Source organism: Ascaphus truei, chromosome 5 (assembly GCF_040206685.1).
Source record: "Ascaphus truei isolate aAscTru1 chromosome 5, aAscTru1.hap1, whole genome shotgun sequence".
NCBI lineage: Eukaryota > Metazoa > Chordata > Amphibia > Anura > Ascaphidae > Ascaphus > Ascaphus truei.
Genome location: NC_134487.1, coordinates 67,778,504 through 67,922,682, shown reverse-complemented (window position 1 = coordinate 67,922,682; position 144,179 = coordinate 67,778,504). Strand labels below are relative to the sequence as shown.

The 144,179-nt window shown below is 42.3% G+C and overlaps 2 protein-coding genes across 3 annotated transcripts; both read left to right on the top strand.

The window, feature by feature from the left end:
- Positions 1-36,940: 36,940 nt before the first annotated feature.
- On the top strand, positions 36,941-41,704 carry CAV2 (caveolin 2). Its single transcript, XM_075599982.1, has 3 exons — positions 36,941-37,264; positions 37,590-37,777; positions 39,798-41,704. Exons 1-3 carry the CDS (start codon positions 37,121-37,123, stop codon positions 39,946-39,948), a joined length of 483 nt encoding a protein of 160 aa, XP_075456097.1. The 5' UTR covers positions 36,941-37,120; the 3' UTR covers positions 39,949-41,704.
- Positions 41,705-55,134: 13,430 nt separating this feature from the next.
- Positions 55,135-115,501, top strand: CAV1 (caveolin 1). Of its 2 annotated transcripts, none has more exons than XM_075599980.1 (3): positions 55,135-55,289; positions 60,073-60,243; positions 111,910-115,501. In XM_075599980.1, exons 1-3 carry the CDS (start codon positions 55,260-55,262, stop codon positions 112,249-112,251), a joined length of 543 nt encoding a protein of 180 aa, XP_075456095.1. In that variant the 5' UTR covers positions 55,135-55,259; the 3' UTR covers positions 112,252-115,501. The 2 variants fall into 2 exon arrangements, with proteins under 2 accessions (XP_075456095.1, XP_075456096.1); XM_075599981.1 differs by having other exon boundaries at positions 55,152-55,289; positions 60,102-60,243.
- The last annotated feature ends 28,678 nt before the right edge of the window (positions 115,502-144,179 follow it).

Sequence of the window (144,179 nt, the reverse complement as noted above, 5' to 3'; positions counted from 1 at the left end):
AGCCTGTAAAAAAAAGATTGACACACCCCATTCATGATGAAGGCCATCCTTATCTTCAGGGCCGGAGACCCTCCAGAACAAATTCTAAAAATGGGCCGAAAAAAAATATCCCAATAAAAAAAAATCCAAGGCCTGATGGACCCCTCCCAAAGAAAAATATCCCCAAGAAAAATCAGTTCAGGCTTGTGCCTATTTGTACTCCAAAAGCCAAATAGCCTATTTTTAATCCAGCTCCACGGGTCTGTGCCGGGGGATCCTCAACTTGACCCTATGCCTTTTATCTTCTGGTGATTGAAGATACATCTTCTGTAAGTAATCATTGTCTTTTCTTATTATTTTTCCAAGCCATCTTCTGCCACCGGATATGTTATCCTCTATGACTTCCCGTCTTCTGCGAGGGCCATGGCTTTTTTTCTTACTGGCTAAGACCGTTGCAGAAAAAGTGTCATGGGGTCACCTTGTATGGAGTTAATCCTATTGGTTGCTGTACCATGTAATTCCCTCCATTTCTGATGACATTACAAATGTTGCCAACCAAGCACCCTTGGGTTGTTAACTACATATACTGTCAAATTTGGGAAAAGATGTCAAATTGGAAATTATTCGGTTATCATGTTTTACCTTAGCTTTTCATTAACGGTAACTCAGTTTAATGGCATTTACTTGTGTTATGACTCTCGAGGTATTTGATGCAAATTGTGGATGCTTTGAGTAGTGAAAATGGTGAGCATTGTGCTGGTGAAATTAGAAGAATTCTCCAAAGCATGAACGGCATAATACATCTCGGAAAGTAATATAAGAAGGATGAGAAAAGAGTTTGGATGGTATTTTGGTGCCACCAGGTAATGAATAAGATATACTGTATCGCCTTCTCTTCTCTCTTATCTCTATTTACTTCTTGCCTCTCTCACTTCTTTCTCTGCTGGTGGTCCTTGCTGCCCCTGCATCTCCCTCATTTCTCACTGCTTCTCTCTCTATTCTGTCTCACAGTATCGCATTGCATTTGTATTCTGATTTAGGAAGAGTGCACCTCTGGGCTGTAAACAAGCAGAAGAGAGTGGGTCAGATTTGTGCTTGGTTGGAGAGTGGGGGAAGGTTTCACAATGTCATCTTTATAGCTAAAAAAAAAAAACTTTACCCCGAAGTGGGACCAGTGGGGCCAATAAGGGGTAAAGAGCACCTATTTAATTGTTTATTTGTGCATATATTTGTATGCCATTTTCTGGAAAAGGGCTGAATGACAGCTGAAATGTTTATTTATGATGGTGAAATAAATAATAAGGTTTGATAAAATCCAAAGTGACTACTCCTCTTTCAAAGGATCTCATGTATTTACAATTGTGACAGGACTGCTGTGGAGTATTGGAAGTACCTGTAGATGAATCACAAGTATAATCTCTTTAATTAAGAATGCACCAAGGAAGTACGTTGTTTTGATCTTTACAGATAAAGCCTCGGTTGCCTTGGAAAGGTTTTTTTACAATGGTGTTCAGGAACCATAGCCACCTCTCCTTCAAGCCAGAGAGAAAGCCTCCTGTGAAGGTGCATGTGTGGGGAGGTATTTCACGTATTGGCCCAGCCCAATAGTTATATTTAAAGGTAATTTCTGCATCAAAGCTGGTATACACAGTAGTACACATTCGTTCTATTCTGCTTGAGGGAATGTTACAGTAAGATTTCACAATGTATTTTAATAAATATAAACACAATATTTATAGCTATTCTGAGGGTATTATTAAACTACAGTACATTATTCCAATGCCATTATCTAGTACCTAGAAAACTGCAAGCTTTGATATAGCCTTGATGGTTAAGAACGATGTTTGTTTATGCTACTTCAGCGGTATGCTATGTGTGCCACCTCTACCCCCGGCCAATAAAAGAGGGTCACTCCAAAGTGTAGTGATTATGTGCAGGTAATGCTCAATGTCTCTTATTTACTGTGTTTCTCATGGTACTGGCATTCGTGCAGGGCCGGTATGGTAAGCAGATGGAAGAAATGATAGAGGGAACCTGGAACTTTCCTTTATCTTTTACATAAACAGTCAGACAAATGTCTTCTTTGGGTGCTCATGCAGCATCCCCAAATAAGCTCATTGCTTTCACCTTGTTGTCACTAGATAAGGCAATCCATTGCCTGCAAAACAAGGGGATGTGAGGGAAGGTGGAGGGGATGGGTGGGGAAGTGGATTGGGCGCTCCCAAGTGAACCAATAATGTTGTTGGGAATACAACTAATATCACACAATATAACACCAATAGTGAAAAATAAATATGTGTAAATAGCAGCTCAACTTCCTCTGATGGGACAGTTCCGGGTCCCAGAAGGGTAGATTGTTTCTTGGAGATGAGGAGGAGCGCAGGCAGGTGTAGCAAAATATGCAAAAGAGAATAACATATATAGTGCAGATGGTAAACACTGTGCAGATAGATGTAATCTATAGAATAGAACTCACATAGATCGCAGAAAATATCACGTGTCAGAGATCCTTCTCTCTCTGACTGGAGCCCTTTAAATGGTAGCAGGGAAATCCCTCAAGGCACGGATATGTATGGATAAGAAGAAAAGCCACAATAGTGCATACTATTCCAATTTTGTATTAATCAAACAAATAACACGAGTATATTACACTCACATTCGCCATGTAAAAATCAGGTGGAGGAGAGAACCGCAGCTCGTTATATGGTGGTGCAGGTATAGGCAGCTTCACAGCATTCAGGATTCTCTTCCGCGTATGTCACAGCCGTCGCGTCACTTCCGCTATCGCGTCACGGCTGAGGGCGGAAGTTCCCAATGGAAGAGACCTTAGACCGAATTCTGCCAGTCCTTCAGAGCTTGTTCCCTCACTGCAAACTCTACGCGTTTCGCCAGATGCTTCATCAGGAGTTATAATTAGATGGGGGATGTCTCTAGGGTAATTTATAGGGCCATCAATTACGAAATATCACAGTTTTAACCCCCTCAGCGCTCATACATAGCGCGAGGTGCAAAAAACCCAGTGCTGTTCACAGACAGACATATACAAAACATTCATCTTTATTAAACATAATTATTAAGTTAAAATCAATATATGTCTATACAACATATAATAAAATATAATACAATATTGCCTCAGCATATAAATAATCAATAATTAATATAAATAATTAATTAATTGAAAGGAGAAGAAATTGTGGGCTGGAGGAAGAGAGGAGATAAAAAATATTAATTACTAGTAGAATACAGGTTCATAATTAGATCAAAGATTACAAAAATTAATAATAGATAATGATATTATAATATAATGGTATAATAGCCAACATAAGAACTTACTGTACAATAGAAACACAAATGTGCAGTAAAAAGTTAAAAGGTTAAAAAGCAAAAAAGTAAACAGTACTAGGAGTTTAAGATAAAAAGGCGCCAATATCAATATCTATATTAAGTCCTAGGGGGGCGAGAGTTTGCATTTTGTGAATCCAATAGGTCTCTCTTTTGGCTAAACTATTTATTCTATTGCCCCCCCTCCAATGTCTGGCTACCTGTTCTATAGCCATATACCTTAATGATTTTGGGTCTGAATTATGAAAATTTAAAAAATGCTTTGATAAATTATGTGTTAAAAGCCCTTTTTTTATATTCCGTATATGTTCTAAAATTCTAATGTTCAATGGTCTTGAGGTGCGCCCTATGTACTGCAATCCACACGAGTATTGTAATAAATAAATGGTAAAATCTGATTTGAAATTAATAAAATGTTCTATCTTAAAAGTCTCGCCTGTTGTTTTACTTTTAAAATTCAGTTTTTCAGTCATTTTATATTTACAAGCAGTACATGAGTAGCACCCATAGAACCCTACAGGTTTTTCCAGCCATGTGATGGGTTTATCTTTGGGACTAACCTTAAATGTCGTTGGTGCCAGTTTACTTTTGAGATTGGGTGCTTTTTTAAATAAAACATTAGGGGTGTCAGGGATGTGGTCTTTTAAAATGGGGTCGTTCTTTAAAATATGCCAATGTTTACATATAACATTCCTAATTTCATTGGCATCTTTATTATACGGAGTAAGGAACGACATATTAAATTTAGTATTATTATTTGAATTTTTATTTTTATTTTTATTTACCAATAGATCTTTTCTCGGGACAGACTGTGTTTTATCAATGGCTCTTTTAAGTGTGTTTTCATTATAGTTTCTATCTTTAAATCTGTTAATTAAAATTTCAGACTGTTCTTGGAACATTGAGTCATCACTACAGTTCCGTTTTATCCTTCTTAGTTGTCCATAGGGGATATTTTTTATCCATTGAGGATGGTGGCAGCTCTCTTGTAGTATAAAATTATTGCTGTCCACCTTTTTAAAAAAGGTTTTTGTTTTTAAAACCATGGGCCTCATGCAGAGAGCATCGTTATTTCAAAACTCGCCATTTTTTGTTCAATTTCCCTCAGAAAACGGCATAAAATGGCGAGTTGCGAAAAACGCGCCATTTTTTTATTTCTATGTTTAAAACTCGCCTCGCGGCTGGCGAGAACCTCAATCGCGCCATTTTTAAAACTCTCCGAATGCAGAGAGGTGCGAACGGCAAGTAGCGGCTGTTCGCGCCAAAAAAAGGCGCGATTCTCGCATTTTTGCCGCGCCACGAAAATATGGCAAGATGGCGCTCGCCGCCTATAGTAAAGGGGGAAAAAAAGGCGCGAATTTGTTTTTACACGTTTCTGAAGCGCGCATCTCGCCAATTTAAACTCGCCACACGCATCCATGTTAAACATAGCACAATTCGCACTTTTCTGCATATGGAGAATAAAACTCTCCAAAAAAGCTACTTTTTATGAAATTCGCCATTTTTAAAATTCTATGCTCTCTGCATGAGGCCCCATGTCCTCAATAAAAATAACTAAATCTAAAAATTCAATTTCATGCCTACTCCATTTGTGAGTGAATTTAATGTTACGATTGTTATCCTCCAAGGCATTTAAAAATTGTATTAGTTGTTCTTCATTCCCCTTCCAAATGAACAGCACATCATCGATGAATCTATGCCAGGAGACAAGATTTGCACCCAGTCCATGGGGGGGTTCTATGAACTCCTCCTCCCAAATCCCCATGAAGATGTTTGCATAACTGGGTGCAAATCTCGTCCCCATGGCAGTACCACACTTCTGTAAATAAAATTTGTCATTGAACCAAAAATAATTTTTCTCTAAAATAAATCTTATAGCTTCTAATATAAAATCTGTCTGTTCTTTTTCTATGTCTGTATCCCTTTCCAGGATTTTTCGAACCGATTCTATCCCATCCTGATGGTTTATTGAAGTATATAAGGCCGAGACATCAGCCGTGACCAAAATATAATGTTCTTCCCATGTAATATCATTTAAAAATTTTAAAATATCAGTTGTGTCTTTAATATAACTCTTAAAAGATGGCACATATTTAGATAGAAAACAATCTATATATTGGGAAAGATTATTGGTCAGCGAGTCTATGCCCGATATGATGGGTCTGCCTGGGGGGTTTAAAATATCCTTATGGATCTTTGGTAAAAAATAAAACAATGGTAATTTAGAATTCTCTTTGCATAAAAATTTAAATTCATTATCATTTAAAATACCTAAAATTTTCCCTTTTAGAAGAAGTTCTTGTAGCTGTTTAAAAAAGGGATTAGTGGGATTGTGGTCAAGGATCTGGTATGTCTTATCATCATTTAATATTCTATTAGCTTCTGTCAGATACCAGGAACGGTCCATGACCACCACCCCACCTCCCTTATCAGCTTGTTTTATAATAATTTCTTCATTCTTTGTTAAACTATCAAGAGCTTCCCTTTCATTTCTAGTTAAATTGTGTTTAAATGTAGTGCAGTTCTTAGTAAGTTTATTAAAATCTCCTAAAATCATCTGATAAAAAACCTCTAAAAAATGTCCTTTATTATGGCTGGGATAGAAAGTTGATCTATTTTTTAAATCAGTATGCTTAAAAGTATCGCTCTTTCTGTTCAAAGGTAAAAGTTCGTCACTTTTTTTAATATTATTGTTTGACTGGTGTAAAAAATTCCTTTGAATAGTTAGTTTCCGTAGGAACAAATTTGCATCTATAAATAATTGAAAATTGCTTGATTTAGTGGTGGGGGCAAATGTTAAACCCTTTGAGATCACTTTCTTTTGTATTTCTCCCAGTTTCAACGAACTCAAATTAAAAATATTACTATAATCAGACTTATTAATAGTTTTCTTTAATACGTTTCGTCTTCCTCTTCTTCCCCCTCTTTTTCCTCTATCCTTCTTTTTTTCTGGCTCATGTTCACTGCTGATTCCTCTAACGGAGTGAATCGATTGGAGATCTCCCAGAGATCTAGGAACTGGCCTGATTCTAAAAAACTCGTCTGGGTTGATGGTTTGGTTATTTCTTTTGTATTCTCTTTGGTCTTTTTAAAGACATTTTCCCTATGAGGAATGTGGTTGGATTGCATATCCATTTTTTGTGTGACTGTTTGATATCTATTTGTATGTTGTGGCTGTGCTGTTGTTTTCGGAATAGCTCCATTCTTGGAGAAATGAGTATTATCCTTTCTCTGAATCTCTTTATGAAAGTTACTTGGATCATGTCGCTTCATGCTACCTCTAGATTTTTCCCAATTTTTTCTATTCCCTGTAGCATAGTCTTCTAAATCTCGATCATATTTCCTATCCTTATTTTCTTTAACTGTGGATTCCAGGTTTTCTAATCTTTTTTGAAGCGTTTTGTCATTTTCTTTGAACACAGGGTGGCCCATTAGTGGTTCTATTGTTTCCTTAATGGCATTTATTTCTTTATCCATAATGGCCATTCTTTTCCTGTGTTGTAGAATAATGAGTTTCATTAGTTCAGATGATGCATGGTCCACGACGCCCTCCCAGGCGTTCATGAACACCGCATCATCCAAATCAAATGAAGGAAGCTTCTTAATCCTTAAACCTCTAGGGATAATCTTATTGGTTAAATATTTATTCAAATACAACATATCGAACCATTTTCTAGTATCCTTGAACAGAAGGGCTTCTAATTTAGTGAATTCTCTGTTTAGAATTTCTCTCTCACTCAGTGGAGCAGAGTCCACTCTATGTGTAGAGAAATTCAAATCATGATTTCTTTGTTGTCTTCTAGTGAAGACATTTGAACTTCCATGTTCCATTTTAGATAACAGTGGGTGCAGCCTCTAATCCCAGAACTTGAAGTGAATGCAAAACAAGGGGATGTGAGGGAAGGTGGAGGGGATGGGTGGGGAAGTGGATTGGGCGCTCCCAAGTGAACCAATAATGTTGTTGGGAATACAACTAATATCACACAATATAACACCAATAGTGAAAAATAAATATGTGTAAATAGCAGCTCAACTTCCTCTGATGGGACAGTTCCGGGTCCCAGAAGGGTAGATTGTTTCTTGGAGATGAGGAGGAGCGCAGGCAGGTGTAGCAAAATATGCAAAAGAGAATAAAATATATAGTGCAGATGGTAAACACTGTGCAGATAGATGTAATCTATAGAATAGAACTCACATAGATCGCAGAAAATATCACGTGTCAGAGATCCTTCTCTCTCTGACTGGAGCCCTTTAAATGGTAGCAGGGAAATCCCTCAAGGCACGGATATGTATGGATAAGAAGAAAAGCCACAATAGTGCATACTATTCCAATTTTGTATTAATCAAACAAATAACACGAGTATATTACACTCACATTCGCCATGTAAAAACCAGGTGGAGGAGAGAACCGCAGCTCGTTATATGGTGGTGCAGGTATAGGCAGCTTCACAGCATTCAGGATTCTCTTCCGCGTATGTCACAGCCGTCGCGTCACTTCCGCTATCGCGTCACGGCTGAGGGCGGAAGTTCCCAATGGAAGAGACCTTAGACCGAATTCTGCCAGTCCTTCAGAGCTTGTTCCCTCACTGCAAACTCTACGCGTTTCGCCAGATGCTTCGTCAGGAGTTATAATTAGATGGGGGATGTCTCTAGGGTAATTTATAGGGCCATCAATTACGAAATATCACAGTTTTAACCCCCTCAGCGCTCATACATAGCGCGAGGTGCAAAAAACCCAGTGCTGTTCACAGACAGACATATACAAAACATTCATCTTTATTAAACATAATTATTAAGTTAAAATCAATATATGTCTATACAACATATGATAAAATATAATACAATATTGCCTCAGCATATAAATAATCAATAATTAATATAAATAATTAATTAATTGAAAGGAGAAGAAATTGTGGGCTGGAGGAAGAGAGGAGATAAAAAATATTAATTACTAGTAGAATACAGGTTCATAATTAGATCAAAGATTACAAAAATTAATAATAGATAATGATATTATAATACACTGGCGACACACTTTATTCGAGCTCGGCTAGTCCCACGAATTCGGGTATACCCGGGTGTATTGAGGTTTGTGACTGTTTTCTGCCCGAGTGCATTGAGGTATTTTCAGGCAGGGATTGAAGCATTTTATTCCCGCTGGCTGCAATACTGCACAGTATATATATATATACTGCATTACAATTCATGAATTTATGCCATCTGGTAGACACGCAAAGCATTGCAGCCTATTAAATCCTAATCATTATCATTTAACAGATCAGCCGCCCGTCAGCCAGGCATGAACCCAGGCTGGGAAGGCAAACACAACGGGGCTTGTCAGAGGTGAGGAGCGGCGTATTCCAGGTATCTGCCAGGTACATACTGGGTATTTGCTCGAATAAAGTGTGTCGGTGCAGTATAATGGTATAATAGCCAATCCATTGCCTAGCTGATAGCTGTTCCCACATCCACCGGGACCCATTGGCAGGGTGCCCACTTGCTTGAGGATCTACACCCTATCATCCTAACAGAGCTCTTTGGATTCTGACCCACATTCTTGCAGCTCTAGGATGATACTCCAAGGCCCCTAACCAGAGAGCCTACTATGGAGTACCTTGCCATCCCCTCTTGTGGGTAAGACACACCTCAGAACCATATAGAGGGGCCCTATTCTTTAGCACTGACATCTCCCTAACTGGGAAATAACAAAGTGATCCTAATGCTAACAAACAGAGTTTCACATCAAAACAGAACTCACACTATGTACAATGAGTCCCCTATCTTGGTCTCATCCTGGGATATGAACCTAAAATGTTCTACCCCCAATATTTATACCTAGCAGTGACATCCCTAGTCACCATTCCTAATGGGGAGTGGTTTGGATATTACCCAGGCCTCCTGTACCAGGTGACAGGCTAGACACCTTCTAGAAGGTGGGTGTGGCTAGGTTTCTGCCTAGTAACCCTGTAACATGTGATGAGAGAGGGGCGTTACACTGTAGCTACTCAAACAGTTAACCCTCTAGGGCCCATTAATCCATAAAACATAAGTAGTAATCCCAAAGGGAGCTACATATGGTATAAGGGACATGTTCAATCTGTGCAATCAAATTCTTGCATGAAACATTCAGCTGTAATCCAAGTGCTATCTTTAGAATTCATGTCATTTTATATTTTCTCCAAGTCAGGATTTTTTGCAAGGCATAGTTGGATGAAATGGGTACTGGGAACTAAATGACCTTGTTTGTGAAATAGTTTTGTAGCCAAGTTGTGTCTCAACTTTACTAAAGTATTGTAACATTCAAAGATAACATTCCTTTTCATCCAATATATAGTTTTTTTTTTTTTTTATATATTTTACCTTTGTATGCACTTATGTTATCAGTACCACCCTATTGGCCTGGCAAGCCCATTGCCCATTTTCTCTCCTTAACCTCCTGATATGGTCTCTCTCAATGGACCACCTTTCCTACTCACTTGACCTGGTTTTCTCCCACTTCTGCTCAGTCTCTAACATGCACTCCCCCTGTCTGATCATCCCCTTCTAAACTTTAGCCTCACTCTACCTTCTGCATTCTCCAGTACGTTCATACGCACATACAGAAACCTACATGCTCTAGAGCCCCTCCAATTCTCAACATCTTTACAACCTCTCCTCTCTTCGGTCTCTACCCTTTATTGCCCAGACCTAGCAACTTTTCTACATAACAATACACTTTCTTCAGCCTTAGAAAAGATGGCTCCTACTACTACACGTCACACCTGATAATTTAAGCTACAATCATGGCACACAAACTTTACCCACTATTTCCAAAAGTGCTCATGCACTGCTGAACGTTTCTGGAGGAAATCACACTCTAAAACTGACTTCATCCAGTATAAAATCATACTCGCCTTCTTTAACACTGCCCTTTCCCTTGCCAAGCAAACCATCTTTTCCTCACTCATACTAGCTCTGCTCTAACCCGCAATGCCTATTTGCCACCTTTAGCTCCCTTCTCTGACCAACTGCCCCCCCTTCCGCCAAAGACCTTACCACCAACTTCATAAATAAGATTGAGTCCATCAAACATTACATATCTTCATGTAAGGCTCCATAACTCACAACCTATCTCCCTCAACACACATACATCCACCCTCGGCTCATTTTCCCGTGAAACTGCAGATGAGGTCTCTGTGCTCCTCTTATTATCTCACCCTACGATTTGCTTCCCTGTTCCTATTCCCTCATCAACTCTGCTCCATCTCTAGCACACTAAGTCACTTTTTTAACCAATCCTCATCTCTGGCTCATTCCTATCTTCCTTTAAACATGCACTCATCATGCCCATTCTAAAGAAAGCCATATTGACCCAACCTCCTCTCTAATTACCACCCTATTTCTCTTCTCCCCTTTGCCTCGAAGATAGTTGAGCGGCTTGTATACAACCTATTGAGTCACTTTTTCTGCTCCAGCTTACTACTTGAGTCTCTGCAATCTGGTTTCCGTCCTCTACACTTCACTGAGACAGCACTAACAAAAGTGGCCAATGACCTACTCAGAGCTAAGTCTACAGGTCACTTCTCCTTACAAATTCTCTAGGATCTATGTGCTTCCTTTGACACTGTTGATCATCCCCTTCTCCTGCATACCCTTCACTCCATTGGCTATGTGGTGCAGCCCTCTCCTGTTTCAAATCCTAATTATCTAACCACTCTTTCAGGGCTTCCTTCTCTGATGTCTCCTCCTCCTCACTCCTTCTTTTGGTCTGGGTTACATGCATCAATGTCCTTAGCCCTCTGCTATTCTCACTCTACAGCTCTTCTCTTCATGAACTAATACAATCTTTTTGGCTTTCAGTATCATCTCTATGCCATGAAACCACATTTACATCTCCCCCTCTGACTTCTCCCCCCCTCTTTTCTCTTGTCACACGTGTCTCTCCGCAATCTCCTTATGGATGTCCCAACATTATATAAAGCTTATGATGTCCAAAACAGATTTGATACTCGTCCCCCTTTCACTGACATCCCTACACCAAAACTCTCCCGCTCTGTCAATAATGCCACAATCTCATCAACACCCCAAGCCCGCTGTCTAGCTGTCATCTTTGACTCTGCCCTCTCCTTCATTCCTCAAATTCATTCCCTCACATTGTCCTGCTGTCTCTACCTCCGAAATATTGTGAGGATACTCACTTTTCTAACTCATGACGCAACTAAAAGTCTGATTCACTCACTCATCTTAACCTGCCTTGACTACTGCAACCTTCTCCTAACCCACATTCCCCTTATCCACTTGTCTCACCTCTAATCCATCCAAAACACAGCTGTCTGATTCCTCTTCCTCGCTCCACTTCTGTTGTGCCACTATGCAAAGCCCTACACTGGCTTCCCATATCCTCTATAATCAAATTTAAAACCCTAGTTTTGACATACAAAGTTCTCAACAACGCTGCCCCACCTCACATCTCAGCTCTTATCCCAAACATATACCTAAATGCCCCCTACGTTGCCTATATACCTCCTCTCACTCCCGCCTACAAGAATTCTTCCATTCTACATCCTCTGTCTGGAATTCCCCACCATGCACCATGAGACTCTCCTGAAACTCCCTGAAAACTCACCTGGCATACCCCTAACATCTACCACTGCCCCCTTCTAACACTATTGGGACCTGCTATGTAGCTGGATCAATCCCCATGCTAACACCCTCTAACATCCACATCACTCAAACCTAAATGGGATCAGCTGTGCGGCTGAACCATACTCCATCCTGAGGCATAATGTTTTAACATTGCCCCATGTTCCCTTTAGATGGTAAACTCTCATGACCAGGGACCTCATTACCTTTTGTATATATTTGAGCTTACGGTATTTGTCCTCATTTGGTATGTCTTTCTGTTTATGTAATATACATAACTCTGTTCCCCCATTGTACTGCGCTGCAGAATTTTAGCTCTTTACAAATAAACAATAATAATAATATACAGCATAAAATATTGTGAGATGTGTGTGCTTTAGCTTGCCTGTAACATCCCCTGTAACACATGGCACATTTGGATGGTTAGTGAGATTTGGATGTATTTATCCCCATTCTAATTCTGCATGTCATACCGTACCCTATGTACTTATTTAATGGATAAAAAATACATCAATGCCTCAATGCTATGCATTCATTTGCACTACAGGATATCATTCACACAAAATGACACTCTAGCTCAGAGGTGCGCAAATATTTTTGTTTGCACCCCATGCCTGCTCTCCCCCCTGCCTGCTCTCCCCCCTGCTACCCCCCCCCCCCCCCCCCCACTTACCTTTTCTCCTGCATCGGCTGCATCATTCGATGTCACAAAGTCATGTGGCATCACGTTGCCATGGCAATGAGTTGCCATTTGACCCCGCGACATCATTTAACTTGCGTTGTCATGGTGACGCGTCGCCAGAAGTCGCCAGAGAGCAGGTAAGAAGCATTCAGGGGCCTCACACCCTCCCCAGGCATTTTATTTAAATGTTGTGGGGAAGAGCGGAGGTCTCAGTAGTCCAGCAAACCACCCACCCCCCCAAAAAATGTTTCCTCCCCCCCTACTGTAAGGTGTGCACCCCAGTTTGCGCATCCCTGCTCTAGATTTATGCACAAAGTCAAATTTACTTTTATTTATTTATGCATATTCTCAATACATGTACAACGTGTAACTATATAAAATAAGTGTGAAATGTTAGAATTATCTTAATAGTTGAAAGAGATTAATAGGTCTAATAGTACTAAACATCCATCCATCTTTACTTTGCTGTGAATGAAGAAGACCTTTTGCTACAATAAATTACAGTGGGACTTCTGCTACCGAACCTACTGAATCAAAAATATTTCTTCACAGTTCCAAGTTAGATGCCAAATATACAAAAAGTGAATGCAAGTTTTCATAACTTTCATCTGTTTTATTATTAAGAATTGATGTATTTTGCAATATGCCCCACTTTAAAAGTCACATTTCTAAAATGTAACAATCTTAGGATTCACTGCTTCACATTCCCAAAAATAAATGGAGCATCCCTTACTTCCATCTCCCTGAATGGAGTATAACTTTGCATATAACTCCCTATATCCCACATGTACAACATATTTTTTGAAACTGAAGCACTGTTTAAGTAATATGCAAATCTGGATATAAAGGCTGTGCAGCTAGGGATAGATTCGTAAAATAGTGTAAAGTATAATATTATGGGCTTTCCATGGAGATATTCTGCCCCACATGGCCTGTACTGCTGCTTTAGAATTATCCCCTATGTGTATCAATTGTTATTTGCAAAGGCAAAATTCAGTGCCCTATTCACTATGGCAAAATAGTGCACATAATCATGTTTATATCTATTAATACTAGTATAATGTATTTAATTTATTATGAATATACTTAGAAAACATTTAGTTATTCATAAAACTACATGCTATAAAAAATAAACCCCTGAATTCTTAGTTTATCCTACATGTCACTCATGTTTGTAAGGAAAAGGAAGGGCAGTGGCTCAGCCATACAATAAGAATAGGAATTACAGTAACAAAGTGAGGTCATTTCACCATCCTATCTAAAGCAATGCATTTAGGGCTCCAGAAAAACAATAGAGAACTGATATAATTACCCTGTTTAGTTACGTGGTGCAGAGTTTTATGATGACTGACATGCCAATATTCATGTTGAATAAATGTGAGACACTGCACAACTAACGTCCCCCAGATATCGCATTCTGTTTCCTTCTATACATTTCTGATACTCTCCCTGTGTTCCCTCAGTATGTATACAGAGGCCATGTGCAATTTCTCATTGGCCTGTCTCTTGTGGAAATGAAGATGTCTCTCTTAAGGTTCCAGGTTGGTCACGTGCGCCTCAGAAGAATACAGCTTATAGAAATGCAGCTCCCCGTTTTCATTACCAGCTCTTGCATGTCCAAACCATGCGATGCCAATACTATTGTTATGCTATTCCGTTTGGTGTGCACATGAGAAAATATAGCAACATTACATATTCATACGCTATTGATTAGGGGAGGGAGTTTTCTGGCTGTGACTTTCTGGCCAATGTTGCCACAGGTACTTATAGGAACGGGGGGGGGGTGAGACAAATGACAAATGCATACAATTGAGGTGCCAAATTGTGTAATTTTTCTGAAATAAATTATTCTTGATGAAACCTACAAAAGCCCAGATTTTTATCCAGTTACATTGTATTCTGTTTTCAGACAATTTTGCATTGGCAATATTGGAGTTTAAATAATAGTCCCCATTGTATATTCAAACGTACCACTGGATACCATCATTCACACTCCAAGCCAGTCACAGGTTCCAACATCACCTAATCATACGTTTTAAGCATCCTGAAAGGTATAATACTGTGTTTATTATCATGATCTATGGCCTCACGGGTGGCAACTTCCTTGTCAATGATGTAATGAGTAAGTATAGATATAGGATAAAGTATCTGTTGTCTAAATTTAGCATAGGTTGAACTTGGTCTTTTTTCAATCTCATCTACTATGTAAGTAGGTAATTGGAATCTATATTTATTGAAGAACATTGCCATGGCTACATATGCGATTTTCTTCTCGAAGTGCTGTCAGTTCAGAGTCCATTCTTGTTTGCAGTACTGGAAGAATCAAAGTTCTCTCAAAAGCACTGTAACAGGAGGCCCTGAGCCCTACAGACTGACCCTGTGACCTTTTTATACATAGTGTTCTGACTCTCGTCCTCCTTCTCAGTCCTCATGCTGTACAGTTTAGTGGGAAAATGTGCATTGGTTAAAAATACCAAAATCCCCAGTGAATCTGGCTGGCGGCAGATAGCAAGTGCCTTTGCACACTCGGAGGGCTTGTTGTTCATCAGGCTCCTACCCCTCACTGTCACTGTGTAAAGTCTGCCAGTGTTTATTGCTGCTGAGCTAGAAACTGTATACTCATCTCATCACTCACGTGTGCTCCATGCAGTGCACTTCCTTGCTCTGTATCTAGATGTTATATAAATTTGAGACCTATAGTCACAATGAGGTATTGGGATAATTTCTGCTAACTTGCTCAGCCAGCACGACAACTTGGCAATTACAAGCTCTAACTGCCTTCAGAAAACCCGTCACCAATAGTCCCCAATTCCCATCCACAGACAGACACCACACCATAGTAACACTCACTACTTTGTAAACTTCCAATAGGCAAATTGTGTATTTCTGTGTGTCTTAACCTGTATATGGTATTTGCAGCAAAAAAATTCAAGCAAAACGGCACCTTTCTTAATAACTTTAACAGATTTTTGCAAGCATTAAAATGCAAAATGTGTCACTTTTTTGAACTTGCAAGAAAGGTTCATACATCTTTACTTGTGTAGCCAGGTCCCCCTCTTACCTACTAGCTGGAAGGGGGACGCCTGCGGACGCATCTGGGTGCCACCGGATGCTGCAGGCGGACCCTGTTAGATGTGGGAGTGCAGTGGGGGGGAAGGGGGGGACCGGCTGCAGGCTAGGGAGCTCCGGAGTGGACTGGGGATGCAGGTGGCAGCCATGTTGGTCCTCGCGCATGCGCGGAACACAGGTTGCGCATGCGCAGTCCCACAGTCAGTGTGGCAGCCATTACCAGGCTCCTCAAGGGACTACATGTCCCAGGATCCTTTAGGGCAGTCCCCCATGTGATGCGCAGGAGCCAATAGGGCTTTAGTATTCTCGGAGCAGGGAATAGGATACATTTGGCGCTCTTGGCAACACACTTCAGTCGGGAGCAGGAAAGAGAGGAGGAAGGTAATGCCCAGGGAGCAGCGCTCCGCTGGACTAGGCCAAATTCCCCCCCCCCCCCCCCCCCAGGTCCTAGCTAGGCCCCGCCTCACTATAGTTTGAGGCTGCTGCAGGGAAGGCCGATAGATAGGGATGCTTCCCCAGTAACTGTATAGTATCAGTGCAACGGTGACTGACACCACACAGCGATCTGTGGCCAAGGCACCCTCATAACTGTGGGGGAACCTCACAGGGGGGGGGGGAAGTGGTGGGCTTACACTGTGGAGGTACGGCCTTGCATGGCCTTGTTATTATAGTGTTGTCTGTTATATGTCAGTAAATATGTTATGTACTCGGTGTGTGTTTACTGACTATTGGGTCCTGTGAGGGGTAATCCAATACGTCAGGATCTCTCTCAGGTGGAGGCGCTGTGTATCAACGAACGTGATCATCCCAGGCTCCCCGCGGTGGAGGATCAGGCCTCCCGTTAGCCACACAGGTAACGGCAGCACAGGTAGTTTCCCTTATACACGGGGGAAAGGGGGCTAAACTAGCCTAGATGAATACTGAGACTGGTGTATTTAAAGGCCCACTCATTAAACTGTGATATTTCCAATGCAATTACACTTTTTCTGATTGATGCAATACCACCTGGAAAGTGCCAGAAAGTCAGAAATCTGCCTCCTTCAGATAGGTGAAATAGAGCTTTTAATGGAGAGGGGAGGACAGAGAGATTTTAACCTACATTATACTCTCTATTGATATCTCTCTTTATTCTCCTTCCTTCTCCTCTCCCACAAAAGCTCTAGTTCTCATACATGAGAGGTGGGATTCCTGGCCATGACTTTTCTGGCGATATGCAATCTCGCAGTTTAATAAATAACCTGTGAATATGTAATTTTACACGTTTGCCTCATTTGCATATACAATTTGTATATTGCACAGATCTGCTCAGCTACAACCAAATACATTTTTAAAAAAGCTGTTTCGGTACGGTTTAGACATGCAATAAATGTTTAATGAACACAGGGAGATGCATATCAATGCAAAACAGTCAATTTTGCAATAACCAGTCCCCACATTTTTAGTAGTGACATCTTGAATGGGATATGAGAAAGCTGCGCTTTGGAATATTATTCTATTCTTGTCTGAGAACAGAATTACTATTTTTTCCCAGAGGAGTTATGTCAGATAGAAATGGGTGGAAGGTTGTGTTTGCTACATCTTTGAAATCGCCTATAAATGATTCTTACTTAGCAAGTTTAACTACAACTTACAGACGGTAGCAAAATTATAATATGTATTCTAATACAAAAGCAATAATAATAGGAATTCTTGCATTATTCATTATAATAATGATGCACAGTGTTAAGTCCCTAAATACCAGTAAATTAAATGTTTCCAGTATATAAGGGATTTTTTTCCATAGATTTTGTACCTTAAATGTTTAAGCACAATAAGAATGCAATTTCCATGGAAAAGGGAGAATCTAGATAAATACCATTCTCTGTAACTGAAGAGTGTGGGTCCTTGGGTAATGTAACAAGATCCCAAAGAAAATTGGGAATATACATGTAGCATGGTCCCCCTGGGCCCCCCTTGTTACCTTCGCTGCAGGTGGTTGGCGCGGGTGCCGCCGGAGCTAGCAACGGACTCGCCGGCTGGCCGCAAAGGTGGGACCAGTTGCAGGGAGTACTCCAGTGCTCCGGAGGCTCCGCGGAGCATCCGAGTAGTGGGGGCCACCATCTTGGTTGTTTGTGCGTGCGCAGTGTAATCGCGCATGTGCATAAGGTTACAGATGGTCCGGCGGCCATTTTGGGGTTGACGTGAGAGTACAGTAATCACAGTTAATGTCCAATCTCCAGTTATATACTAGATGAGTAAATTAGGGGACCAAATTGTCATTGCCTACCATTAACTTCCATGTACAGTATCTAAGTTGTACAGTAATTGCCAATAAAACGTTTGTAATCATTCCCAACTCAAAAGGTAAGACTAAGGTTGGAACTTGTATATATTTGAAGGTGGTCTAATGTTTGAAACGTTTATGAAACTCGTTTTCCGATTTCATTCTCCCATCTTATTCTTGATCGTCATCATAGTCTGTTTATATCCCTTGGAATGCAGTCGAGTATCATCCCTGGCCAACTATGGTTTGTTCTTGCAATATGTTCGGCCCACTGCCATTTTAATTTCTTCACGCTTGTGATGTTGTCACTTACTTTTGTTTGTTTTGTACCCATTCATTCTTTTTCCTGTCTCTTTGGGTAATAGCCAGCATACGTCTCTCCATACTTCTTTGAGTTGTCTGAAGCTTCTGAATTGTCTTCACATATATACCTGTTCTCCTGTTGATGTCATTTGAAAGGTTCCCATATGTTGATACTTGCTGGGCACAGTAGACATACAGTAATCCATATGTACACATTCACAGACATACATTGGCATGTCAATCTTTAAATTAACCATTGAGTCAGTGGAACTACCTAGGCCCTCTAAAAGAGAGTTTAGGTAGTCACATTGGTACTCAATGGAAGCATTAATAAATTATCATTTACCCCCTCCATGATGAACACAATCCTCCTCTTCAGGATCTGAAACTAATCCAAAAAATGGGCCAATGTCCAACCATAAAGATTCTGAAAAACAATTCAGGCATGATGGCATTCTTTCTTCTTTTTTTTAAACCATAACAAATAAATCCAGGCCAGATTACCTATTTGTAATCCTAGACCATCAATGACCTGGCAAGAAGGATCCTCAACTTTATCGAAGCCTTTGATCCTCAATTGATTGAATAATATTCTTCTGTAAGTATTAATCGTCAAAAACCGTTAGTCTTTTTTCTTCTTCACTTCTTTCCTCTTCCTTCTTCTGGCACTGGATGTGGACTCACCCCACACTTCTCGGGTTCTGTGAGGGGCCTGGTCTTTTATAGGGCCAAGGCAATGTCAACATGCGTACTAATTCAATGGAATGCATACGCTTTCCATACACGTTACGTATACATAGACGTTACGTATACATAGAGCATCGGCACACAATCGTGTTTCGACACAGCAGCACAGTGTTTATTGAATGCATCTATTTATTCTCGATTATTTTACAGGTGAAACTGTACAAGAGACAGCCAGGGAATGTTGGTGGAAGAAGATTGCATTGTTTTCCCAAATTGTTGTTATTTCTGTTATTGTATAAAGCAATAATAAATATTTTAATAAATCTTACACCGATGTACAGTACAATACGTTTCTCTAATTTACTTTAATAAATATGTCAGAATTTATAAAAACTGAATGTATCTGTTATCTGAAGTATCCGAGCATTGAAAGAGTGTACCGAACAGTACAAAACGTGCATTACTGTGGCAATAACCACGGAATACTATGTCAGTTGCGAAACAGCATTTGGCAACTGCAGTTACAGAACCACAACATGCAATGAAGTGCCAGGGAATTGCACTTGCTTTCGTACGGTCACAGGAACAGTAAGTCTTGCTATATCTGTTGCATACATGTTCCAATCACAAGAGATTGTGGCAACGGACAATAGAAAGGCTCACCTCTTCTGCACTGTGGAGAGGCATTGCAGATCAGACTTTTCCTAATCACAATGAATTTGCTCTCTTCTTCACTTATAAGACATCCTCCATCCAGGCCAGGATTCACTAATAAGGTTTTCTCTATCCGGACCAGGATTACGATAAGTGTTGTCTAAGGCATGTCTGGGATTCAGGAATGTGAACATGAGTTTTATGACTTCACAGACTAGCTTAGACCATATGGATGTGGAAGACATGCTGGTAGCTTCAGGACGTCCGTCGTCACAGCGTCATGTGGCTACACCTCAATGTAAGGGTAAAAGGGGACGATAGACAGCACTCTGATGGTGTTAAATATATGCAATTGAAGGGTGCACGGAACAAAAGGGGACCCTTATTCCCCTGTATAGTACTAACAAATCTACGTAAGTACCAGCACTCACTGTCTAATAGCTAAATGATGAAAACTGTTGTAATGCAGAATAAACATTTAATAATAAAATGAACCAGAAATAAATCAAATGTGTTTGCAGAAACCAGTATCACAAATGGGCATGTCACAAAGTGAGGGGTGGGGAGGGGAAAGAAGGAAAAGGGGAAAAAACATGAAACATAAGGAATATACACAAAAAAAACGGAGAACGGAAAGTATGCTAGGGGGGCGACGTTTCGAGGGACTACCTCTTCATCTGGCCCATTCCCCCTGGTCCAAAAGGACCGAGAGGTACTTCCCTAAGCCTCCCTTCCCCTATACCTGGTCAAATCAGACACCCCTGAAAATAGCTAGTAAACATATAGTGTAAGCTAAATACAGCTAAACAGCTAATAGCAGGGCAGCAAGAATCCACTAATGGTACAGTTAAAGCTGAACACAGCTTGCAAGAAAGCAGCTTGCAAATGAGCACCAAGAGTCCACACAGTCAGTGAAAGGTTGATGAGAAAAATAAATGAAGTGGTCAAACCCTCAGTGGCTCTGCTCCTTCAGCTGCTCGTGTGGAGTGCACCTCAATGTGTTTCGCGTCATATGACGCTTCATCACCTCCTTACATCCCAGCCCTAATTTCTTGCTATACTCCATCCCGAATCTTGCGTTCTTCTCAAAGATGTCTTCTCTCTACACCTTTTATATCTAAAGCCCACTCACGGCTTAAACCTTTCTCACTGACTGCCCCACACCTCTGGAATGCCCTTCCCTTCAATATCTGACTAGCACCCTCTCTATCCACCTTTAAGACCCACCTTAATACACACCTGCTTAAAGAAGCATGTGAGTAGCTCTATGGCTGATACTTTAAACATCATATATAAACCTTGGCCCCTTGCAGATACCACTTACCAGAACGCCCTCCTACTGTCTCTGTACATTCTTCCTACATACCAATTTAATTGTAAGCTCTTCGGAGTAGGGACTTCTTTTCCTAAATGATACTTTTGTCTAAAGCACTTCTTCCCATTATGTAGTTGTAGGCGGACGCTCACAGAGGTATGCAAGGGAGACTGATTATAGTGAAATTAAATAAGCCTTTTATTGAGCCTGTTTCCTTAACATCAGGAAACCATCCAAACAAGGGGTAAACAAAGCTTCTATTCACTTGGGAGTATTTCTAGTGAAATACTATGCAGTTCACAACTCCTTTAGATAAGCATGTCTCCCAGCCCCAAACATATAGCATGAATTAAGCAGATATAAGAAGTCTCATAAATGAAAGTCTTATCTGTTCCTTGTGGTTTGGAGGGAAAATCTTCTCTGTCCCTGGTTCAGCTCCCTTTTCCTCAGGGTGTGTCAGCGTTCAGGTTTAGAAGTTTCCCCTGTGTCTTGAAAGCAGCTCTGCTGTTTCTTCTGGCTGGGCTCAAGACTGTTTGTCTCCAAGTTCAGCTCAGGTGTGAGCTAAGGAGTCTCACTTCCTGTCTCAAAAGACAGGCTTTTCTAAGCAATCTAATTAGGCAGGTGGTGTTTGTTAATTGACTACCAGCAGTTAACCACCACACTGCTGGATTAGAGGCACATTACCTGAACAGGGATAACTCCCTTGTTACATACCTCCCCTGTTTGTGGCAAGCTCGGGCTTGCCACGGCCAAAGCCCATCCTTCCACTCTCATTCTAGATATCTCTGTGACTTGAATGAGAGTGGATGGAGGAAGAGAACCCTCAGTCCTGCTGGGATTGGAGCCCTTTCTCCAGTTTATTCGTGTCTCCTCCCGAAGGTGCTTGAGATCAGCACTCCTCAGTCACTCGAGGAGGACTTTTTCTAAGTATAGTCTTTTTGCTACGTGCGCAGTCATGAGATTTCCCTCGCGTCGGGTGCTCGTCTTATTGTAGGCATACTGTATGGCAGCAGTTGCAGAGCGTTTAAAAACAGCCCTTTGAGTTTTCCGCTCTTGAAGCTGTCTCTCTGCCCTTTTCCCACTCAATGGGGTTGCTAGTTCAGCCTCTTTGGGGTTACGTTGCAATTCCACACCCACTTCCAGAGAATGTCCCATCTTTTCAGCTCATCAGCTAAGGATTCTTCTGGTTTTGATTCAGCACGTGTACCTTATTTTGTTGCCTGTTGGGTAGCTGAAGGTTTTGCTAGTGCTTGTTTAGGTGGTTCAAATTTTGCAACCTTGTCCCAGCTCTCACTGTACCCTTGTCTTCATGGGTTTTTGTGGCTGTGGGATACTGATGCTTAGTCAGGGTCAATAATTGTCCTTGTAGGACTGTAATCTCATCCGCGAGAGATCCCTGTATTTTGAGTGCGTCTTGCAAGTCTCTTCTCAGGGAATTTATCTGCATGCTTTGCTTTCTCTGAGCTTGCTTCCACATTTTTATTGCATTGTGAAGCACTATGAACTTCTATGCTTGGGCCACAGTTACTTGTTTCAGTTTCTGGACCTTCTTGTGCTCCCTTTTGTGCCGCGTCACCTGGGTTCTAAGCTTGGCCTTTAGCGTTGCTTTGGTGATGCTCAGGGTAGTTTTCAGTTTCTCATGCTGCTTTGCGGGGACATACTGGGTCATCAGACGTTCCTGCAGCACTTGAATTTCTTTAACAGCCTGCAGATTGTCATCTTGCAGAGTTCGCTGCTTCTCCTCTGCCGTCTCGAGGTGCGTACGCAGACCTTGCAGTTGGTTCTGCAGTCGGTGCTCTGCTTCAAACTTCTCACCTTCCAAAAGTCTATTTATTTCTTTAAGCTCGTGCAGCTTTTTATTTTTTTCCTTGACGTCGTTTGTCAAATTAAAATTTTCTTCTTTGAGTTTTAAGTTTTTTCTTTGTAATCTTAAATTTTCTCCTTTTTCAGTCTCTGTACTATTCAGGGCCTCTTTGCAGTCCTCCTTCCATTTACACACATTTGCTTTGAGAATGACAGTCTCCTGGCGTGAGACTTCCTTCTCTAGGTTGAGGGTCTGAAGCTCCTTCTGGGAGACTTGGAGATCTGTATTAAGATTGACAATCGTTTCTTTAGAAATGTCCAGCTCCTCAGTGATACTGTGTAGTTCCTTTCTGGAAACTTCCAGGTCTGTGCGGCAGCTGTTGGTCTCATGATGTGAGGCATCCAGTGCTCTGCGGAGTGTCAGAACCTCTTTCTGAGATACGTCCACCTCTGTCCGGACACTGTTGACCTCCTGTTGTGAAGCATTCAGCTCTATGCGAAGAGTGTGAACCTCTTGCTGGAAGACTGTCATCTGCTTCAGTGCCTCCTCATACTTCCGCTTCAGCTAAGCCATCATTTTATCAGATTGGCTCTGCTTTTCATCCATGGCGGAAATAGTAGCGTTTGCAGTATCTAGCTCAGTCTTGAGATCGTCCAATTCTGTCCTGGCTGCAGAGTACATTGCGAGCACATATTCCTGTAGCTTCACGTTATTTTTCAGTAGCTCCGCGTAATCATCTTTCTTATGTTTCAATTGTTCACGGAGTATATCACAGTCACGCCTGGTATTTTCAGGGCATCTTCAGTTCTGGTAAAGGGATCGTCACTCACTGGTTCCGGCTCCACTTCCCTGGGATGGTTGGTTGAGGGTTCCTCACTGTTGGCACCGGACAGACACTTCTTTGGGGTACACGACTTCTGCCTTGGGCCCTCTGGATATTCGGTTAACCGCGGGACACATTCTCCATTTTCTCTAGGCTGCAGGGCAACTCGGTCCCCCTTTTCCTCCATAGGATCTGCGGATGTGTCTGTTCCTTCCATGGTAAGGGAAGAACTGCTTTTCTTTTTCTTTTTCCGCCTTTTTGTTTTGGATGACTCTGTCCCATCAGGAATACTGGAGTCTCCTTCTTTATTTGATACTTTAGCAGCTTCATTATATACGCCAGGCTTTTCTTGCAGTTGCTTTAGCTGACAGAAATATTGGGTGATCTGCTGCTCCCGCTCTTTCTCTTGTCGACCATATTCGTCATCATAGAGAGCGGTCTTTTCTGTTCGTGCTGAGTTCAGGCACCCCCACCATTCTTGTCGTGTTTTGTGGATGTGACTCAGTTCGGGTTCCCCGTAAGAGATGTCTTCCTCCTTATTGGACTGGAAGGGCCACTCTTCCGTGGGGTAGGGAGGAACGCTGCATCTTGTCCTCCATTTGGGGCTCTCAGGTGTAGTTTTCTTCCTGACCTCAGGAGGCGCTATTGCAGCTGTTGCCACTGTATTTGCTAGAACCAATTGTGGTAGTCTTACAGGTGGGCATATTTTGCTTGTAGAGGTCGTGGCTCTCACAGGCATCTCTGTAGACTTTTTTCTTTTTCTTGGGTAAGTTTTATAATATCAGCAGTACTGTGCACGCATTTTCTCTCATCAGGTATACAGGATGTGCAGTTGCTAGGTAAAAACGTATTTTTGCTTTACACCATTTACTTGCTAGGTCCAATCTCTCTGCTTCAGCCAAATAATGCGATTTTCTGCTTGAGTTCAGTCTCAACTTTGGGTATTATGACATTCACTCTTCACACTTTGGGATACCTTTTACACAGTTCAGCAATTCCTTTTTTATAGTAGGCAATTTTACCCTCAGCACTTGTTTACTGAAAATTCCCCTGCTTCAGCACAGTCTTGCATCAATTTTCATATTTTTCTGCATATACTCCATTTACAACTGGTAGTCCTATGCGGTGTGGCAGCCTTTACTTGCAGAATCAGTACCGCTCATGGGTCACTATCTGTATTCACTGCTTCAGCTAAACATTTGAAAATAACAAACGCCTATCCCTTTCAAGGGATAACTCACTTCTTGAACCCTGACTATGGTTGGAAGGCAAACCCCCTATTTCAATGACCATATTACACTTTATTGTGATAGGCAAATAAGGTTTTATCTGCTTCAGCAGTCTCTCTCTCTCTCCTCTTGGGATTGGGGAAAAGAGTCATCTGTGGTTTTGTAAGTTTCAGTGCAGTGGTGTGTATCACTTTAACTCTGATCTCTGCTGCATGAGATTTTTTATTTTTTTTAATTTGCTCAGACTGTTTGTAGGCAAAAAGCATAAAAAAATTTCACAGAACAAATCTCCGGTCCTTTCTAACTTCAAAGACCTCCTCTCGTCCCACTTCAGACACCATATGTAGGCGGACGCTCACAGAGGTATGCAAGGGAGACTGATTATAGTGAAATTAAATAAGCCTTTTATTGCGCCTTTTCCTTAACATCAGGAAACCATCCAAACAAGGGATAAACAAAGCTTCTATTCACTTGGAAGTATTTCTAGTGAAATACTATGCAGTTCACAACTCCTTTAGATAAGCATGTCTCCCAGCCCCAAACATATAGCATGAATTAAGCAGATCTAAGAAGTCTCATAAATGAAAGTCGTATCTGTTCCCTGTGGTTTGGAGGGAAAATCTTCTCTGTCCCTGGTTCAGCTCCCTTTTCCTCAGGGTGTGTCAACGTTCAGGTTTAGAAGTTTCCCCTGTGTCTTGAAAGCAGCTCTGCTGTTTCTTCTGGCAGGGCTCAAGACTGTTTGTCTCCAAGTTCAGCTCAGGTGTGAGCTAAGGGGTCTCACTTCCTGTCTCAAAAGACAGGCTTTTCTAAGCAATCTAATCAGGCAGGTGGTGTTTGTTAATTGACTACCAGCAGTTAACCACCACACTGCTGGATTAGAGGCACATTACCTGAACAGGGATAACTCCCCTGTTACAGTAGTATTTGCATTATTTGTTATTTATATGATTGTCACGTGTATTACTGCTGTGAAGCGCTCTGTACATTAATGGTACTATATAAATAAAGACATACATACATACATACATACATACATACATAATCTGTATGTTTGATGCACATTGTGATACATGTAGTTGTTTGTATTATACCCTCATTGGATAAATTATGTTTATACATTTCTTACAGTAACATTTAATTGAGGACGTACCTGGGTTAACTGTCCCATTAGCCATGCATGTATTGCATTAAATAACAGTGTTTAAAAAACATTGGTCCCCACAAGGACTCCAAGGAAGTTAAACATTTAGGGAAGATAAACGAATTTGTACCTGTGGTAATGTAACTACTGTACAGTAGCTAGTATGATGTAGGCTACTCACCCATTATCCATTAAATGTGTACCAGCATGGGCCAGGATATGTTTTAAACTCTTGTGCTGAAAAATGTAGGGCTATATTTATTTCAAAAAGTGATGTTATTCCCCTTTACAATTTAAAAGGTACATCAGAATATTTACAATAAATTACACCAGCAATTTCAATGGTATATGTCACTGTTGCATATGTTCTGGCATCTGAAAATGAAAATTAAAACAGCTCTCTATATTTTTTTGTTGGTCCAATAAAGTGTTTTACATTTTGCAAACCCCCCAGATTTTTCTGGAATGTGGTAACAACATACTCATCTCTCACACAAACTGCACTGCCTGGGTTTGCTGTGGTTGATCTGATTCCTTAACGTCTTTTTCTCTTACCTTTATTATTTTTTCCAAAGATCTCACCATAGCTCGACTTAAAATATCTCAACATTCCAGATGGTGAGGAGAAAGTTTCCGAACTCTTCTTCCACAGTTCAGAAGATTCAGTAAACTCACAAGACAAAAAGTTCTCAGAAAGCACCAGACTCTTGTAAAGAAATCAGATGTGTTTCAATAATTACACAAATATATTCCATTTATTTGCGTAAAATACATACAGTATAAGATAGACTAAGGGAAACGGAAACGATTGACAAGAACTACCTTTTTTAGAGGCCCATAAGAAAAGCAATTGGCAATTAATTTCCAGAGAAACAAAATAAATAAAATCATTGCATTTATCACCATTAGATTAATTTATAAACAAGACTGTTACATTCCTTATAAAAGGCTGTGTTTGCTCAGCTACGTGGAATTGCTCTTTATAAGGTATCACAACCTAAGGTAAAATCAACACTTCCCTAGGTCCGCTATAGCTACTAGAACTTAAAACTACATAATAATGTGCAATTCCCTGTTAAAACTTTGAAAGCAAAACTATTAACTTACAGTAGTGTGAATAAATCAAATCGTGGAATCCGAATTACAGCTCTTTCCATAACTTATTTACACCTCTGCCATTTTTAAATAATGATCAGAGGTTTCAGAACTCCACAGTATGTTTTCAGGCGATGTAGAGGTTTGTAAAGCCATTACCTAAATAATTTGCACTTTTCTTATGGGGAAGAGAAGAATAACTGCTTTTCATCACAACATTTGAAATAACTTAGCTTCAGACAAAGGCTTATCTTATAAAAGATGTGATACATACAGTACGTTGTTAAAGAGGAGAGTTTTTTTTTTTTTTAAACATTGAGTTTTCTTTCTAAAATGCACTGCCTACAATCATTGTTTTAAAAAGAACTATAATATGTACATTAACAATCAGTACATAAGTAAGTATAGATAAAGGATAAAGTATCTGTTGTCTTAATTTAGCGTACGTCTTTTTTCAACCTCATCTATTATGTAGCTATGTAACTATGTAACTATGTAGCCCTATATTGTCTACATTCTGCATATTATTATTATTATTCTGAAGAGAGTCCTCGTAAAGCCCATGTAAGCATTGAAAGGTACAGTTCCAGTTATACAGGCCATAATTATTATAACACAAATTGCCCTTACTTCCCACATGTCATCCTTGTTCCATTTCCTTGTGATATATGTCAGTTTGAATTATATTATAATAGAAATGTAACTCAGTGTTGTCAGGAGTCATTTAAAAAAAGCTGCCATTGTGAATGTTCACTTACCATAACTGAGCACGGTAACTATGGAATTGCTCCTGCTTTCTTTTTCTAGGTAAATGAACCCATGCTATTGACCAAAGATAACACAACTTACATCAAAAACTCAACAAATTATTATAGGTAATGCTAAGAAGGGTGGATAGTCTTGTTGGTCCTTTCATCCATGTAGTAACAAAGGAAGGAGAGGGAGTACATTAAGTTGTATAATACCTTTAGTTGGACCAACAAATAGTTGATATGTTACAAGTTTTCGAACCTCTCAGGGTCCTTCATCGGCCATACCCGATGAAGGACCCTGAGAGGTTTGAAAGCTTTCAACATTTCAACGACTTGATGGTCCAATGCAAGGTATCATACCACCTACTCCTTCTCCCTCCTGTTACTACTACAGGTAATGCTGGCAGAGCATAATGATACGAATTGACTTGAATGGCAATTACTGCCGGCACGGGATGCAATACCCCCCATCGCAGGTGATAAATCCCAGACATAGGCAATTTATAGCATAAGGGCCAATCAAATGGAAAGCTCCATTGTCTTTCAACTGTGACGGCGCTGGATCAACACTATTGCAGTTTTATAATAAGGGTCATTGTGTCATATCACTATATACCAAGCCAGAATGGAAAATGCCATGGTCTGCATTTCATAGAGATGCTAACTACTGTACCTCCTCGCAAATACAATGCAGAATTGTAAGGTAGTCCGTGTTTGGCTTCTAGTATAGTACAAGACGAATGCAGGTTGGTAATTTGAGCTTGCCCTTTTAACAACAGTACATTTTTCTACGATGTTGATTAAGCCGTTATTTCTGAAAAAACATTCCAATGCCCTATAGGGCCAATTATTCTACCTTGGTTTCGAACACTTGGAATATTATTACATTTTACATTAAAGCCGTAATACCTCCGCAAACTGTTTTTTTTTTTTTTAAGCTTACCTGAACAGAGGTAATCACAAATATGTGATTTCCGATGTCGGGGGACTCTCTTCCCTCAAGTTCCTGTTGAAAAGGAATTTGAATGATACTGTATGTAGTTTTCTTAAAAAAAGAAATCTACAAACATGGCAGTGGGATCACCAACAGATAGCCTCAATGGCATCTCGCGATCACATTGAAGCTTTGGAGTGAGCCATAACTCTGCTGACATTTTGGCTCTAGCGGCCAGTTTGTTTTGCCTGTAGCAGCTCCAGGGGACCCCCTAGTTCAGATAAGGGGAGAAAAAAAAACAGAAAGAATATTGAGCAGCATGGATTTCTGCATTAAAATCTCATTCATGTTGTTTTCTGGTACTTAGCTTTCTGAAATAGCCTTTTTGTGAATTTAGGATGCTGTAGCTATCTATTGACTCATAGTGGGAGTTAGGGGTTGGATAAATGTGCCCAAATAGATTATCTGCTTCTCCCAAGGAGTGTCTTCTTTAGAAGTCAGCTTTTGTGATCTAAATGAAATTATCCACTTTCATGAAAATAATAGGGGGGTTATTAATGTCAGTCCATTACTGGTTAATGCACCAAAACCCAGGGTTAATTCCCATTGTCTTGAATTGTATCGGGTGTGTTAACCTGTAACGGACCTTAATGAGTCACACCCTAGGAGTGCTTGCAAAACAAATTAGGATGGGTTGCCAATAAACCCCACCCAGATTATCTTAATTTTGCTACATACACAGAAGGTTTGTAAATTCATGGACATTCTTTCCTTATTTAATCACCAATCCTACATTAGATTGACGTTTTGCTCAGTCTTGCACATCAGTAGAAATATGGCTCAGTGTGCAACCTTAACTCAGAGTTAATACATGATGTTTATTGCAAGGCTATGTGTATTATGTTCAGCTGTGCTGCGACAATATGTTCTACTCTGCAAATCTTCACTATGTCCCTCTATCTATAGTAAATTGCTGTATGCTCTATGGGGATTATTCATTAAACTGTGATCGTGCCAATATGGGGCACAATCGCATGTAAATACCCATCAAAGTGAATGTTGCTCCGTGCTATTTGTAAAAGGAAAATATTAATGTGCGGCGCCTAATGTGTAATATAACTCATGTGTAAATATATAGTGTAATAATACAATTGTTGAATAAACTATCAGAACAGATACAACCATGAACAATGTCGTTTATTGGTTGTCCTAATTACTCCATTGCTTGTATGGGGATCCGGATGGAACTCGGCATATGAACAAAGAAAAAGATGGCAAACATAGTGTGATATTGTACAGTAGAGGCAACTCTTATTCTAACAAAAACCAGTGGCAATTCCCCAAAAGACACAGGTACACCCAGGTACATTCTGAATACATGCCTTAAACTTTCCTTAAACTAGCCCCAGCATTTCTGCATTGATTAATGGCCTATCAGATTAACAGCGGGGGTCCCTGGCAGTCCCATTCAAACTGAATTGGAATGCCAGGGATCCCTGCTGTGTTAATCCTATGGGTCGTTAGTCAATGCAGAAATGCCTTAAACGTGCCTCAAACTAGCCCAGAACATACCCAGCACATACCCAGCACATACCCAGAATGTAACCCGGCTAGTTTACAGCAAATGTTAGAATAAACGTTGCCTCTACTGTATATGAAGAGCAGGGTTAACCTAATAGTAAAGGAATGATGAATGCCTCAGAGGTAGGAAAAAGTCAAGAAAATAAGGTAAAAAAAGATACATTTAATAAACATAAAAAAATAGAACATATGCAATTAGCAAAATCGAATCCACTCCTCACGCCGGCAAAAATTGAAATTCTACTTACAAGAGCCCAGTAGGTATTGCGCATTGGATAATGTCCTTTACAGGGACTTGCTGCCTCTCATACCCGGCGGGCACCTCTGGAGTCCTGGCTGCGTCTAATCCAGAACAGCTGGTGCGCGCAGGTCCTCCTCTGGTTGTCGGGGTGCTAGCTTGGCTCTTCTCCCCTTCTACCGACGTCTGTTCCGCTGCTAACCCGGATACACGCTCACTCTCTCGCAAGAGCTGATGATGGAAAGACGAGTTCCGGGTGTACTGCAGTTGGCTCAGAAACGTCCTCCACGATAATTGAGTGCACACCTATGCACATTGGTTTGCTTGGGCGTAAGGATATGCTAACTGCACCCTACGCGTTTCACGGATTACTCCGCTTCATCATGGGTATGTTGTATGGGAGTTATGCCCGTCTAATGCTTTAAATAGTCCCATCGGTAAATCACAGGAAATCAAAATATGTGATAAGATTAAGTAATCAATACATATCTAACCTGAATTTTCTTTTATCTTAAACCTCTAACTGCTCAAAAACTATAAAAAAAAAAAAGGGGGGGGGGCATTATCAATCACAACTTCTTAAATATAAAAACATGATTGTTTACATTCATCAAGTGGGTGATGTAGTAAACGCATATAACGCCGTCTATATATAATATACACAATATAAATATACACCTTTGCTGTTCATTGTGTATCACAACTTCTTACATATAAAAGCATGATTATTTACATTCATCAAGTGGATGATATAGTCACTGCATATTACGCCATTCATATATAATGTACACAATGTAAATATGCACCTTCGCTGTTCATTGGCTATTTGATATCATAATAATTAGCATTCAACACTCCACAAGATGGTTAATGTAATAGATGTATGTTGCACTATTCATACATAATACAGGCATACCCCGGTTTAAGGACACTCACTTTAAGTACACTCGCGAGTAAGTACATATCGCTCAATAGGCAAACAGCAGCTCACGCATGCGCCTGTCAGCACGTCCTGAACAGCAATACCGGCTCCCTATCTGTACCGAAGCTGTGCGCAAGCGGGGAGACTATAGAGCCTGTTACACATGTGTTATTTACATCAGTTATGCACGTATATGACGATTGCAGTACAGTACATGCATCGATAAGTGGGGAAAAGGTAGTGCTTCACTTTAAGTACATTTTCACTTTACATACATGCTCCGGTCCCATTGCGTACGTTAATGCAGGGAATGCCTGTATACATTTTGTCACATATAAGCCTTAGCTATTCTATAGCAATATCTGATTAATTCTCCGGATTCTATACAATAGACCAGCGTTTCCCAAATGGTGGGTCGCGACCCGGCACCGGGCCACGGCACCAAAATTGCCGGGTCGCAGCGAGGCTGGCCGCGCGGTGTCTTCCGTCCGCCCCCCCCCCCCCCCACCCGCTCGAGTTAAAAAAAATGGCAGCGATTCCCCTCGCTCCCTTCCTCCCCCCCGCTCCCTTCCTCCCCCCCGCTCCCAACGTGGGACGGAGGAGGAAGTCCTCTGCGGCCCGCTTCCTCCCGCGACCCGCTTCCTCCCACGACCCGCTTCCAGAGCTCACCTCCCGTGGCACCTCCTCCCGAGCCCACCTCCCGTGGCACCCCCTCCCGAGCCCACCTCCCGTGCCACCCCCTCCCAAGCTCACCTCCCGTGCCACCCCCTCCCGAGCTCACCTCCCGTGGCACCCCCTCCCGAGCTCACTGTCACCCACCCACCCATTCACTGTCAAGTCACTGTCACCCACCCAGTCACTGTCAAACCCAGTCACTGTCACCCACCCACCCACCCAGTCACTGTCACCCACCCAGTCACTGTCACCCACCCAGTCACTGTCACCCACCCACCCACTGTCTCCCACCCACCCAGTCACTCACCCACCGTCTCCCACACACCCACCCAGTCACTGCCTCCCACCCAAGTGTCCCAGTCCCCCTTCCCAGTCCCCCTTCCCAGTCCCCCCAGCCCCCCACCCACCCAGTCCCCCCTCCCCCCCCACCCACCCAGTCCCCCCTCCCCCCCCACCCACCCAGTCCCCCCTCCCACCCCACCCAACCAGTCCCCCCACCCACCCAGTCCCAGTCCCCCCTCCCACCCACCCAGTCCCAGTCCCCCCTCCCACCCACCCAGTCCCCCCTCCCACCCCCACCCACCCAGTCCTCCCCCCAGTCCCAGTCCCCCCTCCCACCCCCACCCACCCAGTCCTCCCCCCCAGTTCCAGTCCCCCCTCCCCCCCAGTCCCAGTCCCCCCTCCCACCCAGTCCCCCTCTCCCATCCACCCAGTCCACCTCCCCCACCCACCCAGTCCCCCCCCTCCCACCCACCCAGTCCCCCCCCTCCCACCCACCCAGTCCCCCCCTCCTCCCACCCACATAGTCCCCCCCTCCTCCCACCCACCCAGTCCCCCCCTCCTCCCACCCACCCAGTCCCCCCTCCTCCCACCCACCCAGTCCCTGCCCCCCCCTCCAGTCACTCACATCCGTCATTGCCTGTAATTCACTGTTTGTGTCTGTGTGCGTATAGGGGAGAGCGAGTGTGTGTGTGTGTGTATCTGTATCAGTGTCTGTGTCTGTGTGTGTGTGTGTGTGTGTATATATATATCAGTGTGTGTGTGTGTGTGTGTGTGTATCAGCATCAGTGTGTGCGTGTGTGTATTAGTGTCTGTGTATCAGTGTCTGTGTGTATCAGTGTGTGTGTGTATCAGTGTCTGTGTGTGTGTGTGTATCAGTGTCTGTGTGTGTGTGTATCAGTGTCTGTGTGTGTGTGTGTAGCAGTGTCTCTGTGTGTGTATCAGTGTGTGTGTGTGTAGCCGTGTCTCTGTGTGGCTGCCTGTGTGTGTGTCAGTGGCTGCGTGTGTGTGTATCAGTGGCTGTGTGTGTATCAGTGTGTGTGTCAGTGGCTGCGTGTGTCAGTGGCTGTGTGTGTATTAGTGGCTGTGTGTGTGTGTGTATATCAGTGGCTGTGTGTGTGTGTGTGTCTGTGCAGGCCCTATAGGCCAGTATAGGCGATAACATTTTTAGTGGGTCACGAAGGAGAAGTTCAAAAATAACCGGGTCACGGAAAAAAAAGTTTGGGAAACCCTGCAATAGACTTCTATGTGAAACATCACTTTAATGATCCAACTTTCTACACTGATATATATTCAGCCTATACTCATAGGGAACCACCTCACAAATGTGGGACTCCAATCCATCATATCAATATCAAATATTGGTTGGTACAAGAAAATACCAGAAAAATTGTCCTACTGTATTATAGGGCATTCGCTATGGATGATGATTTAATAATAAAATGAACACAAATAATTGCTGAGAAATTATATTAATATATATTAAAAAAATGAGAAATAATAAATAAAATAAAATGGAATAAAATTGTGGTAACATTTACCAATGGACTTTAACTTAAAAAAATTGCTAATAATACTTATAATGATCATGCTGCTGACAGACCACAGATCTGTTCTTGCAAAAGTCAACATATTTGATCCCACCAAGGAATCTTCGAGACTTCCAAGCAGTGATACTACAATACCTACTAATCACTAATAGGAGTATATCAATAGACTGCTGTAAACAGCAATATTACTATGGTAACCTGACCAAAATGTAAAGGAGCGAGAAAAAAAAAAAAAGCAGCGAAAAAAAACCCACCAGGCTGGCAAGCGTATAGCCAGAAGTAACACTTTAGCTATGGTTCCGAATTGGCCAGTAAGGCTACGCTTATAGTGCCGGCGACGGCGCTTCAAAACAAATGCATTGAATCTGGTACATGCGCTTATAGTAGGCGCGACAGTGACGGAGCGACGAAGCGACGTGAATCTCTGTAGTCAGTTAATTTGATTTTTACAGACACGGTCTCATCATGTGACAGGCTGTAACCAATCAGATAGCTTCTGATGCAGGGAGAGGGGGAATGTGTCTGTGTGTGAGTGCCGGGATAGGGTGGGATGTGTGATTGTGTGTGTGTGGGATTTTGTGTGGCATTGTATGTGTGTGTGTGTGTGTGATTGTGGGATTGTGTGTGGGATTGTGTTGGTGTGTGTGGGATTGTGCGTGTGGGATTGTGGGATTGTGCGTGTGGGATTGTGTGTGTGTGTGGCAGGGGGGGATTGTGTGTGTGGGATTGTGGGATTGTGTGTGTGATTGTATGTGTGTGGGATTGTGTGTGTGGGATTGTGTGTGTATGTGTGGGATTGTGTGTGTATGTGTGGGATTGTGTGTTTGTGTGTGGGATTGTGTGTGTGTGTGTGGGGGGGGGGGGGATTGTGTGTGTGGGATTGTGTGTGTGTGTGTGTGATTGTGTGTGTGATTGTGTGTGTGTGTGGGGATTTTGTGTGTGATTGTGTGTGTGTGTTTGTGTGTGTGAGATCAGGGCCGCCAACAGAAATCATGGGGCCCAGGACAAATGAAAGAACCAGCCCCCCCCACCCCCCCATAGCGCACCTACATATAAAAAAACACCCCACCTCCCCAATACATCTACAAATATACCCCACTACCCCCCCCCAAAACATCTACAAATATACTCCACTCCCCCCCAATACATCTACAAATATACCCCACTCCCCCCCAAAACATCTACAAATATACCCCACTCCCCCCAATACATCTACAAATATACCCCACTCCCGCCCCCCCCCCCCCCCCAATACATATATAAAATACACCCCAACAAATACAAAAATCAGGCTTACCTTGGGAATTATCTCAGGTCGGGCCGGTGGCTGCAGGGGGGGAGGGGGCGGTGTGCCGTGGCTGCAGGGGGGGTGGGGAGGTGGGTGGTGTGGTGGTGGGAGGGGCCGGTGGCTAGCGGTAGGGGGGGGCAGTGGCCCAGCATTTGGCGGTGGCCAGGCGGGACTGCGGGGGGGGGGGGGCAGTGGTGGGGGTCCGGCGGCTGGCGGGACTGCGGGGGGCTGGCGGTGGCAGGAGCCCGGCTGCAGGTCACAGCAGTTGCTGCCGGCCCTGCCCCGCTGCAGGCACCTCTCAGTCCCACAATGGCTGCTTGTGCGCGCGCCGGACCTCCCTCTCGCGCCGGAAGCTTAGCCCAGCTGACTTACGGCGCTGCCGAGAGACCCAGCACCGGGTGCAGCATTTTATTATTGGGGGTGTATTTTTATATGTATTGGGGGGTTAAGTAAAAGTTGTGCGCTAAAATTTGTTTTTCCGTGGTAGGTGCGCTATGGGTTGGGGGGGGGGGGCTGCTCCTTTAATTTGTCCTGGGCCCCATGATTTCCGTTGGTGGCCATGATTGTGTGTGTCTGTGTGTCTGTGTGTCTGTCAAGTGAAACACACTATATGAACAACTTTAAAATAGTAAATTCTCCTGTAATTTAAAGTAAAAGTACTGTAAATTCAGCATACAAATAGAAATTACAACTCCTCTCCATTTCAGCCTCCCCCTTGCTCTTGTCCCCGCCCCTCTGCCTTCCGTCACTCCCCTTGTAGCAAGAGACGTCTCCCAAACTCAAATTACAAGTTTCGCTTGGGCTAATATAGTGCACGCGCGTCAGTTATAATTGGCTGTGTTCTATAGACGTTTCTATACTTGAGACGCGCGCACGAACGGCCGTGAGCGGTGGTGCAGCAGATAAGGGAAAATACAATAAAATTGTATTTTCGCGCTGCTGCCACACCGCGAACTAACGCTGTGACGTCAGTCACGCCCCCTAACCGCGCGCATCACCGCTTGCACCCTAGCAACTAAACGCGCACACCACGTGCACGTGCAACGCCGGGCACGCCCCCTCAAGCACAGCAGCGAGTACTATATTACACGCCTTCATGGTGCGTGTTTGACATGTCTCCATAAGCATTCATTTTATGGTAAAAAGTGTAATTGCTTCCCTTTATACATAGCCTGTTACCCTGTCACAGCATGCACCTTTTCCTATTGACACTCCCCAAATCACAAGCTGTTGCACCTGGAAACATTAATAGTACCAGACACAGGATGCAAACATGGCTCTTAGCATTAGCATGTGTGTGATGCACATGCTTCTTTAAACATCAATTTAGCTACAAACTAATGTGACATATCATAGTATCCCGGCTGCAACACTGCACAAAGACAGGGAAAGTAACCTTTTTCAGATTTATTTTAAGTCCCACTTAAAGCAATTTGATTTTTTTCTTTACTAAATCTGGCAGTTTGCTTTGTCCCAGTTTCCCTGCAGTTGGTTCTTAATCCCTTCTTCTGTTAAAAAAAAAACAAAATGTATATGCAGGCCTTAAAAATGTAATGTATTTATACACCTGGGTCTCTATACTATTTCAGTGCTGCAATGTGCTACTATATTCTCCTGTGCTGCAGTATAACCGCCTCTGTGTTCTGCATTCAGTGCTCTGTTCTATGCCAAGCTCAGGGTTGCTGAGGGAGTGTTGAATGCTGGGCGTGTCACTGGGACAGCGAGATCCCTCACTGCTGCCTCTACTGTACCTCTTCCCTGCCTGTGTGCTCCAGCCGGACAGCCAGAGACAGGGGAGAGGAGGGGGGAGAGAGAGCACACAGACCAGCATCCGGAAAGGGGGTGCACACAGACCACCGCATAAACAGGTAGCAGTGTTTCACCTTCGGAGACATGGGCTTAGAGAAAGAGAAATCAGACGCTCGGATCTTCATGGACGAAGACGAGTTCAATCGTTCCTCTGTCCCCATGTTATCAGAGAAGACCTATGACAATCACCCAGACCGAGACCCCCACAAGTTGAATAGTCATCTGAAGGTGAGGGGCTCATCCCAGGGGATAGCTACATGATGATGGTAAAGGAAACCTCCAGCATGCCTGGGTTTCGCATTCCTTGTTCCTGTTTTGTGGATCTTGGCACTCCTTTTATGTGCAGTATAAACTAGGGTGGACTTATATGGTGATATATTCAATTCTATACGTTGAAGGAATATGTTAATACTTACTGTTCAGTTGCTTTGGGGGCAGTTCATTAGTAATTTAAAATAAACTTGTACATGCTTATTGAATATGATGTTATATACAGTACTGTGTAAGTATGCTGCTATTATTATTTAATTCCATGTATTTCTTTACATTACAGTTAGGCTTTGAGGATGTGATAGGGGAGCCTGATACAACTCACAGCTTTGATAAAGTGTGGATTTTCAGCACAGCTCTGTTCGAGATCACTAAATACCTGATCTACAAGGTACTCACCTTGATCCTTGCCATCCCCCTGGCCTTTATTTTAGGGCTTGTGTTCGCCATTCTCAGCTGCCTTCACATTTGGTAAGTAGATTGTGTTATTCTGCATGCAAACATATGTGTGATTTTTGATTATTACATGTAATATTGCACTGATTTGGGATGAAAGTTCCAATGCACAAAAACATGTAATGCAAGTCAGTGTTTCCATTTTTAATTAAAAAAAGCTTCATTTGGGAAAAATTGAGTGTTATTATTTAAAAAACAAAACTGTGTTGCAACTGGCAATAATATTTCTAATGAGAATAATGATGTTGTATGTTAAAATAATAACAGACCATATACATACAATAGTTTAAGTGTAATTATTTGGTGTTGATATTTAGTTTTTAATGGTTAAACACCATGTCATAGCAGCACCCATCTCACAGAATATAAAATTAAGCCAACTAAAAAGTAAAGTTAAATTGTTTTTTAGGTTCTTTTTTCTAATCTAAATTTCAATACCGTACACTTACTCTGCCTGGTACCAGTGAGATCATTTCCTCATTCTTTAGAATCTATGAAAACCACCACAATTTTAAGTCAGCTGTGCCATTAGCCATAGGTTTATGCTCATGTGTTGTTGCCTCTCCACCTGTCCTCCCCCAAAGTGGCATGGGCAGGATTTCCTCTGAAACCACCCCCAAGGCTACAATCTGCTTGTCCTTTCTTATCTCCATGTTATGCCTCTATAGCTCCCCAGGGATAACTGTTATGTCACTTTTATCCCATGTGGGTCCCTTTACCGTATAAAGCATGTTGTGCTAATTAGGTCACTTTAGTCCTACATGAGACTGTGCCTTAACCCCATTCAATATTCTCCCTACTCAAGTTTATGTAGTGTGGGTGTAGGCTAGGGTCGGCGTTGGCAAGGAGGGTGAGGGCACATAATAAACAGGAAACAAGTCACAAAATTGCTTGAACCAAACCTGACCCCTTCTTTAGTCCAATAACTAGAAATAGTTACTCAGGTACCACTTTGTCCATAGACTCCTGAATTCCCATTTTCGAGAGGCCTAGGAGAGGTACAAACCACGGGAAAAGATGTGTCCCATTTTATTGCTGCAATTGTTTAAATACCTAATGGAATCGTCATCATCATCATCATCTTTACAAAGAACTCAAGGACCACATTGGAATGGAACACTTAGAAGAATACATTGCTACCATATCACTAAATTACCGCTGTTCTTTAATATCGTACAAGCATTTATTGCTTCTACACACTACTTTCAAAAATGTTAACATGTCCCATTGTGGGCACCTGGATTCTTGCTGTTGATCTACTGTATCTTTAAACCAGGAAAAAATGGCCTTCAAATTGAGGAGCAATCAAATGTACTATATGTTTTTGGCAAAGTGGCACAATGTTATTTCATTTTCACTGCCTTTTATGTAGAACCTGCAGGAGATAGTTTATTTAATTTACACAAACGCGAGTCTTATTTTTTCCAGTGCTTGCAGACCAACATTGGGAGATAGCAAGTTTGATAAAGGGAATTTCTCAAAACGTTTTCTGATTTCATAAAGAAATCTTACCATATATGGGACTTCGGTGCTTAGCATGATATAACATTTATTTGTAACTTCTCGGTAGTTACTTGGTGTCATTATAACAGATCCTGGAAAAGACAGAGCATAACAGTACAAATATATTCAAGTTACCATTTCAATTTATTAAACACGGATGCACTGTGTAAGTTGTTAATGCCCAATAATCTGACATATATCTTGTATTTCAAGGCCACACCTTAATACTTAGTGTGTTATTTGTCAAATACCACCTAGTCTGAAATACTGTAATGTGCATTCTTTAAAACACTTATGCAGTTCAACATTGAGGTTTTCCTACGGAGTGTAATTGTGCAATTTTTTCATAGACAGTTTTAGCATTAGTTTACAACTCAGGATGACATACTTTCTATAGGATCTAAAGTTTGCGTTTGCACAGTATGTTGTGGTTTAGAAAACCAAGACATCCAGTAGCATGAGATTAAATTTTTTTTTTTTAGAACTTCAGTAGTGAGCAACTTGGGAAAATGTAACTTTTCTTTCATTGCAGGATTGTGATGCCTTTTGTGAAAACCTGTGTAATGGTTTTGCCATCTGTACAAGCAATATGGAAAGGCATGACAGAAAGCCTAATTGGCCCTTTATTTGCAAGCATGGCACGGTGTTTCTCAACTGTTAGTGTGCGGCTGGACCAGAATTAGGCATCATGGAAACAATACTTCTGTTGATACTATGTCATACCTCCTGGTAAAAAAAACTGCTAATGTTTAGTACCCTACTGCTCTGTTGAAGATGACCTGTTCATGGAATATGTTCTTAACACGCCAACTGTACATTCCAAATAAAACTGAGATATTAATGCAGGCTTTGCAACAAGTATACACTATACATGTGCAGTACACTCACCATATTATTGGAGTGGATCTACTGTAAGTAGCCCTATCCTGAAGATATGTACTCTTTACCCTCATATTCTGTTTACAAATTAATTTCAACATTCCTAAAAACTTTTAGTCTTGTGGAGATAGAAACAAAGTTTGAAATGTTCAAATACATTTTGTAGCTGAATTCAATGTCTAGAAATACATTCCTGGCACACACAGCTTGTTATTTATTTTCTTACACTAAGGCTATGAATTAAATATAATGTCACAAACACAAAGCCAGAATTAAGGATAGCTACATATGGTGAACTTGTCATGGAAATATAGGGATAGATGAAACTATCTATTCTAAACCAAATAAAATAAACCCCTTCTGTAGGTAGACAATGTAAAGCACAGAGTTACTGGTCTAACAGCTCAAAAGAGATTAAACATAAAGAGCCCCAAAATAAACTTATTGTGATTGACATTGTATTCCTAGAAAGCTGAAAATACAGTGCTGAGTTTCCACAGGACTCAGAAGTCAGTGAACATTATAAGTAGGGATTCTGGATTTAGGTTTTAAATCAGCATTGCATATTACATTTTAAAAAAAATAACAGGGTTGAAGCAGGGGGTTTCCGGAGCTGAACTGTGTTCATTTCAGCTCAGAGGCCCCCCTGCTTCCAGCGATACTTCCGTAGGGCAGCCAATATCTCTACAGGCAGTGAAACTGTTTTCCTAACATAATGGCAGCGTTTAAATGTCCTGCATCACGCGGGCCAATAGGAAGCTGTGATGTCATCCAGTGCAGTCTCCAACTGACCCGTGTGACCGGGACATTTAAACGCTGCCATAGATACCGGCACTCTCTACAGAGCTAAGTATCTCTGGTAGCAGGGGCTCCCCGGAGCTGAATTTAACAAAGTTCATCTCCAAAGATCCCCTACTTCCATCCTGTAATAAAAAAGGACTATGGGAAGTTAAAGCAAAAGTACAAAAATAAACACCATATACAAATGTGTGTCCATTTTTTTTTTTTTTTACCAAAATGAAAACACCGGAAATCTATTTTAAAAGAATTAGAAGCTGGGTCTGGGGGTTTATGGACTTACACAAGTCCAAATAACTCCATCAAACATTACACAGCATTTCTGTAAATAGGGGTTTTTAGAGCGTTGCTGTGAAAAGCAAAGCAGATAATAATAATTTTTATATCTGCTCTTTTCTGTTAGGTCATCTTAAAAATAGTAAGATGTAAAAAAAAAATCACATTTGGGATTATATCATGAATGCTGAGTTACTAAGAATGCTATATTTTTGTATAATCTAATGCACTGAAACATAATGCTTACTATAAATATAAATACATCTATTAATTCATTATCAGTATTTCTTAACAGCATTTATAGAGATAAAGCTATATAAAAACTGTAACACATAATTAAAGAAGCAAACTAATGTTATATAATATATCAGATTAGGTTTGAATACTGTGGAATATAAATATGTATATATTTGTTTTTTGTTTTTAAATCGCCTGTTAAATGATTCTGCAAATATATATTCAAATAAACATGATTTGAATAGATTGCATTGGTTTTATTGTTTACAATTTTTTTCAGTAAAAATAACAATACAATTAATTCACAGTTCTGTGCTTCTGTGACTATGGCGGCGATCCCATACACGGATATATCTATTTGTATGAGTTTTTTCCGCTTTTTTTTTTTTTTTCATTCAAATTCTTCTTTTACTGTTGTATTCCATGAAGTACATAATTAAATTAACCACTAAATTGTGCTATGGTCCTCTCTATACAAAAGTACACCGTTTATACCAATTGATGAGTAAATGCTAATGGTTAACAGCTGTAATAACCTTTTTAGTACACAATGCAACACAATGTTTCTTTGTAAAACAATATAATTACCCAAGGAAGGAAGCGGGTAAATAAGCGGGTGGATCTCTCAAGCTAAACAAACCTACTTTTCTTCACTAATCAACACATACAAGTCTAATCCATGCTGACTCTTCTCTGTCTTTTACTCCCTACTCAGACCACCCTCTGCTGCCTGTTCTTCCTCCATCTCACTTCAGACTTTTGCCGACTATTTCAAGCAAAAGGTGGAATCCATACGTCAGGCCATCCCCTCTGTATCCCCTTCCTATCCTTCACCCCTTCCTAACTCTCCTCCTGCCTTCCTTGACTCTTTTTCCACTGTCACAGTGGAGGATGTGCCGTTGCTTATCTCTTCTCCCTCTACCACCTGCCCTCTTGACTCCATTCCCTCCCATCTCCTAAAACCTCTTGCTCCTACTATAATCCCTACGCTCACACACATGTTTTACTCCTCCCTCTACTCTGGTACCTTTCCATCTTCCTTTAAACATGCAACAGTTATACTATTACTCAAAAACAGCAAGTGTGACCCTACCTGTCTTTCTAACTATCGGCCTGTGTCCCTCCTTCCTTTTGCTCCATTTTCTCAACACCTTTTATCTCCTAGACACTCTAAAATCTGGCTTCCGCACTGCTCACTACTGAAACAGCCCTCACTTAAATAACTAATGACCTCCAAGCTGCCAAAGACATGAGTCATTACACTCTGCTCATATTACTCGACCTCTCTGCAGCATTTGATACTGTGGACCATCCTCTTCTTCACATTCTCCATGTTCTTGGCATTCATAACAAAGCTCTATCCTGGATCTTCTCTTACCTCTCCCATCATACTTTCAGTGTCTCTTTTGCTAATACCTCCTCCTCTATCGTTCTCTCCGTGGGGGTACCCCAGGGCTCTGTCCTGGGACCTCTTCTCTTTTCTCTTTACATACTTGTGCAGGCCGCTTACCTTATCTGGTGCGACAGTTCCATCTCCGCCTCCCATCACCATGGTGCCACAATGTCAAATGGCGTGTTGGTGTGACGTTATGTCACGTTAAATTGCGGAGCCATGCATCACATCCTGACAACGCGGCGCCACAAGCGTCCTGTTGTCATAGCATTGTGGCATCACGACATTACATGACGTCCCATTGCCATGGCAATGCGACACCATTTGACGTCATGGTGCCATGATGACAGGACCCAGCAGGAGGAGATGCCACAGGAGAAGATAAGAGACAGTTACAGCGGCCCTGCACTCTCCCCCTGGAAATCAGTTTAATTATTGTGGGGAATAGCGTGTGACCTCTAACCGCAGGGCTAGGTGAACAGGCACCACCGGCTCCGCCATGAACTGGCCCTGAATGGAGTGTGGGGTCTGCAGGAGAAGGGGGTGATCAACAGTGTCGAAGGCAGCAGAGAGATAGAGGAGAATTAGATAGGAGTAGTGAGTAAGTCATTAGCCACTTTTGTTGTGCTGTTTCGGTGAAGTGTAGAGAGCGAAAGCCAGATTGCACACAGTGAAGCAGGGAGTTCTAGGAGAGAAAGCGAGTCAAGCTGTTGTATACACCGCTCAAGTATCTTGAAGGCAAAGGGGAGAAGAGAGATAGGTTGGTAGTTAGAGATGCTGGATCAAGAGTGGATTTATTTAGAATCGGCATGATGTATTCACGTTTTATGGAAGAAGGGAATGTGCCCGAGATGAGAGAGAAGTAAAAAAATGTGAGTTTGTGTGGGGCTTAGTATGCCAGAGAGGGAGTGGATATGTGAGGAAATAGGATCAAGAAGGCAAGTTGCAGTGGGGGATGATTAGAGGAGTACAGAGACCTCCTCTTTCGTTACAGTGGAAAATGAACTGAGGGTGGAGATAGGTTTGCAAAGGGAGGTCGGTATTGCATCTGGAGCATGACCTGAAGAGATATCATGTCTGATGGACTCAATCTTATCTCTGAAGTAGGTGGCAAGGTCTTGGGCCATGAAAGTGCAAGGGGGTGAAGGTGCAATTGGGCAGAAAAGGGAAATAAAGGTGGCAAACAGGTGTTGAGTGTTAGAGGACATGGGTTAATGGGTTAGAAGTTTAGTATGAGAGAAGAAAAGTAGGTTTGATTTGCAAGGTAAACGGTAGTGCTAAAGGAGAGGTGGAAATTGTAGTGGAAGAAATCTGCTGTAGAGCATGATTTCCTCCAGTGACATGCCGCAGTGCGTGAGCACTTTTGGAGGTAGCAGGTGGAGCTTGTGTGCCATGGTTGTGATTTAAGTTGTTGGGGCGACGTGTGGTGGCAGGAGCTGTCTTGTCTAGGGCTAATATGAGTGTGCTATTGTATTGTAGTGCCGATGAGTATTCTAAAACAAATCTGGGGCAATCACCAACAAGACCCAGGTACATGCTGGGTACATGCTGCAACATTTCCCTGACATTTCTGCAGACAGACTAATGGCCCATCGGATTAACAACAACATTCAAACTGAATGGGACTGCCAGGGACCCCTGCTGTGTTAATTCGATGGGCCATTAGTCTCTGCAGAAATGTCACTGAAATGTTTGCAGCATGTACCCAGCATGTACCTGGATCTTGTTGGTGATAGCCCCAAATTTTACAATGCAAGTTTAAGGCAAGTTTTAGAATACTCGGCGGCGCACCTGTATTGAGAGGTTGCCTGGTCTGGGCAGGAAAGATTACAGATGGGAGAAGGGAAGGGAGAGGTGTAATGGGGAGGAGGTCGGAATGACTAGTAATGCATGGTAAGAAGGAGACTTTGGGGTAGCGTGTGTTTGACGTGAAATTATTGGTTTGTTGATAGGGCCAGGATTACGGTACATGTTGCCGCACTGTAGGATTAATACAAGGGAAGGAAGAGAGAGTAGGACAGGGCATTTCATGGTATTTTTGGTGATTGGGGTGTGTTCTGAGAAGCAGATGGAGATGATGGCTGTAGAGTGAAGGAGGTGACAGTAAGTAATGGGAAATGAAGACATAGGATTTAGGGGTGGAGGGAAAAAGTGCAAGTGAGTGAATGGAGGCAAATAGGCAGAGCAGAGTAACAGTTATGCAAAGCTGAAAGATGGTTGAGGTCATGACTTAGCATGAAGCTGTGTTGTTTCCAGTTGGCAAGTGCAATGCACAAGATGTGTGCCTTTTAGCTGCTGCCGAAAGTGTGCCGCATCTGGCAGTTCCGGAATGTGTTAAGTGGTTGCAGAGAGAATTGGAGAGGAAGGTGTGATGAGTGTGTGCACACAAGTGTTGGAAGAAACACCGGCAAACGAAAGAGGGGGGAAAGTTAATGGCGCAGGCTAACAGGCGTGGAATCAGTGTGGAGAAGTGAGCTCACCATAGGCTGCATAGTGCAGATGAACAAAAAAGTTTTATTGGCACATAAGATGCAGCGAGGGGTGGACCTCTTATGCATTCACGCAGGTGCCTGCACTTTAAGCCTGCACTTTATTTTACTCTTTGGTAAAGCGCAGGCGCCTACATGAAATGCATAAGAGGTCCACCCCTCACTGTATCTTATGTGCCAATAAAACATTTTTGTTCTTATCGCGACGGCAGTCCAGTTCTATATTTTTTCTTCACGGCAGCTGCACCACCATACTACCAAGCCTCTCCAGTGATTTCTCCACGCAAGAGCACGCTGACAGTCCCCGGTGATCTGCGAAACGGAGTGTATAACTTACCTAGTACTTTACATCGATCTCACCACGGACTACAACCACATTGGGTTTAACCTGTTTCACACAACTGCAGACTCACAATATATGCTTTATATGTTCAGACTAGTGACCATGCTTCAAGTGTTGTTTTAAAACCTCTTATTGGGTTGCATAGTGGTTTTTCATGCTTTCAGTTACAAGTACTGACTCCATAGGACAATATCCTGGTTCACAGACAATGTTTGAGTCATTATGTATATCCTCTTTCACAATAAAAAGTGTTCTAACTGATGAACTTTTTATTATTAATCTATAGACCATTGTCTTTGAACCATTGCTGGGGGTTCCCGCCCATTACCTGTAGTGTAGATTAAGTTTCTGAAGGATCCAGTGTCAAGTCCACCTCTAGCCCAACTATTGTCTAACTAGGTATGCTTCCTGGGACTTCTTTGAAACGTACACACCATACTTAACCAACTAGGGTAGCATTGAAAACGAGAGGCAACTCTCAATGTATTATTTCCTGGTAAAACATTTTATAAATAAAATAAATAAATGACCACTAAGACAATGATTAGGTACAGTACGGGTTGATGTATTTTGTGTCGTCTGTTTTACTAGCTGCAGGCAATGACAGAGAGTGGACTTAGTAGAGGAGATACTGTAATAAGATATATCAAGGGTTTTTAACTTATGAAACACATCACTGGTAATAGCTCAATTTCATTCGGGAATACCAAAACAGGTACAAAGTTAGAATGCTCCCTCACAGTTACGCTCTTCTCAGTGTTTGAGTATTAAGATGACAATTAAAATAATAACACTGACTTTGAAGCATGGAGCCTGGCTCAAAGCCTCAGTGTCACTTCCTTGGGAAATAACTTGATCTCCCTTTGCCTCAGGCACAAAATATAGATTATAAGATTTGTTAAAGCAGGAACTGTGCCTGTAAATTTATATGTACAGCGGATTATTGGTAATTGTGAAACGCTTTGAGTCCCACTGGGAGAATAGTGCTGTATAAAATAAAGTTAATAACAAAGATGTTAGAACTTTGCTTTCCTGCAAAGCAGTTTGTTCTCTAAGGCAGGGGTGCGCAAACTGTAGGGTGCAAAAAAAATTTGAGGGGGGGGGCATGGCGCTGACCGAGGCCCCGCGTTCTTCCCCAAAGCATTTAAATGAAATGCCGGAGCACCGCGCGAGGCCTTTGTAAGTACACTTACCTTGTTTCTGGCGGCTTCTGGTGATGCATCACGTGGCATGCCATGGTAACGCTACATCACATTACGTTGTGATGCCAGAAGACGCTGGAAACAGGTATGGGGCAGGGGGGAGCGAGCAAGGGGTGAGTGCAGGCAGCGTGGCGCAGACTGAAAAGTTTGCGCACCCCTGCTCTAACCTAACCAATGTAACTTCCTTCACTTCAGGATTCGAAACGTGTTTCGTGGGGCAATATTTTTCTTAACAACATGCAACTTTTAAATATTAATGAATTATACTTGTGCTCCAACTACATAACTGTGCTCTAAATGTATAATATATAAATGTATGGAATTAACTACTTGGGAACCAGACTGACTCATTGCAAGGTGCATACTTCCACGCCTGAATGGTGTTCTCAGCTTTGGAAGATTGCGGCCATTGATGAGCGTTTAGATGACATTTATAGACGTGTTCCAACGTTAGAAATCATTTAGCTACATATGAAAATGAATATGTGTAAATGAATAAACTTCATGGGTTATTCTTGACTCAAGAGGAATAATGTTTCGTGGTTTAATTGAATAGAATACTATATACTTATGTACATTGCCATGCACCGTATAAAAACTTCCCTTGGGTCTTAGTAGATCCTCAGAAGGTCGCTAATTTTTTTGCGTTCCCTAGCTCAACCACGTCCGGGCATTTTCCTTAAAAGAATAATGGATCCTTAAATTTTAACAGACTTTAGACTTACTCATATGCAAATCATATGGTTAGGAACAGTTTACCCAACAACGGATATCCTCAGACATCCATTAATGTTAGTACATGTTATTATGGCTACGATATTTAGCACCTTTCGAAAGCTGCCCGTACTCACACCCAGACCCTGATTACCATTGAGTTATTACTTGGAATAGCCTAAAAGCAATGTAATCAGTTTATGGCTTAACCCTTTCATTACAAAAAGTTAAATGTGTCATTCAAAGATATTTATTATGGATCATATACATTTTTGAAACGCATCATAAACTATATTATGTGTTTAGTGATTAAAGTGATATATTTGTGTGAACTAATATAGTATATAATGTAATAATGACTGTATAAAGTATGGGTGTACAATAATGTATATCTATACACACCTCAACAATATTAATTAATATTTCATTTATATTATTGTACAATTAAAATAAATGAAAGATGGACATTATTGTACACCCACACTTTATTGTCATTATTACATCATATACCATATTATTAAGTGAAAAATGTAATAAGTGTAAAAATTATACATTTCTAATATTATAACAAGATTTGCATTAGCTTTTGGTAACATACATGTTAAACTCTGCTAATAACGCACCTTAATAACACACCTTAACGTTTGACCAATGCGCATGTGCTGTGTGTTGTTAAACGCAGGTAACGGAACGATGGTGGTTTTGGTAACGGACTTTATTTATGCATATGATTAGCCTTGAGGATCCCCGTTAAATAAAGGAAAAATAAAGTCTGTATCTTAATTAGGTAACATAACGTTATTTGCCCTCATTTAGTGCACTTCTGTGGATCTACCCCATAGTCTCTCAGGCTACGGCCCCAGTATTTACTGCAGTACGTGCACCTGCGGCCTGGCGGCGCGTGCACAGGTGGAGGCCGCGATGTGCGGTCTACGGGAAGTGATGGGGGGGGGGGTACATGACGTCAGCGCAGCACAAAGCACAGTACACTCTTATTGGTCCACACGATCTGCCCTGCCATTGTCTGCCCGTACACCACATGATCGCGTCGCGGCAAGGAAAGGCAAAATTCTTGTCTTCCCTGCCAGCGTATGCGTCATTGCGCTTTGCGCTCCCATCCACACACGGCCACTGAGGCCTGCCCAACAGAAGGCTTTGCTGGGGTGTGTGCCACGCACGCCGTAGCGGGCGCCGTAGCTGCCACTTGGGACCTGGCCTAAGAAAATAGTCCCAAGTTTTAAATGTTTTCTCCATTTTTCCTTAGTGCTTGTATTGTTGTATTGTAATACACTACGGAAATAAAGCATGCATAATATCAGTGTGAATGCATACTCCGTACTTACGACAACAGAATAGTTGCAAACCACCCGGGGGGAAAAATGGGTGAAACATATAATGGCCAAGATACCGTAAGTTGCTGATCAATGTTGATCTGTGATTAGAGACCTACAGTATGTTCTCTATACTAAAAACCACCGTACACTCTTGATGGCATGAAATAAACATAAGGTTGTTCCATCCAATTTAAGACATTACAAATAGATTGGCGATTTACATTAATAAATGTATGTTAAAGCATTGTCAAGGCCTATTATAAATAACTTTAGTAAAGCACTTACCTTTTTTTTTTTTATAATCTTTTATCCCCTTTCCTTATTTGTTAAAAATCAATTCAAACAATTGAGAACATCTGTAGTTTGTGAAAAACAGCTATTTTTAGGATCCATTATCAAACAAAGTACTAAAAAAAAAAAAAAAAAAAAAGACCAATCGCTGCAAAGCTGCCAAGTTTCATCTAGATCTGGAGTTTTCTTTCCCTTTTTTTGAGTGCTCTGTTAAACTGTAATAAAAGTGCTGCTGCCACATTAGACATTATATCAAAGCACTTCGGTAATACAGTACAGATGTAACCAGGGTTATTTTAATATCTGTGCTATATGGTGGGATATGTTGTGATATTCTGCGTTTGTCACTGCCATTAAATCCTACAGAAACACTGTGATAGTCCCCATTACAACACTATATTCTGTTACCAGCAAGTAAGATAAAGCTGACTACATCCGTTTGCCACGTCGTTCCTCCCACATATACATTTGTTGGAATATCCCTGCATGAGATGTCAACAGAACCTTGAGGCTTGTATTAACTCCTAATTTAAAACTGTTATATAGGACAACTGTTTGCAAAGAGTAAACTATTAAAGGGTTAACAATTTTAGGAAAAAAAGTTGAGCACAGCAAAAATGAAGGGCTGGTGACAGGTAAAAAATGGCTGATTATTTAATAGGCATAAGAGCCAGACAAAAAAAAAACAAGAAACAGTGAGGTCCTCTGACGCGTTTCATGCCGTGTATCTTTGATACAGCGCCTTCACAGCGAGAAACACGTCAGAGGACCTCACTTTTTGTTTGGCTCTTATGCCTATTAAATAACTAGTCATTTTTACCAGCCTCCAGCTCTTTGTTCATTTTTGCTGTGCTCAGCCTTTTTTCCTATAATTGTTCTCATATTACTCCGGGATTGAAGTATGCCTATAGGAACCAAGCTCCATCATTTGTACCATGAGTACTCGCTACCTATCTTGAACCATGAGACTGTTTATGTACTAGCAGTGTGGTTACGGTTTTCCAGTCATCCAGTGTGGAGTTGCGGGAGGGGGCTCACACGCTCGCTGAGGGAGCTCTGTTATGTTGGGGCCCTCTCTAGGGTAGTGTAGTCGCCCTTCTCCTCCGTTATCCCTCACATTGGACATCAGGTGAGGTGGCAACCGCATTAGGAACATGTCATCGGGCTTTGCTTATGGACCACAGATCTACAAAATCTACTGCCTTATTTTTTATGGTTCCTATGTTTCCCCTCAAGAAATCATATTTTATTATCATTATATATATATTTCACCACATCAATTAACCACACAGTTTTTGGAGCACCAAATCAGGGATTCACTTCCCACTTTTTTCTATTTAAGGGTTAATATGAAGTTTAAAAAAAATGTATGGCACAGTTACAATCATAGAACAAGAATGGAATATTGGAAAACATTCCCATGGAAACTATTTTTTCTGTTTATGGGAAAAGTTACCAGTACTTGCCATGATTTCTACAATTTTCCATGCCTTTAATTTTTTGAGTTTAAACGTATATAGATAGTTTGTGCACATGAAATGTAACCCATTCACTACCAGAGGGCCCAGAAACATTCTAAAAATATTCTACTACAGTACTTCTTATCCTTGTCATTGCTATGCAATGCATTGCTGACCCATCTGCCGGTGTAGAGGTAAATGTATTCACAGAGTGGGATCTTCTATGAGGCAAAATAGGCAGTAACCGAAGACCATGCGGCTGCAGGGACCCTGCACCGGTTCCTTTGCTTCTGGCTGAGTCTGCCTATTGCCAGGTCTCCAGGGACTCATTGCACGCGTCTGAGATGCAGCAAAGATTCCTCTGCCCTTTAAACGCATCCTCAACATTTTCTTCTTCTGTTTCCGACTTCAACGGCAGCCATGGGTATAACCTGGTGCACGGTGAGACCGAGGGGTAGCTTCTCCATCAGCAGTTCTGTACTCATTTCTCCTTGGGTATAGAGCCCCTGTCAAACGATTGCCTAGGTCCAACAAAGCCTATAGCCGCCACTAACTGTAACTATCATATTACAAAGAGCTGTACAATAATGTTGTATTGTATAGTGTAATAAAGTATAGTACAGTTCTGGAATAGACACAGCATTGTTTGGCATTGACGTTTTTGTTATAGTCATTGTATCCGGCTCCAGGAGGCAGCGTTACCAGCTGAACACGCCAGCATACAGGGCCTCCCTTGAGACTCCCACTACAGATAAGCTTTAAAGACTTTTTCAATCTAGACATTTTAACTGTAATAAAGGGTAATACACAATAGAGGCTTCTCTGTGTGCACTTCTCTTCCACAGATCGCTGACAACACACACTTGGAGACTGGGAAGTTCTCCTATGAAGCAGTAGCACCAAATCACCTCTGTAATACCCAACCAGCCCACCCCCTGAAGGGGTTATTAACTACCACCTATTGACTATGATTATTACAATATCTTTTATACCTTTTATCATCAGAGTTTCTCATTTAGCGCGCACCACCCATCTTTATTGTATCATGTTGTTGCTGCTTGTGGCTGTCATCAAGCTATAGATCTAAAATACAATGTATTCCATTTATCCTTAAAACATTTTAACCCTGTTGTGCACTACAACATGTTGCGGAACCTACCATTCTGAAACAGTACAATCTTCTTCCCACATTGCACTTTACATAAGTGATCACAAGTGATATTTTTATTTGCTGTACATTTTACATAAAGAACTTTCAATACCAAATTATCTTTTACAGCATTTTGGAATTAGTTGCACTTACATTTATATTTATAATCAATAAGACGCTTAGATCTTTTCTGGGAAAATGGAGACATCAATGATAACTGCATTTCTCATTGTAAAATAAATTGCGTGAATATATTCTTTATTTATTGCCACTGAAATAATAATGTTATCACAACAGTGTATTATTTGATTTTTTTTGTGCAGAAAAAAATATCTTAGAAGGTTGATCTACAGGTACTTATTGCCCTTTAGTAACAATGATAAGTCATTTTTTAAAGTCACAGTTTCAGGAAACCACACTTAAAGACAACATCTAGTATCTGTTATAAATGTAGTTTGCTTTGTAGTCTCAGTCCAAATGAAACTTTAAAGAAAAATTATTTTCAGAACTGGTAAAGAAACCATAGGCTGCGCTTATAGTGCCGGCGACGGCGATGTCGCGGCAAAAAAATGTAATGCCGCCTTCGCGTGCACGTATAGTAGAAGCGCCGCGATGGCGCAACGGCTTGGTCGCGATCACTGGAAGCCAAGTCAATTTGATTTTTCCAGCGACCGCAGCGTGACGTCACTGTTGCGACGCTGTCGCCAGCGACGGAACTGTAAGCGAAGCCGTACGTTTATCGTTGTGATTTGATAATACTGTATATAGGATTATAAAAAGTTGTGGTTACATCAAAATAACATTCATGTATACTGTATATGTTTCAAAAGCAATCTGCCTAAACCTTGACAAAAATTTAATTTCAAAGTTGAGGGAGAGCTCTGATATTTTTCAAAGCATCTTCTAATCAATTCAAATTTGATCTGATTGATGAGCAATAGAGTACATGCCAGGGCCTGCCAAAATTCCAGTGCCCATGTTCCTAATAATTGAAAGCCACTGTAGCTGGTAATCAGAGTTGGGAGTGAGTGGAATGGGCGTTACATCAGTTTCTTAGTAGTACAGTACCAGGCTAATAATACTTGCCAGGCTAATTCCAGGGTACTGGTGTCTCAGATTTACTGAATCAGTCAAACTATTGTAACTATATATTCTTGAGCGAGGTGACACCTAAATGAATCGCCATGAATATGGTGGGGCCTCTATTCTTTGGAGGTCGAGGTATCTGAAACAGCAAAATATAGGCATAATGTGAGAACAATATTGATTTATTAAATAAAAAAATGCCACAACTTAAATGGTTTAGTCCCATGTTGACCTGATAAAGGTCTTTAACGAGAGTTCTTTTACGCATAGGTTCAGAGTGTACACCCATAAAGACCCATAACCTGCCATAAAACAATAGCCATAATTAAAGAGAAGCTGAAATGATTGGGACTTTACAAACCAAAATGTTGAAATGACACACGACCATGTATGAAAAGACTCTGACCAGAGACAGCATAAAATACATGAGCGCAGTTTTTGATGTAGACATGTTGATAATCTACTGCATGAAGAGGAAGCCTTGGACCATGATGCAGCTACACTATCAATAAACAAAACGCTTCCTCCCTTTGTACTTACAGCAATTTAATTAATCTCTAAAAGATACAAAGGAGGTACAGGCAGGTTACATAGAAGTGGATACATATTCCTATTGCCCAGTGCACATGTGCACATGACACTAAATTAAAAGGGATTTTAATTTATGTGATACCTAAATTAAAAGGTATTTTTAGGCCTTTTATATATCATACACTCATATGTACAGTACAACCATTACATCCACATACATAGGCCAACCCAAAGGCCGATGGCAATTGATAAGACAAAAAAACAAAAAAAGGGCGCAAGAGGAACAACAAAGACAAAATTAGTAAACCTTCAATAAAATGTATATGTGAAAAAGAACATTCAACTTACAGAACAACAGTTCATGTAGATAACGCGTGATGTCCCCCTGATGAAGGGTCATCCTGACACTAAACGCGTTACGGTGAAGTTATCCCGCAGCTATGCTACTCTGTGACGATGGAGACCCGGATGCTGCTATCCATACTCACACACGAGGACGCCGGTTGTGGGCTGTCTTCTTCTCCCCGCTTATAACCATCTGTGGCCTGGACAGCTGAATCCCTTTTACCAACTGGGACTTTTTATCGCGGGGTCTTGGATTTGCGGGGCCCGACCCTCTGAGTGGATGTCTACATGATCTGTTTTATTGTAAGTTGAATGTTCTTTTTAACATATACATTTTATTGAAGGTTTACTAATTTTGTCTTTGTTGTTCCTCCTGCGCCCCCTTTTTTTGTTTGTTTGTCTGCAGAGTTTGCCCCGCTGATCACGGGAGAATAGGAGCAGCAGAGGGAACACTATATCCATTTAGAAGAGAGAAAATCTTGTGGGACAGCGCGCACTCTATTGCTCAGGCAATTGATGAGACACTGGATAATATCTGTATTTAGGGCTTTCCACTTATATTTGTCCAAACAGGTCTCTGTGACAAAGAAACATGTTTGATTTTTTTGTCAGTGTTTGCTCCTTCTCACTGTATGTCACAAGTGCAACTTCACACTTTCTGCCACAAATTGGAGCATTAATTTAATTCATTTTAAGTCAACGTCCAACCACCTCTCCCTGCACCAAAACGCTCTTTGCTCCAAAAGAAGCCTTAAAAACACAATGTAAAATATATTAGGACTTCTTTTCCCTGCCACTAACAACTTACTAGGTGGTTATATTGTGCTTGGTGTGTGACCTTGGTGTAGAAACGTGTACCTCTCTCAGCTAACAAGAATACACCATATATTGTAGCAAACATCCATATTTAAAACTAGATTTCCCCAGAACTAGCCCTCCCCTGCTAACTCACAGGGCCTGCAGAAAGGGTTATTTGATATATATTTTTTCTGACAGTTTCTGCAGTACTAGGTGCAAGGCTCAATAATTTTTAACAAATGTTAAACGCTTCTGGCTTTGCTTAAGAGAACAGTATTCACAATGCACAATAGCATCTGTTGTACTGTGATGCTTTTTTCTAGTGTGCTTAACAGGGCAGTACATGGTGTAAACTAACTAGCCAGTGGAGCAATGCCTCTGTATCAAACTTTTAGTGCCCGATGAAAAGTTTGTGCTTTACAACACTTTATTTCTTTCTGGTGTTCCCAAAGCTTTCATGTGTCTCAGTACAGTGCTGCTGTCATCCAAGCCAAAACCAAGAAGAACAAACATTGGAGCCTTGCCAGCAATAATCATGCTCTCAGCCACCTCCTTCCCCTCCTCTCCCTAGCTGTGCCTTTACACAGTACAGTATCTTCCTTCCTCAGATCATTTAAATCATACCTCACTGAAATCTCAATCAGAACTCCTAGCAACTGAAGGGCGGCATGTCTGGTGGCAAATACATAGACGAAGAGGTAGGACAAGTCTTTGCTTATGGCAGCAAGATAACTAAGCATTCACCCTTTGATTTATTGCTTAGCTCCTTCTACACTGGGAGTCATAGTGAGTTGATTAGCACACGATCTGTGATTACAGCTCTTAGATTGTATACACTTTTGGAATCTACCAGTACCTGCAATGATATTAGGACATTTAATGTAAGGTGTTTAATTGACCCTTAAGTCCTTTGATAGTAACCAAACATTTGCAGAATCTCCAAGCTGAAGAACTCCAAAAAATAATGCACCCTAGCTCGTACTGCTCAATCAGTTACAGTTGCTATGCCTGACACAGGAAAATGTTACCTCTTGAAAATAGCTTCATGTAATAATAACTTTGCGTTGGGGGATTAGGGGATGGAATGTAACTTGGCTCTCTTAACAAAGTGTTTATGTTGCGTGAGTTGTGCTTGGCACAATTTTACCGATTGATATATTACTGAAAGAGAAGCTGAGGAGGGAGCAGTTGATTTGCAAGGAGTTTGCATGCTGCCTAGGTGTGGTGATGCGGATATTGGGAAAGTATTTGTGCTTTTACTACTGTGTGGAATGCTACATTACATACTTCACAATACCGTTGGACAGATAATTATAGCAGTACTGTAACAGGTCAAGAAATTGTTTATGGCATAAAAGAGCTTATGAGCCCTCAATTTGCAGAACTTTATCAATGGGTATCAGAACTTTGTATTTATCTATTTCTATGCTAATGTAATTGTAGTGCATTAAAAAGATTTGAATTAGCAATATTAGGATATTGGTAAAATATATAATATATGTTTTATTAAATAAACATTTAATAACAACTTGATGTCATATGGCACTTTTCTCCTAATGGGATTAAATGGATTGCATAATTGCAGTGACACCCAGCACCATACTGTACATAGAATTTTAGAGGCACAGTCTCTGCCCCGATGAATTTATAATCTATGTTTTATTGAGGAGATAAATTGACCTTCTTCAAAGGAACTGACTTGACTCACTGCACCACTGCTTTTGTGGGTTGACCTTAATGGATTAGCACCTGTTATAACTTCAGCAGCAATCAGCCTCTACTAGGCAGATGATTGCATGTCAATCACCTGGCAAAGATCACTTGGGACAAGCTCAATCAGTCCTTCTTTTGCAACTCTCGATTTCTATGAAGCTCGTTGCATTACAGATGTGTTCAATGAGAAGTATAATCAGAAAACACTTTTAATATTTAGAATGGTAAATTTAGGAAACACATCCCATGCATAAGGAGAAGGCCCAATGCACTTAGACTGTCAAATCTTCCAGGTTTCATTTGCCTTATGTTATCATTTACTTGCTGCTCTCATCAGCACTGTTTGTACATTTTGTTCCCTGTAGTGTAGTTTTGTAAATCGTTGTGTACACTGTTGGTGCTATATACATAAACAACATACATACATGCGATCCAAGTGCTGTCAGTCGCCAAGCAGCTCAGATGTTCTGGGGACCTAAAGAATATTGCAATTTAATGGTTTGCAAGATCTCATAACAGTAGGGAGAAAACACAGTATGTTGTACCCTAAAATACCGAACCTTATTTTTCAAGCATTAAAATGAAATGCACAATATAACAAATATATAATTTTAAATCTGAAATGCTACTTAAACATCAAGACATTTAGAGTGTATCTATCACACCAAGATTCAATTTTACACACTTCATTGCAGTGATCCCCGTATCATTATTGAGACACAGTTAAACAAACAAGTTGGAACAGAGAATCCTAATTACAAGTATGGTTTACTTTCTGCTGTTTTTGGAATCAGAATGAGAGACTTTGTCAATGTCATGTGGTGTCTTTGCCATCCAATCTGACACCTTCCTTCCATCTTACCTTTTCTTCCAATGCCTATCTGCTTTATATGGAGATCTTGGGGAGAAAGGATGATTCTAGAATGAAGTAGCATATGCTGAGATGTAGATAATTATGGGGACCAACAGCAAAAAGTGTGGAGAGGAATGAAACAGATTACCTGCACCTAACCCCATCACACTCTGATATACACTCTCTTACTTGCTCATACAGAACATCAAAACATGTTATGTTTATATTCATGCATATATATCGATATCCAGTATTTATATATATATATATATATATATATGTATATATATATAAATGTATATATATATATATATATATATATATATATATATATATATATATATATATATATATATGCAGCGGTATCAGTACCGTGTTAGCCGAGCTTTAATAATCAAAAAAGAATGGACGATACCGTTCTGTGGCTAACGAAATGCTTTAATTCTTGCGAGCTTATCTCGAAAGCTCGCAAGAATAAAAGCATTTAGTTAGCCACAGAACGGTATCGTCTATTCTTTTTTGATATATATATATATATATATATATATATATATATATATATATATATATATATATATATATATATATACACACACACACACACATACACTGTATTGCTGTTTGGAGGGCCTGTCCCTAGCGAAAAAGGACAGGCCCTCCAAACTGCAATAAAGTGTAATTTAATGACTTAATGTTAAGGCGGCGTCCATGCTGCCGAAGACCGTGCGGAAGCGTCCACACACAGCGCGATCACATTACCTTAAGGCATTGATCACGCCCATGGACCACGTGGCGCGATGGGCAGGTCACTCGAGCGGTTCGCCCAATGAGGTCAAACCAGCTCCGTGACATCACAGACACGCCCCCCAACAGCCCATCTACCATGTCCCGAAAACGCACCAGCTTCACGCAGGTGACGTCACAAAGCGCACGCCTCCGCGCTGGCGGAGACTGTATGGACGCAGCCTAAGGCTTGTAATGCACGTGGCGCGCGCGTTTAGTGTCTATCGGGCAAGCGGTGACGCTCGCTGCTAGGAGGTGTGGCTCTGACATCACAGCGTTAGGCCGCACTGTGATTGGCTCACAGCATCACGTGGTGCGGCAACAGCGCGAGAATACAAATTTCTTGTATTTCCTCTGATCTGCCGCGCCACCGCTCACGGCCGTGCTCGCGTCTCAACTATAGCAACGTTAGCCTCACACAGGCAAATATCATTGACACGCACAGTAGCGCCCGCGCTATGTTACAGGCCTAAGGCTCATACAAGAGCCTCTCTCTTGAGAGATACTTACCCTTTGCCTCAATAGAGCCCTAGTGCATTAAGAAGAATGGTGTGCAACGGTGAGTCTCCAAGAATCCCCGGAGCTCTACCACCTGCAATAGTTTGGGGCTATGAAGTATTGTACAGAAAAAAGAAACCTCTGCCTCCCTTTCCTAGAAAGTTGTGATATGCTAGCACAAGTGTGAGGTATTGTGCAGTATGAGAAGTCCCTCAGGCGCGAGTGGGCTAACTGCACTTCAGCAGACAGGGTCACAAGATGACATTCCAAAGATACATTGGCACCTCCCTACCCCAAGAGGAAAGGTGCAATGGATTCATTACAACTAGAATGAGATTAACAACGTTGGGCCACTATATAAACAAGGTTTAGATCTCCCAAAACGTTAGCACACCGCTGGGACCTCACAATGGGAAGAAAATGCTGGATCCTGTGTAGCTCCCAAAAAGTCAATGCAAATTCTGCAAACGCAGGGCAACATTTTTATTATTTTTTTTACACCTTGGAAGAGATGTTTTCAATAAGATAGAAGCAAAAAGTGGTGCACAAACATGCAGAATTTGATGTATTTCATTATACAGCATGTGCCTCTTACTGTACATGCAATTCCACCTTAACAATCCTTTAGACTCGCACGCAGATCACAAAATGATGCCTTTGGGACACAAGAGGTGAGAAATAGTTTGGTACATAAATGCTTTGACACGTAAAATAAAAGTGCCCCAATTACAGATGTAGCAGACGTTATTACTCCTGTGATGTGATGCATCACATTATTACTTTTACTGCAAGCACAATTGAAAACAATGGTAATGCATGTTATCTCAACGCATGCGGCATTTATCACTATATTCTGTTAACGGGGTAATCACACTGGATACGTCTGTACTTTTTTTTTTTACTACATAAATTACATTTTTAAATTGCCACTGACTAATTAAAGACATGAAAAAAGCAATGTACAGTATCAGTGCATACAAGCTCTCATCCACCTCCAGTGTTAAATAAGTATTTAACTAAAAGGCATTATGTTACCAATGACTACAATTCGACCTATTTAATAAACAGAACTCAAGACCAAATCTTGCTTTAAATCTTTGCATAGTTGCTTTTTTGGCCCAAAGTACCACGTTTCAAGTGAACACAGATGTGCTTTTTTTTTTTTTTTTTTTTTTTTTAAACAATGATGAAGGGGTTAAGCCATTGCTGTTTCTGCACAGTACATGTGAAGGCACTGTGGCGGGACAGATAGTAAAGTACATGAAGGGGTGTGGTGCATAGGTCTTCACTGCATGGAAACTATGTGCCTGGGGTGTGACGGGGGTTGCCTCTCTGGGAGGGGGATCGGAATCCCCTAGGAATGAAGAATATTCCCGATCTGAATCCTCTATCCGATGACCCCTGGTGGAGGGAGCCTGTGCTGTGGTACAGAGGGGTGTGGTATTTTGCATGGATCCTTTTATAAACCAAGCCTTAGTTGTACAGTACGGGAGAAGTTTGCTCAGCTCAAACTGACAAGTCTGCTTCTTCCCATCTATGGTAGCACGCTGCTAAAAGTGTTTTTTATTTTTTTTGTCTTCTTTTTTTTCTCTTTCCTTCCACTTCTCTGCCTTTCCTCCCTAAAACACCCCCAGGGTGTGTTGTACACTACGCCTTACATTAGAGATCAAGGGAACATCTATAAACCGAACAACAAGATCATGGCAGATGAGATCATGAACGAGAAAGCTGCTCGTGATGTCCACACCAAGGAGATCGACCTGGTCAACAGAGACCCCAAGCACCTGAATGACGATGTGGTGAAGGTGAGTGCAGGAGCAGTGCAGGGAGGGGGGCTGGGTGGGGTGCAGGGAGGGGGGCTGGGTGGGGAGCAGGGTGCAGTGGCTATTGAGTGGCAAGGGCAGGGACTACTGTCGACATTACGCAATGTCCATACCACTGTATAGTACTATTAACCCATCGATCCCTGATGATAATTGTGCTTGGTGGTTTCTATAAGCCCTCTATGATTCTAGGTACTATTAAATGATCGGCACAAACACGGAATGCTATTTTTGGAACTTACCTATACACATATAGACCTATGTATGTGTGTGTATATATATATATTATTTTTTTTATTTTTTCCCCCATATATTATTTTATTAAACGGTGTATAACTAGATGAACAATCTGATGGGATGAGAGAGTCTGCTTTAATAACGTATCCTGTCATTATCTTTGATGATTTGCAGATTACTGGAAAAAGCCCTAAAGCCATTAAAGACATGTCTAACCTAATAAGTTATTGAATTGGTGTGCATGTTGTGTTACCTTCTACTGAACCAGACCTGAGCCTTTTTGGGGCGCTGTGTACAATATATGACAATCAACCGGAGCATAATCCAGTGCTCTCTATATCCACCTAGGCAATAAAAGTGTAAAGTAAAATGATATGTAGCAGACCCAGTCCAATCATACCATACTGTATTTCCCATGATGTAAGGGTCAAAAACATCTGATCTGTTACTGGCTGCAAACATTTTGTGACATTTGTACAGTTGATCATTTGTTTTCCACTCCAGGCACAAGGGCAAACTGTAAAAACCGTGTTCAGTTAGGAACTTGTCAGGGATGTGTTTGTGGTTCCTGTCTGTGATTCAACTTGGAAAGTCACCAGGGGAGATTCCAGGAGAAAGCCCAGGTTTCATTATTCTGTTGCTGTTATTTAACCCTTTCCTTGAAAGCAATACACTACATTGCCAAGCCCAGAGTTTAATCAGCAGAGGAGATCAGGGTCCCTTCCTAAAAATGCCCACGTTGTAACTCAAAGCATTATTTAGTGTGACTACAGATCTCCTACACTTTCATACTCTAGAGATAGAGGTTAGAGACTAAATAAAACCCCAGCAATAATAACTGATAGTTTGACTGTCTGCCTCTATCCCCTGTGAACCCTCTCCAGATACCATTACTGCTGGCGAAAATACTGCTGTAACTTTTTTTTAATTGTGGTATGAAGGACAGGGCATTCCTGGCAAGGGTCTGTTGAGTATGGTTGAGTCTCTTAAAGGTCTGTTCCCTTTTGACAGAAAGTAAGAAATGCTGTATATGTAAAGGAGGCTTGAAGTATATAGACATATTGAGTACATCATAATACAGTAAGTCTTGTCCCATCACTGCCAGGAAGGAGTGCCAAACATCGCCAAGAATGTGATACACACCCCTTTGGCAAACAAGGGTCTGTAGAGTTCATCTCTTCTCCACCTATCTCTTTTCTGAAGAATTCATTTTGCTTTAAGAAATCAATTATAATGTTTACCTTTGAAAGCATTGATGGATACGTTGTGACATTCACCTTAGTTGTAAAATCTTTTGCATATCATTGAAGGTGATCACTGAAAGTATAACATGAGCAATTAGTGATTTGCATTGAATAATCGTGTTCAGGGCCGCAGACAGATTTCCCGGGGCCCAGGACTAGAGTTACGTCCGCCCCTCCCCCCCCCCCACCGTGTCGGCGGTATTGCGAGGCTCCCCCCCATTTCACATTTCACGAGCCACCTGTATCCCCCCCCCTCTTCCCATGTATTTCTCTCCCCTCCATCTCACTCTTATTCGCTCTTTTCCTCACTCCTTCCCTTACCCCCTCTCTCCTCTCACTCGCCCCCACCTTCCATCAATTACCCCACTCTCACTCAATCCGCCCCCACAAGATACATATAAAAAAACACACCCCAATACATATTAAAAAGACACCCACTCCCCCCAATTCATATAAAAATACCCCCACTCCCCCCAATACATATAACAATACCCCCACAATACATTTAAACCCCCCAATAAATATAGCAATTACCCACACTCCCCCCCATACATATAAAAAATACCTCCACTCCCCACCAATACATATAGAAATACATACCTCCACTCCTCCCCAATACATATACTAAAATACCCCCCATACATATAAAAATACCCCCACTCCCCCAATACATATAAAAAATACCCCCACAATATATTTAACCCCCCCAATAAATATAACAATTACCCCCACTCCCCCCCATACATATAAAAAATACCCCCACTCCCCCCATACATATAAAAAATACCCCACTCCCCCCCATACATATAAAAAAAAAACCACTCCCCCCCCCAATACATATATAAAATACCCCCACTCCCCCAATACATACTGTATATAAAATACCCCCACTCCCGCCAATACATATAAAAAATAACCCCACTCCCCCACAATATATTTAAACCCACCCAATAAATATAACAATTACCCCCACTCCCCCCCATACATATATAAAAAAACACCCCCACTCCCCCCAATACATATATAAAATACCCCACTCCCCCCAATACATATAAAAATACCCCCACTCCTCCCCAATACATATACTAAAATACCCCCATACATATAAAAATACCCCCCAATACATATAAGAATACCCTACTCCCTACAATACATATAAAAATACTCCTACTCCCTCCTATACATATAAAATACCCCCACTCCCCTCAATACATATAAAAATACCCCCACCCCCCTATTACATAAAAATACCCCCATCCCCCCCCCCCCCCAATACATATTTAAAAAATAGACTTACCTTGGGGATGGTCAGGCCAGGCCCAGTGGCTGCGGGGGTCCCGGCGGCCGGCGCTGCAAGTTGGGCCCGACCGCTGGCCAGGCCCGGCTGCTGGGCCCATGCTTACCCTCAGCTGCAAGCCTCTTTCTCACTATGACCCACGCCGAGCTTCCAACGTCAGCGCGCGCCGGACCTCCCCCTCATGCCGGCGCACACCGGAAGCTGAGGCCCAGCTTACTTCCGCTACACTGAATTCAGAGAGGCCCATCGTTTGCCAGCGTTGGAAGCTTGCCGTGGGATAGAGAGAGGAATAGGCCTGAAGGTGAGGCAAAGCCTTTTTTTGAGACTGATACGTGGACTAATGGAACCGGATGAACTGAGATGGCTCCAAATCCACAAAAATTTCGCCCATCTCTAATTAGCAGCATAATTTTGACATACCAATTTATGACCATTGTAATCAGGCTCTCGCTGGGCACCTCGGAAATCCTGGTGGGCCCTCAAGGTCTAAACTGTCCAAGTCTCCCAGAGTCACCGTGAAATTCTGCAACCAGACTGTCTGGATCTCTCATGGTCTGTCTGTGAGTCCGGCTGCAGGGAGTGTCAGCATGCTCAGTGTGTGTGTATGTCTATCTGAGTCAGTTTTCTCTGTATTTACCAGTACATGTGTATGTATAGGTGCAGTGGATGTATGCATGTATGAGTGTATATAGGGTTGCCAGGTGGCTTTTCCAAAAATACTGGACACAATTGTGAAAGGTGCGTCAGGTCACTAAGTCCAGGGAGGTAATATCGGACACATACATGTCCAGTATTACAGTACCTCTCATTTTTTACTGGACAGAGTATCCAAATACAGGACAGTCCGGTTCAATACCGGACACCTGCAAACGTAAGTGTATATACAGTATGCATGAGTGAAGCCCTATTATAACTTTTGAATATTACGGCCCTCTATTGGGCCCCTACAATCTGCATTACCATGTGGGCCCACAATTTGTCAGTCTGACACTGATTGCAATTCTATTTACAGCATAAGCCCAAAAGAAAATACTACACATCCATAATTACTAAGCAGTGCTAAGCCAAAAGACATCTTGGTGTCTTCCTTCTAAAAGACTGAGAACTGGACAAGTCTTATTTTTCTACAGATATAGATGTAACTAATAAAGCAGTGGTATGATCTATGTTGGTTGTAAAACTTTGACTAGAAGAATATCACTGTAATTTGTAGTTGTAAACCCAAGATAATTTATTATATTGTAGTCCAGTTTGGTCCAGCAAACTACGGACATCACCCAAGCACGATCATTATTAGACTTTATTTGAAGGTAATGCTGCAGTAATGGTTTGCAATCTGTTGATAAATAGCATATTAAACAATTTCTAAATTATATTTAAACAACAAAAACTTTTGGTGTTAGGATTCCACCTTTCCTTGGCTATAATTCTAATATAGCTCAACCCCCTTATAACGCTGTGTTGGGGTCTAAAGAATCACATTGCGTTATAAGCGGATCGCATTAGAAATAATGCACAATTGTATGCATTGTACAATAAAGTATTTAAGATACCAATAATGGCGTTGTAAAGTATTCATAGATACGAAAATTGGGAGCCACGCTTGCATCAAGTTAAAAGCGGATTCGCGTTGTAACGGATCGCGTTATAACGGGGTTGAGCTGTACTTGTCCCAAATGTGAAGTCCAGAGACCTGCACAGTAAACAGGGAAGTTTTTTTTTCACATCCACAAGGCCCATAAACAGTATAACATTAGCCCCCTGTAAAGAACCTACCATGGAAATGATTGCACCAAAGCAAATCATGATCAAACTGTGTCTGTAATATGGTGGTATTAAACACTTTAAGACGACTCAAACACAATCTATGCAGCTGCATGGAAAATGTGAAAACATTTGCATGGTCTCAGTTTCCCCACATCTGTGTAATGAAACTATCACAAGTATACAGTATGCAAACTGAATGCTTGTTAATCAACTGTGAAAGATAAACTATTCGATAGTGGACATGGAATCTGCTCTGTAAGCAGCTCTTTAAAAGCATTCCCTAACACTAGTGGTGAAAGCAACCCTTTATCAGGTGTTTAAAATAACCGTGACAGATAATACAGTTTTCCTATATGAGCACATTAGTATTTTTTTAAAATAAAGTAAGCTACTCGGACTGCAGAAGGACCAGAAAAGGTGTTACATTGGGTGAGTTATTGTCAAGGTTTTCACAGCTATTGCATTACCATGCTGTTTAATCAGAAAATACCTTTGTCCCTTGTTCCGTTATTCAGTTCTATATAATATATGCACCGTGAATCCCTGGCAGAAAAGCTTACACAATACTACTTGAGAATTAATACACAGGTACACATACTGCATTTACCATGGAGTTCACATGTACAAATTTCACAAGCAAATATTAACGGTATGCAGATCCTCTTCTTAATGAGCTGAATTCTTTGCAAGTGAACTGTTACACAAGTGTGACATTGAGTGGAAATATTTGCTAAATGAGTAAACATGCCTGTTTCTAGGACAATGGGCGGTGAATTCTGTATTGTCAGCTTCCCACTCGACAGTTTTGATGTCAAATTCCACATCTTCTCTTTGCACAGCAGCAAACGATTGTGGCAGTGTAGGCAATTTTACTTAAACTCCCAGTATGTGTATATATATACTGTATATATATATATATATATATATATATATATATATATATATACAGTATATATATCAGTGTTTCTTCATCTTGTTTTGCCACATATATTGTAAATGTTTTGTTTTCTATTATTTTAAATCTAATACTAAATACTTTGTTCCACTGTGGGCCCTCTTGGTTGAGAAATCAAGCTTTGCATGTGCCTGTGTAAACTGGTCATAAGAAATTCAGGGCCATGTTTTGTAAACAGTGGCAAGTCATTAAATGGGCAATCGTCCATATGGGGAGGGGGGGTGGACCCTTTTGTAAAGAATTCAATCTAGTTCACTTCCTTAAAAAAATCTACATGTGCTAAAAGCAAAGATGTGTCTGCTTTTGTTTCCTCAACAATTAACAACAAATAGCTTTTCTCAGGGGCCTCTGAATAGGGAAGTGTTTGTCAACCATGCGTTTCCTCTAGCCTTGTCCCACCCTGCTTTGTCAGAGAGCTCGGGGAAGGGGAGGAAAGGGAATTGTCTGAACACTCAGTGACATCACACAAACTTCCTGATGAAGGTTCTTGCATTTACCGAAATGTTGGATGCTGCTATGACTTCTTCAAGTCATTAAAATGAATTTCATTTGACTCTAATGACTTTTCCGCTTTCTTTTTTTTTCGGTGTGCTTAACTTTTGCCTTTTCATTACTTTTTTTTATTATCTTGACCCAGATCCCATTGGTCTGAGCACCCTACCTAGCTACCCTTGAGTTTGTGGACCCAGTGTTTGGACATCCCAAGTTGCTGGACCCCGAGTTCATTTTTGTTAGCACACAAACAAGAAAATCAAACCCCTCTCATGTCTTATCTCACCATGTTTACATACCAAATGTAAAAAGTTAAGCTAAAACGCATATAGGTGTAAGATTTGGGTAAGTAAAAGCACCAACAACCCAGATTGCTTTTTTTTTTTTTTTTTGCAACATGGGTACTGAGGAATCCCCCGGAGTGTTATTTTCAGGTTAGGGATTGCTGCTTTAAATGATTGTTTTTGCTAGATTACAGTACTATGCAGCAGTAGTTTAAAAAAAATGATACACTTACCTTGTGCATTTTTGATATTACAAACCTAATACAGTATGAGTCTTCCATAATCAGGGGGTTGTTTAAGGAAGGGGTGCGCAAACTGGAAGGTGCGCCCCCCAGGGGGGGCGGGAGATATTTCTGGGGGGCGTGGGCAGTTGCAGAGGTCCACGCTCTTCCCCAAGGAATTTAAATGAAATGCCAGGGGATCGCTTGAGGCCTCTGCAACAATAAAACTTACCGGGATTAAGACGTTGTGACACGTCTCCATGGCAATGCGGCGACAAATGACGCCACGGAGTCATGTGACGTCACAGGCGTCAAATGATGTCGCGGTCATGTGACCTGACGTCACATGATCCCGGAGTGTCATTTGATGCAGGGGGGGGCGAGTTCCGGAGCAAGGCAGGGGGGGGGGGGGCGCGAGCTCCGTAGCAGGCCAGACGGGGGCGCAGCAATAAAAGTTTGCGCTACCCTGGTTTAAGGGATCAGTTTAACTTAGCAACATAATGTATACCATATTTCCTCGATTCTAAGACGCACCATTGATTTAATAACAGCTTTACAGGGAAAAAAGAAACACTACATTAAATGTACAGAAAAAAAGACAATGACACCTTAAATGAAGGCGCCTTCAGCCTGTCATAGGGTAAGAGTAACCTCCTGCTCAGCACTACTGGCGGCGCGCTACGGTTGGCAGCTTCGCGTTCTAGGAACGTCATTCCACAACGTAGAAGATCACATGATCCTCAGTTGACACGCATTAGTGGCCATATTAGTACAGAAATCATTCAGTTACAAATACCCATTTTTCAATGTTTGCCAGCACGTACAAAGCTGCTACTCCAGATTGGGGAGGAGGAGAAGGGATATGTCTTCACCTCTTATTGGATGAAGGAAACTTATCAGGGGCATTATAACAATATAACATTTTTACATATACTTCAGTTAAAATTGGCAACTACGTCACAACTTATTCTTCTTCCTAGTGGCTGGAAAGTATTTTTTGACATCGATTGTAAGGCCGGGGCCATAGAGGCTTCAGGAGAGCGGAGGCGCGCTAACGCTGAGGCTCGCCTGCTTAAGTCAGCGCGATTCCACGGACTTGCAGGCGAGCCAACGTGCGCGAAGGGAGCCGGGGGGGAGGTGGTTGGAGGCGGGGCAGTGACGTTGCTGGGCCAATCGCTCGCGACGCACTGATGTCAACATCACGGTGCCGACGTCACGGCGCTGTGACGTTGACGCTGCTTCAGGCTGATTGGATGTTTTCAGCCGACAGCGCGCTGAAAAAAGCTTGGCGCTCAGCTGAAAATTCCAAAGCCTCCGCACGCCTGCGGACGCTCGCGTGAGCCCCCTCTCAAGGCATCCTCATTGAGGATGCAGGGGCTCAGCGCTGAGCGTCCGCACGGCTCAGCGCGGCCTGTCCTTCTATGGATTTGGCCTAAGACACATCCCGATTTCAAAAACGTTAACATGTGAAATAAAAAGTGCGTCTTAGAATCGAGGAAATACAGTAATGGAGTTGCAATAAATGTAAAGTATTCATCCTTGTCACATCTGCTCTACTATTTTAAGAGTTGTGTTTCATATTTTAAGATATATTTATAGATTTGAATTTTTGGGGTCCTAATATATAACAGCAAAATGCACAACAGCAGATATGGAACATACCGTAAACACGGCTTTCTTGGGGCTTGCTATAAACTCAGACCAATCTGATAAAAAGAATACAGGCGGTCCTCGGTTATCAGACAGAATGCGTTCCTGAACTAGCGTGGGATAGTGAAAGCGTCGTAAATCAAACCCCATGTTATGGGCAGAGGTGAGCATCACATAAGGCGTTCCGGCGTTGAAAAACAGCACATTGGACTGTATCATAACGTGTCGGATATGTTGTTCATTGTAAAGTGCAATGTTGGATAGCGAGGACTGCCTGTACAGTAGTTATTTCAAGCAGTATAAAAATAAATATTAATATATATTTATAATCATTGGGGAAGCTTTCATCCAGCAGTGGATCGACAAGGGCTGAAGATGATGATATACACACATATATATATATATATATATATATATATATATATGCAAATATAGCTGTATGCTCATCTGCATGTCTTAGGCAGGTCTGCAACCCCGCCTTTCCCCATTATCACCCAGCATACAGCACTTCCACTGCAGCAAGGGATTCTGGGAAATGACATGCAAATGAGCACACAGTGTCACTTTTTGCCTCAATAACCATTTTTAACATGGTTCCCTATAGCCTCTCTTGCATTCCCAGTAAAATCAACCCCACACTGATGAGACCCATCAAGGTCGAAACAGATGTCTGTGGGTGGTTTTCTGGGTATGCACCTTAACCCTGGCTGTGCTCAAAGCTGTGACCATGCAGCAAGCTTAAGCCTATAGGGAACCATGTTAAAAATGGTTATTGAGGCAAAATGTGACACTGTGTGCTCATTTGCATGTCATTTCCCAGAATCCCTTGCTGCAGTGGAAGTGCTGTATGCTGGGTGATAATGGGGAAAGGCGGGGTTGCAGACCTGCCTAAGACATGCAGATGAGCATACAGCTATATTTGCATATTTGCTTTCCTGCGGAGGGTTTTTGTCACTTTTTTTACTCACCATAACTTAACTCAGTATTATGTTTTATATATATATATATATATATATATATATATATATATATATATATAAAAGAAAGAAATTTCAGTAGCGCCACTCGTGAAATCAAGTAAAAATAAAATAAATGAATATTAATTATTAACGTGCAATTATTAGTTGCAATATTAATGATATTACAATATAAATCAATCTAGCAAAAAATGATAACAAACAGTGAATTTGAAAAATAGATTAAAGTGATATATATAAAAAAAATGTGCTAATGTAACAAACAGGGAAAAAAATGGGAGAGGGAACAAAAAATGGAGGAAAGTCCGACCCTTGATGAAAGTCCAGTGTAAAATCAATGATGATATGTGATGCTGTTCAGGGATCCACGGCTACTCTCAGAAGGAATAACCAATTCCAACAGGAAAACTATAGAAAAAGAAGAACAGAGAGCGCACGTCCCATAGTGTAAAACCGTACATTTAATCAATAAAAAGGACAAGGGGATTAAGGACACTCACAAGGATAAGAGTTAAAAAGGCAATTTGTGATATATATAATCACCACCAGCAAGGCCACACCGTCCTGGAACACATCTGATGGTATAACGTCCCTCCGGTGTACCTCCAGCAGTAGTTTGGTAGAGGTTGTGGCTTACCTGTGTATCTTTTTCTGGCTATAGTGACATTTATTTGGTTGGGAACTATTTGACTTCTTTACATCCTTAAACGAAGGCGGAATTGCCAATACCCCAACAAGTGAGCTTGGGGTATTGGCAATTCCGCCTTCGTTTAAGGATGTAAAGAAGTCAAATAGTTCCCAACCAAATAAATGTCACTATAGCCAGAAAAAGATACACAGGTAAGCCACAACCTCTACCAAACTACTGCTGGAGGTACACCGGAGGGACGTTATACCATCAGATGTGTTCCAGGACGGTGTGGCCTTGCTGGTGGTGATTATATATATCACAAATTGCCTTTTTAACTCTTATCCTTGTGAGTGTCCTTAATCCCCTTGTCCTTTTTATTGATTAAATGTACTGTTTTACACTATGGGACGTGCGCTCTCTGTTCTTCTTTTTTATATATATATATATATATATATATATATATATATAAAATATATATATTTTACGTTATGGTGGGTGAAAAAGGCAACAAAAAAACTCCACCGTTAAAATATAGCCAATAAAGAATATCACTTGTGAGCACATTCACATGTCTTAGACAGGTCTGCAACCCTGCCTTTCACCATTATCCCCAGCATACAGTGCTCCCACTGCAGCAAGGAATTCTGGGAAATGACATGCAAATGAGCACACAATGTGTCACCTTTTGCCTGGTATATCAAAACACATGGAGCCCATTTAAGCAAATGCATCGATGTTCACACAGCTTTTAAGCACAGCATGGGACTAGCAAAGCAAGTTTAAACCACTCACAGACATGTTTCAACCTTGATGGGTATCATCAGTGTGAGGTTGGTTTAAACTTGCTTTGCAATATTTCTAGGCTGGGTAGGTTTACCATTACATTTTAAGTTATGGTGGGTGAAAAAGGCAATAAAAAACCTCCACCGTCAGCATACAGTATAGCCAATAAAGAATATCATATATATATAGATATAGATATATTTTTTTCAGACATCTGGGTTCCACAATTATATTGCTGAATAAATTATTTGAATAAGATATTTAATTAAAAAAACTTTTCAAACAATCTCAGTTGAGAATTGGATTGCAGTGATTCAGCTCTCCCCATCTGTCTTTTTTCACTCACTCCCGCCCACTTATTCCAATTTTTTGCAGTACTTCATTTCTATGAGCAATGTTTTCCCACACAGTTGTCAGGCAGCTGCAGACGAATGAACCGGATCCTCTCGTGTCCCATATGGAAGCAATAGCCAAAGAACAGGCCAAAGAACAAAATGCAATATAAATAATACAATATGCGGAGACATGGTAATGAATCCCAGTTTTAACTTAAGTCAATTTTATCTTTAAACTGTTGGCTATTTAACGCAATTCGATCTTTCTGCATGAAAGCATTTTAGGGATTTGTATATGACATCAGAATGATGACATCACAAAAAAGTTACTTTCAACTTCACACAGAACTTACAGAGGTAACGGCATCCTAAAAGAGCTACCTAACAGATACAGTTTCCAACATGCCCAAACAGAACCGGCATTACCAAATGTCATGGAAGAAGAATGAGGAATGGCGGGAGACGTAAAGGAAATAATGACTTAAAGGGGGAATGTCCCTCCCAGGACCAAAGTGAACTAGTGTGAATGACATGTTTATGGGGCTACATCTGGGTGATTGATGCATTGTACTCCTAAATATTTTTAAATAGTAGTAAGTTTGTACACTGGGTGAGTTGAGACTTGGTGGGGTTTGTTTTTCTCTGGCAACTCCAGTTTGTATGATTCCACTTTGTGCGCAGAAAGAGTGTTCACATGCAGAGTCACCGTCTCTCCCTTATCTGTGTTGGCTCTCTGATAATGACAAGGTGGGCGACGTGTAAATATAACACTTGATTGGCAAACACATCCCCCCCCTCAGGGGGCCCTAAAAAATTAATTTGCACTTAATTTAGAAAAAAATGAAAACAGTAAAATATTTTTTATTAGCATTTTTAGATTTATTTATGGAAACCAATTAGACTATTAAATTCATTGCAAAAGATTATTCTCTTGCTGTCCACGTGGGATTGCACCTATGATAGCAAAAAAACAGCAAATAGCGCACAGCCAGGGAGCCAGGTGAAAATTAAAAGTTCAATTCCATTTATTTCAGTACATGACTGATGACATCATCACCCCCACGGGGAAAGAAAACGCACCTCCTACGCGTTTCGGACCTCGGTAGGTCCTTTATCAAGGATCAGGATGTCCTTTATGTTTATTTAATGATTGTGTAGTAGAATGCTTTTATTTTGGTTATCTTACTCTGTAAGTGTATCATTGTGCTTTAGAGGAGTATGTACGCTCAGTTATGGCATTGCGTGGGTGTCCGAGGGGTGGGCGTGTTGCTGGTCCAGCCTGGCTTGCCATTGGTTGAACGGCGGCGCGCACGAGCCAATCGGGGGCCCGGGGTGATGTCATGGGGGGCGGGACTTATTGCAGATTCACAGGCTTGTGTCTTTGGTTGTTCTCCTGTAATGAGCAGGCGCGGGGGCGCTTTTTACCTACAGGCCTTGGTGCCTGAGGTGGTGGCGCCCCACGTGACGTCACGCGCAGGCGCAACGAGGGTCAACCCGATTTCACACAGGTATGTGATATTACTTTGATTAAACTATGGGTATATAAGACACCTAATTGCTCCATGTGCCAGACTCCTTGATAAAGGACCTACCGGTCCGAAACGCGTAGGAGGTGCGTTTTCTTTCCCCGTGGGGGTGATGATGTCATCAGTCATGTACTGAAATAAATGGAATTGAACTTTTAATTTTCACCTGGCTCCCTGGCTGTGCGCTATTTGCTGTTTTTTTGCTGTTACTGGATTCCCTTCCATGGCTGGCATGCCACTGCTGATCCTTGGAGACTGTGGGAGTGGGTAAGAGACTTTATTCATGACTGCCATAGTTGAGTACTTTGATGTTTGATATTGTTCAAGTGACTCACAGGTCAATACATTACACCCACTCCTTTTGATCCCATGATGGAGTCATTATAAATGAAGATATCAGTCCATATTTGGATGAAGTTATACTGGGGTTGAGCACCCTATTTTCTCCTTGTTCTTGCACCTATGATACCCTAAATTATTTACTAAGGAAGGGGATAGACCAGCTGTCCATGGTCCTGGCGGTGTCAGACAATATGAGTTTGTATCCATGTGCATTTACCTTCTTCTTATCCCAAACTTGCTGGTTAAATGGAGAATTAAAAAAAATGTGTGTATATATATATGTATATATAGGAAAGCCAAATGGGGTTTGCCACAAAAATATGTCTGTATCAAGGCATAACTCCCAAAGGTAAAGAGAAAACAAGCTGTTCTGCACCAGACCCATTTTTACACCAGGCCATTGAAGTGTTTAATCAAATGTACAATAGCTGAAGGCAGTTTCACATAGAAAGCAACAAAAAATCCTTATCAATGTCATTGACTTAATCAGAAATATTCAATAACCGTTAAACATTTTTAACTTATTTGTATATTGCGAAACATGAATACGGTTTTCTTTTTAGCAGGAAAGTTATGCTAATCAGATTTTTATATTTAGACTTTTTACAAGCAATGAACAAGAGAGGAACAATTTGGATTGACAACTAGTCTAGGGTCAAAAGAAATATGGATAATAATGGAAACATTGAAAGTAAATATATATATTTTAAAAAGATCTTCAAATAATAATAATAATAAGAAGGAGGAACCTTAACTTATGTGGGCACCGTGTTGAAATGTTTGTATGTTGGGATGAAGGTTGTAGGAGAAATCACTCTATATCCCAAACTCGTAGTCAGGTCAATGAGAAATATTTCATATTTATTATTTTGAATTTAAAGGGTTCAATATGGGAGACAGAATAATGACTTCATGTAAAACTGGAAGTTATACAAAAATCATACACAAAGATAAATAAGTTAAAACCTGAAGACCCGACAATTTTTCGGGAGCATGATATCTTTCCTCTGCATCAATGTTACTGTTGTTGCATCCATTGGCCCATGGTTAAGTCACATGACCCGTTCTACAGATTGAATTGGCTAGTATTGTATTTTAAGGTAGGAGGCTGACTGATGCCTCCCACTCTTAAGAAAGCAGAACAGCGAAATGAGCATCGGTGGGTGGTGATATCAACACAAGGACCTTTTTATTTACCATTGGTGCTGGCCTTGACTGACACTGATTGCTGATCTGGGTATAAAGTGATTTTCTGCAGCCCCCTACATTTCATTATTACTTATGTTGACTTGCCAAGCGCCTCTTTTCTTTGGGATTGATTCTACCTTTTTGTTATCTCTTATCATAGGGAAACATCCCCAAGTGGAGAGTGGCATAGTTATAGGGGCTTCCGATAATAGATGATTATAGGGACACATCCTTCGTTTGGGAGAGTGGAAGTTAGCCATTTTCTCTCATCATTTTTCCTTTCCCTATTTATTGTTTGCTCTTTTTTTCATTGTGATGCACTCCACCCTGTGGGAGTTGTTTGACTACAGGGAACATTATTATAGAGACACATCCCTCTACAACGGAGTGGCATAATCAGAGGACTATCAGGGATATTTCCTCTTGCTGCCCCTTTCCTCCTTATGTGATTCTCTCCAATATTGGTCTGAACTGATAAAATCACTTATGTACATACACACTGTGAGTAACATTTATTTAAAGATAAAAAAAGAATGTTAAGTGCCATATAAAACTTGGATGGACACATACAGATAAAGCCGCCTGTATTAGACCACTTGCCTTGGAAGATCTGTGGCTATCTCACAGTATGGCTTTTAGCAAGACACTCACCTATATCAGGCAGGCCACAGTGGTCAATGCTCTGAGCACTCATGAAGCGAGATGGCGCATCAGCCAGCAGGGAAGAGAAGAATTTTGTCTTCCCTTGCAGTGACACGGTCATGTGGTGTGCGGGGAGCCAATGGCAGCGACGGGGGAGGCGGGGGGAGACACAATTGTATAAAAAAAAAACTGAGTGTTTGTATCTGCTGCTACTGTAGCTGCAGCTTTTGCACAGTCACATCTCCACGGCAGTGCCTCGCATGGAAATGAATAGGCCAGATGCAGATTAACATTCAGTCACGGCTGCGTGCCCACTCCCCATTTTGGCTATGCCATGTACCTCCCATCGCTCCCTACAGACCACAGATCATGGATTTAAGCCGCCAGGACACCAGGTGCACATGCAGCAGCCAACACTGGGACCGTAGCCTAACGCTGCGAGATTGACTGCAGAAATCTCGCAGAAGACTAATGGCCCATTGGATTAACACAGTGGGGGTCCCTGCATTTGAATGGGACTCACGCTGTGTGAATCCTACCAGGCTGTGAGTCCCATTCAAATGCAGGGACCCCCGCTGTGGTAATCCAATGGGCCATTTCAGCCTGCTCTGGACCATCTCACGAGTTACTGCGAGATAGCCACAGATTTTCCCATGCTAGTGGTCAAATACAGGCGGTTACATATATCTGTATGTGCAAATAACAATAAAGAGAAATGTTGTTTGCATACATAATTATAGGATGTGTTATGAAAGATATTGGGAGGTGTATAGAGTCACTGCAGTGTCCACAGGGATACCAAGTATCATTCTATTTGCACAAAGTAGAGTGTGTTTCTTGATATTTAACAACGTGGGTTCTGTCAAAATGGCGGCACCAGTGTTTTGCTGTTTGCAGCTCTGGGGACCCCCCCTCTCACTCAGTTTCACATACTTACAATTTTAGCTGCTGGTTCCCCCATTTGTCCCAGCTCTGGGACCCCCCCCCCGGTCTTTTGGTCTGCAGCTCCCTGCAGACCGGGGAATCGGCTGCACGCGCCGCCAGTCTCGCGGGCGTGCGTGCAGCGGAGGTACTGGGGCCTCAGCCTTAGGTGCAGTTGATTGATTGACTTTGTGGATAACTGTAAGTCTAAACTTTCACCTCTAATCAGATGTTGACTAACAACAGGGCAAATTCAATTAAAATGAGCAGCTGTTATCCCACTCTTGCATCCGTAAAGATACAAGTTGATGTTACCGCACTCCTTTGTTCTTTTCGGGTGACGGTAGAGTTGTAAATTGATGTGCGTGTTCTGGCTTTGAAGTATGGTCGGATCCCACTTCTGCTATAAAAAGTAGCACTGGGGGAAAAGGTCTCCTAATGCCGTACTATTCAGAAATAGGCCTCATCAGAAGACATCGTTATAATATTTGCTTTATTATTAGAACATTGAAGTGCAGAACGTTCTGGGGAACCCCCTTCCTCAGGTGCAGTAACTATTGCGCCTGAGGAAGGGGCTTCCCCGAAACGTTGTGCGCTTCATTTTTCTGCTAATAAAACAAATATAATGGGGATTTGTGATTAGACCTATTTCTGAACTGTGCGGCACTGGAACACTTTTTTCTCCAGTACCAGTCTTGCACCAGAGAGCCAAGCAAAATGGCTTCTTTTTGGAAAATTGTTACTGTCTTGCACCCCTCTAAAAATGTATTGGTGTATTTGCAATTTTACTAAGTTAGAATTTTTATTGAAGCTTTTCAACACAAGAACGTGACACATTTTTATGCTCCTATATAAGCACTATTGTTGGTGAAAGAACATTTCTGTTGGGATGTAACAGATACATTTTGTTTTTTGTGTTTGTCAACTGATAAATTCATCTTGAATGGAAAGGATGAACATTCCAATACAGCTTAAGGTGAAAGTATTGCATTCCTTATGTAAGATGATAAGGAATGAATTTTGCACTTAGAGATCAGAGACAAATGTTTCAAAAGAAAGGACTACTGGTGACTGTAATCTAATGGCACAATACACCATTTACAGCCCTGTGTCACTAGAAAAAGATAACCTCAACTGCAAAAATGGACCCATTATTGAAATATTTTTTAACACTAAAGATAATTTTTCCTTAATGCGTTCTTCAAATATAATCATTTTATAGGCATTTAAACAACAGGAACAGTGCAATAAACTGAATTGAACAATTGCCTACAGTAAGATAGGCTGCTCGGGTATAACGGAGAACACCTGGACGCAAATGTAACCATCCTAATTGACACCTGACATTTCACACATATGTTTTATAGCTCCATCGAAACCTTATCAAAGTAGCATAACATATGCATTTTCTGTGAAAAGAAGAAGTTTGTATTACAGAATCTTAGGTCGGCATGGTTGGACATTTCCTCCTAAGACCAAAGTTAACTCATTCCAGTGACATGTTTAAGGGCACGACCCTGTGGGGACCGGTGCAGGGGCCCAGTGCAGAGTGTGTGTATGGGGCCTCATCCCTTCCCCGTAGCCCTACCTATGGGGCCCGGGATGATGCGGGGCATGGTGCAGAGTATGTGTATGGGCCCTCATCCCTTCCCCCACAGCCCTACCTGTGGGGCGGTTGTGGCAGTGGCGGCACTGAAGGGAGTCCACCTGGGGGGGGTCATGACACGGAAGTTGGGCTTGACTTCCAATCGCCGGGTATGTGGGCTCCCTTCATCACCAGGAGAGGCCCCTAAGGCTGCGGTCCCAGTCACTGCTTCAGTGCACACCTCGGCGTGCGCTGTGCGTGTAAGCACCGCCCTTCAATGAGGCTGGGCCCAGTATTCACCTTCCCGCTGAAGGTGCAGCCGCGCTGTACTGCCAGATTTTTTTAACTCAATGGAATTAAGTTCAGAACTGGTGATGGGGGCGTGGCCATGACCACGCCCCCGCAAAACCCCGACCACGCCCCCTCCCGTCGCAATCTCCCTTTCTCCCTAAAGACCGGAGATCGCGGGTAGCGCTGTGCACGTCAGTGTAGTAAATAAATATATATTGTGATATAATATCAGCAGGTGAGTATCGCACGTACATCAATTAAAATGTATATAGACATGACATGTTAGAGGCATGTTACCACATCAGCAGCTCTTCTACACCGGATCGTATCAACCACAGGCCAAATGGGGAGACGGAAATCCTAATCTCCCAGGCAGCTGTCTGTAGTCTCTCTTAGTCCCGGTCTTTGCTCGTCTGATTGGATAGAGGGCTGTTACTTCCACCGGTGTAATAGAACGCCGGAAGTTCTCTAAATCCTCGTGTCAGACTCTCTGGGACTTCTGATGACGTCACAGGGACTCCGTCACATCTTTGGCGGTGTATGCTGATTGCTAGTTAGAATATCCGTTTACACTCACTTTACTACAGACGCACCTCCTTCCTACACGTTTCGTAAATAAATTACGAGAGGTGCGCTCTGTAGCGCTGTTCCATAATTTATTGTGGACATTACAATACACTAAGTATAGTGAGTGTATACATACATTCTAAACAGCATTCAGCATACACCGCCAGAGACACGATGGTGTCCCTGTGACGTCATCAGAAATTTCCCGAGAGTCTGACACGAGGATTTAGAGAACTTCCGGCGTTCTATTACACCGGTGGAAGTAACAGCCCTCTATCCAATCAGACGAGCAAAGACCGGGACTAAGAGAGACTACAGACAGCTGCCTGGGAGATTAGGATTTCCATCTCCCCATTCGGCCTGTGGTTGATACGATCCGGTGTAGAAGAGCTGCTGATGTGGTAAGATGTCATGTCTATATACATTTTAATTGATGTACGTGCAATACTCACCTGCTGATATTATATCACAATATATATTTATTTACTACACTATGAGGTTTTGCGCTGTTTTTTCTTTTGTTTTTTTCACTAGTGTTATGGTTTGCGGAGCCATCCCATGAAAGCAACAGCGACAGGCTCAAAGTTTATCACTTGAAAGTAACAGGTTTATTTTGTACTTGTTGGTTTACACACACAGCACTATATAAGTTATATATGTTATGTAAATATTCACTATAGTAGTATATTTCACTATATGTATATGTATTGCATCCCATATGTTTTTCCACTTCATTATCTAGTGCGTAGTTCACATTCACTTTTATCTCACTTGGGGGGTTATGCACTAAGCAGTGATAAGTGCTTTTAAGTGAGATAAAAAGCCATTATAGCGTGATATTGCCTGCTGTGAGATTCACAAAGCAGTGATAAGTCTTTTAAGTGAGATAAATGCCTTTATAGCGTGTTACTGTCTGCTATGAGATTCACAAAGCAGTGATAAGTGCTTTTAAGTTGGAAAAAATGCCATTATAGCACGAAACTGCAGTGTTATCATTGCTTTGTGAATCTCACAACAGGCAGTATCACGCTATAAATGCATGTATCTCCCTTAAAAGCACTTACCACTAATTTGTGCATAGCACCCAGAAAACCCACTTATCACTGCTTAGTGCATAACCCCCTTGATGTGAAATGTCTGAACTTAAAATGGCTAATGAAATCAGTCATAAAAATGTAATAGATTTTTACTTGAGTGTAATAGTTACCTCTTCCGATAGATGTTGTCTTACTAAATAGTTAAAATAATAAAGTTAGAACATTGCCTGGTCACCTTATAATACTATGGGCCTTATTCAGAGAACATTCATAAAAAAAATCGCCAGGGATTTTCAAATGAATGTTTTTTGGGCGTTGCTATCACGGTATTCAGAAAGGCTCGCATACCTGTGATAGCAGAATGGCCACAACTGGCGAGTTGCTGCCAGCGAGAGCCTCGAGCCTCTGCAAAGGCAAAAACCAGCGATTAATTTCTGCTGCAGAGAGAGCAGCTCTGAGAGAGCCGCCTCTCCCAGCGGAAATGTCGCCCGAAATTTATTTATTTAAATATACATTCCTTTAATAGTGTAGAGGTGCAGGGGGTCTCCGGAGCTGAACCATGTTAGTTTTGTGTCCAGGGACCCCCTGCTTCCCGAGATACAGGCCTCTTTATGGGGTGCCGGTATCTCCTATGCAAGGAAATGTCCCGGTCACGTGACGCGGGACATTTCAATGCAGAGGGATACCGGCACCCCATAATGGGGCCTGTATCTCGGGAAGCAGGGGGTCCCCGGACACAAAACTAACATGGTTCAGCTCCAGAGACCCCCTGCACCTCTACACTATTAAAGAAATGGATATTTAAATAAATATGTAAAAACACATCAATACACGCCCCCCACCCCCCTCCCCCCTGCCCAAATCCATACAGTACAGTAATGGGCAAATTAACTATTATCCAGATATGGATAATATATTATTTGCCCATTATTAAACACTGCAGTCGCATACATAAATAAAATAAATAAATACAGTTATACTTACCACAACAGCAGGTCCCTCTGTCCTCCGTTGCCAGAAAGCATATATTGAAAAAAAATACATTCTAATGGTCCCTAACCCCTTAATCACCTACCCACCCTGACCTGTGAGGCCTAAGCACCCACCCCAGACTGACTATACCCACCCTATACCCATTGAGTAGTATAGTGGTACATCATACCCATATAATAATAATATGGGCATGATAAGCCTCTATAGCACTCAATGGGCACCCCATTAAAAATACAGTAATACACAAGACACACAGTAATAAAACCTAACTATACTCCCAAAAAACACACTTCACTAAATAAAATCAGTAGCCAGCTAATCCAATCAATAGAAGCAATCAAACCAATTAATCCCTAAAGCAACTCAAAATGAATAGTAACACTAACCAATGTAAACAATGAATTAATCCTACATTAATTAATGCAACCATTAAAAGACAAATAAATACATTCAAACTATCTCTGAAGTATCCATAAAACACATTAGCTAACATAATATAACTTTAAGTACAAGCGAACACCAATCGCAAACCTTTTAATACATTAACCATAAACAAACAATCACATCCACATCAATAACAAGCGAGAAATGCCCCCCAAATATTGGCATAATAATGTATTAATCTGTACCCGAAAGAGGTACAGATTAATATATTATCAGTCAATGTGCCTCCCCCAAAAAATCAAAAAACACACCCAAAAAATAGACCTGTAAAAAGAAACATTTACAAACATAGAATATCTTACTTACCATTAGAAGCGGTGGCCCCTCCGACTCCCGGGGTAACAGGAAGCTCACGTACCTTGAAGGCCTCCAACAGCATCCGATGCCATCATCCATCAGGATCCGGCTCAGGTACCCCAAACTTCTTTTTTCTTTCTTTAATCACCGTCTTCTATCTTCATCTGTAACCATTTCTTTTTGTTCTTTATCTTCTTTCTTCATCTGTCAATCCATAAAACCCCATGTTAAATCCCAGCCGATGCTGTCTCGTCGGCTTCTTGGGCTCAAATGAGGCGTCACGGCCTTAAATATGGCTTGTGACGTCACATTTACCCTCACAATGGTTAACAGCCACCTGATTGGCTGTTAAAACCATGTGCAGACTAAATTTTTTTTTTCTGTGACGTCACTTAAAGGGAATGATGGCAGCCAATCAGAATGGCTGTGCTTCATTTACCTTTAACATGACGTCAGTAAATCCAAGATGGCCGCTGTGTCACAAGGTATTTCAGCCAATCAGAGTGTGGGGACCAATTCCACACTCTGATTGGCTGAAATACCTTGTGACACAGCGGCCATCTTGGATTTACTGACGTCATGTTAAAGGTAAATGAAGCACAGCCATTCTGATTGGCTGCCATCACTCCCTTTAAGTGACGTCACAGAAAAAAAAAAATTTAGTCTGCACATGGTTTTAACAGCCAATCAAGTGGCTGTTAACCATTGTGAGGGTAAATGTGACGTCACAAGCCATATTTAAGGCCGTGACGCCTCATTTGAGCCCAAGAAGCCGACGAGACAGCATCGGCTGGGATTTAACATGGGGTTTTATGGATTGACAGATGAAGAAAGAAGATAAAGAACAAAAAGAAATGGTTACAGATGAAGATAGAAGACGGTGATTAAAGAAAGAAAAAAGAAGTTTGGGGTACCTGAGCCGGATCCTGATGGATGATGGCATCGGATGCTGTTGGAGGCCTTCAAGGTACGTGAGCTTCCTGTTACCCCGGGAGTCGGAGGGGCCACCGCTTCTAATGGTAAGTAAGATATTCTATGTTTGTAAATGTTTCTTTTTACAGGTCTATTTTTTGGGTGTGTTTTTTGATTTTTTGGGGGAGGCACATTGACTGATAATATATTAATCTGTACCTCTTTCGGGTACAGATTAATACATTATTATGCCAATATTTGGGGGGCATTTCTCGCTTGTTATTGATGTGGATGTGATTGTTTGTTTATGGTTAATGTATTAAAAGGTTTGCGATTGGTGTTCGCTTGTACTTAAAGTTATATTATGTTAGCTAATGTGTTTTTATGGATACTTCAGAGATAGTTTGAATGTATTTATTTGTCTTTTAATGGTTGCATTAATTAATGTAGGATTAATTCATTGTTTACATTGGTTAGTGTTACTATTCATTTTGAGTTGCTTTATGGATTAATTGGTTTGATTGGGTAATGGTTTAATTAATTCATTGTTGATGTTGTAATTGCTTCTATTGATTGGATTAGCTGGCTACTGATTTTATTTAGTGAAGTGTGTTTTTTGGGAGTATAGTTAGGTTTTATTACTGTGTGTCTTGTGTATTACTGTATTTTTATTGGGGTGCCCATTGAGTGCTATAGAGGCTTATCATGCCCATATTATTATTATATGGGTATGATGTACCACTATACTACTCAATGGGTATAGGGTGGGTATAGTCAGTCTGGGGTGGGTGCTTAGGCCTCACGGGTGATTGAAGGGGGTATTAGCCCTAAGGATGGGTGTTTAGACCTTGCGGGGGGGTAGCGGTTGGGTTAACCCCTTTATTACCTTAGCGGTATTAACCGCTAAGGTAATGAAGGGGTTAAATCCCCCCGCAACCCCCCCGCAATGCCTAAACAGCCACTAAGGGCCAAATTCCCCCTTCACCCACCCCCGATAGCCACTGTATTGTATTGTACTGTATGTTTATTACAGTAAGCCTGGCACGGGTGTTTAACCCCTTCATTGCCTTAGCGGTTAGCCGCTAAGGTAATGAAGTTGCTGTACATTCATGTTTCCTGCCTCGGATGCATGCCGGGGGGGTCCGGAGCTGCTATTAATGGCTATCAGCTCCGGAGACCCCCGGCATCAATCCGAGGCAGGAAAGTGGCCTGATTTCTTCTAAGTCCCGACCCATCGCAGCTCATCGAGGCATTTCCCCACCAATTGCCCAACAATTTTATGGGGAAGTGGATTTGGGGAGAAAATCGTTTTTTAAGCCTGCGATGGGCTGCGATGGGCCGCGACACCCGACTCGCGGGTCTCTGAATAGCGGGAGTTTATCAACCCTCCGAAAATGGTCGATAAGGGCCTGATCGCTGCTCAGTCAGCGAATTTCGGACAGAGATAAATATTTTGCGTCGATACAGGCCGTTATCGAGCACTTATCGAGGCTATCTGAATACCAGTAGCCATTTTGGTCGATAAGTGCTCGATAAGGGCCTTATCGAGGCTTTCTGAATGAGGCCCTATGTCACCGACTCCTATAGGCGTTACTTTTTCTTCAACAGCTTCGTCTTAGTTCAGTGCTTGTCTATCCCCGCCCGGCCAAGAGCAGAGATGATAAAAGCCAAAGAATATAGTGGTCAAGCAAGGGATACTATTCAGTTCCAAGCATTTGCATATCATTCATCACTTATCAGTGCAAATAAACTAGTGATACAGTTCGGCTGAGTAGCCTGAGTAGCCTGAGTAGCTTTGTTTTTGTCCAGAAACCCTACTCACCCTTTTAATTAATAATTATGTTGAAACGCAAGTGTACATTTATCATCGATTGTTCTAAACAGCAGGATTTTATAAAAAATAAAAAAAAGGAAGCTGAATGCAAACTATGCAGATGATATTTTGTATAGCAATTTTGAAGGTCAGTTATTAACTCATTATGACTTCACATTTTCATACAGGATTTCGGCGTCCTGTTTTATAAAAACTTAAATGTAGCAACCCTAAACTGGACTGAACTTTATTCTAAACCCTCCTATCTTCTGGTTCTGTATCAACAAAACCCTCTCTACCTTTGTTCTAATGTCGAAATCAGGCGAGGTGAAGAAAAAGACGGGGAGAGGACTTTTGCTTTTCCAGGGGAAGCATGACCCTAAGAAATGAGTCATTTCAGTGCAATCCAGGCGGTCTAATATTGTCACTGTTAGCAATTACTGTACATCATATATCAAAGATGGCTACTTTCTTTTAAGTATGGTTTATGTCACAGAAATAATGCATTTAGAGCAATATAAAACAGTGTGTTTGTTAAACAGAACATATTTGAAAAGTACTCAAAGCTCAAAAAAAAAAATTCCCATTCATAGTCATCAAAAAGTGATGGGGATGTGCAATAAATTAACTTAAATCTATAGTAAGTAAGAGAATACCAGTGCTTTAGAGTTGTTGTGGAATTCCCATCTATTCAACAACAAAGCTATACTGTACGTTGCTCAGCCAGTGAAAGTGACATTGGCAGTCATGCTGTACAAGTGGCAGGCTACTTCCTAATGTTTGGTTGTCTAAGGCAACAGCTCTTATTTGCATACATGAACTGACAGAGATATAGATGGTTGGCATAAACTGTATCCTAATATGGAGTGCAAGGCTTTTTCCATATTCATTCTTTGATCCTGTTCCCACATGAATGTTTAGTTAATGTGACATTTACAGTCAAACCTTAAATCTATGACCATTCAAGATTATGAATACAATTTGATTGACCTCTTTGGTGCCTTATGAGTCTGCTTTGCGTTGGAAGGGTTAGAACAGAAACTCAAAAGATTACATCTCCTGTCTCTGCCGTACCTAGGAAGCTGAGGGATATCTATTCATGCATTAATTGGCTTAAATGCAATTATAGGCTACTCAGGATGAAACAACTTATCCTGCATATGTCTATTGGGTGCTGGTCTGGTCCTTCTGGATTTTCACATATATTATCTGTCAGCACAACTCCGCCAACTGGTGTATTGGCACTTATCAATGGGCTGCAAGAGATGGGTCTCCCCTACTTTGCCAGGGATATTCCTTGGCTTCGATTTAAAAACCAGCCAAACGCTTTACAAAAATAACTTACTTTGTTTTGTAGATCTTCAAGAACCTTGCTCTTACAGTACTTTCAATGTTATTCTCCTTTTTGTAGGAAGGGCCCAACTTCCTTATTGTATTAAACATTGGTAACCTTCCGACTGCAGTTTTTGTAAGACAGTAAATGCTTAATTGGAAAAAGATATTTGACAGCCATTACCAATGGAGGACTGGCAGACAATCTGTGAGAATGCCTCTAAATATTCCATTACCATTCTGGGCACAGAAAATTCCTGATTTACAGATGGCACTTCACGCCTGAAAGACTTCATTCAGTTTACAAGAAAGTTTCCCCTCTCTGCTGGAAAGAGTGCGGACAACTAGATTTCCTTTTACACATTTGGTGGGAGTGCCCAAAAATGGCTCCACTCTGAAGTGAGGTCTCTAATTTATCTTTTACGTTATGACATAGGCCTATTTCTCTTGATCATAAAAACAACACTGCTGGGTTTGCCTATTGTGAGCCTTAGCAAATCTGAAGATAAAGGGCCTCATGCAGTAAGCCCCGATACAAAATTTTCGGCACGAATTGCGAAAATGTTTTTTTTGGGCGATTTGCCCTCGCAGTATTCAGTAAGGGCCGAATCCTTCCGATCCCTGCTGAAGCACTGCGAAAGCAAAGCTGCCGATGAGCTGTGGCGATACAGCCTGGCTCCCGATAAGGCTCCCGATAAGCCTTTGGTGCCGATAGATGTTTGCAGCTGAGAGAGACAAGCCGCTCTCTCAGCGCAAACTTCGGCACCAAAAAAAGTATTTAAAAACAACTTTTATTCATAGTGTACATGTGCAGGGGGTCTTCGGAGCTGAACCGCGTTGGTTTGAGGTCCGGGGACCCCCTGCCCCCCGAGATACAGGCCCCTTTATGAGGTGCCGGTATCCCTCGGCGTTTAAAGGTCCCGATCACGTGACCGCGACCTGTAAACAAACCAGAGGGATACCGGCACCCCATAAAGGGGCCTGTATCTCGGGGGGCAGGGGGTCCCCGGACCTCAAACCAACGCTGTTCTGCTCCGGAGACCCTCTGCACATGTACAGTATAAATAAAACACACACACATCAATAAAGACTCGTTCCATACCTTGGCGGCTATGTGCAACGGTAATGAAGCAGCATGAATGTCTTTTTAATTATACTGTACAGTGAGCAGGGGGTCCCCTGAGCTGAACCGCATTGCTTTGTGGAGCAGGGACCCCCTGCTTCCCGAGTTACAGGCCCCGGTATGTGTCATCGGGTGGCAGTGTCGCCGCCATGTTTATAGCGTCCCCGCAATAAACATGGCGTCCACACTGTAACCGATGGCCCAAACCGGGGCCTGTAACTCGGGAGGCAGGGGGTCTCTGAGACACAAATAAATGCGCTTCAGCTCAGGGGGCCTCCTGCTTCCGCACAATATTATTAAAATACATTAATGCTGCTTCATTAACATAGCGGATAGCCGCTAAGGCAATGAAGGGGTTAACACATAGTAGCATGTTTATTGGGGACAAATGCCCCCAATAAACATAGCATCAATACACAACATACAGTATAGTAATGGGCAGAATGACTATTATCCACAAATGGATAATAGTGCAGTTGTCCATTTACAATACATACACAACAATAAAGACTTTAAATACATATAGCACTCACCCATGTCCCACTGCCACGATGAAGGCCATCCTCATCTTCATCCTGCCCATGCCCCATCCGCTTCTGCAAAACAAACACAAGAATTACAACATCCAAATTAATGTCCCCTAACCCCTTAATCACCATAGCGGTTATTAACCGCTACAGTTATTAAGGGGTTAAGCCACCATCACCCACATACCCTCCCCCACAAAGCCCCCCAACCACCCTCACCCAATACCCACAGGGGAGTCCTACCAAATACCCTTGGGCCTAATACCCCCTCCCCCAGCACATACAGTACAATAATGTGCCAAATAACTATTATCCACATAGGGATAATACATTATTTGGCCATTATTAAACACATTCAATAACGTTAAAATGTAAAGAAAATTGTACTAACCTCATCAATAAGAAGTCTCCGTCGCCAGCATCATCCTTGGGGTCCGTTGCCAACATTAGAAATAGCCACAACATTTGAATATCATTAACATAACACTGAACCCCTTAATCACCTTATCGGGTACTAACCTGAAAGGTAATTAAGGGGTGAAGCCATCCTGCAATGCCTACAACAGTTATGCATAACATCCTCAGTGAAATTAAAACCAATTGCCTAACCAAATTCCATTTAATCATTCAATCTGTAGGCTCACATGCCTCATAAAACATTGCATTTACAGTGTATACATGTAGCATAACATGTAAACTGCATGTACACGCTGCAAATCAATGTTAACAATACAATAATGCCACTCAAATCGCCATACATCACAAGAAGTATATTATTTAATACAATAAACTCACCATCAATGAATTACCACACATCAATTACATCCCTAAACAATTAAAATACCATCCATACCAATTACACAATGAACTAAAGCTATCCTAACAGAGAACAACTTCAAAACATAGTCAAAAGTACACCAACAATTACAATATAATAAAGCAAGGCTTTCCATATCCTACTGTACGGCCTGGAAGCCCAAAACTTACATCTGTCTAAAAATAAAATACATTTAGCACACATCAATGCATAGCCACAATGATTAACAATACAGAATTAGAAGCTTTAACAACACTATCATTTCTTACCCTGTATATATATCTGTACACATACATACAGACATACATACAGTGGGAAGAAATGATATGCATTGTAAAAAATGAAAACATGAAAAAGCAACACAAAAAACAGTTACATTAAGTACATTTCTTTATTTAACTTACCATTACTTGCCCCCACCGACTCCCGTTGATCAGCTTACTCACGAACCAATCCACGACACCATCCACGACACCATCCAGGAACCAAACCAGGAACCAATCCAAGAACAAGTGCAGGAACCAATCCAGGAAGCAAGCCACGAAGAAATCCAAGAAACAATCCACGACACGATCCAGGAACAGGAACCCATAAAAGAAAAAAACATAACAAATTAAACATTAAAATAATAAAACATGACAATCAAGGGTTGTACTAGTTTTATTCTTAGTGAATCTGTATTACAATACCTTGTTCCGGGGTCTTCTTGACGTCCGGTGCCACGCCCTGGTCTTCAATCTTCAGGAGGAGGTCCGTCCTCCTCGGCATCTGCCTTCAAAATGAGACGACATAGGCTTTTAAAGGCCTATGACGTCACATTTGTCGTCATATGGTTCCCACGGCCCTGATTGGGCCGTGAAAACCATGTGTTTTGGCCGATGTAAAAAAATTGATGACGTCACTTAAAGGCAATGCCAGCACAGCCAATCAGAATGGCTTTGCTGCTATTGCCTTTAAGAAAACGTCATGAAATGACACATGGCCGGACTCACATGGTACTTGAACCAATCAGAGTAGGGATGGAGTTCCCACGCTCTGATTGGCTGGCTTACCATGTGAGTCCGGCCATGTGTCATTTCATGACGTTTTCTTAAAGGCAATAGCAGCAAAGCCATTCTGATTGGCTGTGCTGGCATTGCCTTTAAGTGACGTCATCAATTTTTTTACATCGGCCAAAACACATGGTTTTCACGGCCCAATCAGGGCCGTGGGAACCATATGACGACAAATGTGACGTCATAGGCCTTTAAAAGCCTATGTCGTCTCATTTTGAAGGCAGATGCCGAGGAGGACGGACCTCCTCCTGAAGATTGAAGACCAGGGCGTGGCACCGGACGTCAAGAAGACCCCGGAACAAGGTATTGTAATACAGATTCACTAAGAATAAAACTAGTACAACCCTTGATTGTCATGTTTTATTATTTTAATGTTTAATTTGTTATGTTTTTTTCTTTTATGGGTTCCTGTTCCTGGATCGTGTCGTGGATTGTTTCTTGGATTTCTTCGTGGCTTGCTTCCTGGATTGGTTCCTGCACTTGTTCTTGGATTGGTTCCTGGTTTGGTTCGTGGATTTGTTCCTGGATGGTGTCGTGGATGGTGTCGTGGATTGGTTCGTGAGTAAGCTGATCAACGGGAGTCGGTGGGGGCAATAATGGTAAGTTAAATAAAGAAATGTACTTAGTGTAACTGTTTTTTGTGTTGCTTTTTCATGTTTTCATTTTTTACAATGCATATCATTTCTTCCCACTGTATGTATGTCTGTATGTATGTGTACAGATATATATACAGGGTAAGAAATGATAGTGTTGTTAAAGCTTCTAATTCTGTATTGTTAATCATTGTGGCTATGCATTGATGTGTGCTAAATGTATTTTATTTTTAGACAGATGTAAGTTTTGGGCTTCCAGGCCGTACAGTAGGATATGGAAAGCCTTGCTTTATTATATTGTAATTGTTGGTGTACTTTTGACTATGTTTTGAAGTTGTTCTCTGTTAGGATAGCTTTAGTTCATTGTGTAATTGGTATGGATGGTATTTTAATTGTTTAGGGATGTAATTGATGTGTGGTAATTCATTGATGGTGAGTTTATTGTATTAAATAATATACTTCTTGTGATGTATGGCGATTTGAGTGGCATTATTGTATTGTTAACATTGATTTGCAGCGTGTACATGCAGTTTGCATGTTATGCTACATGTATACACTGTAAATGCAATGTTTTATGAGGCATGTGAGCCTACAGATTGAATGATTAAATGGAATTTGGTTAGGCAATTGGTTTTAATTTCACTGAGGATGTTATGCATAACTGTTGTAAGCATTGCAGGATGGCTTCACCCCTTAATTACCTTTCAGGTTAGTACCCGATAAGGTGATTAAGGGGTTCAGTGTTATGTTAATGATATTCAAATGTTGTGGCTATTTCTAATGTTGGCAACGGACCCCAAGGATGATGCTGGCGACGGAGACTTCTTATTGATGAGGTTAGTACAATTTTCTTTACATTTTAACGTTATTGAATGTGTTTAATAATGGCCAAATAATGTATTATCCCTATGTGGATAATAGTTATTTGGCACATTATTGTACTGTATGTGCTGGGGGAGGGGGTATTAGGCCCAAGGGTATTTGGTAGGACTCCCCTGTGGGTATTGGGTGAGGGTGGTTGGGGGGCTTTGTGGGGGAGGGTATGTGGGTGATGGTGGCTTAACCCCTTAATAACTGTAGCGGTTAATAACCGCTATGGTGATTAAGGGGTTAGGGGACATTAATTTGGATGTTGTAATTCTTGTGTTTGTTTTGCAGAAGCGGATGGGGCATGGGCAGGATGAAGATGAGGATGGCCTTCATCGTGGCAGTGGGACATGGGTGAGTGCTATATGTATTTAAAGTCTTTATTGTTGTGTATGTATTGTAAATGGACAACTGCACTATTATCCATTTGTGGATAATAGTCATTCTGCCCATTACTATACTGTATGTTAGGGGGGTATAGGTGTTGTTGGGTATATATATATATATATATATATATAATTATTTAATTATTTATTTAATTCGTTATTGTGGGGCTGGGGTGTGTTTTTTTTTATTATTGTGGGTAGTGGGGGTGTGTGAAGGGGGCATTAGCCCCAACGGTGGTTGTTTAGGGCTTGCGGGTGGGTAGCGGGAGGCCTTAACCCCTTCAGGACCGTAGCGGTATTAACCGCTACGGTCGTGAAGGGGTTAAGTGCCCCCGCGTCCCCCCCGCAAGTCCTAAACTCACACCCAGGGCCAAATACCCCCCTCACCCATCCCCGCTACCCACAATAACGCTGGCACGGTGGGTTAACCCCTTCATTGCCTTAGCGGTTAGCCGCTAAGGTAATGAAGTGGCTTTTAAATGCCTTTTTCCTGCCTCGGATGCATGCCGGGGGGCTCCGGTGCGGGTATCAGCTCCGGAGACCCCCGGCATCAATCACAGGCAGGAAAAAGGGCTGATTTTTCCTAAGTGTCGCCCTTGCCGATGCTTCTCCTTCAGCAAGTTGCCAACTTTAGTTGGCGGCCTGGATTGGCCATAAAATCTCCAATCTGGCCTGCCGATCAGCACCAAAAAGCTGATCGGGGCTTACTGAATTCAGGCGGGAAAAAAAAGTCCCGATAAGTGGCTTATCGGCAGCCGGGTGGCGAAAAAATTTTTTCCGGAAGAAAAGTTGCCGATAATTCCCACTTATCGGGGCTTACTGAATCAGGAGGGCAAAAAACGGCTATAAAATGCCGAAAAAGCCTTATCGGGGCTTACTGCATGAGGCCCAAAGTCCTCTATCACATCAGACTGGCCATCAGATGCATCATTGCAGCTTCCTGGAAATGTCAACATCCTCCCTCCTTCCACCAAATCAATTCTTGAATCTGGTTTGATCTATCATGACCATCAGTAAATTCTACAAAATGTGGGGTCCAAGGCCCATGGGCTATAGAGCAAAAGTGTCCACAACATCTATTGTCTCTATAATATGTTTTCCAGTACTGAGTGAAGTCTCTTGTAACACAGTGTGCATACTCAGCATGTCCTACACCGCTCTCTCTTCCTCTGTCACATGTAACCAATGCTTTGTTTCCTCTCCCTGCATTGTGCTCTTCCCCCTCTGTTAATGGTGTCCCCTGTATCTGGTTTACATATGATATTCCATTGGATTTTATTACTTTTCTGATTTTCCTTTTCCATTTGCTTTTGTTTATAGGAGAAATATGTGAAAATTACTGGGGGGAAAAAGGAAAGATAACATTGATATGCCAGTCCTGGTCATTTTCAAAAATATATCCTGATTGAATATTGTATTTTAATATTGGCAAAAATCCTGTTTAGGTGAAAGCTTGAGAAAAGCTTGGTGAGTAAGGCTGCGGCCCCTTGCCTGCGCTGCACGCGCGCCTGTGGGGCAGGCAGCGTGTGCAGCCAAGTCCCCCAGTCTGCAGAGAGCTGCACGGGGAAAAACGGGGTGGGGGCATGACGGGGGAGTGATGGGGGCGTGGCTGTGACATCACCTGGAAGGTTCGCCCTCATTTGCCGAACCGCTGGGGGCGTGGCCTAGCACTCTGTCGCGACTCCTGCTCTCAATTTTCTTGAGAGCAGGAGTTTCTGTCGGCACAGCGCAGCGCCCCCCCCCCCTCGCAGCGGGCCCGGCCCCATTGTGGGGCAGCTCTTGTCCCTGCAGTGTCCGCCACAGCGGGCGCTGCAGTAGCCAGTGGGGACCTGGCCTTACAAGTAAGTGTAACGGGTTTCCCCCCCCCAATCGCAGATTATACTGTGGGTGCGGAGGAACATACGGTGTTACCATAGGGGTGGTGCATTACCTGTTGGCTCACAGGAGGGATGAGCTTCCGCCACGGGGAACCTGGGGCATTTATACTAGGGGTACTCACTTACAACGATGCAGCTCCTCCACCTGCGATGGCTCCCACCAGAGGGGGAGTGGTTCCTCGCAGGACAATCACAATAATCAATACTCACACACAGGGATATATAATAACTGATACCATTTACTAACAGACAAGACAACATAGAATAACAGGTGTCCCTCTCACGAGGAGACACTTACTGCGACGTCTCGCAGGACACTTCCCCAACACCAGGTGATCCCACCCAGTGTCCAAAGAACCCCACCCAATGTCCCGCACTCTTGCAGAGAGAGGCAATGGGTGACTGCGCAGTCACTATTTATACTAAGGGCCCGTTGGTGCACTTGTGTATTAGATAGTACCTGCCGAGCACTCCCGTGCTCGGATCTCCAACTGGCTTCACAAAGGATCCGTCGTGTGATGGTTCCGTCTGATCCTACACCGGACTCCTTTGCACGCGGACCGCCAGGGACGATCCGAACCTGGAAACAGTCTCTGCGGACCCCAACTTGGATCCGGACCTCTTAGCAGGAACCGCAGCGTCCGCTGTGTCCCTATCTAATCTACCCTACCGTGACAGGATCCCTAACATAGGACCTGTCCCTATAGCACTAAATGACACGCGCTATACTATAGGCCGTCCCTACAGCACAGCAACCTGTAATGGCTTTGGGGGAAACTCCTAGGGGCATATGGGGGTTAATGACCTGCCCCACTCCCCTAACTCTTCCCAGCCCTGACTGTTACTAAACTAATCCCAGCGCCTGCAGCAACAAGCTGTGACCCACTGGATGTGTGCAGCCAACGTGCTACACAACACTGTGCCTGTGAAACAGATAGTATTGCGCTCATAAGTGACCTGTGATATATATATATGTGATGATAATAAAGGTATTCAATACAACCTGATAAAGTGTGGTTTTATGCTGCTAGTCTGATTGGATTGGCTCAAACACCAGGCTATATGGAAACAAAGAAAAGACAGCGCAAAAAAACCATAGTGTAGTAAATTCAATTAATATTTATAAAGTGAAGGTGAGTATTGCACGTACATCAAAATAAAGGGTTAATAGCATGACATGTTTAGGGACATGTTACCACTCAGCAGGAACAGCCAGACACCAATGCAGAAATCTTTACACGTTCACCCTCTTTGCTGCCAGCATCCAGGGAGACTCTGTGCTGCTCTGTGGTGGCGAGTCGTGTTGAAGGAGCTCCAGACAGTGGATCGGCAGAGATGATCTCAGCTTACTTCCGTGTTACTCCACGCTGGCGTGTGACGTCATCCGGTGGCGTCTCTCAGCCTCTCGCGTCTCACACGTGTGGATCGGGAGAGATGGTCTCAATTTGCTTCCTTGTTACTCCACGCTGGCGTGTGACGTCATCCGGCGGCGTCTTTCAGCCTGTCGCGTCTCAAACGTGTTGATCCTTTAGCGATATTCGTTCGAGTGGTGGCAAATTGTCCCAAACAAGTCCCGCAGAGAACTAATGTCCAAATTAGTAGCCACAATGGGAATAATAGGAACGCGCCCTCTCCTACGCGTTTCGTACTTCCGTACTTCGTCAGGGTATATAGGAGGAGGTTCCAGGGTGGTTCATATACTCGTGGCTGAGCTCTGATTGGCCCCAACTGGATGAGCTCAACTCCCCCCACCTGGAGAGAGTGACACTCTTCCCGTGGAGAAACCTAATCAGCACAATACAAACGAACTGACAATCTAACATAAGTACAACATGGGTTAAAAAACACTTTTAAAAATACAATTTTAATGGCATACCATAATGCATATAAGAGACTCTAAAAAACAAAGAGACAAGAATTAATCATAATAAAATTACATATTAAAAGATGTAAAGTGCTTTAACTAATTCCCACAATTTTATAAATAAAATGCCCTAAGTGTAGATAATGTATTGAACGAGTATACATATTGGATAATGGTCGAGGAACAGATCTTGATGTGGACATCAATAAAATTAGTCCAGAGAGAAGAGATTAGAAAACAGAAAATAAAAATGAAATCACTGGTACTGTAAAATATTTGATTTTAAAAGAGAGACCATACATCGATCTCCTCATTAAGACCTTGGGGAGACAGGGTCTGGAGTTTATAGATCCAGAAACTTTCTTGTTTAGATAGTTTTTTGTCCCTGTCTCCACCCCGTCTTCCTGTGGGTACAGTCTGGATCCCTATGTATGTCAGAAAAGAAGGATCACAATTATGTTTGATTTTAAAATGTCTGGACACGCTATGTTGTTCTAATCCTATTCTGATGTTTCTGGCGTGTTCTAAAATTCTGACTCTTAAAAATCTTTTTGTTCTCCCAACATACTGGTACCCACAGGGACATTGTAATAAATACACCACATAAGTGGATTTGCAGGATATGCAATCTTTCACAATAAACTGTTCTTTTGTTATATTAGATGTAAAAGTCTTGCGATTAGTGTTTAACATTTTGCAGGCTTTGCACTTCCCACAGCAATAGTTGCCGTTTGGTTTACATGGCATCCATGATGGCTCCAGAGATGTATTTTTTGAGGGGCCAATATCACTCGGTGCTAGGAAGTGTTTCAGGGTTTTGGCCCGACGATAAATGAAACTTGGATTTTGATGGAGGGAAGGGCCCAAAATCGGATCATTACAGAGAATATTCCAATTCTTTTGGACTATTTTTTGCACACTAGTGCTGACTGAACTAAACTCTGTAATGAAGGGAATTTTAATTTTATCATCTTTCACTTCATTCACTATTCTTTTTTTCTGAATCAGCAGGGAATCTCTTTCCATTTTCTCTACTTTTTCAAGTGAACTAAGCAAGAGGGCCTTGTCATAACCACGTTCTACAAATCTCTCAAAGAGAGATGCTGATTGAACTTCAAAGTCAGCTTGAAGGCTGCAATTACGTTTAATGCGCATGAACTGACTCTGGGGTATGTTATTGATTCAAGATCTTTTATGATTGCTAGACGATAGGAGGAAGCTGTTAGTGTCCACTTTTTTAAAAAAGGTTTTAGTATTAACCTTTTCACCCACTCTTGATACTAGACTCAAGTCCAAAAAGTCTATCTGGCTAACACTGGATTCTGAAGTAAATTTTAAATTAAAATCGTTTGTGTTCAGATAGGTCTTGAAGAGTTCCAGAGTGTCCTCATCACCCTCCCAGATACACAAGACATCATCGATATATCTCTGCCATACAACAACACTTTTAGCAAAAGGGTTGTTGTGCCATATAAAGTTATCTTCCCATACCCCCATGTATATGTTCGCATAACTGGGGGCAAAACGCGTCCCCATGGCTGTGCCACACAACTGTATATAGAACTGATTTAGAAATAGAAAGTAGTTATGTGACAATATATAAGTAATGGCATCGATAATAAATTCGCAATTTAGGGGGTGAAGATCTACATCCTTTACCAAGGTCTCCTTAATTGCCCCAATCCCTTTATCATGGGGGATACATGTATAAAGGGATTGAACGTCAAATGTTGCCCATCTGTAACCTTCCTGCCATTGAATTGTCTTTACTAAATTTAAGACGGCAGTGGTATCTTTAATATACGATGGCAGTACTTTCACATATTTTTGTAGGAAAAAATCCACATACTGTGACAAATTTGACGTTAGTGATCCAATTCCGGAGATTATAGGTCTACCCGGTGGATCGATAGATGTCTTATGTATCTTGGGAAGGTGATAATACACCGGTACAGTGGGGAATAAAACATTCAGAAATTGATGTTCTGATTTGGATATAACTGTGGACAGAACAGCCTCATCAAGAAGACCCTGTAATTCTAAAACAAAGTTTTTTGTAGGATCATGATTAAGCTTAATGAGGAGATCGATGTATGGTCTCTCTTTTAAAATCAAATATTTTACAGTACCAGTGATTTCATTTTTATTTTCTGTTTTCTAATCTCTTCTCTCTGGACTAATTTTATTGATGTCCACATATCAAGATCTGTTCCTCGACCATTATCCAATATGTATACTCGTTCAATACATTATCTACACTTAGGGCATTTTATTTATAAAATTGTGGGAATTAGTTAAAGCACTTTACATCTTTTAATATGTAATTTTATTATGATTAATTCTTGTCTCTTTGTTTTTTAGAGTCTCTTATATGCATTATGGTATGCCATTAAAATTGTATTTTTTAAAGTGTTTTTTAACCCATGTTGTACTTATGTTAGATTGTCAGTTCGTTTGTATTGTGCTGATTAGGTTTCTCCACGGGAAGAGTGTCACTCTCTCCAGGTGGGGGGAGTTGAGCTCATCCAGTTGGGGCCAATCAGAGCTCAGCCACGAGTATATGAACCACCCTGGAACCTCCTCCTATAACCCTGACGAAGTACGGAAGTACGAAACGCGTAGGAGAGGGCGCGTTCCTATTATTCCCATTGTGGCTACTAATTTGGACATTAGTTCTCTGCGGGACTTGTTTGGGACAATTTGCCACCACTCGAACGAATATCGCTAAAGGATCAACACGTTTGAGACGCGACAGGCTGAAAGACGCCGCCGGATGACGTCACACGCCAGCGTGGAGTAACAAGGAAGCAAGTTGAGACCATCTCTCCCAATCCACACGTGTGAGACGCGAGAGGCTGAGAGACGCCGCCGGATGACGTCACACGCCAGCGTGGAGTAACACGGAAGTAAGCTGAGATCATCTCTGCCGATCCACTGTCTGGAGCTCCTTCAACACGATTCGCCACCACAGAGCAGCACAGAGTCTCCCTGGATGCTGGCAGCAAAGAGGGTGAACGTGTAAAGATTTCTGCATTGGTGTCTGGCTGTTCCTGCTGAGTGGTAACATGTCCCTAAACATGTCATGCTATTAACCCTTTATTTTGATGTACGTGCAATACTCACCTTCACTTTATAAATATTAATTGAATTTACTACACTATGGTTTTTTTGCGCTGTCTTTTCTTTGTTTCCACAACACTGTGCCTGCCTGTCAGATCTCACAACACTAACAGCCGTGACTCTGACCAGGCAGCACTCTGACACTAAGGGCAGCGTCCCTATCTTGGGCCTCCCTCAGCACTTACCCAATAACCTAGTGGGGAGTTGGGGCCTACCTGGGGTGTGGGTACCTATATGGGTGCAGGAGCTGCACTCGCTCCCCGCACCCTTCCTTCCCTCACAGCTCCCTGACTCCAACTCACTTAACTGATAACTATCAGCGCATGCAGCAACACCCTGCAACTTAACACTAAGTCCGCTGCTGCCTTTCTTCCCTGCTGTTCCCCAGCTCCCACTAATGCAAGTGACAGGGTCCCTAACCTGAGGGCTGTCCCTGGCAACACTCACTTTACTGGGGAGCTGAGCTATCTCGGGCCCTGGGGATACTGGCCTAGTACAGGGAGTCCCTAACTCCTGTACCCTACCTCCTTCCTTGGGCTGCTCCGGTCTCTGACTGACTAGCGTGGGCTCAGCGCGCGAAATGTATCTCTTTACCTTCTGAGACTTCCTAAGCCCTATTGGCTCCCTGGCATCACGTGGGGTGCGCAGAGGCTCCTGGGATCTGTAGTCCCTGCTCAGAGCCTTCCCTGAATGGCTAGGGCTTCGCAGGCTTTTTCCTCCCTCTCCTGCGCCTGCGCAAACTGTCTGGGGCTGCCTCAACCTTTCCTGGGCTGTTCTCCCCCTCGCGCTTATTTTCCCTGGCTCTCGGGCCCTCCTTGCGCATGCACGACCACTGCGCATGCGCGAGTATCCGGGCAATGGCGGCGCCCTTACCGCCCGGTTCCGGGTGCGCCGGGAGCCCTGTGACGCGCGAGCGACCTTGGCAACCGGCCGCACGCGTCCCCGGCAACCCCAGAGCCGGGACCTGACCGCCCTCACCCCTGCGATCGGTGCGCGGGGCCGCCCTGGGACTCGGCGGCACCCGCGATCGCGCTCCAGGTAAGGGGGGTGCGGACACCTAAGGGAGACCTGGCTACATCAGGAATATAGGACACTAACTTCTAAATTAAATTCAATCATGGAAATGAATGGAGCTTATTGATACATTCGCTTATTCCTTTCTAAGGTACAATCATTCCACGTTTTAATCCAATGTGTCCCATTAACAAACCTAAAGGGATATTTTTGAATAATCTGGTGGTAGTTTTCATACAAGTTTTTACACTCTGAAGGCAGGCGTACAAAATATTTATTGAATCTGTGAATGTTTCTTATATTAATACGAAGTCCCATGAAGCTTCCATAAAGTCTGCCATTGTCCTTTTGACCTCTGAGTACCCACAAGAAAAGCTCTAATACTAAGCTGCTTTTCTAATAAACTTGTTGATTTCTATATATCTGTTTCAACATGTACAGATACAAAAAAGCAATAGATTAGCTGTGAGTAATAAAATTGCTTTTGTTAAATAGTGACAAACAAATCCCTGCCATCAGAAAAAAATATGATGTCTTTTACACAGACATAGCTATAGATTTCTAGCCATAACACACCGAACACATATTGAAAACATTGGGATAATCTTGGTATAGTACATTAAATGGAATGTACTGTGTGTGTTATGTGTGAAGTGGCATGTCCCGTCCAATCTTTCTGTCTGCTGATTTGCTGTAACAAGCTAATCAATTTAATATTGAACTCTGCCTATAAAATTCCACGTATTCCTCAACCTGCTGCTAGTAACATTTTGGAATCACCATCCACCCCTTCTCTTCCTTCTCTGGCACACTGCACGACTTATTATGATCTTTCATATTTCCAGTGCAAGATCAACAGATGAAGCAGGAGTTGCTGTTCCCAAAGCCCAGCTACAGAATACAAATGTGTTCTGAAGGTGCAGTCCCATATAGACGACAAGTAAATAACCTTTTGTAAAGAAGTCTTAATGGCTTCCTGAAACAATTCTAACTAGGTTAATAGCAAAAATTTAGCTGCTTTCATTTTGCGTTTCAAAGGATCATCTAAATGGGGAATTATTTGTCAAGCAAGTGTTTTGTTTTACCCTTAGCCCACCCTACCATTATAAGAGAATGACTAAAGATACCCTTTATCCTTAGCACCGCCACTGGCTTATTTTGCTTTGCTTGTCTGGCTTTTTTTGCTACAAGTTATTGGGTTATCTGTTTGCAGGATCTCTTTTGTGTTTATGTATTTATGCTTGTGGTTTTTTGCTAGTCTCCCTATGTTGAAATCAAAACCAGCATTGTAATTCGATAAATTAACCAGCAATCTACTTGAGTCTGTAAAAGTGTACTGTTAAAGTGTTAGCTAATGTCTTTGGAAGAATATTAATACAGCAGCAGCAATATGCTATTTGTAGATAAGAACATAAGCTTGTAGAATAAGCTTGTCTACAAATGATGGGTAGGCGTCTTTTATTTGTGATTCAAATGAGTTTATGGAACTACAAAGCACTCACTAGTGCATAAATAAATAGAGCAAGTTGGAAGTTTGCTTCACAAGCCGCAGCCTTCTTTAGTTTTGTTTGATCAAAGGCCAGTTATTGTCCTTATATACAAAAGCAACTATAAGATGTCACTGTGACATACAGTCACTTGAAGCTGCTACACAAATGAAACTCCATCCTGCTTCAGAATGTCACAGATAACATAATTACATTTCACATAATGTAGTGGGAAGCATATTTTTCATGCATGGAAAAGGCAGACGCTGTAAATTTAAGGAGTCAATCTTTTTATCACAATATCATTTCCATGCATTTTTCATGAGTGTTTTAAAGCTGCAGTAAAAGCAATAACCTACATGTGTGTGTTTTTTTAATTTGATATAAATCAGGTCTTTGCTATGAGGAGATATTTGTAGCATTATTTTTTATTTGTTTAAACAGGTTCAATTACATTTTTCATGTATTATAATGTAACAAGCATTTTTGTTTCTAGATCAACCTTTTACAAAGTCACATCCCCTTTCTCTTCCGAAACAGGCTCTGGCACACCCCTTTTTTAGCCCTACCCTCTCTTAACAGTGTACCATTTGTAACTAGTGACTGCCTGGTCACGTGATCTTCCCCACAGAACTTTGCATCTCTGGTTCTCTTATGCTGCTCTGACAGTCATTTAGTAAACCCCCGAGCCAAAACTTCACCGATCGATCATAGGAGAACGAATCGATCGTCAACTTAGCTAATTACTTATCATTGTGTGGATTGTATTGATGTAAATATAAAAGGAGGAGTTTTGGACTGCTGCTTTAAATCCATAATTTCCTCATTCCCACAAAATTATTTTAGGCCTAGTTGCTTCATTTTCTAACAGGTTTATGCAATTTTATTTTGGCTCTCTTCCCTACCAGTATTGCTAAAATATGTTTATACCCCTGGTATGCATAAGTCATTTTTAGTCTTTTATATAGTTTTTGATATGTAATGGTCTTGTTTGTCTTTCCAGTTGTCATGTTACGAAGAGTTACATATAACACATAAAACATTGCTGAAGTTTATGTCAATCTAAATGCTGCTCAATGGCAATTGTATTGTTTGTTGGTGCATGCACAAATTAAATTGCTGCAGACCACAACCCTGTGGCTATACTCAATGAGCATATTTATTAGTGTGAAATGCATGACACTATGTTGCACAACAAATGCCTGCAGCACCGCAAAACAGATGCTCTAAATCGTTATACCTGCCATATAGAAAAACAAGAACAAGTAACAGCAAGAAGAACTGAGTGCCAAAGAACATCAGGACCTTCTGATGTAACAGTAATTCAAATGGGAAAAAAAGGCTCTTAAAAAACTATGATGAAAAAGAAATGCAAGAAAAATAAGTGTGTAACAAAGAGAGTTTTGTGGTATTACATCACCTCTTCAGGGAGAAATGATTTCCCTTGTTGAGGAGGTGTAATACCGCAAAATGCATAGGGAAAGCCTCAGACAGAGAAGCCAAATCGCATTTGCAAGGATTCTGTCCCTAAGCAGCTACCTTCCTCATACAGTGACGTCATCATTGCAGGCTCGGGAAGGAACACAGTAGAGTGACAGACCGCACCAGACGACTAGACATTTGTGCAATAAGCTATTTTATTGTTTAAAACTTGCCAGTGCATATATTGTTCTACACAAAATACATGGCTCAAATTTATAACACTATATAGTGTCTTTAGCACTCTTCTTTTTTCAGCATATCGTTACCACTGAGGAGACAAAGCACTAATTCTCATCATCATCATCATCATCATCATTTATTTTTTAAGTAAATACAGGCCTCCACTTAAGGGGGCATCACAATACTTTGCAGTTAGTTTGAGAACAACTACAATTACATGCAATTATTTTGTTACAATACACATGAGACAGACAAGTAAAGCCAGAAATATTATAATTATTATTATTATCATTATTATAATGCGCCAACATATTCTGTAGTGCTTTACAATAGGATTGGAGGACGAAAACAATAAACTAACAAATGTATACATATTGTACATAGTTACATTAGGTAAGGAGATGCCCTGCTGTAAGCTGGGAACTGTAACTGAGTAACTCTAATATCAGTGAGCAGCACCAAATGGCTGACATCCTTTGGCTGCAGCCTTTGGAGAGACTGAGGAAGAAGTCCTGAGGTGAAGTGATAGCAGCTGGAAGCAAATAGACCCTCCCAGCAAAAATGCACAGGGAGAACGATCTCCAGGTTTTTCTAGCTGTGTCTGTCCTTTTTTGATGAAATTAACCCTGGCTTAGTGTCCTCTATGGGTAGAAATGTGTGATCTCATATCAAAGAAGTCCTGATGAAGCTGCAGAAACTGAAGAACTCCATTGAATGAACCTTATCTTGTATATGTTTATTCGTTATTGGAATTATTGAGAGTCTTTTGAGAGATGTATTTACATATTTGGAGCATATTAAAAAATGTATGAGTTTTCTTTACTGTGGTATCACTGTTAAACTAATGTAGCCCATGTCCCCCCCCCCCCCGGTCGCATATTGGACCTCTAAGGTGTAGTGAGGGCTGGCTACATGTACTATGGTTGTGCATACCTGCTTGGAACAGGAGGGCCTGAGTCTCCCGCGTTGGTGTGGGGGATGACAGGGCCAGGCTTCTGGGGTATATGCCTCCATCGTCTTAGCAGTCCTTGTGGTGCAGCGCCTCCATCTCTATAAGCCCCAGGGATATGGGGTGGGACCCTTACAGAGAAGCCCTGGTCCCAGGGCGAATGATCCAGCTCTCACACAGTCTTTATATAAAAGCAGCAATGTCTTTATTGTCCTTGTAACAGTGATACAGCACACAGCAGTTCATACACCGCAGCAGTGCTTCCAAATGTAACAGGTCTATTCCTCCACTCCTCTCCTCCAGGTTGTACCCTAGCAGGATGGGCTGTTTGGGGCTTCAATACCCCAACCCCCACCTCCAGGATATACTCTCTGGGTGAGGGTAGATCTCACCCCCTCAGCAGGGTGAGGGGCATTGGTCCACCGCACTTAGTGCTATCAGCTCTACTCAGATTGGCTGAGAGTCGTCTCTCCTGTCTCCTTGCCACTTCCAGATCATGCTCTCTCTGCTATAGCACTCTCCACTCTCTCAACTCCAACAGACTGAACACTCCAACAGACTGAACACTCCAACAGACTGAACACTCCAACAGACTAAACACTCCAACAGACTGAACACTGACACACACAGGAGCAGCCAACTAAATAGATACAGCCCTGCCCCTTATGATGTCAGCAGGACCTCCCCTCTGTCTCAGGCCTGCCACAGAGTCAGGGGCCTACCTCTATCACTCAAGGCAGGGTTTGGTGGGGAGAAAACCCATGATTACTACTGGCGCTTACTCCAGTAGGAGAAGGATAGGTAGCCCACTATTTCTTACAGGGGCTACACTAATTTTTTTCGTTTGTCATAATAATTCTTTCAACCACATTTGATATTGCTATTTGATTATTTTTATACACATCATTTCTGCTGAGTAGAAATAATGTTATACTCGTGTTGAAAGTGTTCATGTCCAGCTCATTGATATACTATATATATGTGTGCTTTATGGTTTTTTATTTATGGCATTATTTAAGCAGTAGTTTATTCACTAATTTAGACATTTTTCACAGATAAAATAAAGAAGGAGCACACACACTTTAATTTCTCTGACATGTTTTTAAGGTAAAAAATAATGCTATTTTTTGTTAAGATCCAACATTTTAGCCTGGTGATTAAGGTCTCTGAGGAGAGGGGTGACATCCAGAGAGGTCTGCTATTGACCAAGCGTGGCTCTAACCCAGGGTTGCGCAAAACTTTCTTCCAGTGCCCCCCTGCCTCCTCTGCCCCCCTGCTTGGCTCTGGCGCCAAATGACGCCACGGGGTCATGTGATGTCACGTTGCCGCCACGGGGTCATGTGATGTCACGTTGCCATGGCAACACAACGTCACATGACCACGCAGCGTCATGTGATGCCGGGTTGCCATGATGACGCGTCGCTGGAAGGTAAGTGAAGTTACAGAGGCCTCACGCGATCCCCGGCATTTGATTTAAATGCCTTCGGGGAAGCGCGGGGCCTCTGTAACTGCAGCGCTAGCCCCCCCCTGAAAATATTGCGCCCCCCTGGAGGACGTACCCCCAACCTTCGCAACCCTGTTCTAACCTAACCTGTATGCCCAGGACATACTTGAAAACGAGAGGTAACTCTCAATGTATTACTTCCTGGTAAAACATTTTATAAATAAATAACATTTTCAAAGCTCACTAATATCAGGTTAAGCCACATTTCCGTGCCGAAAGGCCATTGTGTTAAGTATAATGGCCATTAAACGTAACGCAGGAATTGAACCTGACACGAGTTAAGTCACCTCTGAAGGTAACCTAAAACATATTAGGAAGGACGCACATATTGCCGGCACGCCTCCCTTTATGTAATATGAAGCTGGTAAAAAGTTTGGCCTTATATTTATGGAACACAAATGTACAATTCCAGCACTCCTCACAAATTGGCCTGTAGTTTATCAGGGAGATTTCTACATTTGGAACCTGCGTCTCATAACAAAGAAGCCATTTAGTTGCATCTTTTGAACCAAAAAAAAGGTTAAATCCTGCTAACCCCGTCAAGGTAAAAAGTATTATGCTTCATTCATTTAACCCTTTGGCACTTTCACATATTTCACTAAGTTTAGTCCACAGGACAATAAGAAATTGTATTCATTTAGTATAGTTACCTGCGATCTTGGCATTTAACTAAATGGCTCCTTTGTTATTAGGCTTACGTTCCAAGTGTAGAAATCTCACTAATAAATTGCAAGCCAATTTGGGAGGAGCGGTTGGACTGTATAGTTGTTTTCCATATTGGGAAAGACCTAATAATGGCTTCAGAGTGCACAATCTGGTAGAAAGGGAGATGGAGGATGTGGTAGAAATGTTCAAATACATTGGGTACAAATACAGTACAGCAGGGGGTTCACATCCAGTCCTCAGGCTCCCCCCCCATAGGTCGGGATTTCGGGATATCCCTGCTTCAGCACAGGTGGCTCAATCAGTCCCTGCTTCAGCGCAGGTGGATCAATCAGGGATATCATGATAACCTGACCCTTTGGTGGTGGGGGGGGGGGGGGGAGGGGGTTGAGGACTGGATATTTAAGCACCCCGGCAGTACAAGATTTTTCAGAGTTTCAAATCTAGAGATCAATAGAGATTTGGGGTGGGTGGCAAAATGGGCTCACTTGGTGCGGCAATTGGTAATTGGCTCACTGTTCTGTGGGTACATTTGTTAACACTACGCATGCTTTCTCATGCTATATTGTACGGTTACATAGGATAAATATGGAAAGTGGTATTTGCCCTAGACATTTTTGCAGCGTGAGCTACATTTAATTGACATAGAAATGTGTCACTCCTCATGTTTCAGGACTCAAATTAAAGGAGTCACAGTAATTGATGTCTTTACTGCGTTTATTGATCATATACTGTTTCCAATTGAGCAACTTTTGTGACTGCAGAAGTTATGTTTCTTACCAACTGCTGTCCGCATTCCTCAGCCACAATAGCATATTTTCCATTTATTACACCAAAATATTCCTAAGCGGTTGCCATGGAAATGGGTGTGTTGCAACATTTAGTAAAATACAACACAGACAACCAGATCATGTGCATGTGAAAGCAAATGTGTGCTCCTGTTTTCAATCGTATGATTATCGGGACCTAGCAGTAAGATCCCTGTCTTTGGAGTGAGTCAATTTAAATCAGCTACCAATGTTAGATTTTTGCGTGTTGGGCAGAGTTACAGTACTTATCGTCCTCTGGATGAAGCACTCAGGGCCGCCACAGAAATCATGAGGCCCAGGACAAATGAAAGGAGCAGCCCACCCCCAACCCATAGCGCACTTAACATGAAAAATGTTTCTTTAGCGCAACTTTTTCTTAACTGTTTTCTTATTGTAATAACGGAAAAAAACATTACAATGCAATCTGTTTATTACACCCCCACCCCCACAATACATATACAAATACACCCCCACCCCCCAATACATATACAAATACATCCTCACCCCCCTATACATATAAAAATACACCCCTACCACCCCAATACATATAAAAATACACCCCCACCCCCCAATACATATAAAAACACACCCCCACCCCCCAATACATATAAAAACACACCCCCACCCCCCAATACATATAAAAACACACCCCCACCCCCCAATACATATAAAAAATATACCCCCACCCCCCCAATACATATAAAAAATATACCCCCACCCCCCAATACATATAAAAATCCTACCCCCCCAATACATATAAAAATACCCCCACCCCCCAATACATATAAAAATAGCCCCACCCCCACAATACATATACAAATACACCCTCACCCCCACAATACATATATAAATACACCCCCACCCCCCAATACATATACAAATACACCCTCACCCCCCAATACATATAAAAAATATACCCCACCCCCCAATACATATAAAAAATATACCCCCACCCCCCAATACATATAAAAATACCCCTACCCCCCAATACATTTAAAAATACCCCCACCCCCCCAATACATATAAAAATATACCCCCACCCCCATTACACAAAAATATACCACTCCCGCAATACATATAAAAATATACCCGCACCCCCATACATATAAAAATATACCCCCACCCCCTATACATATAAAAATATACCCCCACCCCCAATACATATAAAAATATGCCCCGACTCCCCCAATACATATAAAAAATACACCCCCAATACAAATAAAAATCAGACTTACCTTGTGGATGGTGAAGGGAAAGGTGGATGCTGGTAGGGGTGGGGTGGGAGGGGAAGGTGGGTGCCAGTAGGGTTGTGGCGGGAGGGGAAGGTGGATGCCAGGACGGGGGGGGGGGGGGCGTCCGCATGCGCTGGGCCCAGAGCTCTAGAGCCAGTAGGACTGGAGGATGGTGCTGGTGCTGGATGCCAGTAGGGGGAGGGAAGGTGGATGCCGGGCTGGGAAGGGGGATGCCCGTAGGTGTGGGGGAAAGGGGATGCTGATAGGTGTGGGGGGAGGGGAAGGTGAATGCCGGTAGGGGTGGCGGGGAGGTCGATGCCGGTAGGGGGGGGCGGGGAGGTGAATGCCGGTAGGGGTGGCGGGGAGGTCGATGCCGGTAGGGGGGGCGGGGAGGTGAATGCCGGTAGGGGGTGGCGGGGAGGAGGATGCCGGTAGGGGGGGCGGGGAGGTGGATGCCGGTAGGGGGGGCGGGGAGGTGGATGCCAGCAGGGGAGGTGGATGCCAGCAGGGGAGGCCGCATGCGCTGGGATCAGAACTCTAGAGCCGGTAGGACTGGAGACAGCACACGGCGAATGGTACTGATAGGGGAGGGGAAGGTGGATGCTGATTGTGGGGGTGGGGAAGTGAATGCCGGTGGGGGGGAGGGGAAGCCCTGATTGGGGAGGGCGCTGGGCGTGTTAAGGCCCGCGCAGAGGATGCCGGTAGGGTGGTAGGAAGGACGGGGGAAGTTAGGATGGGACAGACACTCAGACGGACACACGAATGACACGGCACACTAGACAGACTAAGACAAAAAAACAGAGTATACAGTACACAGACACACAACAGTGAGGGTGAAATAGACTTAGACAAGCAACAATCACAGTACAGATAATAGCATGTACTTATATGTGTGTATTTGAATAAGCAGCTGCACAGCCGGGAACATTCAAACACGCTTCTCCCGCCTGTGCAGTTGCTTATATTAGCTACTAGTCTGTCCCACTCCTGCCCATGAGGAAGGCCTTGATTGGATAGATTTTCTGTTGGCGGCCCTGGAAGCACCACTTTTTTTAATGTAAGATCTACAAGGAATTTTAGCTCCAGAAATACTTGTGTACATGTGCTGTAGCTTCATTCGGCAAATTATAAACTCGCAAAATTTGGTAAATGAGCAGTATATTCACTGGAAAACTTTCCACAACTTGTCCATGTTATCATTGCGTTAGGAGTTGTGGAAATTCTCTAAACTTGTTGTTGGCTCAGTTGAATCTGAGCATGCAGAGAAGAAACTGATCCAGTATATCACTCAAACTTTTAGACATTCCTTATTTTCAGTTCAGAGAACAACAACTTGAATATATTGTCAGATTTTTACATACAATATCTGTGTCACTTGCACATGTATGAATAGAAAGTCTTTACATTGTTGTCAATTTAATTTTCCAAATGGGTTGTGTCTAAGGCCTTGGAAATAGTACTGGCGTGCGCGATGGAGCACATGATGTCACGCGCACCTGTACTAGAAGCAATGGGTGGCCTGTAGGATTGCATGATGGGGCTGTGGCGAGGGCGTGCCCGTGATGTCACGTGAGCGGTTTGCCCCCATTGGCTGAACGCGCACGTGACCTTACGTTGCGCGAAAAAATCAAACAATTTTGTCTCATGCATCGCTAGCTCCATCTCTCTCGTGTACATGCGTACACGCGCGCTCTATGGCCATACACATTGCCTTCCTTCTTTTTGTTTTCGGCACGCTCAACGACGGTCGCGCCGTCGCTCATACTATGGACACGGTCTTACTCCACCAATCAGAGTTCTGTTTCTTTACTTTTGGGCAGCGGTTCTTTTACTTATGGTTCTGCTTAAATACATTACATATATGATTGTGCCGGCCATTTATACTGTACTGTATTACCAAATTCTGTTGGCAATCATTAAAGTATAACAACATTTGTCATATTGCCTCTCTGTGTGATTAAAAGCTGAGTTGGCAAACTACACACCATATCTTGTAATAATTATATTGCAATATACCTAAAACTTGAAATGCAGAGGACCATTTTGATAGCTCTGCATGTCTGAATGTTATTAAGATTTTTAATAAATTAAAAAAAAATGTAAAACTTTCTGGCTAATAAAACATCAGTGGCAATTCTAAGAAATAAATTATCGGAGAATTCCTTTGATGTCATTCCCATGAAATGACAGCTACCTCTCCCAATATAGCAGCTTGTTTTATACAATTCATTTTCTCTATCAAATTTAAATAATTTTCGCTAAAATCCTTTCCACAGCTGATGGGCAAAAACCGTCTTCTTATTATGATTACATTTCAGTTACCACCTATGCTGATTGAGGTGATGCCCTGAGACCATATTCGTTAACCAGCCAAGGATACTCAATTCTTTAATTCATCATGAAAAATTGTATCAAACTAAGGATTTGATGGGAGGAATATATATATAGATATATATCTATATATCTATATATATATATATATATATATAGATATATAGATATATATCTATATATATATATAGATATATATATATATATATATATGTACATTTTAGAACATGCTATCTTAGATGTAGTTTAAAAATGGGAAAAAGGTAATTTACAGTGGAAAGCAGTCCTAAGGGGTAAAAGTTAGTAATATTTGCAATTCTAGTTGCTATGTAGATTTACTTTTTTAATATCAGAGGAGGTTACTTTTTGTAGAATATTAAAGCAATAGGATTTGAATGATTTCCTGCAGTATAATTTTGATACGCAAATCCATAACCTTTGAAATAGTAATCACACGGGGAAGATTTGAAATGTTATGAACATGATATGAAGGGTTTGGATGTGTTAACATTATCAACGGATATTGTATTTACTCATCCATCAAGACAAAAATGTACTTTTTTCCTATAACAAAGCCCAAGTTCCAATGTTAGACTAAACTTTAAGATTAATATGTCTCCTTGTGCAAATAATGTTTTATAGCTACAAAAAGAAAGATTTCAAAACTTGAAAAAAAATGGTTATTCAAGTACAATTGCAGCGGTTTAAAAAAAAATACTTGTTCAGTGATTTAAGATTTTCAATTTTTTGTAAAAGCAGCATCTATATAAAGCAGCATCTATATAAAGCAGCATCTATATAAAGCAGCATCTATATAAAACAGCATCTATATAAAACAGCATCTATATAAAGCAGGATCTATATAAAGCAGCATATATATAAAGCAGCATCTATATAAAGCAGCATCTACAGGTGCGCCGACGAGTATTCTAAAACTTGCCTTAAACTTGCCTTGGAAAATCTGGGGCTATCACCAACAAGACCCAGGTACATGCTGGGTACATGCTGCAACATTTCAGTGACATTTCTGCAGAGACTAATGGCCCATTGGATTAACACAGCAGAGGTCCCTGGCAGTCCCATTCAGTGTGAATGGGACTGCCAGGGACCCCCGCTGTTAATCCGATGGGCCATTAGTCTGTCTGCAGAAATGTCACTGAAATGTTGCAGCATGTACCCAGCATGTACCTGGGCCTTGTTGGTGATAGCCCCAGATTTGTTTTAGAATACTCGTCGGCACTACAGTATATAAAGCAGCATCTATATAAAGCAGCAGCTATATAAAGCAGCATTTATATAAAGGTCTTTTCTTGCAATGATTATGAAGCAGGTGGTCACCAGAGCTGAACCGAATTCATTTCAGCTCCCGGGATCCCCTGGTTCCCGAGAGACTTACCTGTGCAGGTGCTGATGGTTACACCTCACTCTCAGTACTTTAGCTGTAGCTGAGTATTTCTTGAGTTGCTGATGGTTACATCCTGGTTCTTAAATCTTCTGCAAGCCCGCGGGACAGTAGAAAGCCGTGGCGGATGTTGCAGCTTCCTATTGGTTTGAGATTTAAGGTTATGGCTCTTAGGGTAAGGGGTTACCTGAAGGGTTTTTAGGGTAAGGGGTGAAGGTTTTTAGGGTTAGGGGTTAGATTACCTGCGTGGCCAAATGTCCTGGCGGGGAAACAGCTGCGGCTGGACGGCCGCGGCTAATAGTCCTAGACACACATTTTATTGTCATAGTTTGGCTGTGTTTATCCTGCCCTATTCCATAGCAGAAGCAATAGTTAAACAAGGTGAAAATGGTTTTGAAAGCATGGGAACTATGCCGGAGATAATAAATACCACTCTTTTTGACCTTCTGTATTGTATTTCAGAAAAAGAACGTTATGTATGTGTGTAATTTCAGTTATTGGCATTATTTAAAAAAAAATTGACCTGTGACATGTGTACAGTAGTTCTAGTCATGGTTGTGGAACCTTTTAACAGATCAACATTAAAGTTCTTCACAGATGAATATTATATATATTATGTTACATGTGATCATAAAAAATCACCAAAAAACCTGCTCTTTCTACCAACACTCCTAGTCCTGAAGATGAATGATGTCATTATTTACTGTCTGATGGGGCTGCTTTGCATTATATAGAATTACCCCCCAAAGAGTAGTAGGGTCCTCAAGAGCCCATTTTGGTATCCCCCCCAAAAAAATATCTATTGGTATTTGGGGTGCAATCGTGAAGTTCCTGTAGGCAGCAGGGGTTTCACGTGTGACCAGATACAAAGTTGCTTCTAACTGGTTTTACATTGTTGGGAAAGTTGAAAAGTTCAACTAGCTTAGGCTTTGTTGAAAAATCCTACATATTAAAAGGAAGCCTCAGCAAGTTCACATTTAAATGCCTCACCTCATTTCTTTAAACTGAGGCAATGAGGTACATTTTCTCGTCCCTACTAGGGTCATGTTACTAGACAACAAGAGCCTATTAGGTAGGAATTTGTGCACTGTCTGTCTATTAAAGCTCCAGTTGCACTTGGCACACCTGCAGTAATGTGAAAGCACTCATTTATGAAACACATTTTCTTTCATGTTTTTCCATTTCTTGTATAATTTAAGTTATGTTTTGTAGCTTTTCATATTTGGCATTGTATCAAGTGTCATGTTAAATGCTGTACTTATCGCTTTGTAATTAAGGTGTTTCAATGTGCTCTGATTATGCCATGTTTGTACAAGTGAGAACTTTAGAAATGGTTATATAAATCTACAGAAGGACTTGTGGAGGCATTGCGCTATAAATATTGTAAAGGGATGTATCAGTGGCGGTATGAATGTGTGAAACCTGCTAAACAAGGTTCTTATATCTGACACAAAAACAAGTGGACTAAGTAATGATTAATGGAGATCTGTGTAGCATTAATAGAATGAGATTGATGCATACAGTAGCTCGCTGTTTGTACTATATCATTGTGCCTCCAATCCCACATGAAACCTGTGTCTAACATCGTGTGCCTCTGTTTCAGATTGATTTTGAAGACGTGATTGCTGAACCTGAAGGAACACATAGCTTTGATGGGATCTGGAAGGCCAGCTTCACTACGTTCACTGTGACAAAGTACTGGTTTTACCGCTTACTGTCTGCAATCTTCGGCATACCCCTGTCGCTAATCTGGGGAATCTACTTTGCCATTTTGTCATTCCTACACATCTGGGCAGTGGTACCATGCATAAGAAGCTACTTGATCGAGATTCAGTGTATTAGCCGGGTCTATTCCATCTGCATCCACACTTTCTGCGACCCACTGTTTGAGGCCATTGGCAAAGTGTTCAGCTTTGTTCGAATCACTGTACGCAAAGAAATATAAGTGACATTGATAAAGAGCAGATGGTTACACTTGTTTGTGTCGGTTTAAAATTGCAGCAGCATTTTTTGAGCACTGACGCAAGATCAAAGAATCACTAGATGAGTTTGTATCCAGATACAAAGTATTTATCCCTACAGAATTGTATGTCTCTTTAGGAAGCCTGCAACTTGTGAAACAGATCTGACATTGTCACCACCCACATGTCATTTTGTTGGCTCAGTGTGAAATACTGTATTTTTGCTTTCCACCCATTATTTACATGTTACATTTATATTAGTGTAATGCAGAGATAAAGGAATCCTTTCCCAGCACTATAATGCTGATAGTTTTATTTTTTGGTGAAATGTATTAAGCTATTGCCGTGGAATGAACAGAACAACTTGGCAGGTTGTAAAAGAATGTTCTTTTCCCATTGTATTATCAGCTAACTGCTGTCGTTTACTTCACTGGTTTCATTTCAGAGCAAACAATGCAAGCAAATAGCTGCATTAAAGGGGAAGTTATGTAAATAACCCTGTTTTCATCAATTGTTTCCAGGAATGTATAATGTTTTTTTAATGAAAATGTTATTTTCTCTGCCTAATTTTGTTCCTTACACTCTGGAAGTGACTTTGGGTACCACAGCACACCGCGACTCTCACTGAATGGCTGATCGCTTTTAGTTAGAGCCAATATGGTTTTGTGAATAAATAGCTGACCTTTTAACCTCTTTATAAAGGATTTTACTTCAATCTATGTTCGAGGAACCATTGGAATGTATTATTACTTCTGAAACAATGTTTTATTTCATATATAAATGTCACCAAAAAATCATACTGTAAATATCAAAAATCAAATATTTTATATTTGTGCCGGCATTTTTTAACAATACAGCAGGAGTATTACTGTAAAAGATACCACCTTCCCTCAAGTTAACTGCTCACATAGGCCCAGACCTTAACCTAACTTAGCATCACGTTAAGACCAACGGTGTATCTTCAAAGGATAATAACATCATGCTAAGCCGTGTTTTCTCCCGTAAAGACTATAGCGTTAACTATAATGACTGGCAAACTATATGGAACTGGGGCGTTATGATAACATTGCATGTCCACTAAAGTCTGTTTAGGTTAACACAGGGACTTAACACTAATTTAGGTCATTCCTAAACTTGGTGTTGCACCCAGACCCTGAAATAGGGCTTTTGCCGGGTTTGGATTGGTGTAAACCCCTAATTAGGTATGATTAAACTAACAATGTTATTCCCCAGCCTTAGTTCAATCTCCTCTCTCTTTCTCAACTTGAGTTAAAGACCCTTTTCCGGGTCTGGAAAATGGCCACTTTGGCAGATATAGATAAAGCCCATAAGATGTTTAATACTTAATGTCACGTTGTTAGAAGATAACTTGACATTATACTGCCTATACTAAAGAGATGTAAAGCCATTGTCTTTGCAAATAATCAGCTTTGAGGATACGCCTCAATCTCAGGGAACATAACGTCCGTTCCTGTTTTAGGTAACGTCACGTTATAAGTCCTGATTTAACAGAGCTTTGTGGATCTAGCCATAGAGAAAATGTTGGAAGGCGAGTCTGAATTTTTTATAAACCCCTTTGTTTATGTTGTGTTTTGGGGTGTTCCCTTAAATTCTATCATACCCAGTGCTTCATTTCATACTTTTCTGGAATGTTGAACATTCTGAAGAACTGCCTCACTCACCTTCAGGAATCATTATGCATAAAACGAAACACATTATACCCTATCAAGGAGTTTGTGGCGCTCCAGACACATCTACATCAGGGATGGATAACTCGACTCCACAAGGGCCACCTGTGCTGAAACAGGGATATTCTGAAAAGCTGACCTGTTGGTGGCCCTTGAGCACTGGAGTTGGCCACTCTTGATCTACATGAAGATGAAGCTCATATGTAACACTGATTTGATTGATGATATTACCGGTGTAACAACATTACTCGTACCAGATGCAATTTCTTTATCTTTTGACCCAGCCAGCTTCTATACAATGTATTTTGCTTTTTAATACAGTTGTGTGCCTAATAGCTACACTTAATAGTGAATGTTGTATGAGATTTACATATCACTGCTCTCATTGATCATTACTGATTACAGATTTGTGTTACATTTTGTGTTATTACCGCTCACTCTAAATTGTATCTTAAAATGTGTTTCTATAAAGTAGGATGACAATGGACCTTTCCACTGTGCTGTAATTATTTGTTTACGGGAAAGTGCACATGAATTAAACACGCAATTTATAAAACGTAGTAGTAGTAACTATGCCGCTTATGTAGAGTATTATAATAAATCGCTCACATTGCAGATACTTCCGGGTTTGGATATGAAGGCTTTACATTAAACCCTAAGATCCAATACATGTTTTTAGCCACCACCCCCAACAAAAATTAGTAAATATATGCAATGAGACTACTTACTCCCCTTTACATACAAGCCACTACTGCGGGTATCACCAGGTCATCACCTAGTGTATGATCTTTATCAAGAGATTGTCCATAGTAAATCACATAAACATTCATTTTTTATTTTTTTACAATGCCTCAAACATACAACCAAAGAAAAGACCAGGATTTAAAAAAATGAAGAAAATACAAGTTGTTATTTTTTTTAATGTTCTTTTTATTTTTAAGTTGTGGCTCATTTGAACTAATACTTTAATTATTGTACTGAGTACTGAATAACACATGCCAAGTATTCCCAAATAAAGACTCATGCTTAGAAGGTTTAAAACCTACACGCTACATACTGTACCTCTATTTAGTACAGCCAGAAATATTACCCTTAGCACTAATTGTTTGCCTAGCTATTAGTCCACATCTCTGTTCTCTGATAAGTTTAGTGCTTCTGCTTCTTGCAAAAGAATATTGAAAAAAAAAAACATTTTGATAGAGGGCATCGGATATGCACCTAAAACTGTTTTACTGCTTATGTTTTCATTTACAAAGCAAACGTTGGCATGGGTATATATTGACTTTTTTTTTTTACTGTGTATATAAGTGAGAATGTAGTATTTTAGATTAAAAAAAAGGTGTTTTTGTTAGAAGCATAAACATAGTGTAAGACAAATCACTTTGTAATAACATTTTTCATCTATCCAAAAAGATCTCTGGTGATAAGCTTTACTACCAGTATAAAGACAATCCCTTACAATAATCAATATAAGTGAAATATATATATGACAATGTTTGCATGTAATGTTCAAGCTACAAATGTGCACAATAAAAGGTTTAACATGCTTCAGACTCAATTATTTTATAAATAAATGGTACAGAACATAGTTGTGTGCAGAGCGAAATCACAGCACTATTTGTTTCAGGAATTGGTTAAAAGTAATGCACAGACCTAGATACTTCACAGTGAACTTATTCTGTTCAGTATTTAATGCTCTTGCTGTGATTGCCTCATGGGTTATGTTAACATAAGATTTAGTACTAGTAACCTTTCAAGGCGTTTTGAAGAATTAAGTGCAGTGCAAAAGTGGGTGTCGTTTTCCAAATGTACATATAAGGCAACGTAGCAGACACAGTTCTAATTTTAATTCACTTGAGTTGCCTGAAGCTGAAATGCATAGTTCTAATAAAACTTTTTCAGTAATTTGGTCATATTTGTAAGTAACCAACAAAAAACAATGATTTTTGCAAACAAAATATGTATCTTTACACAGGCCTCTACTGGAAGACGTACTTTTTGTCATAGAAGGATCAACGTTGTGGTTCCCAATGGGTCCTTTGTGTTATTATTTTACTACCTGTAAATACCACTTCCACATGAACCCGGCAAAGTGAGCTAAGAAAGAGATTGTTACATTTTCTGAATATTGATATTTGGGCAATTTATGCTAGCTTTAACCTTGAAGATTTTTTTTTTTACATTCCTAAAGGTGAAGGAGTTATACATTGTGATGCACAGCTGGATACATCTGATGTATGTATATCTTTATGTAACGCTATCCATTTACCTAGCGCTTTACAGCAGTAAAACACATGACATAATAGCAATGTGCTTCAACATAAAAGTAACATTAGGAAAAGGAGTCCTGGTCCAAAGAGCTTACGGTCTAAGTACTAAGTAAGGGGAACTGACTGAGAGGAGGAGGGGGAGTTATGGTAAGTGTGTCCGCAAGGGGCCATGGTAAATGCCTTTGAGAGGTATAGTATCAGCCAACGGAGCTACCCGAATGCTCAATTAAAGACGGGTGCTTTCAGATGGGCCTTAAAGGTGCTAGTTGGGTATTGAGGAGAAGGACATTCCAGAGGTGTGGGGCAGTAAGTGAGAAAGGTTTTAGGCAGGAGAGGGCTTTAGATACAAAAGGGGTAGTCAGAAGACTAAATTGCAAAGAAGGTAAGTGTCGGGCGGTTGTATAGCGAGAAAGTAGGACTGATAATGTATGTAAGGAGGGGCAGAGAGTGTATTGCCTTAAAAGAGAAGGATCCTTTTTTAAGTAATACAGGATTTAATAGGAAGCCAGGAGAGACGCTGAGACATTTACGAGAGAGTAAAGTGATTCTAGTAGCAGCGTTTAGGATAAATTGTAGAGGAAACAGGTGAGAGGAAGGGAAGACCGGACAGTAGAAGGTTACAATAGTCGAGACGGGAGAGAAAGGGCATGTGCTAGAGTCTTAGCAGTAAAGTGACAGAGGAAAGGACGTGTCTTTGCAGTGTTACGAAGGATAAATTGAGAGGAGAATTTGAGGAAGGAATCAAATGTGACACATAGGCAGCGTGCTTGTGATATTGGGTGTATGATAGTTCTGCCAACAGTAATGTAGAAGGGGGAAGTAGGGCCAGGTTTGGAAGGAAGTATGAGGAGCTGCATCTTTCACATGTTAAGTTTGAGTCAGCGGAGGGCTATCCAGGATGATATAGTGGAGAGACATTCAGAGACTTTGGTCTGTATAGCAGGTGTAAGGTTGGGTTGAAAGGTAAATTTTTGTGTCATCAGCATAGGGGTAATATTTGAAACTAAGAGATAATGATAGTGATAATGTCACATAGAGAGCGTGTGTAGAGAGAAAAGATGATAGGTCACAGGACGGACCCCTGGGGTACGCACACTGAGATTGACAGAGAAGGACATCCATGTTAGAGCCCTGTTACGGATACCAAGAGAATGGTCCACAGTATCAAAGGATGAAGAGACGTTGAGTAATATAAGCAGGGTGTAATAACCTTGGTTGTTAGTTCTTTTGGTGAGGGCTGTTTTGGTGGAGTGAGCAGTGTGGAAGCCAGATTCTAGAGGTTCCAGGAGAGAATAGGAGATCAGAAAATAGAGCAAGGAGGAGATCAGCAGCGACAGTTCCTCCTCGGTGACAGAGGAAAAAGAGTCAAGGAAGGCAAATTCACAGTTTTGGATTTATTAATTTGCTATGGCAACGTGATGTCAAGACACCAGAGCGGGGGTGAGAGGGGGCGCGGAGGTGAGGTGATCGGCAGCAGGGGGGCGCAGGGAAAAAAGTGCGCCCCCCTGGATTAACCCATAGTGGGGAATATCTCTTTCTGTCTCTCTCCATGGATTAATCCATGTGTGAGATTTCAACAATCCAGATTGTGGAATCCGCAGATCGGATTCTTAAACATCTGTCCGAATTGTATCCAATGATGGATTTTTTAGTGCCCAGCCTGCAGACAGATTTTGGTGGGGGGACGGATTTAATCTAAAAAATCTGGGAAATTCCAGGAAACGGATTTGGACAGGTTTGCCCATCTCTACTTGTAAGTGTTGATTAGTGAAGAAAAATAGGTTTGTTTAGCATCGAATGGGCAGAGTTGAAACAGGATAGAATACATTTGTAGTGAAGGAAGTCTGCGAGAGTATGACATTTCCTCCAGAGGCGTTCAGAGGAGTGAGTGCAGGAGTAGAGCATGCGTGTTGGGCTGTTTAGCCAGGGGTTAAGAGGGCAAGCATGGCAGATAAATAGGGGGCATGTAGATCAATAGAGGAGAATAGGGCAGAATTGTATTTCATGAAAAGGTTGTCAGAGTCTGTAGCGGAGCAGAGTGTAGAGAGGGAGGCGCACAAAGTGGAGTTAATAGCCAGTAGATTAATAGAACGCAGGTCTGCAGAAACAAGGGGTAGATGGAGGGGAAGAAGAGGAGAACTGAGAGGGAGTAAATGAGATGAGATGATTGTGAGAGAGATGAAAAGGGGAAATGGAGAAATCAAGGAGACAAAAGTTTTTGTGAAAACCAAGTCCAGGTAGTGACCATCCTTGTGGGTGCTGGCTGCAGTCCACTGGCGAAGGTCAAAAGAGGAGGTTAGAGAGAGAAAGCAGCAAACTCAAGGGAGAGAGGGTCATCCATATGGCAGTTGAAGTTCCCAAAGAGAAGAGAAGGGGAGTCGGAGGAGAGAAAGAAAGAGCTAGGATTTAAAGTCAGACAGAGAGACAGAAACCCTGCCATCAGGGTGGGGAGTGTGGAGCAAGAAAGGCCACCAGCAAGGCGGAGGAATCCAGGACTGTGTGCACGCCTGCTTAATGCTGCCAATGGGAGCAAGCCTGTGTGGTTTGCCACCACTAAAAATGCTTCCAGGCTACTTCCCATGTGAGCAATCCAATCTACCTTACATTAACATAACTATCTCTCACGCTTCTTTTTGTAATCATGATTTTGCTCTGTTTTGGCACAGGTAAGTCCCAAAAGAAAATGTGGACTTCATTGAAGTGATACACCAAGCATCAGATGTGTTCCTTATCCTCATTTTACAAGTTGTTCTTTTTGGCAAAGTGTGATGTTTTTAATTGCACATACTTGTTTAAAAAAAAAAAACAATGCATGTTTCCTTAATAACAATTTCAAACGTGGCAAAATGATAGCATAAAATGTAAAATAACAGGCTTGGCTTTGGGAAACATTCACGGTCATTGTAGGAAGTAAATTGAGCAGATTGAGTCCAGACTACAAAAAGTATACAAGTACAAGTACTTTGAATGGTCCAAATTCATGTTCATGTTCTTTGTATAGCTGAGCATGGCTCTGTATCTAAGCAGCTTACAAGGTCTTTAATCATAAATGGTTATATTACCCTAAGGGATAATGGAATCTTCCTAGCAATGTCTAATAAAGTTTCCCATAATAGGAAAATCCAAAAGATCTATCTTGGAACAGTGTGTTGCTAAGATAAAACTATTCTGAATAATTAGAAATAATGGCTGCAAAGAGCTAGACAAAATCAACAAGCTGTCACGAGTAAGTAAGTAATACATGTAAAGTATACACAATCAGATGCGGCGCATGGCTTGTTAAGTGTGAGATGTAATTACTGTACCTAGCAAGAGAAAATGATCTAGTTCTGAGAACTTTAAGTACTTTGAAAATAGACAGAAAGCAAGTACAGTATTCGGCATGGCAACGCGGCGTCAAATGATGCCACAAAGTCATGTGACGTCACGTTGCTATGGCAACGTGAGGTCATGACGGGCGGAGCCGAGGTAAGTGGAGGTAAGTGGGGGTGAGGGGAGGTGCGGGGGTGAGGTGACCGCCGGCAGGGGGGCGCAGGGAAAAAAGTTTGCGCCCCCTGCATTAGATGTATCCAAGGGCGGGCCATAGCAACAGCCAGAAAGTGTCAGCCTGAGGCAAGGATACTGATTGGGTTACACATAGGATGTGATGACCTATCAGTATTCAACCTGCTCTGTTAAGGGGCAGGGTTACAAACACAAACTCAAGGCTATAAATACTGGCACTTTCCTAAAGTGGGTGTATCTCTCTCTCTTTCCTCCCCCTGTGGAGTGAGCACCATCTACCCTCCATCACACTAGGAGATGTGAGGAGGAGTCCCGAAGGCCTGGTCTGTGCCTCAAGCCTTAACCAGTGTACTTTCAATAGGGGAAGCTGGGAGAAGAATGCACCTGCTTTGTACATCTGTTCCGATTGCAATAAATACCTTGGAACCATCACCAATGTGTTTCAATGTCTTGCTGCTGAAAGAAATGTGTCAGTATGGGCCATCCTGCTGCTATCTGAGGATCCATGCTGAGTAGAGGCGCTGCACTGATGAACTAAGGTACCCTGTAAACCTGTCCTGTTCTCCCCACAACACCGCGGAGCACTCAGTCCTCCTGTTGCCAAACAGGTACAGCACAACACCTAAATGGAGTAGCCAGAGAAGCAGATAACCCCAATCTCACTTATGGTGGGGGTACAAAGGCTACACACCTATGCCTTTAAAAATAAGAAAATTGTTTCCACCCTAGGAAGGAAGCAAGGGGTCTGAACTGTGTTGATTTCAGCTCTGGGTAATATCATTATCTCTAACGGTGCTGCCGGTATCTCTCTTCTGTGCACAGAAAATTAAAGCGCAAACCCTATAAATTAAGTAAATCAAATGATTAAATACAAATTAATATAACCAATGGAGATGCTGCTGGTTTAAGGATTGAATAACCCCTCAGAGAACGCTACAGAAGCACTCAAAGTGCAAAACTTCCACTGGTTGTACTGAGAAGGTGATCACACAAGGAATCTGGATGCAGGAACTCTCAGGATGATATAAAAGAGAGAAAGAGAAAAAATATAGTGCAACACAGTTTAATAAACATAAAATAGAGCAAAGAAGCTCAGGCCACTCACATACTATAGAAGTAAAATAGGCAATTTTACCACTCTGGGTCCTGCAGTGCTGTGTAGCTGTATAACTGGAACGTATGGCATCTCTGTGTGTAGACCAACACTTCATCACGCTGCCTACTTCTGGGTTCGGATGGCGGGTGACATCATCAATCTCGACGGCCAATAGGAGTCCAGTCCTTGTCCTGAACTAGACCCCTTAATTTCACCGATAACATTGGTTGTAGGATAAGCAGCGGGTACCTAGGTCACGCAGCCAACGGGTCCAGGTCGGCACACAGCAGATAAACTTGTAGTCCACGGATGGCTCTTAGAAATATCCCTACGTGTTTCATTCGGATAAACCGAACTTCTTCAGGGGTGTATGCATCTAATGTGCAATGTCCCTGTTCAAATAATCCAGACCCTGAGGAAGGTCGCTCTCCACAGACCAAAACGTTGTCTGAGGTGCCTGTATTTTCTTCAATACAAACTACCATTTGATAAACATTCCTGGTGTGCTGTCTCCAATTTGCTGGACTTCAATCTGGTAATATCATCACTATATATATATATACGCACACGCACACACATTCCGGTGATATACCTGTTTGTACTGTTCAAGAAAACACCTTATTCTCACAATACATTTTTCATTCCATAAACTGATAGGTACCTGGGTAATAGAAACAAAACAGTCCACAGCACGTGCATATTCAAAAGTAGCAATAAACTCACATTTATTCCATCAGATGGGCAGCAGGAAGCTTAGTAACACAAGCGATGTTTCAGGTCTTTTTCAAGCTCTACCTATGTACATATACTATACTAGTTGCCTCTGCATGAGCCAATAAACAGATTTGTAATATACTATACAAAGGCATGGACAGTGCATTCCTACACTTTAGTGACCTGATCAAAATGATAAGTACTCTTTATAAAATTAATTGGAAAGAAACCCACAGCAAACATAATTATTCCTTTTGATTAAACTCTCAATCACATGGCACACAGTTTAAACCAGTAGTTCCATCAAGGTAAACTTGTTAAACAGGATATTGCTTTCTAAGAGTGTACTTTACTGGTTGCAGTGGCATCAAATAAATAAAACTACTGAGATGGAAAACTGTACGCAATTATAAGATCAGAGATGGAAATGTCATCCTTTGCATGGATGCCTGTGTTATGCCACGGTAATTATTTGTGTGCTTTGAACATTGTTTCCTATTTTATGAGCACTATGATACAATAGGCTTTTGCAGTACCTCTAATAAAATGTTCAACAAAATCATTTTACTGTAATGTCATGAAAAATAGTATTTGCCTTTTAAATTTTTTTTTTTTTTTTTTTAGGATTCTCATAGATGTACAGGTTTTTGATATCTCATAAATTCTTCAGGTAGGCTCACTATTAAATTGCCTGTTGTACCCTTAAAAGACCACAATCGGCAACAAATCTACAGTTCTATGAATAGTAGAAATCTGCACTACACACTGCACATGGGAAGTTGGTTCCCCAAGCCTGGAGCAGAGTTTGTAAGGCCTCGGACACGCTTACCGCTGGCGTGCTGAGGCGCGCTGAGGCTCAGGGAAAGCGGGTGCTTTCCCTGGCCTTGCGGTTGCTTACCGCAAGCGCTCTCAGCAGCCGTCACGGGGCGGTCTGGGGGCGGGCGCGTCACTGGCCGGGGGCGGGCCAGTGACGTCACGGAGCTGGTTCGCCCTCATTGGGCGAACCGCTCACGTGACCGGCCTGTCTCGCCGGCAAGCGGGGGAATTTTAAATTCCCCCAAGACCTGCGCTTCCGCAAGCGCGCGGAAGCGCAGGTGAGCCCCTACTAAAGCCGCTCTAATTGCGGCTGTAGGGGCTCAGTGCTGAGCGGGAGCAAGCCTCAGCGCGCTTCCGCCAGCAAGCACCTCACATGTCCGGGGCCTAAAACGTGTATTGCATCTTTAGTACCGTCTCTCTCGGTCCAGGATGTTTTGCCGCTACCCTCTACTCTAAAAATCTTAATCCCTTACCCTAAAATTCCTTAGCCTAAAACTTCTTACCATAAAACTGCTTACCCTAATAATAATGCACTTACAGTCAACTTCATTACCTTAGCGGCTAACCGCTAAGGCAATGAAGGGGTTAAGGAACAACAGTAGCTTTAATGGGAGCAGAGGGGGTGAGTGAAGCAGGTACTTGGCCCTACATTCACCCTCTCTGCCCCCAATAAACATTACACCCCCACTACACACCAATACACAACCCACCCCCTGTGCCCCCACATTAAACCAGATTAAATTTTTTGATACACAGGATTGATACAGAGGCCAGCAGGTTTCCCCAGGTGGTCCCCGCGGGTGTCCATGGGCCTCCAGGTGGTCCCGTTGGTGTCCTCGGGTGGTCCCCATGGGTGTCCGCGGGCCTCCAGGTGATCCTTGTGGGTGTCCGGGGGCCCCAATGGAGTCCTCGGGTGGTCCCTATGGTTGTCTAGGGGTCCTTGGGTAATCCTCATGGGTGTTCAGGGGTCCTCGGGTGGTCCCCATGGCTCCCTGCCTGCCTGTGGTACTAATCCTCTATCAAAAAATAAAATGTGGAATACATAGTAATAAATACACCTTCCCCCCCAACACATACAGTACAGTAATGGGCAAAATAACTATTATCCAGATATGGATAATAGCTTATTTGCCCATTATTAAATCAAACATTAGCCAGGCAGCAGAAATAAACCTTTCTACTTACCCCTGCCACCATGACAGGCATCCTCGTCAGCATACTGCAGGGTCATGTCCTCTGATTCCAACAAGAATACATACAAAAATACAATCTAATGGCCCCTAACCCCTTAATCACCTTAGCGGTTATAAACCGCTATAGTAATTAAGGGGGTTAACCCACCCTCCCCTGCTACCTACCTGGGAGGCCTAACCACCCACCCTGAACCCACTATACCCACCCGGTACTCATTGATTGGCATAGTGATACATCATACCCATATAATATGGGCATGATAAGCCACTATAGTCAATGGTCACCCAAATAAAAAGAAGTCCCAAAAGACACAACAATAAAACATATACAAGCACCTAAACACCAGAATTCAATAAATAAAAGCACTAGCCAACAAAACAATTAAATAATTTAAACTAGTAAGCAACAAAGCAATTAATTAATACAACCACAAGCCAACACATCAATTCAAACAAGGAGCCAACAAAATAATTAATTAATAAAAACTTTAATCAATCAGAAAAAAAACATAAAAACAAGACATCCAAATGACAAACTATTTAATCCAAACAATCACGAGAAATAGAAAAAATAACACTCAATAGAAAACAAGCATTTGCCAAAAAATGCATTGGCTATCACAGTATTTATCTGTACCCTAAACGGACACAGATTAATACATTAGCAGTCAATGGGCAATGCAAAAAAAATAAAAGAAAGAAATACAATTCAAAAACCTGTAAAAAAACAAACCATACATTCCATATTTTACTTACCTTTAGAAGCGTTGACCCTCCAATTCCAGGGGTATCAGGAAGCTCTCGTACCGTGACATCATCAAACTCAATCCAATGCCATCCACCTTGAAGAAGTAACAGTTAACAAAATTCTTCTTTCTTTGATCTTCTATCATCTTCTTCTTCATCTGTCATTATTTTTTTTCTTTTCTTCATCTTCTTTCTTCATCTGTAAATCCAAAAACCCAATGTTAAATCCACAACACAATGTTGACTCATCGGCTTCTTGAGCTCAAATGAGGCGTCAAGGCCTTAAATATGGCCTGTGACGTCACATTTTTAGATCAGATGGTACAGCTCCAATATGATTGGACGCTGTATCATGTGCCCGCCTCTTTTTTTTGTGAAAGATGTGACGTCATCTCAAAGGGAGGTACGTCACATCCTTCAAACCACATTGCCATATCACACGGTATTAGAGCCAATGGGATTGAAGACAATCCCATTGGTTGCTGTGTCATGTGATAGGTTACCTTAGTTCAAAAGGGACTTTAAGGGATGATCAGGATGTAAAGGGTTAATTGCTCGGTGGTGGTGTCTGTATGTTTATGGCTTTTTCCATCCCCACTCTCGGAGTGTTTAGGGTGAAATAGCCTCTAGTGTTACTATTTTCACAGAGGTGACATCATCTTTAATTAAGTGTGTTACTCCTCATTGTTTCTCTACATTTTTATATTTTTCATGTACCGCATTGAGCACCAAGTACCAGCGCCAAGGAGAACTCTACTTGCATAGACTGTTTCTATGGGATTTGGATAATCCCAGAGGAAACACGGCTGTAGTACTTTATGATCTAAGTGGATACTGTTAAACTCTTTTCTTGATATATTACTTGATTTTATGTTTATGTTACATTAGACTGTTTGTAAACATTTTTTATATTTGATATATTTGATTTGTTTGGGGTATAGCGCTAAAGTTGTGTAATTGCCAGCATGCAGACGAGTACGCCCTTCATGATGGCAGGGGTAAGTAGAAAGGTTTATTGACTTTATTTCTGCTGCCTGGCTAATGTTTGGTTTAATAATGGGCAAATGAGCTATTATTCATACATGGATATAGTTATTTTTCCCTTTACTGTACTGTATGTGTTGGGGGGGGACCACCCGAGGACCCAGACACCCGCAGGGACCACCCGAGGACACCCGGACACACATGGACACCACCCAAGGACCCACGGACACCTACAGGGACCATCTGAGGACACCCGCAGGCTAACAACTGCGAGGAGCACCCGAGGGCCCACAGACACCCGTGGGGACCACTCGAGAGCCCCCAGACTCTTGCGGGGACCACCTGGAGGCCCAAGGACACCCGCGGGGACCACTCGGGGACCCCCGCCGGCCTCTGGTATCAATCCTATGTATGAAAAAATAATTTATGGTTTTATGTGAGGGCACAGGGGTTGGGCGGGTTGTGTATTGGTGGGTAGTACATATTGCTATGTTTATTAGGGGCAATTTCCCCCAATAAATTTACTAATGTGCCTTAACCCCTTAATTGCCTTAGCGGCTATCCGCTAAGGTAATGAAGCTGCTTTAATGCAATTTTTATTATTAGTGTGCGGGGCAGGGGGTCTCCTGAGCTGAACCGTATCGATTTCAGCCTCGGAGACTCCCTGCTTCCCGAGTTACAGGCCCAGATCTGGGGTACAGGTATTTCCTTCATTATTTAATTCTCCCGGTCACGTGACATGGACGAGTTAAAAATGGCGGCAATACTGGTACCCGATACCCCATACCAGGGCCTGTAACTCGGGAAGCTGCTCCCTGCTCCCGCATACTATTAATAAAAATTATATTAAAGGAGCTTCATTACCATAGCAGATAGCCGCTACAGTAACGAATGTGTTACATTTTTAATTAGGTTTTTATTACTAGTGTATTGGAGCAGCGAGTCTCCGGAGCAGAACCGCCTTGATTTCAGGTCCGGGGACCCCTTGCTTCCCTAGTTACATGCCCCGCTATGGAGAGCCGGTATCTCCTATGCATTTAAATGTCTCGCGTCATGTGACCGTGAGAATAAAATGCATAGGAGATACCGGCACCCCATAACGGGGCCTGTACCTCGGGAAGCAGGGGGTCCCTGGACATGAAATCAAGGCATTTCTGCTCCGGAGACCCCCTGCTCATCTAAACTAGTAATAAAATATAAATGAAAAAAAAAATTTGGGCGAGATTTGCGGAGAGAGAGGCGGCTCTATCTCTCTCTGCAGCAGAAAGAACTCGCCGGGTGAGCCCCTTTCAGAGGGGCGATCTTCACGTCGCCAGCTACTCTGCATTTTTGCATATGTTGCTATCACTGATATTCGGGGCTTTCTGCATACCGTGATAGCAACGGTGTCAAAAATGGCGATTAAAAAACCATGGTGATTTTTTTTCATCGGCGCTTAGTGCATGTTCGCGGCAAAATGCCTGTGTCCGAATGTCCGGTTCCACTTCTCTCTCTAGTATAGCTTGGCTATACTAATACTGTGCATCTATCTACTGTAGCAGCGTGCTACCACCTTCACAATGCAGAAGCAGCAAGCGAGCTCAACCCGACACATCTAGTGAAACAATTGTCCTTGAGTGACTGCTAACTCTGAACTTCCTTACACCAGGCTTTGCTGCCTAATGTGCTTAGTTCTGCATGCTCAAACATTAGGTAAAATCTCTTTTAAAATATGTAATCAATGTAATCATTGCCTGCCAGATCACATCTAATATGCGATATGTGTTGACAGGTTGTGGGGGCTACCATTCACTATAGAAAAAGAACACAGCAGGAACTGACATGATATATAAAGAGCGAAGAATAATCATTATCTGACATAGATCTCTGTAATAAACCTTCTACATATTTCTAGACATTTAAATTAGGAAAGAAAACCTGTTGTTCGACTTATTTCCTTACCTTTCTTACGCTTATGTTCCCTGGTCATTGTTTTGACCTCTTCCTTTCTTTCTACCTCCTTGCTTACAAAGCCTTGCTGGTCCCACAAGACCCAATCATCCAGAGTACCTGTACCCTGTATTCCCCTCTGTACCCTGTATCATAGCTATACAAAGTAAGTGTTGGAGATGGACACCCAGTGTCCTGGCTGCATACAGAAAGTACATGCAATGTTTACTATCACTGACTGCTTTGTGTATATCACATTCCATAAATCCCGGGATAAGATTACACAGACAGTCTTTGTTAGTGTGATATGCAAACCTCACTAGGCTTTTACAAAGCAAATGAGAATTGAAACTTGCTTTAAAACAGCAACACATTTATACTGTGCAGTGCGAGTAATAGAATAAATATAAGTTCTGGGTTACATTCAACTATAATCTAATGATTTCATTATGATTTTTAGTGTCTAGTGTAGCCCCCCTGTTAGGAACTACTAAAGGTTAAGGGCCTTAAAGGGTTAATGCTATGTAGCCATGTGCAAAAGTGGTGTACATATCTCTTTCTCATGCTGGCAGTAAACCTGGTAAGTATGCAGGATTGCCAGCAACAATCATGGAGGTTTGCCCTCAAACCCTGGTGATGTGTCATACACTGGCGACACACTTTATTCGAGCTCGGCTAGTCCCACGAATTCGGGTATACCCGGGTGTATTGAGGTTTGTGACTGTTTTCTGCCCGAGTGCATTGGGTTATTTTCCAGGCAGGGATTGAAGCATTTTATTCCCGCTGGCTGCAATACTGCACAGTATATATATAACAACTGCATTACAATTCATGAATTTATGCCATCTGGTAGACACGCGAAGCATTGCAGCCTATTAAATCCTAATCATTATAATTTAACAGATCAGCCGCCCGTCAGCCAGGCATGAACCCAGGCTGGGAAGGCAAACGCAACGGGGCTTGTCAGAGGTGAGGAGCGGCGCATTCCAGGTATCTGCCAGGTACATACTGGGTATTTGCTCGAATAAAGTGTGTCGGTGCAGTATATCCCCAAGGAAGTGACAACATGCTTTATGTCCACCCTTAGTGACACAGGGCGTGTTTGTTCTCTGGTGGGTGATATAAGACACAGCACTGCCTAAAGTTAGCAGGTCATTTCCTGTTGATGTTCTGCCTCTGTTCAGTGAGAGGCAGGTGAAGGTCTGCAACAGTGTTGCAGTGGTCTCATGCTAGCTGTGAGTCAGTGAGCCTATGCAGCAGAGTTAGGCCGAGTCCATAAAAGGACAGGCCGTGCTGAGGCATGCGGACGCTCCGCGCTGAGCCCCTGCATCCTCAATGAGGATGCCTTGAGAGGGGGCTCACGCGAGCGTCCGCAGGCGTGCTGACGAGATGGAGGTTTCAGCCGAGCGCCAAGCTGTTTTTCAGCGCGCTGTCGTCTGAAAACCTCCAATCCCAGTACAGCAGTGTCGACGTCACGGTGCCGTGACGTCGGCTCCGTGACGTCGACGTCAGTGTGTCGCGGGCGATTGGCCCAGTGACGTCACTGCCCCGCCTCCAACCACCTCCCCCTGGCTCCGATCGCGCCCGCTGGCTCGCCTGTATGGGCATGAAATCGCCCAGATTTCAGCTGGCGAGCCTCAGCGTCAACGCGGTTCGGATCGCCTTACCCCTCTATGGCCCGGGCCTTAGAAGGAGCTGACAGAGAGATAGAAGCAGTAGAAAGAGCTGAGAGTCTGTGCAGCTCACAGCAGACAGAGAGAAGCTGGGGAATCTCTTTGAGAGGAGAGGTGGAAAGCAGCTCTATTAGAGGAGAATGGACCTTCCTTATGGAGTGCTGCAAAGAGATGAGCGGCTGAGCTGTTAGCTGTGAGGGGCAGCTTGCCTCACATCATGCCAATAAAGATGCCCTGGTTCACAACAACCCCCATGTGTGAGTCTGCAATTACTCTCCTGGGGCCCTCACCACCAAGAAGGAGTTCCTCATCAGGACCATCTACCTGCATCTGCATAGATCCTGATGAGGTGGAGGCGCTGCACGTAATGTGAGTAGGACTCGAACCCACACTACCTCAGATACCTGTCTTGCTTGACATCCCCCAATACCATCAAGCGGGAGACTCAGGAGTCCTGTTGCCTACAGGTGCACCACTATACACAGACATGTAACGGGACTGGATAGACCACAGGGGCCAATGTGAGATTGGGTGGGTCAGACCAGACACGAACGAGTGTTACAGTTGGAGGCGCTGCTGAGATACCTGTCAACAGGACAGGCTTTTGCTACGCACACCAGGAACGGGAAGAGTGTCTGCTGCCACTTTGTGCTGCATAGGAAGGAGCCAGGGGTAGTCAATGGAGGCCGCGGAAGACGTGGAACGCATAGACACCCTGGGATTCTTAGGTCTGGAGCCGGGCTATAGCTGTCCGAGTCCCTTGAGGTAGTGCTAGTGGTAAGACGCCTGAAGGGATAAACTGGTAACTTAGAGCAGGAATCCTGGAGAGGGTCTGCTCTAGACTAGCCAACAGTAGGTAGACGCCAAAGTATTGCATGGACGAGCCAGAGTACTCTAGCCCATTCCAGACCAGTAACGCAGGGAGCACAGACTGGGAGGAAGGAGATACAGCAGACACAGAAAGAGTGAGCCTAGCCTGAGGTAGTGCAAACACAAGTCAGATCTACATTAGGTACACAGGGTGGTGCACAAGGCATTTTTTTTGCATCGGTGTGGCAGCTGCCCCGCAGAGAGGAGCTCCATGTGCGATAACAGAAATTATCACAGAGAAAAGAATGGCGACCGCAAGAATGGAGGATCCGCGCGGTGCGGAAGGTCCAAGATGGCCGAGTGCAGAAATTGCTGCAAATGCTAAAATTTCAGAAAGTTCCACCATGGTTGTAAAGTCCGGACACGAGGTCCTCGCCTGGGCCTTGAGGGTAAAAGTTAACCCCCGCCGTGTGGTGGCCGTAGAAGGCCTTCCCGCCAATATAACAGATAAAGAGGTCTGTGATCAATTGCATAAAATCCCCGGGTGGCAGTACGCCCTTATTATGGATGTAGATGAAGACTCCCGTCCACGTGGAGCTCGATGCCTTGTGTGGTGACATACACGTGGGATATATGCCTGGCAGATGCCCCGTCCACGTTGTTTATGCCCCCTGAGGGTTACCCTTTAGTCTACTCTGACCCACCGCCATGGCAACTTTCCCCAAGTTGGCAGCGTGCCCGTGCTGCTGCGCTCAAGGAGGAAAATTATCCCTTGATAGAAAGTGCCCCTACTCTAGAGTCCACCATGGGGAGAGAGCGCCTTGAGTCGAAATCAGCCACTTCTGTTCACCATAAGAGCGTTAATGGATGCAGCGACATACACCCTCGGCTGTATGTAGTCATACGGGACCCAAAGTTAGGCTCGCCCCTGGTAGTATGCCCATGTGTAGTAAAAGACTGTAAGGTGACTGATGGCTGGGCTGATGAGTTATCTACATTACCATTAGTGATCACGACAACAGTGGTAGATGGGGAAGGATACCTGCACTGCCGTCTGAGTGGTTGTGATTGCCACGTCGGGGAATTGACCCGAGGGCCCAAGTGTGCAGAATGCGATATACAGTTCCTGAAGCCCGGGCTGCTGCAGCCTACAGAACTGCCAGAAGAGGAGGAGGAGGAGGAGCCTGACCTCTATATTACCATGAGTTATGCAGAGGTTCGTTCTGTGCTAATTCCAGAGGCTACAGGGAAACCGTGTGTCCAAACCCCTGTTGCAGAGACAGAGTATAGTTCTCCTGGGAAGGAAATAGACTGTGAGAGTTTGCCCTGTAATGGAATAGATGCATTTGTGCTAAAGTGTGACATGAGGTATGAAGAAGATGATACGTGGCAGGATGACCTAGAGCGGTGGAAGACTCGCAGCAGAAGTGTTGCACCGGATCTGATAAAGAAAGAACAAGAAAGGAAAAAGATGGAGAGGTTACTTAGTGATTCCAGCGACCAACAACCAGCTGTGGTGGTGCGGCCAACCGCGGACCACACAAGTGAAGCTGGAGATAAAGAGACAATTATTCTAGATGCTGCGAATCTTGATATGGGCTCGTGTGCCCTACAACGGCCAGTCCGGCCTACCAAAGAGGTACCAGCAGTCCCAGGCTTGGGATCAGTACCTGCTAACGACGACAAGGGCGAGTTGACTGCCCCAGGGGTGTTGGGTGTGAGCCTCCAGGTGACCGCGGAGCACGATAGCTCCTTAAGTCTGGCCACCAGGGCAAATGGCTCCACTCAGCATCGCGTCCTGGCGGAGGTGTCCTCCTTAGAAGGTAGCTGTCCAGTGGTGCGAGTGGACCTCTACCTACCTGACCATGTCCCAGATGAAGAGGAACCCATCGCAAGCCAGCGGAGTGGTGAGGAACCTCCTAACTCCCCACAGGCGCCGGTGGTGGCAACGGCGGCGGATGTCGTTTTGGAAGAAGAGGTTCCGGTTGGGAACCCAACGCGAGAAGCAGAACCATCACTTCCAGCGGCGGATGTCGTTCTGGAGGAAGAGGTTCCAGTTGGGAACCCAACGCAAGATGGCGACGAGTCCCGCGAGATCCATGACATCATTTCCGGTGGGCACAGCGGAAACGGATGGAAGATGGCTGCGTCCTCGCGGCCAAGCAGCTGTACCAGGTCGCCTGGGTCCGAGAAGAGCTGGCAGGCCCTGCAGCAGCCTGGGAGTAAGGAGGCGAGTGAACCGGAGTGCCAGTCCGATGGTACCGGGCAAGGTAGCGAGAAGTTGCGGGTCGTAGCCACGCGTATGCCGGCAGTGTTTCCCTATGCCCAACCCCCGGCCATAGTTAAAACCCCTGCCCCTGTCACTTTTTCCTATGGGTCCCAGTCTAGCCAAGGGTTGTCTGGTGAGTCCCGAGCCACTTTTGAAGAATGGACTGGGGAAAATCTGGACTGGGGTAACTGTTTTGCCTCCGATGAAGGATCGGGGAGGGAAATGGCTATGCAAAGATTGTTATACAGCACTAATGATGACAATAGTACTGTTAGTGTGGGGTGTGATCCTAAGAGCCTTGGGTCAAATTTTGGGTCCCCAGGGACATTGGGAGTTTTATCTAGGAATTTGGGAAATGTTGCTCATATTGTGCCTATTGCCCGGGGAACCGCCTATGTGCCTACAGTGTCGGCAAGAGTTATTAGGGATCGCCAAAAGTGGTTACTTAATTAAGTTCGAAATGGGTTCCCTTGATGAGGATAGGGGATATGGCACTGAGGAAGAGGAAGGATCAGGGGAAGAGAATTGGGATCCAGGCGGGTTAGACGAGAAGTGGTGTAGTCAAGAGGGGATAGTCTACATCTCCAGGAGAGGCCTTAGGGAAGTGTATGGGCATGATCCTCTCAGTCCACTAGCATCCAGGCAGGAATTTTGGGCTGATTGTGGGTATCCAGTATGTCCCCTAGAGTGTTACAGCATTGCTGCTCTAAACCCAGTAGACCATGCTGTGCATAGGCCACCTTAAGAGGGTAGAGTAGTCCCAGTAATGGATAGTCCAGCATGGGATAATCCTAGTTGTTACCCATCTATGTTAGGATGTATTTGTTATTGTGTTCTGAAAAGATATGTACTATAATGTGTTGTTATGTTTTGCAGTGCTACCTGAAGGAAGGTTCCGCAAATTTAGAACCCAGACGGGCATTTGGGTTTCCACCAGGGGGAGAATGTAGCCAGTGCAAAAGTGGTGTACATATCTCTTTCTCATGCTGGCAGTAAACCTGGTAAGTATGCAGGATTGCCAGCAACAATCATGGAGCTTTGCCCTCAAACCCTGGTGAGGTGTCATATATCCCCAAGGAAGTGACAACATGCTTTATGTCCACCCTTAGTGACACAGAGCGTGTTTGTTCTCTGGGGGGTGATATAAGACACAGCACTGCCTAAAGTTAGTAGGTCATTTCCTGTTGATGTTCTGCCTCTGTTCAGTGAGAGGCACGTGAAGGTCTGCAACAGTGTTGCAGTGGTCTCATGCTAGCTGTGAGTCAGTGAGCCTACGCAGCAGAGTTAGAAGGAGCTGACAGAGAGATAGGAGCAGTAGAAAGAGCTGAGAGTCTGTGCAGCTCACAGCAGACAGAGAGAAGCTGGGGAATCTCTTTGAGAGGAGAGGTGGAAAGCAGCTCTATTAGAGGAGAAGGGACCTTCCTAATGGAGTGCTGCAAAGAGATGAGCGGCTGAGCTGTTAGCTGTGAGGGGCAGCTTGCCTTACATCATGCCAATAAAGATGCCCTGGTTCACAACAGCCCCCATGTGTGAGTCTGCAATTACTCACCTGGGGCCCTCACCACCAAGAAGGAGTTCCTCATCAGGAACATCTACCTGCATCTGCATAGATCCTGATGAGGTGGAGGCGCTGCACGTAATGTGAGTAGGACTCAAACACACATTACCTCAGATACCTGTCTTGCTTGACATCCCCCAATACCATCAAGCGGGAGACTCAGGAGTCCTGTTACCTACAGGTGCACCACCATACACAGACATGTAACGGGGCTGGATAGACCACAGGGGCCAATGTGAGACAGGGTGGGTCAGACCAGACACGAACGAGCGTTACACTATCTGCTTGGAAAGTGTAACGCCCATCTCCCATCATATGGTGCAGGGTGATTAGGCAGAAACTTAGTCACGCCCACCTTCTAGAAGGTGTCCAGCATGTCATCTGGTATAGGATGACTGGGTATAATCCGAACCACTCTCCCTGTAGGCATGGTGACCAGTGATGTTACTAGCAAGAATACATAGTGGGGGTGGAATATTCTAGATTCAGGCCCCAGGAGGAGACACAGATGGTGGATCTCACTGTATATAGTGTAAGTTATATTTAAGTGCAGAGCTATATGTTTAAGGATGTCAGCTCATCTTTATTATTTTATAGATAGGGAATCTGCCCCTTCTAGTCCTAGCCCATATTAATGGTTAGAGGTTAGTCATCTGCCCTGAAGAGGATACATGGTTCTCCGGGGGGGAAATAGATATGAGGAGACATTTTACTGAGGTAAAATGGATATGCGGAGACAGTTACTGAGGTAAAATCTATATGAGAGGCAGTTAGTGAGGTAAAATAGATATGAGAGGGAATTACTGAGGTAAAATAGAACACACAGACCGGCTTCCTGTAATCATGGTAATGGAATGTACCATGCAGGTGTTCTCCCAGTAAGCAAACAAGGGGGTGTAAAAACAACTTCATATCCTTCTGTTGCTGTTATGAGTCACACAGGGTCTCCTCGCTGTTGGGAGCCAATTGTCTGGTGTTTATATATAGGTTTATCTTTTAGCAGCTTCTTCACAAACCCCAGAATATGAAGATGAAGCAGTTTAGGTAGAAGCTGCTAAAAGATAAACCTATATATAAACACCAGACAATATATATATAGCTGTGTTTCCCCCACCATCTGGGAGATTTGCCCTGCTACCAGGTGTGTAGTGCTGGTACCTGCTGGCTTATAGCATACTGAGGTGTCTGCCCGTGGTCGCGGGGCCATCAGGGCAAGCTTCTGGGGTATTAGCTGGTTCATTCTCACTCTGGTGTCAGCGCCTCCATCTCTTGCAGGCTCCAGTGATCTGAAGGTAATTCCTGCAGGAGAACTCACCCTACTCCCCCTGATAGATTGCACTCTCAAGGCAGGAGTATATTTTAAAAGGAACACTCTTTATTATTCCTCTGCATATACAGCATACGAACAGCATCTGCATTCACAATTCACTCGGCCACCAGCCTTAGGATGATCCCTGGACTCACACCACTGGCCTAGGGCACCAGTCCTTGCTCTTCCCTGACTCCCTATTAGAGTATGGTATTCACCCCCCACTCCCCAAAGGGGAGGGGACAGAAGGTGCCAGAGCCCTGTACACCTCTGTGTGATACCAGTCTCTCTCAAGGGGAGAGACACTAACTACATTTAGTGTTGCAGCCCTTTAAGTACTGAGGAGAAAGGTCCAAGATCTGAGCCCCTTATTGGGCAGAACACAGGCCTTAGCCCACCTCCTACCATGTCACCCAAGGGAGCTGCAGTTGGTGGGGGAAACGCTGGATTGGTCCTGACACTGCGTACACTGTTACCAGGGCTTGTGTGTCAGGGAGGGCAGATTACTAGCCAAACCAGGCATGGCTACATATATAATTCACAAAAGGTAATACCACAAACAGACAAGTCAGTAAATGGTATCAAAAATCCAGTCAATTAAAGCTATCATATAAAGCTCCTGGTGGTGCTATTGAATAAAGCATATATGACACAAAAAGGAAAAAAGTTCCCACATAAGCACCTGGGTTACCAAAATAGTACAAATGTATTGACATGTAAAAGAATGGATTAAAAACACTGAATCCCTCACACAAACTGTAAGCCACTTACACAGTGAAACCTCTCATGAGTACCATAAATCAAACCCTTCAAAATAGTCTGACTAGTGTACCTAGTAATGCACTCTGCATCAGAAATAGTAAAAGAAAAAAAATGTCACCTCTAGACCAAGGTTGTAGATAATGGCTATGGACAAATTTGTCTCATAGATGACGGGCTCTTCTACTGGTGATTCTAATTTTGTCTCCTAAACTTTAAATCAAGATCAGTCATAAGCACATGCCAGTGTTTCTGAAGAATATGGTGTAGAATACCCCATTGTTGATTATAAGTACCTATAAATTGAATTGCTTATCCACTACCTTAGCCTTAGGGATCAGCAGAGATTCCCTAGGACAGGATTTACAATGGCTGAAACCTCAACTTATACATATATTGCTGTAAATCATATTGTGGAAAATGTTTTTTAGTCCTTTGGCTCTTGTATTAAAAGTCTCAGTCATGAAATAATTCTGTTTAAGACAGAGAAATTCACTAGTTTGTATGCCTCTGGTTTGATGTGATGGGTGCGCACTAGTGGCATGTAGGACTGAGTTGGTAGCAGTCTGCTATGGTTGCAATCCATACTCAAACATCCAATGGGATCTATTGAGATTCTCAAATCAAGAAAGTCCACATGCGTTTTACCATTTGTAAAGATCAATCTGATGTTGAGATCATTATGGTTGAGTTCATCGATGAAAGTAACGAAATCCTTTGCAGACCCTGATAAAGAATTAGAATATCATCAATGTACCTCAACTACAGTAGAACGTGAACTGTGCTACTCAAGTTGGCCTCTCTCCCACCACCAATTTATTTCTAGGGTGGTGGGAGAGAGAAGTGGTCTTCTCAGAGGCCATCTTAGGTACCGTAGCACAGTTCACGTTCTATTATTGTAATTGTAAATTCAGCGTGTAGCTATATGAAACAAACCAACACTTTTAAGGACCTTTCTGGTTCTCACAGCTTCAATATCAAACAATTTTTACACTGTCAATCCGAAGGAGTAGTTTATTATCTTACATGTCCGTGCCAACACATTTATGTTGGAATGACCAGAAAAGAAGTCAGATTCAGGGTATTATAGCACCCCATACACTGGCGACACACTTTATTCGAGCTCGGCTAGTCCCACGAATTCGGGTATACCCGGGTGTATTGAGGTTTGTGACTGTTTTCTGCCCGAGTGCATTGAGGTATTTTCCAGGCAGGGATTGAAGCATTTTATTCCCGCTGGCTGCAATACTGCACAGTATATATATATATACTGCATTACAATTTATGAATTTATGCCATCTGGTAGACACGCGAAGCATTGCAGCCTATTAAATCCTAATCATTATCATTTAACAGATCAGCCGCCCGTCAGCCAGGCATGAACCCAGGCTGGGAAGGCAAACGCAACGGGGCTTGTCAGAGGTGAGGAGCGGCGCATTCCAGGTATCTGCCAGGTACATACTGGGTATTTGCTCGAATAAAGTGTGTCGGTGCAGTACATATTAGAAATGCATAATGGGAATCACCTCTGTAGCCAGGCACTTTCCCTCCTGTCATCAATCAGATGCGTCACTACTTTCTGCTTTTGCTAATGAGAAAGTGTCATTGGGAATAAGAGAGGGAAAAAAATCCCTGCTCCAAAAGGAGTGTAAGTGAATAGTTCAATTGTGTCCCTTATGCCAGCAGGACTCAACGAATCTGTGGGATTTGCTATTTTTTTTTATAATTAATTGTATAGCTAGTATGTATTTTGTTCAATGACTTCTGTTTTGTTTCTTATTCTATGTACTGAAGTCCAATTCGAATTATGCTCTGGAAACAGAAGACGTTGTCACGTCTGAGGCCACTGGTATGCACAGTCTGTGCCCTTCTTTCTCTGATTGGCTCGCATCATAGAGAAGCGCGTATATAGTTCTGGAATGCCATCGTCACAATAAAGCCCCCCGGAAGAAGCCATAGGCGAAACGTATGTCAGGGTCCTCGCTGAGTATAGACTCTTTTCTGACAAAACAGTGCTTGGTTAAGGTTGTGGGGTGGAAAAGGTGATTATGGAATTTTTGATGTTGATGTCACATATGTCAGGATGTTTGTACCACACTAAAGACTACTACTATAGCACAGTGGGCAATTTCCATTTCAACCAGCAGTGAAAACCATTAATTCCTCCAAAGCTATCATCACAACCCAGCATGGAGGAGCATTATGAGGGGGTGGGGTGGGGGATTTTTCAGAAGACTGATACTTGTGGAATGCAGAGGTTAGTTAGCGAAAGGGATCAGAGAACTTGTGGGGGGGGGGGTGGAGAGATAATGGGTCCGCAGATACTTGGGGAGGCAAGGGGAACAAAGGTATCACAGAAGGCTGATGCAGGGGCGGAGTGAGACACGAAAATAGCATGATGTAAGGAAGAGAAAGGAATTGGACAAGCCTAATGCTTCTAGTTGGCGGGTGGAGAAAGGCACCTGAGAAACCTAATGCTTGTGGGGTGAGAGTAGAAGGGGATCAGAGAAGCCATATGCTTCGGAGGCGAGGGGTAGAAAGGCATTGGAGAGGCCTCATGTTTCTGGGGAGCGAGAGGAGAGAGGGATAAAAGAGGTGTGATGCTTCAGGAGGTGGGGAAGAAGGGTCCAGAAATGCCTGATGTTTGAGAAGTTGGCTGGGGGAGAAATGGACCAGAGAGACTGGTTCTTTGGGGCTGCATTCCACATTCTTTGATGTGATGGAATTATGTCATTTGTGATGTCATGTATGATGACATCAGCAAAGCAAGGAGGGAGGAGTTAAAGTTCCATGTCACCTTAACTTCAAATGTCCAGACTTTAAAGGGTTTGTCTACAAACCTTAACTACACTTTAACAATGTTTTTTCAATTGAGTATATTTATACAGTTTTGTGAAAAAGAAAGTACACCCTCTTTGAATTCTATGGTTTTACATATCAGGACATAATAACAATCATCTGTTCCTTAGCAGGTCTTAAAATTAAGTAAATACAACCTCAGATGAACAACAACACATGACATATTACACCATATCATGATTTATTTAACAAAAATAAAGCCAACATGGAGAAGCCATGTGTGAAAAACTAAGTATACCTTATGATTCAATAGCTTGTAGAACCACCTTTGAGCAGCAATAACTTGAAGTTTTCTGTATAAATTTATCAGTCTCTCACATCGTTGTGGAGGAATTTTGGCCCACTCGTCTTTACAACGTTGCTTCAGTTCATTGAGATTTGTGGGCATTTGTTTATGCACAGCTCTCTTAAGGTCCAGCCACAGCATTTCAATTGGGTTGAGGTCTGGATTTAGACTGGGCCATTGCAACATCTTGATTCTTTTCTTTTTCAGGCATTCTATTGTAGATTTGCTTGTGTGCTTGGGATCATTGTCCTGTTGCATGACCCCATTTCGGCCAAGTTTTAGCTATTGGGCAGATGGCCTCACATTTGACTCTAGAATATTTTGGTATACAGAGGAGTTAATGGTCGACTCAATGACTGCAAGGTTCCCAGGTCATGTGGCTGCAAAACAAGCCCAAAATCATAACCCTTCCACCACCGTGCTTGACAGTTGGTATGAGGTATTTGTGCTGATATGCTATGTTTGGTTTTCGCCAAACATGGCGCTGTGCATTATGGCCAAACATCTCCATTTTGGTCTTGTCTGTCCAAAGGACATTGTTCCAGAAGTCTTGTGGTTTGTTCAGATGCAACTTTGCAAACCTAAGCCGTGCTGCCATGTTCTTTTTAGAGAGAAGAGGCTTTCTCCTGGCAACCCTTCCAAACAAACCATACTTGTTAAGTCTTTTTCTAATTGTACTGTCATGAACTTTAACATTTAACATGCTAACTGAGGTCTGTAGATTCTGAGATGTAACGTTGGGTTTTTTGAAATTTCTCTGAGCATTGCATGGTCTGACCTTGGGGTGAATTTGCTGGGATGTCCACTTCTGGGAAAATTGGCAACTGTCTTGAATGTTTTCCACTTTTGAATAATCTTTCTCACTGTAAAATGATGGACTTTAAATTGTTTGGAAATGGCCTTATAACCCTTCCCAGATTGATGGGCAGCAACAATTGCTTTTCTAAGATCATTGCTGATGTCGTTTCTCCTTGGCATTGTGTTAACACACCTGAATGCTCCTGACCAGCAAATTGCTAAAACTTCGGCTTTTATAGAGGTGGTCACACTTGCTGATGATCAATTAATCAAGGGCATTTGATTAGCAGCACTTGTCTGCTACTTAGCATCTTAATTCCTATGGAAGCAGTAAGGGTGTACTTAGTTTTTCACACATAGCTTCTCCATTGTGGCTTTATTTTTGTTAAATAAATCATGACACGGTGTAATATGGCATGTGTTATTGTTCATCTGGGGTTGTATTTACCTAATTTTAAGACCTGCTAAGGAACAGATGATTGTTATTATGTCCTGATATGTAAAACCATAGAATTCAAAGAGGGTGTACTTTCTTTTTCACACAACTGTATATACTGTATATACACTCATTAAAAAAATTACAGAATACAACACTGCTTCTTTTGTTAATTGTTAAGTTTGGAGTTATTGCCTAAGAGTGGAAAAAATGCAGCATTAAATTCAATACTTGCAGAGGACATGTCTGATTTATTAAGCAATTTTCAGAAAATAACAATGACAGCCATTTTTAGTAGGCCCCAGAGAAAATGTTTTAACAGTAACATTTCTCTAAAATTGAAACTTATTGAATGGTTTCAGAATGGTTTCAGAATGATTTCGTAATGATGCATCTTCAATAGGTTTTCCCTCTATGTCTAGCAAACATTTGCAAAAGATAGATAACATACTGTAATAATAATTTATCCTCTCTTTACCTGGCTCAAAAAGAGAGTGTCACATCAAAGTGTATTTACATTATGTGCAGGTGGTGCTCAGTGTCTTTCATACCTTCTCTGTGTGGTGACATCCGGGATGGCTGGTGTTGTAAGTAGTTGGTGGAATAAAGGGTGCCAGGAACATTATTAGACAAACAGGTTTTTTATTCTAGATCTTGGACCTCATACACTCTTCTTTCCTGGGTGCTAAGGCAGCTTCCCAGGGAGGCACATGGCTTCTCACCTTTCTATACATTTAGTGGATCATTGGCAATTCCTTGCAATATTGAAAATGAGGCTTTCCAGCTACCTACCAGGACTCTGGGCATGGGTGCCCCTTCTATCAAGGATCCCATCTTCCTATCATCCTGCGCATATCCCTGTTAGTGCCTATTTTGGCAGGCTGGTGTGCTATTGTATAGCTGGTTGTTGGCAAACCCCAGGTATGGCATTCTCTGCATCCCTGATCAAGGTATCCCCTGGCAGGTGTGCGATGCACATCCTCTTTAAAAGAGGTAGGTTGTGCCTATCCCTTCATCATTAGTGGCCCTTCTTAGGTAAGAGACACTTTTCCCTAACTGCAAAACAATAAAGGTGACCATACTCACTAACATACAGTTACACATTAAAGACAAACACTATGTACAGTGAGGCTCCTCTCTTGTTGTCCTCCAGGAACCTAAGGGTCTAGAAGCTTCTGCAACTCTATTTATACCCATTCTGTGATGTCACCCTCCCTACCCCTGTAATTGGGCAGAATAAAGGCGAACTTAGCCCATGATGAGTCACACTAGATTAGGTGACCCTTCCAGCATATTCTGAAATCAAGGAGTGGCCTAGCATCTGCCTAAACACTTTGCAACATTTATATCCTGACTAACTTCCAACATTTATTTAGGTCCTTTCTAGGATTAAACCTCTAACTCCGTGTTAACCCCTTTAAGTGCAAATAGTAATCCCAAAGAGGGTTACACTATGAAGAGACAGGAACAAAGGAAATAAGAGACACAAGAATGAGTACACATGGGAGAGAATCCACCAGTTCAGGAGACCCATTTCTCAGAGTTGATGCAGCAATTGCCGCAGGCAGACAATTTGTAGATATTGTTGTTCACCTTTGGTTGACTTATTTTAAAATATAACATATGAGGTAGTGTGGTATCTACAGCCAATATACAAAGTGTGCACGTCCATTAAAATTGTGACGCAGAATTCAAGGGTTAATAGATTTTTTTTCACTTCATTATACCGTGTTAAAGAAGAGGACAGAACATGTTACGCACAAGCTCATTTCTCCAACATGAGTCACACTTAAATTACGAGAAACAGACAATCCCTTCCATTAATGAGCACAGATTTTAATCCCACACATTTACTAACCACTGTGATTGCAAAATGTATTTTATATTTCTATATTTTTATGTTTGTTGGGTTATGCCAGTGTTTGAAAAGACAAGATGAAATGGCTCGTTGGCGAGTCCTGCATCATTGTGTGAAAGCTTTCCATTGTAAATGTGCAAATCCATCCTGTGTTTGCTCAATGTAATTAACAATTACATGAAAAAATGAGAATGCTGTTTGCCGTATATTAATAGGGGCCAATATGCGTGTATGCTATTAATATTTATGTTTTTTATTATATGTTGTAATGAAATGATAACACCCTATCCTCCATCCTGTATTGTAATAGAAAGAAATTACATATCATAAGAGTAAAGTGATGTCAAGATCACCCGAAGAATACTAAAATGAAGTGCTAAGTATCACATAGAGAATATTAATGTCATGTTGTGTGTAAATGACCATTAACTGTTTGCTTCAGATCCTATGTCAAATGGCAAAAAAAAAAACCTGAAGAATTTTAATAACACGCAGCAGAAGAAAACTGGGGAAAGTGTTAGCAATATATACTTTGCTCTCAACAAGTATATAATCAAGAAACTTCTCCCATGACTCCATTTGCTCATCTGTAGAACCCACAAAGAACACAAAGACATGAACAGTAGATTTGTGTTGTTGATGCCTGAAGGCCGCTTTAGGCTTGGGTCCGCTGCGTGCGGCGGCGCGCGCGGCTGCGTGCGTGTTACTCACCATCACCTGGTATCCTCCCGAGCCGGTCCCAGTCCCCCCTCGCTGCACGGCTCACTATGCGCTGTGACGCTTCAGCCGCCAGGGGATGCAAGAGAATTGAGATCCCTAGCATTGACGCGTCACGTGGTGCGCTGGTGAGCCTATCAGCGGTGGGGGCGGGAGCTGTCAGAGCTCCCCCCACCTCCAAAAGGTAGGGGGGGGGGAAGTGTGTGTATGTAAGTGTATATGTATCTATATATGTGTGTGTGTTGTGTGTTGGGGGAGGGACGGACCGACGGGGGGGGCGGACCGACCGGGGGGGGCGGATCGACCGGGGGACCAACCGGGGGGAGGGAGCAGCACGGAGAGCGAGCAGCAGAGGGCATGTGTGGGGGGGGGGGGCTGCTTACCTTCCACCATACAGCCAGCAGCACCACCCTGCTGCAGCCCGGGAGACCCCCGCTGCAGCCATCCGCTCCAACCACTCCCCCCACGCTCCAACCACGCCGCTCCCTACAGACAGGCAGCGGGGACTTAGCCTTATACATTAGGCCGGCTAGGCACAGTGCCTAGGGCCTACGAACCTTTTAGGGCCTACAATATTTCACTTGAGAAAATACCTAAACAAAAAAAAAATCACAAAATAAGAGAAAACAGCTAATTTTAATTTAAAATGCCTTCAAAGTATCGATACCTTTAAATATCGAAACAAAAGTTTCGATGCCAAATATCGCTAGTATCGAAAGAAACAAGCAAATGATGAAATTAGCATAAACATGAGTAACAATATCGGACACACAGGCCTCTAGAAATAAAAGTGCCTAGGGCCTACGAAGGTCTTAAAACGGCCCTGGTAACTCTGTATGCAAGTCTGCTTGTGTGGTTCGTGCCTGTGTGCATCTGTGGGTGACAGATGTCCAAGAGAGTGCATACATACAGTATGATGGGATAGTCTTTTTAATTGAGGAGCAAAATACAAACAGTGTCTCATATACTGTAGGTACTGTAAACGGGAAGAGGGTGTGTTTGGAAGTTATGGAGTTTCTTTGCAATATCTGAAAAAATATTTAGTTACTTTGTGACTGTCAGTTGGAGAATGTGTGGAATGAGAAAGTGTGGGACTGTGTAAAGTATTTAACAGGTTGTACAGAATATGTGTTTGTAGCGGCAGAATGTAGATATGTGAGAGGATTGTGGATACTGACCGAGTACTGGATGATTGAAGTGGAAATAAAAATACCCCAAAAGTAAAAGGCCTTTTCCTGATAAGCATTCTCTGACAAAGGGTGATGTCACAAAACAATGTATTTTGTTCACAGCACCATAATGTGTCCTTAAAGAAAATTCATTTAAAGTCGATGTAAGATGAATAGATCACCAAGATTTCCTACAACATCTTCAAAAAGATGGAATATTTTTACCTGAAGATCAGTATGATTTTGTAAAATAAGTGAAACATGCATGAGAACGAGAGCAGCCGTTTTCCCATGGAAAAATATTTTAGAAATAGACATGAAAACTCATGATGTAAGTACATATCTTTTGTATGCAGAGATATCATTTTTTTTAGTTGAACATGTATTAAAACAGCAATCCACCCCAGAAGCCTACATGAGTTTAACTCACATGCTGTTAGTATCTTGCCCCCTTAGCACTGGGCTAATAA

Excerpts from the sequence above, each read along its gene's own strand:
- CAV1 (XM_075599980.1), top strand. The coding sequence starts at position 55,260 with ATGTCTGGTGGCAAATACATAGACGAAGAG. Across the intron at positions 55,290-60,072 it reads GCAAATACATAGACGAAGAG|GGTGTGTTGTACACTACGCC; the intron begins GTAGGACAAGTC and ends AAACACCCCCAG. Across the intron at positions 60,244-111,909 it reads TGAATGACGATGTGGTGAAG|ATTGATTTTGAAGACGTGAT; the intron begins GTGAGTGCAGGA and ends CCTCTGTTTCAG.
- CAV2 (XM_075599982.1), top strand. The coding sequence starts at position 37,121 with ATGGGCTTAGAGAAAGAGAAATCAGACGCTCGGATCTTCATGGACGAA. Across the intron at positions 37,265-37,589 it reads AGTTGAATAGTCATCTGAAG|TTAGGCTTTGAGGATGTGAT; the intron begins GTGAGGGGCTCA and ends TTTACATTACAG. Across the intron at positions 37,778-39,797 it reads CTCAGCTGCCTTCACATTTG|GATTGTGATGCCTTTTGTGA; the intron begins GTAAGTAGATTG and ends CTTTCATTGCAG.